Here is a 144,179-nt window from a genome sequence, read left to right as displayed (position 1 = left end):
GAAGGATATAGGTTGCAGTAGGTACTGGGAGATGAAGAAGCTTGCACAGGATAGAGTACGATGGAGAGCTGCATCAAGCCAGTCTCAGGACTGAAGACCACAACAACAACAACAACACGTAACATCCAAAGAAGGAAGGAAAATGAACTACGGCATCTTGAAATAATGGAAATTAAGAAAGACGCATCTACTTGTACATGCTTAGCAATCAGTGGTCTTTAGGGACCTGGATTGAGACGCCTACTGTCGTCGGGATAACAGAGTGGAGAGCGGTGGAGCAGGCCAGTCGGTGCGATCAGCACTGATAATACAACACCGGTACATCTAGAATTTGTTACTTCAAAATTTACAATCGTGTATTCTTCTCTGCGGAGGCACCAGGCCAGTAGCAGTGCAACGCACAGCCTCGGAACGTGTTGACACTACAACAGCAATCTCCAGAGGATGTCGTCCCTGTGGCTTCCATTTACATAAAGACGATGACGGACATGTGGCAGGTCTCGGTGGCGGCTGACGTCTATCGTACAGTACGCTTTGCAGCCCGGGACAGTGACTGTGCATTATCAGGGCACTCTCGTGGACATCGAAAGGCTGTGCTAGGGGTATCTCTCAGCTGCTCTGCACGGTATGGATATGGACGACACCATAGCGCTTACACCGAGGAAGGCTACGTATGCTGATGACTGCTTACAGGCGCTAGTCGGGGAGCAGCAGCGGTAGCGTGCATCCCGAATACCACGACAGGTGGACAGCGCGTCGGAAAGCATCAGCTCAGCTTATCAAGCAGAGGTAGAGGTGCCAACAGTGGTTGTGAAGTCGGCAACTCACAACAACCAAGTGCAGCAGATCATACAGGTAGCATTTTAGAAGGCCGAAGTCATCTTGGCAAACGGTAGCAGCACATCACAGGTTCTGCCTCGTAGCTGGTGTGCTGCAATGTAATTCCAAGGAAGACGCGGAAGCCTGGCTGGCGATGATCAAATGTTTCCTACTTTTCTGGGCCCATCATTGGTCTTCACCATCCCTCTGTTTCACAAGAATGGCTTTCAGGACGGCAGCGTGTTGCCTTTCCGCAAAATCAGCAGGCTGACAGGTGTTCTTGTGACACTTTTACTCTCTCTTCTGGAATCAAGCTGAGTGTTAGGGTGACGTTATGTCTTGTTCTTGTTGAAGTCATGTTACTGAGTTTACGGTTCATGCAGCTCGCTCGTGCAAGGTGAGACATCTTCCGGATTTGCTCTGCTATTGTAATTGTCGACTTTCTCCCTGTTTTTCGCTCTGGTTGAGACAGGGGATGTTGACTTTTCTTGCCTTGGTATGGTACTGGCTGGGCAGTACTGTGATAAAATTTTGCATTTGCCCACAAAACATTTCAGCTGCGTAACAGGTCAGACACAGTTCGCCCCTCCTAACTGCTGATACTGCTAGTAACCTCATCCAGACCACATTGTTGACTACCACTTCCACTCACTTGCCCCATTTTCCCTTTATTTCAGGTTATGTAGTTTCAACTGTCCTACTATAAATATTTTAGTATGCATAAATACTTTATTTTAGCTGTTTAATATCGCTTATTATATTACCCATTTTGTAATTTAGATCTTTTAAGGACATAATTACCTTGTTCACTCCATCCCCTTGGACCATATCACCAAATTTTACTGTACATTGGTCACTTACTTTACCTCTTAGAGCAACGGTTGCAATTTGTCATACAGTTTAATATTTACACCACATTCGTGCTGAAAGAATCACTGTTCTTCTAGTGAAACACCTTTGGAACCAGCTTAAGTTTCAGTAGTTGCACTATTGTAAAATCTTTTATATCACGAAAATTTCACAGCCACACAAAATTATTTTTGTATCTCATGATTGCGTAACAGATAAAACTGGTTTCTGAAAGCATAGATATTTTAGATAACTGCAGGAGTGTCGTGTTTTGTTTCTTTTTTCCCATAATGTATAAAATTTTCTGCCAAGAAATAAATATTCTACCAAGAACCGACGGAGCAGCCAAGTAATGCTATTGCTTAACTTCGCTGATCTGACAACAAGCAGTGTATTCAATGAGGCACGTAGTTCGCAATACTGTGTAATCCTGCCTCTAACCTTGATCATACTCTCAGTTCGCCTAGGCGGAATGTCCACAAGTTTTTATCGTATGTCACATCCAGGAGGCCTCTAATCGGTGCAAATACACTCCTGGAAATGGAAAAAAGAACACATTGACACCGGTGTGTCAGACCCACCATACTTGCTCCGGACACTGCGAGAGGGCTGTACAAGCAATGATCACACGCACGGCACAGCGGACACACCAGGAACCGCGGTGTTGGCCGTCGAATGGCGCTAGCTGCGCAGCATTTGTGCACCGCCGCCGTCAGTGTCAGCCAGTTTGCCGTGGCATACGGAGCTCCATCGCAGTCTTCAACACTGGTAGCATGCCGCGACAGCGTGGACGTGAACCGTATGTGCAGTTAATGGACTTTGAGCGAGGGCGTATAGTGGGCATGTGGGAGGCCGGGTGGGCGTACCGCCGAATTGCTCTACACGTGGGGTGTGAGGTCTCCACAGTACATCGATGTTGTCGCCAGTGGTCGGCGGAAGGTGCACGTGCCCGTCGACCTGGGACCGGACCGCAGCGACGCACGGATGCACGCCAAGACCGTAGGATCCTACGCAGTGCCGTAGGGGACCGCACCGCCACTTCCCAGCAAATTAGGGACACTGTTGCTCCTGGGGTATCGGCGAGGACCATTCGCAACCGTCTTCATGAAGCTGGGCTACAGTCCCGCACACCGTTAGGCCGTCTTCCGCTCACGCCCCAACATCGTGCAGCCCGCCTCCAATGGTGTCGCGACAGGCGTGAATGGAGGGACGAATGGAGACGTGTCGTCTTCAGCGATGAGAGTCGCTTCTGCATTGGTGCCAATGATGGTCGTATGCGTGTTTGGCGCCGTGCAGGTGAGCACCACAATCAGGACTGCATACGACCGAGGCACACAGGGCCAACACCCGGCATCGTGGTGTGGGGAGCGATCTCCTACACTGGCTGTACACCACTGGTGATCGTCGAGGGGACACTGAATAGTGCACGGTACATCCAAACCGTCATCGAACCCATCGTTCTACCATTCCTAGACCGGCAAGGGAACTTGCTGTTCCAACAGGACAATGCACGTCCGCATGTATCCCGTGCCACCCAACGTGCTCTAGAAGGTGTACGTCAACTACCCTGGCCAGCAAGATCTCCGGATCTGTCCCCCATTGAGCATGTTTGGGACTGGATGAAGCGTCGTCTCACGCAGTCTGCACGTCCAGCACGAACGCTGGTCCAACTGAGGCGCCAGGTGGAAATGGCATGGCAAGCCGTTCCACAGGACTACATCCAGCATCTCTACGATCGTCTCCATGGGAGAATAGCAGCCTGCATTGCTGCGAAAGGTGGATATACACTGTACTAGTGCAGACATTGTGCTTGCTCTGTTGCCTGTGTCTATGTGCCTGTGGTTCTGTCAGTGTGATCATGTGATGTATCTGACCCCAGGAATGTGTCAATAAAGTTTCCCCTTCCTGGGACAATGAATTCATGGTGTTCTTATTTCAATTTCCAGGAGTGTAATATTTTTTGAACATGGTGAGCCGTCTCACCTCGTATCGATTTCTCTCCCGGGCGACTTCCTCTACTCGTCCGGTACTTCCTCTGGTCGTCCGGTGGCGCTACCACAGCGAAATGGCTTTCGAAATGGCCTCTTGTTAACTATCTGTCATTTGACAATTCACCTGCTACCTTTTCCCTTGCCTGTAAATCCATCGGGAACGACCGTTGGTTGCTCGGTCGATCGTTTCAGTGCACGGCGTGTACTGGGTCTTTTGGCCGCTTTTGGGTGCTGTGTGCCCCTGATAACTTGCAGTTCGTCCCTGTACTTGCGCAGCGACTGGTTTGAGTATTGTCTGAGTTGCCTGTGTTATTTCTTTCGGTGAATTTGTGAAGGGGTCAAACTAATAGGAATCTTACTGGGATAGAGAGGGCGATTACTGTGCCGAGATCTTAGGCTCGTTTTGTAATTGTTTTAGAATTACCCGCGTCCAATAGGCTGGGGCACCTGAGTAACCATCCAGTTATGTTGTGATGAACCCCGATAGCTTCTTCATCATGGTAAATGTAAATGTAAATGTCGTGTGGCTAGGGCCTCCCATCGGGTAGACCGTTCGCCTGGTGCAGATCTTTCGAGTTGACGCCACTTCGGCGACTTGCGTGTCGATGGTGATGAAATGATGATGATAAGGACACTTGTTTTTCACTAGCTGCTTATTTTTTATGAACCACCGTCTAATTTCTTATGGTGGGTCGTATGTTGCCACTTAGCCGCTGTGACTGGGTCCGGGGTCCGGAGTGACTGAAGTAACACCACCCCGGCTCCTGTCCCCACTCACACCGTTGTCCGTGTCCCGCCACGTGGAGGCGGGCTCTATTTGTTTACATCCATTTGATATCTTTTTTTTGTGCAGTATAAAGACTCCTTTGAAAAAAAAGAAAATTTTTTGTTGTATGTTCACTGTTGAGTGTAAATACATACGGCGTACGCAGGGCGATGTGTGAAACTGATAGCGATTACGCGCTTCTTCTGTTGTAGAAATCTGCTCCAGATGCTGCAGATACCGTGTTGAGCTGAAAGTGGTAACCAAAGTACGGAGAAATATTCTTCGGGGCTCTGTTGCATAGCAATCAGATTGCTTTCAGTTCTGAGAAATGTCCAGGAACTATTGTGGATTTGAATGGTCCATGAAGTGGCTTCTTTTCCGAAGAAAACATCGAACTGTTTCACTAGAACTGAACGCTCCCGTCGGAACTGTTCTCAAGCTGGTTTTTATTAGTAAATCACAATAGAAGTATATCGCTGGGTGTTTAATAACACGTACCTTCTTGAAATGAACAATATTTTATTGTTCTATTAACTGATTTCCTTCCATATACACCTATATTTTACGAGTACAATGTGAATCAAAAATTCGCAATGGCGTCGATTTTTACATCACAAGAATGGCTCTCCTCTCCTAAAATTTTTTTTACTCTTAAGAAGAACAAAAGTTCTATCTCCTAAGAATAATTCTGTGAGCGCTGACCGCCACAGAGTAATAAACAATATCTTTGTCTCTCTCTCACACTGTCACAGCAAGTTACGCTGCATGATACATCATAGCAGCATTAGAAAAACTTATAACTAATACAAAATCAAGTGAGATATTAATAAAAAAAACGAAATTAAATATTTAGAAAGAAAGAAGGGAGAGAATTGGATATAGAAGAGATAGGTATAATATTGCCAGTCACCTGATTGTGGGCGGCGGCTCGGGTCTTGGAATGACCCTCAAGACGCTGGCCATCGCTCACCATGTCTTTAACATCTACCATCTTAAAAACTAAATTAACTATAAGAGATTAGGGTACGTTAAAGCTAGAAACTAAGACTAAGACCTCCATGTCCAGCGTGCTAAACTATTTACGATATACAATAGAGAGGTAACTGATTTTGTGCTTGGCTCAAAGTTGCTAATGAAAGGGTTCTTGTGGTAATAGTAATAACGGTAATGACGCTAACGGGTTATGTTGAGCCTACAAGGCTTCTAGTAGAGTACATCAGGTGCAAGCACCTCCCGGCCCCGCCGACAACACGATCTGAACGGTGGTTTCCCCCAATCTACCATAGCTAGGACAAGACAACACACAGTCCCTCAGTGGAGAAAATCTCCGACCCAGCCGGGAATCGAACCCGGGCCGTTAGGTACGACATTCCATAGCGCTGACCACTCAGCTACCAGATTCGGACGTGGACTGTTGATAATTGCCCTACACTGCTAAGGTGCAGTATTTGTATGTAGTGAAATTCAGAATTTTCAGCGTTCTGGGGTAAAATAATTGTTTTATTGCAGTTACGAGGGTAAGTCAATCATACTGCTGCCAACACTGCTGAAACGCTCCAGAATCTAAGATTTGAAGTACTGGATCATCCTCCATATACTACTGATCTTGCCCCTTCTGACTGTCACTTGTTTGGTCCACTCAAACAGGCATTAAGGGGCCGTCGATTTGCCTCGGACGAAGCAGTGAAAGAAGGGGTGCATTCCTGGTTCTCAGTTCAACCGAGAACCTTCTTTTACGAGGGCATCAGGAAGCTTCTACAACGATTGACTAAGTGCTTTGAAATGCAAGGAGACTGTGTCGAAAAATGATGTTCCTTTAAGTTTCCTATTTGATTACAATAAAATTTCATAACTACTTGGCGGATAATAATTAACATACCCTCGTATCTTTAAATATTTTTTATGCTGAAGTATTATAATCTTGAGTTTTCTTAGAAAAAAGGGGTGAACAGATCTGCAGAAGGTTTAAGTGGTGAATTACTGTTGTGTTTTATGTGGTTACTGTCTAGTTTGATATAACACTAAAATCAGGCTATTAGTTTTCCAGGCTGGGCTAGTTAGCCATATTTTATGCTGACCCACCTCCTGGTTGTCCAACTGGGCAACAAATCGTTCTGGTGTGTCAGTAAAGTCATGTTTTATTATGGTTATTGTGACACTCTGTACGGTATTTTCTTAATTTCTGTTTCTCGTCAAATTTTCCCTTGCCTGCCTTCCCCTTTGGGAATCAAGCTCCAAACTGTATAAAAAGGAAGGCTTCAAGCAGTCAGACATTCACTAAATTTCACCAATTAAACACTACAATAGTTTGGTCTTTGGGATTGTGGCCACTTTACCAAACGTTTAGGCCTCTACAAGTCTCCCCCCGGGGGGCCTGGGGGTTAGAATAGGCTGTAAGTAGGCTGTTTAGGTTTTTTTATTGGTAACGCCACCTCTGTATGAAAATCACTGGCTGTGCTGTGTGCAGTCTGTGGCTAGTTTGCATTGTTGTCTGCCATTGTAGTGTTGGGCAGCGGCAGCTGGATGTGAACAGCGCGTAGCGTTGCGCAGTTGGAGGTGAGCCGCCAGCAGTGGTGGATGTGGGGAGAGAGATGGCGGAGTTTTGAAATTTGTCATGAACTGCTATATTTATATATGATGATATCAAGGTAAATACATTGTTTGTTCTCTGTTAATATCTTTCATTTGCTAACTATCCCTATCAGTAATTAGTGCGTTCCATAGTTTGAATCTTTTATTTAGCTGGCAGTAGTGGCGCTCGCTGTATTGCAGTAGCTTGAGCAGCGAAGATTTTTGTGAGGTAAGTGATTTGTGAAAGGTATAGTTTAATGTTAGTCGGGGCCATTCTTTTGTAGGGAATTTTGAAAGTCAGATTGCGTTGCGCTAACAAAATATTGTGTGTCAGTTTAAGCACAGTCTTGTATAAATTGTTCAAAGGGGACGTTTCATATGTCGACCCTTAGCCTAGGATACCTCACTGGAATCTTCTGATTTTTCTTGTAGTTTGTGTAATTAGTGTAGATTTTGTTTATTGCTAGCGCGTAATTGTAGAGAGAATCTCCTTTGTAGTTGTAGCCTTTCATTGTTGTACAGTAAAACAGTTGTGGCATGCATGTAGATTTGCACCAAGTATTTCGCAGCTGCGCTGGCAATTAAGTAGACATTATTTCCATTGCTATGTTATTTTATTTTGCTCTTCAAATTGTGCTTTTCTGTGTTATCGTGTGAAATATTGTGACAATTATGGCGTGTGAAAAACGTAATACTAGGCTCCAAAGTAAACTGAGAAATGACAGTGAAGACGAAGGCAGTGTGTTAGCGACGCAGAGTAATGAATTAACTAATGTTCAAAGTAGTAATTTGGTAATTGCGCATAGGGAAATGGAGCGGGCGGCAAACAATGGTGTAGACAGTGAAACAGGTAGTGAACAGGGAAGCGTTATCGATCGATTGGTCGGCAACAGCTCGCCTCAGGAATCGGGAATGACAGAACACAATATTGCAAATACTGCAGACTCAGGTTTTGGGTTCTCACCGTTTTCTCAAATGAGTCAAGACACATTTTCCGCTTGTCAAAATGTGAATGTTGCCGGTGCAACTTCACTGCCGAAAAGCACTGAGGAACATGTTTCAGACACCAGTGCATTGTTATTACAATTAATGCAACAAATGGGACAAAAGCTTGAAAAGTTAGACACAATGGAACAACACCAGAGACAAACACAGCAACAGTTAGACACAGTGGAACAAAATCTCAAAAAGTTAGACACAATGGAACAAAATCAGAGACAAACACAGCAACAGCTTCAAAAGTTAGACTCATTGGAACAAACTCTTGAACAAACGCGTGAAGATTTAACTACTGAGTTACATAACATTGAATTGAAATGTCAAAAAGTCTTTAATGACGTAAAAACTCAAATTTGTGAGCATTTTCAACCTATTTTTTCGCGGCATGAAAATGCATTACAGAATCACGAAGCAGCCATAAAAGAACTGCAAATTATTGTTCATGAAAATCATGAGACCTTGGAAGCTAAATTTGACTCAGTTGCATCTACCGATTCGGTTACACAACTTGCAAAAACTCAGGAAAACGTTAAGGACACAGTAGATACTCTGAAACTTGGTTCAGAAAAACACACTGAGGAAATAAGTACACTATCGGAGAAAGTAGCCGAACTTTTGGATCAGTTCACTAATTTATCTACGAAGGTAGATGATAATCTGATTGACGCAAGACCGGTAGTCTTTAATGACACAGAAGAGTACGAACAAATTAGGAAATTCAAACTAAATCAGAATCAAATTAATACACAACACCAAAGAGAAATCTGGGAAGTACAAGATCAGCTGACACAGGTAATACAAGAATTACGTATTTCAGAGGACACTGGCGCTCCAACACGGGAAGAGGGACTTAGAAACACGGAAAAGCCGCAAAATAATAACACAGGGCGTTTTAGAAGTTATGAAAGAAATTGGCAATGTGCACCGAATTTTGAGATGGAACGGCCGACACGACCTAACAATGACCGATATGCGACTCGCCGACATGATGATTTTGACTATAAGCTGTTCATTACTACACGTAAATTCAAATCATTTAAGAATTCTGGCAACGACATTCATCCACAAGCATGGCTCCATCAATTCTCTCATTGTTTTCCTCCCAACTGGTCGTTGGAACACAGATTAGAATTTATGTGTGGCTACTTAGAGAATGAACCAGCTGTAAGAATGCGATCGGTCATTCATGATTGCCACAGTGAAGGAGAATTTTACCATGCCTTCCTCTCAGCATATTGGTCTCAAGCCACACAAGACCGAGTAAAACATGGTATCATAATGATGAAACATTTCGAACAATCTGAATTCTCCAGTCTTGAGAAATATTTTGAAGACATGTTGCACAAAAATCAGTACCTGTCAAACCCATACAGCCCCTCAGAACTCATCCGCATTTGCTTAATCAAATTACCTGAACATTTACGACATATTATTTTGGCAGGACGTTGCAAAGACGACATTGAAGCTTTTCAGGGACTGTTACAAGAACTGGAAAGTGACACTGACAATCGCGGAACGCAGGAGCACAACAATTACAGATCACATCAGTCGCAATTCCGCAATGAAAGAAATAATAACTGGACGCGACAAGGCTATTCTCACAACACAAATCGTGACCGAAACAGACACCACCCGTATTACAACCGTTGGCAGAGTAGTAATAATTACAGGGAAAGATCACCTGTCCGCGGTAGTGACTATCACAGAGACAATCAGAGAAACAGACAATTTGGGAACCAAAATAATTATTATCAAGGGAGACGGAATAACTTTAGACGCAACGGTCCAGCGCGCAGTTACGATTCAGGGAGAAATTCTCCACCACTTAACTGACAAGAAAGAAACTACAGGAACTACCGACATGACGACAGACGATGTGATCGTAACGACAGACCTGAATTGCATCAGAACTGGCGGGATTTAAACAGGGCAGGGCCCTCTCGAGGAGGTGAATTTGTAGAAGTTAGGTCTCCAAATCCCAATAACGACGCTCGCCAACAAAGAGACAATAGGCAATGACTCACACCGCTGGCAGCCACAAAACGTTCTTATGACACTAACGACGCAGCTGCCGTAGCTAGTAATTACGTAAAAATGGAAGACATTAGGGACATCTTACTCCAGGAACACGACATAAAACATAACAATATTGCATATCCTGTGATTCACATTACAGTAAATGATGTAAAATTTACGGCAGTACTTGACTCTGGCAGTCCCATTTCAGTAATCAGTGAAACAGCCTTTAGCAAATGCAACAAATCGAACGATTGCCCCACACTTCCGTTACGTAAGATTAAATTACAAGGTGCAATCTTTGGAAAAAGTGTAGATGTACGCCACAAACCAATTTAGAATGCTTTTGTCAAAGCCACAGCTTCTCTACGAACTTTCTTATTGTTCCATTATTGTCGACGGAAATTATATCGGGAGTAGACTTTTTGAATGAATACAAAGCAATCTTAGACTTTCACGATGCTGAAATAGGTTTAGAGAAAGAAGGTAAGTCAATAGCTTTGAAATTTGAAGATTGGCTCTCAAACCATGACGAGGAAATTAATCGGCTTTACCTTCTGTTAGACAACAGTTCGGACTTTTCTACGGAACTAGACACTAACAATCACTCTGCAAGTACTGACAGGGATGATATCGATGGCGCATTTGACACTAATAAGTTAATTCAGAATAAAATTCAAACAATTGAGAATTGTAATGACACTGATAGGCAGGACCTTTTTGAGATTTTACAAGCACATTCCACAGTTTTTACTCACAAAACAGGAACAATCAAGGGATTTCAATACCAATTTCGTGTTCGTGAGCATACTAAATTTTGTGTTAGACCATACGTAATTCCGGCACATTATAGGGACCGTGTTAGAACAGAAATACAATCTATGCTCGACGAGGGCATTATTGAGCCTGCAGTAAGCTCATACAACAATCCATTACATGTTGTTGAGAAGAAAAATGGATCGATCAGGCTTGTCTTAGATTCGAGACAAATCAATACGATCATTATTCCTGAAACAGACAGGCCGCAAACGTTGGAAGAACTTCTTCAAAATTTTAATGGTGTAAAAGTGTTGTCTTCCATTGATCTCAGATCCAGCTTTTATCAGATCGAACTTCATCCAGAATGTAGAAAATACACAGCTTTCCTTTGTTTCGGCGTTTGTTATCAGTTTCGGAAACTTCCCTTTGGTTTGAACATTTCTTCAGCAGCATTCATTCGCGGGCTGAATTCCATATTACCTGAGTTCTTAAAACGTCACATCACCTTATATGTGGACGATATTCTAATAGCAGAAGCTTCATGGGAACTACATAATCGCATCCTGAACAGTTTGTTACGTATTTTTGCAGTATCTGGAATTACAGTTAACTTGGAAAAGTCTGAATTCGGTAGGTCAAAGGTGAGGTTTTTGGAACATATTATTTCTTCTGAAGGCATTCAGCCGGATCCTGAAAAGTTAGAAGCAATCAGAGCCATTTCAGTTCCATCCACAAAAAGACAAGTCCACAGTTTTCTAGGTCTCGTAAATTTTTACCGTCGTTTTCTGAATATGCAAATTCTAGTTACACCAAAACTTTGTTCTCTCACTGGAAAAAATACTATTTGGAACTGGGACGAACAAGCACAGTTAGAATTCAATTCTTTGAAAGAAGCGTTACTTCACGCGCCAGTCTTAGCTCATCCAGATCTGTCACAAGATTTCTGCCTTAGCACGGATTCTTCTAAAGTCGGTCTTGGTGCCCATTTATTTCAAGAAGCCATAGAAAATGGCACTACCATTCAGAAAACCATTGCTTTTGCTAGCCGAGTGCTAACAAAATCTGAAAAAAATTATTCCGTTACTGAATTAGAAGCTTTAGCTATCGTTTGGGCATTTAACAAATTCCGTTTCTTTCTTTCTGGTAAGCACGTAAAAGTGTACAGTGATCATCGTGCATTACAATTTCTTATGTCTTCAAAATTAAATCGTGACAGGTTAAAACGTTGGGCATTGTTTCTGCAAGAATTCCGCTTCACAATAGTCTACATTCCCGGCAAGGAGAACATTGTTGCGGACGCACTGTCACGCGCACCGGCTGGGCTTGAGAAAAGTACCACAGAAGGCAACCTCGAGAAAAATTTCAGTATTCTTTACATTCAGAAAGTCGCCTTTGAAAACTTCATCACCACATCTTTAAAGGACATTGCTCATGAACAAGATAAAGATCCGATTTGGAAAGACATCAAGAGCAAATGGCATGAAAAGACACACACACAGATTCGGCATTATTATCTGGTTAGAAACAACATACTGTTCAAACGCTGCACTGTTGATGACAAGCTATGGGTACTTTGCATTCCTGACGATTTTGTTAATAAGCTCATTTGGTACATTCATTTCAGCTACGCACATTTTGGCCCACGAAAATGTTATCATATTCTTCGAACGACTTGTTATTTTAACAATATGGAAAAGCGAATTCGAAGAGTCTTGTCTATTTGTAAACTTTGTCAAAAGGCGAAACCATCTACTGTCTCACATCGTGCTCCGTTGTTTCCTATCATTCCTTCTAAATTAAAAGAATTTGCTGCTGTTGATCTCTTGGGACCGCTTGTCAGAACATCCAATGGATTTTCGTACGTTCTAGTCGCTGTTGAACTTACTTCAAAATTTGTTTCTTTCACTCCGTTACGTAAAGCCACTGGACGATCTGTCTCCAACGCCTTTGTTAAAAATTTCTTACGTGAAGTTGGCCACGTTGCTAAAGTCATTTCAGATAACGGACCGCAATTCAGATCTGCTGTTTGGTCACACATGCTTCGCAACCATAAAATCAAACCTGTTTTTATTTCATTGTACTCACCACATTGTAACCCCTCCGAACGGATTATGAAAGAAATCAATAAGCTTTGCAGACTTTATTGTCACAGAAAGCATCAGCATTGGGAGAGATATTTACACTTATTTCAAAACGTGCTGAATGAAATGCCTCACGACTCCACTGCTTTACCACCTACTCTTGTACTGAAGAATGAAGAACCACCGAACAGAATCAGAGAGCTTGTACCTTTCCCGAATACACGTAAACTTCGACACAAAGACATAATTGATTTGGCTCTTAAAAATATAAAATCTGCAGCAGACAAAAGGAGAAAACTACACGTTAAGCAAATGCAAAGAAATTGTATATTGGTCAGAAAGTTCTCATTAAAGCTCATTCATTGTCACATAAGAAGAAACACTTGAGTCACAAATTCTTTCTAGTTTACAATGGACCTTACAGAATCCGACGTATACCACATGATAATTGCGTTGAAGTTGAAACTCTGCGTACTAGGAAGAGTAAAGGTTTACACCACATTTCACATGAAAAACCGTTTATTGAAAGATAATCTGCTTTTTAACTTAGTCTTTGTCATAAAATTTTTCGCTTTACATTACTAATATGCTTTGTCAGACTTAGAATCTGTTAACATACAACAATGTTTGAAGTTAAATATCCAATCAAGAACCAAGACAACTTATTTAAACAGAAATGACGAATGCATTGTTATAGTGAACAGACGTCACAGTGTTATTGTGTGTGTACATTCTTGCTTGTTTGTTGCACGATTACGTAACGACTATAAGGCTCACATACTTAGAACATTTACCAGTACTGCTAATGAGATTTTAATGCAGCATTTTGGTTTATTTGAAAATACATTCTGAATTTAAAGTGCTTGCTGAGAGATACCAGATGACACAGAGGTTAGTTTATGTGACAGCTACACGATTTTTATCACGACGCTACTAATGAGTGACAATTTACAATGTTGCTTTTGCGGTGTATCTGTTTTATATCTGCACAGTTTTCTGAATTCTTCTGGAAAGAAAAACATGTTTTAGTAGTAACTTTTGTGGTATAGCAACAATGAGACAGCATTTTTCGTGGCACAACAATACGTTACTGTACAGTACTTTCTTCATCACGCCAATAAGCATAATAACTACGATATCTATACGCAAAGCATTTCACTTTTGTTTATCATGAGGTAAGTACATTGACTTCTGCAGAACTTAGCTTTCGGAGGACGATAACTACGACACTTCCACAGAGATTATGTTACAAGACGCACAGTTTAGCGCTACAGTACACGTATTTGAGTGACTAATCTTATACTTAAAACACTTATTTTTAATGATTTTTTTAATTACAAAGAAAGTTTTCCCTGATACATTTCATTCCATTGCTGTAATTTGTAACACCTGGGAGTATAATTACATTTATCCTCAGGGGGGTACACGCTTACTTTATGTACCATGTGTGTGGCAACCACAAAGAACCCTAGCTAATATGGTATTTGCTTATACAACTTTACACATCGGTACCATATTTCTCTAACACACAAATTACACAGCTATCTGATCATGTAACTGAGAGAGACAAACATTTATTTTACTATATCAGTGACAGATGTTTACATAATTACACAGTTGGATAACTTCACACTTATGAAACTGTATTTTGTCTGTACTTTGTAAACTGTTCATATTTTTTCGGAACCATTGTGATACTATGAGAGCTTTGAATGATGTATTTGGTATGGGATCATGATTTTTAAAGTACGTTTGAGGCAGATGACACTTTTGACATGAGCAGAGAATTTTTTTAATTATTGGAGGAAGCTACGACGATTTTGAGATTTGACTGAGGTGTTATGATGTTATTTTTACGACGACGATGTGTATTATGTTGTTGAGGAATGTTTATTATGATACGTATTTCTCATGATGAAATATTGAAGAAGTGTCGACGAATATGTATATGTATAATGAGGTAAGGAATAATGAGTAGTGTTTAGGGACTCTGATTTATGAAAAGGATGTTGGAAACCAAGAAACGTACTTTAAGAGTTATGAAATGTGTGTGTATATGCGTGAATGTATTACAATGCAGACGAAAATTTTTTTGGACACTGTTATATCAATAGCATTTTGTTTCTACAGATTTGTAACGCAAATTCTTGACCTGTGAAATATTTTTATGTGAGACTGTCACTGTAGCGGAAACTGCTGTCGTAAAAATTTCCGTAAGAAAGTTAAGTGACCACCTGCACGTAATGCGTCGCGGGCACCCACCTGGGCGACAGCCGCCCGAAAAAAAAAGCCATTAGCCTTTCAGCAGCACAGGTAGAAAAAAAAAAAAAAGGGGATGCCATTATCCTCGCTATCGACATTCCTTTGTAGAAAGCATCGTAAATACAACACCCTCAAACTTGAAAACATGATTACACTGTAGGTTCTTAATTTATGATATTTACTGAAATGCTTATGAATTGTTGGGAAATATTGTTACATCTGCAAACCTGATAATGACATGTGTCTTTCTACGAGAGTTGAGAGCTACTGACTTACGAAATGCCACATAGCTATTGAATGATGTTTTTATGCTTTGGTTTGCGTAATTGCTTATTTCATTTGACATCTGTTTTCCAGCTGTGTTGCAGCATTGGTTTCATAAAATAAAATTAAATGCATTTGCTAATGTGAACACTTTCTGTCAACAGATCTATTAAATAATAATTTGTGATCCACATTCTTCAAAAAATGAGCACTTGGAAAGGAAAGAACAATAAGAAGGGACTAGTAACAGTAACTGCATACATAATATTCTTTTCAAGTACATGGTAATATTTCTTTTACAATAAGTTGTTGTGGTGCACCACTTTAATTACTTAGACATTAAGATGTGATTATACATTTCCCTTATCTGCATTGTTGTTTTTACTGTAATATTTTTTCTGCTTGAGCTATGTCATGTTTAGGTATAAGTTACTGCTGTTTGCCAGGCATAGTGCTGCTAAATTTAACTTTGTATTACTCTGTTAAGCTTTTCTTGTTGCTGCACATTGGCTCATATTAGTTGTAATTTTGCATTTTTTCTGTTAATTTAGATTTACTGTAGCTTGCTTTGCAATTTTCCATTTTTTTGGTCATTGCTGTTTGTGTTACTTATTTTGTGCTGCTGCATTGCCTCGTCCCTTAGTTTAGCATCTGAGCTCAGTAGATTTAAGTTAGCTTAAGAGGGGGTAGCCTCTAAGAGAATGAGTTGCGATGAATAGGAAGAAATGCATTCAGAAGTTATATGAAAAAAAGTACAGAAAACAGGTTTAGGTAGGATTTTCTTGGAAATAAATGTTGAGGTAAGAAATGTATGAACTTATAAATACAGAAAGCATGCTTAGATAGAATTTTTTTGGTGGAAACAAAGGATGAAATAAGAGGAAAGATATATGAAGTTTTGGGTTGGACTGCAGTACCACATGTTACACTGAAAACGAACCCTGTCCTTTCCCATTGGTGTTATCCCACTATGTGTTTGTGTACCCTTGTGTATTTGTTTTCTTCCTGTCTCTGTGTCGTTTCATAGAATTTTTCTTCTTTTAATATTACGTTACATTCACTATGATGAGGAATACTGTTATCCTCAAATACAATTGGCATTAATAATGTGTTATTTACTTTGTAAAGATGTTTAGACATTATTTATTCTGTTTTGTGTTAATGCTCATGTGTGAAGTTGATGTTTCGAAAGTTATTCTGATCTTTTATGTATTTACTCATGTCATAATTCCTGGAACACTGACGTATATGTTATTTCGATTCTTTTGTAAAGCCTGTACTACAAATGTTCTCTGTATTGTTATGTTCCTTAATGATGTATTTTGTACCTTTGTTATTGTATTTTTATGTTATCAAATTGTAATTGTTACCAGTTCTTCAAATTAAGTTACATTTCACTGCACACGTTTCTGTTGGTCATAGTATATGGACAATATGTGAGAAGTAGGGACTGATAGTGTTTGCACGTGTGTTAATAATTCAGCAAGGGACTGGATAACAGCATTGCTGGTTATAAGGACAATTCCAAAAACTTTGTGAGTGCACAAGTGGTGGTTCATGGACTTGCTATATTGTCCACAAGACTCTTCGATGGTGATTGTGCACAGTCGCAACAGATGGCTGCTGGCCATCTCTACAAGGACTACAGTGGGTCTACACCTTTGCTGACTCACCAATAACATTATTTCTACAAGGACTGCAGTGGGTCTACACCTCTGGTGGCCCATCAATACCGTAATCTCTACCAGGACTACAGTGGGTCTGTTCTGTGATGACCTACCTACCAATATTCTTCAAAACGTTGTATGACTCTGCTGTGGGTTTGCTATGTTGTGGCCCATTACCTGTCTGCATGTCAAGAGTCAGCACTGTCTTTCCGTTGGAAGGACAACACTACTTCTTCAAGACTGCATGGAAATCCACTACTTCTGTGTGCATTTTCTTTTACTGCTCAGACTTTGAGAAAAACTCTGCATTTTTACTGTGATGAACAATGTGGACTGTCTTTATGGACTGTGAGAAATTTTTAGCTTTTGACCAACATTGTATCAATAAGTGTGTGCATTTGATTTCTTTGTTATTGTAATTATGAAAATTTTTTTTCAAATCTTTATTGGCCACTGCCCAATCCAATTTGTAAAAATTTTTGTGGGGAGCATGGGGGCTATGTAAGTAGGCTGTTTAGGTTTTTTTATTGGTAACGCCACCTCTGTATGAAAATCACTGGCTGTGCTGTGTGCAGTCTGTGGCTAGTTTGCATTGTTGTCTGCCATTGTAGTGTTGGGCAGCGGCAGCTGGATGTGAACAGCGCGTAGCGTTGCGCAGTTGGAGGTGAGCCACCAGCAGTGGTGGATGTGGGGAGAGAGATGGCGGAGTTTTGAAATTTGTCATGAACTGCTATATTTATATATGATGATATCAAGGTAAATACATTGTTTGTTCTCTATTAATATCTTTCATTTGCTAACTATCCCTATCAGTAATTAGTGTGTTCCATAGTTTGAATCTTTTATTTAGCTGGCAGTAGTGGCGCTCGCTGTATTGCAGTAGCTTGAGCAGCGAAGATTTTTGTGAGGTAAGTGATTTGTGAAAGGTATAGTTTAATGTTAGTCTGGGCCATTCTTTTGTAGGGAATTTTGAAAGTCAGATTGCGTTGCGCTAACAAAATATTGTGTGTCAGTTTAAGCACAGTCTTGTATAAATTGTTCAAAGGGGACGTTTCAAGGCCTAAGGTATTTCTGTGCATTGTAAGAGGGACTAAAAGGAGTCTCACACCTTTCAGCCTATATGTTATTGTCCCCTGTAGGGTTTGACTTCCATTTTTCAAAATTTTCCCGATGAGCAAGCCAATTGGGGAACGGGACGTTACATGGTGCATCATGTCAATTGTGCATTGAGATCTTTAGCCCACTTTCTCATTGTGGCATTGCAGTCCTGCTCATCCTCCACCTCTTGAGCAAGGACACCTTGCTGGGAGCGTTTTCCTCCATCCATTACGCGATGTCGTTTTCTGCGCTGACAAGGAGCATGCAATTCTTTGCACCTCATATCCAGCACGGTAGCAAGTACGTTTTGGTGGGGCCACTGTGTACCCTGACTACTCAGGGCTCGTTCTGCAGATGCCTGCGTTGTTAACTTCCCACATATGCCAAGAAGTAGATGCCCATCACCCAGGGGCATCAGGGCTCCTGACAATGGCCATCCTGCCAGGTGACCTTTGCTGCAGCTGGGTGTCGCCCATGGGGAAGACCCCTGGTCGGAGTGTGTGGCATCAGGGTTGATAACATGTCATGGAGTGTACCACATCATCACTTGCTGGTGATCAAACACCAGCAGTCTCTAAGCATTCCAAGTCTCAGTAAAATGCAAGGAAGTATGATGCTAAATCGTTCCCCTCCCTGGCCACACCGTGGTAGGAACGCCAGGCTAAGAATGGCAATGAACCTTATTCACCCCAGTACCTTGATGTACGAGAGCTGATGGAGACGCCTTTGTCTCGATGAAGCCTCAGTTTTTTGTAGAGCATTTAGAGGATAAGTTTGGGGAGGTGGAGGGTTTGTCTCAAGTGTGGCCAGGGTCAGTCTTGATAAAACCGGCATCCTCTGCCCAGTCACAGGCATTACTCGCTTGGGACATGCTGGCGGATGTTTTGCTACCATCATTCCTCATGAGAGTTAAATATTGTCCAGGGTATTATATTCCTCAGGGAAATTCTTTTGCAATCTGACAACGAGCTGCACTCCAACATAGAGTGACATGGAGTTCATTTCATCCAGTGCATCCATCGAGGTCTGAGGGATAATTAGGTTGCCACCAGTGCCTTCATCTTGGCCTTTGAGGGTGACACATTACCTGAGAAGGTCAGGGTGATGGTCTACTGCTGTGATGTCAAGCCATATATCCCTCCCCAAATGCGGTGCTTTAAGTGCTGGAAGTTCAGCCATACGTCTTCCCATTGTACTTCCAGAATCACATGTCGAGATTGTGGATGTCCATCCTATCCTAATACTCCACGTGCCCCACCTCCCATCTATGTCAACTGCAGAGAGCATCATTCCACTTGCTCACCAGACTGCAGGATTTTACAGCGAGAAAGGAAAACCGTGGAATACAAGACCCTGGACCAACAGACCTACATTGAGGCTAAGAGGAAATGTCAGCGCCTACCTCCTGTGGCTATGACCTCCTCTTATCTGCCGATAAGAGAACAGTTATAGCACTATCAGTTCCACGAGTTCCAGTCGGCTTTCAGAGCTGGAAGACTACACTTGCCTCTTTGATGGTGGGGGGCACTTCCCTCCCTGTTACTCTCACATCACCAGCCTCAGGAGCACTGTCCCCCAGACATCAGGGACACCAGTCCCCACTTCTCAGCCAGAGAAGCGTAAGTCTTCTTCGGCTCCTCCCACTAGGAAGGGTCACTCCCTTCCCAGGTTTCTACCAGTGGGAAAGATGACACCCACCAGAGGCTGAAGTGCTCAAAAGCAGCTGATCGTATGGCTTCACGATTATCATCATTCCTAGCCAGAGAAACCCAAGAATCAGGAAGAGAAATCCAGAAAAAAGTTCCCCAAGAGAATTGTGGTGGCACCCACACCACTGCTGCCTTCAAGCTCTGCGTCTGAGAATGAGGCGAAGATTCTGACATCTGGTAAGGACCTAGATCTCGCTAGACCCTCAGACACGATGGATGTAACTTGTTCAGGAAATAAGTCAATGGCAGCAGGTGACCCCGAGGCGTACGCTACCTCGTTGAGTGTTTCATGCCTTCCCAGTCTCACGGTCACTTCATCCTCCAGTGGAATTTCGGCGGTTTTTTCCATCACTTGGCTGAGCTATGGCAACTGTTAAGCTTTACACCTGCTTTCTGCACTGCCCTCCAGGAAACCTCGTTCCCAGCAATGCAGACCCCTGCCCTTCATTGCTACAGGGGATATTTATTACAAGAATCGTAGCGAATATAATAGAGTGCCAGGTGGAGTTTGCTTTTATTTCCTGAACTCGTTATTAGTGAACCTGTGCCCCTTCAAACTCCTTTTCGAGCTGTGGCTGTCAGGATACGGACGACGCAGGAAATAACTGTCTGGAACGTATATCTCCCTCCAGATGGTGCTGCGGTACCCCTGAACATGTTGGCTGCACTGATTGATCAACTCCCTAAACCTTTCGTACTTTTGGGAGATTTTAACGCCCAAAACCCCTTGTTGGGTAGCACCATGCTTGCTGGGTGTGACAAAGATGTCGAAAATTCATTGTCCCAATTCGACCTCTGCGTCTTGAATTCAGTGTGGCTCATGGTAGTTACTCGGCCATTGATTTATCAATTTGCAGCCCAGGACTCCTCCCATATATCCACTGGGGAGCACATGAAGACCTGTGTGGTAGTGACCTTTTCCCCATCTTCCTGTCACTCCCCAGCGTCATACCCACAGGCTCCTAGCCAGATGGACTTTAAACAAGGCAGACTGGGTAGCCTTCACCTCTGCTGTCACTGTTGATTCTCCCCCATGTAGTGCCATTGATGTTGTGATCGATCTAGGGTGCCCCCAGCGGAAAACAGTCCTTTGGTGGTCGATAGAAGTCACTGAGGCAATTAAAGAGCGTCAGCGAACTCTACAGCGACATAAGCGGCACCCTACCCTAGAGCACCTAATAACCTTTAAGTGGTTCCATGTCCGCCCCCGTTAGCTAAGTGGTCAGCGCGACAGACTGTCAATCCTCAGGGCCCAGGTTCGATTCCCGGCTGGGTCGGAGATTTTCTCCGCTCAGGGACTGGGTGTAGTGTTGTCTTAATCATCACCATTTCATCCCCATCGACGCGCAAGTCACCGAAGTGTTGTCAAAACGAAAGACCTGCACCAGGCGAGCGGTCTATCCGATGGGAGGCCCTCGTCACATGCCATTATCATTAGTGGCTCCATGCCCCTGCTTATAAAACGAGGGAAACGGGAGAGGTTCGTGTCGACCGTTGGGTGCCATACATTACCTACCCCAACTCTGGATCAAGATCAGATGTCTTTTTGGGTACCAGTCCCCAACAGGTGTCACTAGCGTTACCATTGATGGCGTCTTGTCTACCGATGAAAACACGATTGCCATGCACTTTACTGAGCACTATGCTCGAGCCTCTGCATAGGAGAATTACCCCCGTCCCCAGCCTTTCTCATTATCAAATGACGGATGGAAGTGAAAGTCCTCTCATTCACTACATGCAACAGTGAACCCTATAACGCCCCATTTACAGAATTGGAGCTCCTTAGTCCCTTGCACATTGCCCCAGCACAGCTCTTGGGCCAGATTGGATCCACAGTCAGTTGCTTAAACATTTCTTTTCTGATTACAGGCGACGTCTCCTCGTCAACTGGATCTAGTGCGATGGCGTCTTTCCAACGCAATGGCGGAAGAGCACCATTATACCTGTGCTCAAACCTGACAAAAACCTGCTTGATGTGGATAGCTATCGGCCCATCAGCCTCACCAACGTTCTTTGTAAGCTGCTAGAACGTATGATGTGTCGGCAGTTAGGTTGGGTCCTTGAGTCATGTGGCCTACTGGCTCCATGCCAGGGCGGTTTCCGCCAGGGTCGCTCTACCACTGATAATCTTGTGTCCCTCTAGTCTGCCATCCGAACAGCCTTTTCCAGACGCCAACATCTGGTTGCCATCTTTTTTGACTTAAGTAAAACATACAACACGACCTGGCGACTTCATATCTTTGCCACATTGTATAAGTGGGGTCTCCAGGGGCTGCTCCCGATTTTTATCCAAAACTTCCTGTCGCTCCGTACTTTCCATGTCCACGCTGGTGCCTCCCATAGTTTCCCCTGTATTCAGGAGAATGGCGTTCTGTAGGGTTCCGTATTGAGGGTATCTCTATTTTTAGTGGCCATCAACGGCCTAGCAGCAGCTGTAGGGCCGTCAGTCTCCCCTTCTCTGAATGCAGATGACTTATGCATTTCGTATTGCTCCTCCAGTACTAGTGCCCTTCGATGACCTATGGTGGCTGGCTTTGTTTAAGAGGCTCAGACACCTGCAGGCTGTACAACAGTTTTTTGGACTATTGCAGAGACAGAATGGTCGTTTGGCACATGGATAACCAGAATGTATCAAATGTGTTACAAAAGGCTGTCCAAAAGGGTCAATCTGCGGCCCCATCTTCTGGGACATAATGATAGAACCGCTCTTACAGCTACTAGAGGAGCACAATTTGACAGATGGAGTTGTCGCCTATGCTGATGACCTGCTTGTGGCAGTGTCAGCAAATAACTGTGCCCAACTAGAAGACAGAGCAAATGGAACACTACGTACAATAACCCAATGATGCACGAACAACAAACACTAGGTACCTGAAAACAAAACAACCTACACATTGTTAAAGGGTATCTTGCACAGGAACCCAATAATCAAAATTGGGGACACAAACATAAAAAGATCAGTAGTTACATGCTACCTTGGAGTATACATAGACGAACGACTGAACATTCATGAACACATACGAATATGCACAGACAAAGCAGAAAAGATACTTCATAAACTGGTAAGTTTAAAGTCGGAACAATTCTAACTACCTCTGTCAGTTACACGGATATATCATTGTGCTCTCTTCGAGTCAGTACTATGCTTTGCTGCCAGCACGTGGGCCCAAAGACTAAGTCTTTCCACCAACAGAACTGTCGTACGTCGTGGGCAAGGAAGCGTCTTGCTTCGATTAATGGAGGCTTTCAGCACGTCAGTTGATGCACTGTGCATTGTGGTGGGAATCTGTCCGATAGATATAACCACCAGCTACCGTGCGGTAAAGTACTGGCTTAAGATGGGGAGACTAGACAAGGTTTGGCAGGTCACTGGAGTACCATATGAGACAACACGCCAACTCAAAGCATGGCAAGCGGATACCTGGCAGAGTGAGTGGGACAACAGTGATAAGGGCCGCCAAGGCTACAACTTCTTCCCTGATATCAGGGAACGACTAAAACTAAAGCATATCGATCCCAGCCGTGGTATGGTACACTTCCTCACAGGCCATGGCCCTTATCCCACGCAACTGAACCGCGTGAGTCTGTGACAGACTACTAGATGTACATGTGGGGAAGAAGGTTCACTAGAACACATTGTCCTTTTCTGCGGGCAGCGCACAAACATGAGACACACACTACATGTCAACCACCTGAACACTCAGAACGAACTGTATGGCATACCACACGACCCGGACCAGTGGAATGAACTCAACACACTGACTGACGAAACCTCCAAAATCCTACATACAGAATACCTACGTAACAGATCCTACAGAACGCAAGTCGGTGTACGTAGACAGCAGAGTGCCCATTGGATGGACAACAGCACTGACACCTCGAGTCAAGAAGATACGGATACTGACCTTGGCAACGACACAGATCTTGAGGCGTTTCAAGCTGGTAACCCATAGTGGCAACCTGCGTGACAGTACAAATGGTCCAGAAAAACAAATACAACGTTCATATGATCAAATACATCTAAACAAAACAACCAGCACCACAACTGTACTTATGTATATATTAAGCAGCACCCCCATGTCCAACGAGTGGTGAACAGCAATCGAGAAGGAGCTTAAAGTCAGGTTACCCTTCAAGGGACCTAAGCCATCTGGTGAGTGACGACGCACACCCTGGACAGAAGGATCTTAATTGTGGTCCCTCTTAGCTAAGCCCAACCCGACAAATATATTAATGTAGATCGGGGTAAACCACTGTCCAGGCTGGGCTGTTTCGCGTATCCGGGAGGTGCTAATCTTTTTTGTTCTTATGGTATCTTAAGGGTTGCAGATACAGAAAAGGAATCGTGAGTGGCACCCAAATGGTCCAAAAAAGCCGATACGAGGTGCGTATGATTTAACACATTCAAACAAAATAAACTACACCACAATTGTATATATGTAAATATCAAGCAGCACCACCATGTCCAACGAGGTCAGTATCTTAAGAGAAGGAGCTTGAAGTTGGCGAACTTCACGGCCTGGACAGAAGGATCTTAATTGTGGCCCCTCTTAGCTAAGCCCAGCCCGACTGATACATTAATGTAGGTCAGGGAAAACTACTGTCCAGGCTGGGTTGTTTGCATAGCCGGGAGGTGCTAATCGCCGGACTGCTCACCAGAACGAGCTATGTAGGCTATACATGGAGCGCCTGTCTTTCGTTTCCTTACCTTTTGTCCTCATGTTAGTTTAAGAATGGTAGACATAGAAAAAGAATAGTGAGTGGCGGCTAGCGACTTGAAGTTCGTTCCAAGACCCTGGCCGCCACCCACAGCCAGGTGGCGGGAACTTCTCATACTATACTCTTCCCTACCTTATTTTTAAATTCTTCTTAATTAACCAATTTTTTTTGTATTTCGTCTTCCTACTTCTATTACATTAGTTCTAAAGATCTTTAAAATGCTGCACAAAACAGCTGTACAGATATCAGAACAAATAGAGCCCGTCTCGACGTGGCGGGACACGGGCAGCGGTGTGAGTGGGGACGGGAGTAGGGATGGTATCATCAGCCACTCCGGGCCCCGAACACAGTCACAGCGGCCAAGTGGCATATACAGACCCACCGTAAGAAATTAGAGAGTGGGTCACGAAGAACAAGCAGAAAGTGAAAAAAAAAATACTGGTGTTTCTGAGCGGCGCCTACAGGGAGCCATTCACAAGGCGCAGTCATGGACTATAGCCCATGGCTTCCAGTTTTCAGCCACGAAGTCGTGTGTCATGCAATTCTGTCGGCGTCGTACAGTTCATTCGGAACCTTAACTTTATCATAATGACGATCCACTCACTGTAGTGGAGACGTATCGATTCTTAGGACTGGTTCTCGACGCCCAGTTGACTTGGCTACCTCACCTTCGTCAGCTTAAGCAGGAGTGCTGGCAGCACCTCAATGCTCTCCGCTGCCTGAGCAACACAAAGTGGGGTGCTGATCGCTCTACGCTGCTGCAGTTCTACAGAGACCATGTTGAATCCTGTCTTGACTATGGGAGTCTGGTTTACGGTTCGGCAGTGCCCTCAGCGTTGCGTTTCCTCGACCCAGTGCACCACTGTGGCGTTCGCATAGCGACGGGAGCTTTTAGAACGAGTCCTGACCAGTGTCCTGGTGGAGGTCGGAGTCCCTCCATTGCGGATCCGACGTGCACAACTGCTCGTCAGTTACGTTACACACATTCGTAGTTCTCCTGAGCATCCGAATTACCGCGTCCTTTTCCCACCCGCGGCGGGTCATCTCCCGCATCCGCGGCCCAGATCAGGGCTCACGATTGCGGTTCGCGTGCGATCCCTTCTCTCCGAACTGAAGTCCTTCCCTTTACCGCCTCTACTTCATTCACGGAGACCCGCATGGTGTACACCTCAGCCGAGGCTTCGTCTGGACCTTTTGCATGTCCCTAAGGACTCCGTTAACCCCGCCGCTCTCCACTGCCAATTCCTCTCGATTCTTGACGTGTTCCGTGGCTCTGAATTGGTTTACACCGACGGCTAGATGGCTGATGGTAATATTGGCGTCGCCTGTGTCCACAGAGGCCACATTGAACAGCATTCCTTGCCCGCTGGCTGCAGTGTATTCACTGTAGAGCTTGTGGCCATATCTCGTGCACTTCAGTACATCCGTTCCTGTTCTGGTGAATCTTTTCTTCTCTGCCCTGACTCCCTGAGCAGCTTACAAGCTATCGACCAGTGCTACCCTCGCCATCCAGGAGTCCATCTCTGTCCTGGAACGGTCCCGTCGTTCAGTGGTGTTTGTGTGGATCCCAGGACACGTCGAAATCCCAGGCGACGAACTTGCTAACAGCTGTCCAAACAGGCTATGCGGAAACCGTTGCTGGTGATGGGCATCTCTGAAACTGACCTGCGTTCTGTCATACGCCGCAAGGTTTCTCGGCTTTGGGAGAGGCACAACAAACCGCGTGCCATTAAGGAGACTGCGATTGTGTGGAAGTCTTCCCTGCAGGTTTCTCGCAGGGAATCAGTTGTCCTTTGTCGACTCCGCATTGGTCATACGTGGCTCACATACGGTTACCTCCTCCGTCGCGAGGACCCACCTCAGTGTCGCTGTGGCTCCCAAATGACAGTCTTACACCTCTTGATGGACTGCCCACTTTTAGCCACTCTGCGGTGGACTTTTAACTTTCCCAGCACCCTACCTTCGGTGTTGGACGACGATGCCTGAACAGCAGCTTTAGTTTTACGTTTTATTCGTGAGGGTGGGTCTTATCATTTGATCTGAGTTTTAGCGCATGTCCTTTGTCCCTCTGTGTCCTCCACCCTAGGGCTTTCAGGGTGGAGGTTTTAATGTGTTGCAGAGTGGCTGGCTTCTCTTTTCATTCTCATGGTAAGCCAGCCGTGGTAGTCTGCTTTCTTGTTTTTAATCTCCTCTCCCTGTTTCTTGCGTCTCTCTGTGGTTTTCTTGCCCTGTTTTGTCCATTGTAGCGTTTGTTGTTCTTCTGTCGTTCTTCTGCTTCTTCCTTTCTCCTGTTACTGTGCAGTACGTCGTCTTTGTTTTCTTCTTTCCCTTAGGTAGTTGTTCTACTGGGAACAAGGGACGGATGACCTCGCAGTCTGGTCCCTTTCCCCATCTTTTAAACCAACCAGCCAACTTACAGGTGTGCTTGCCATCACTGTTGTTATATTTGTTCTGTTCCTGATAGCCACCACCGTGGCCCAGTTGTTTGAAGTGGTGCCTTTACTCTCTTAAATTGTTTTGAATGAATTGTAAAATATCTAGATTTATTTCTGTGAAAGTGTTTTTTTTTTTTTTTTAGGGATTGTTTGTAAGCCTTCTGGGGCTTTGTTTTGATCTTGATCTTGTTGTAAAACTTAAAAATTTCAAGTCAATTTTCAAGTCTTCCGGTGCTTGATGATTGTCTTTTTGATTTTGCTGTAACTTTTTTAGGAGAGAATTGCAAATGAAATTATAGGTCTTCTGGCGCCCATCGATTACGAAGTTCACGTCCGATTACATTCGTAAATTATAGTATGTTCACATCAGTCCACAAAAACGGAAGTTGTATGTGATGAAACGTCATCAGACAAATGCAAAGCAGCTGCACTAACGTTCTGAACAGATGAACACACCACTGCAACAACTCTTAAGCAAACGTATACATATAGCTGACAGAACTCTACAGCCTACTGTCACTAACATAGAACCGCTACAGATGTTAGGGGGAAATGGTGTACCTCACATCAGTTCGTCCAGAGGATGCTACAACTTAATTTTTAGCTTTGGAAAACTAAGAATTTTACTTCGAAATAGGTTTTCCAGCAGTTTGTTGGCCGTGATTGATTATACAACACGCCTGCGCTTTGAAGTCTTCTGCTGGCTGTGGAGGAGAGACCGTTCGTGTTACAACACATGCATCTTTCAAAAGCTGCCGTGTTGCAAGATAAAGTGAAAATCTTAGCAATGGAGCTAATATACTGTTTGGGTGACCTAGAATGTAGGTACTTGCTAAATGTTGGTAGCTGGGATATCCATCTGTGGGAAGTGGGCCAACAATAACTTCCTACCTCTATACATAAGTTTTACTGTTGTTGTCTAAGATAGAGATGTTCGGATGGAGAAAGGTTATGACATCGCTGAAGTCGTTCCATCAGAACACTTATTCCACCTTTTATAGTACAGTCCACAGGGGTTTTAGATGTTTCCGTAGCGAATTTTCCTGTTACAACACGTGCACCTTTCTAAAACTACCATGGTGTGATTGTCCAGGGCAGGACCGGATGCGTGATCACAGCGGACCACTTGCCAGGTTTCGCTGACAGTCCGTTGTGGACCGCACTGAGTGTCGCAATGCTTTCGGAGGTGGTTTCCTTTGTGCAGGTCCCGCGCCAACAGCCCGATCTGTTGATCTAGCTCTGCGTAACCGCAGCTCCTCCTACCCCGAGGCCGGCCGAAGTGGCCGTGCGGTTAAAGGCGCTACAGTCTGGAACCGCAAGACCGCTACGGTCGCAGGTTCGAATCCTGCCTCGGGCATGGCTGTTTGTGATGTCCTTAGGTTAGTTAGGTTTAACTACTTCTAAGTTCTAGGGGACTAATGACCTCAGCAGTTGAGTACCATATTGCTCAGAGCCATCCTACCCCGAGGACCCTCTTGAGACACCCGTAGGTGGCCCTCAGTTTGTCCTCTTCTTCCCGGAAGGACGATGGAGACCCACGCATATATGTATCACTGACCGTCTGAACTGGCGGAAATACCATGACGTTTTTCACCGACAATGGGTCGACGAGCTTAGCTGTCTCAGAACCTGTCTTCAGAACATGTGCTCACATTCTTCATCAACTAAAATTATTTTGCTTTGAGTTGCGCTGTTGTTTACTAAAACTCATACCAAATCTTTCTGTTAAGTTATGGAATTCTCAAAGTCACTATCAAAACTCAGAACTGTAAATGATGCACATATATAACTCGGATATCATCCGGCAGATATATAGGCTGTGAACGTCTATCATTTCCTGCATGTGCAGCGCTTGAAACTCCGCTCGAATGTGGCGGTATACGATTCACAGAATTTCCGCATCAACTCATATTCAAGTTCTAGCATACGTAAGTGAACAGACTTCGTCACAAAGTGCACCAATGTCCATTCAAATTAAACAATCTGCGCACTCAAATCGGTGAAGAATATTCATTACGATTGGGAGTATTCGAAATCGAATGACGAGGGGTAGTGGGACCTACTACTATGCTTGAGCCCTGCCATAGAATATCTAAATCGCTTCCGACGAATGTCTGTAACAACATATCTGCACAGGAGACCTTTCTAACATTTGCTATAATGACTGTAAGGTGTGAGAAATTCTGTAACCCTGTGCAGATACTACAGAATCGGTTCTTCGTAACATGCTCGGTTTTCTATAGAAGTCATGGAATTAAAAAAAATTCTCCATAAGGAAATATGATGGGAAATCCTTCATTTTCGTAAGTCGCCTCTACTGTCTATCGTATTCTCGTGTTTCGAATGTGTCGTATATACACTCCTGGAAATGGAAAAAAGAACACATTGACACCGGTGTGTCAGACCCACCATACTTGCTCCGGACACTGCGAGAGGGCTGTACAAGCAATGATCACACACACGGCACAGCGGACACACCAGGAACCGCGGTGTTGGCCGTCGAATGGCGCTAGCTGCGCAGCATTTGTGTACCGCCGCCGTCAGTGTCAGCCAGTTTGCCGTGGCATACGGAGCTCCATCGCAGTCTTTAACACTGGTAGCACGCCGCGACAGCGTGGACGTGAACCGTATGTGCAGTTGACGGACTTTGAGCGAGGGCGTATAGTGGGCATGCGGGAGGCCGGGTGGACGTACCGCCGAATTGCTCAACACGTGGGGCGTGAGGTCTCCACAGTACATCGATGTTGTCGCCAGTGGTCGGCGGAAGGTGCACGTGCCCGTCGACCTGGGACCGGACCGCAGCGATGCACGGATGCACGCCAAGACCGTAGGATCCTACGCAGTGCCGTAGGGGACCACACCGCCACTTCCCAGCAAATTAGGGACACTGTTGCTCCTGGGGTATCGGCGAGGACCATTCGCAACCGTCTCCATGAAGCTGGGCTACGGTCCCGCACACCGTTAGCCCGTCTTCCGCTCACGCCCCAACATCGTGCAGCCCGCCTCCAGTGGTGTCGCGACAGGCGTGAATGGAGGGACGAATGGAGACGTGTCGTCTTCAGCGATGAGAGTCGCTTCTGCATTGGTGCCAATGATGGTCGTATGCGTGTTTGGCGCCGTGCAGGTGAGCGCCACAATCAGGACTGCATACGACCGAGGCACACAGGGCCAACACCCGGCATCATGGTGTGGGGAGCGATCTCCTACACTGGCCGTACACCACTGGTGATCGTCGAGGGGACACTGAATAGTGCACGGTACATCCAAACCGTCATCGAACCCATCGTTCTACCATTCCTAGACCGGCAAGGGTACTTGCTGTTCCAACAGGACAATGCACGTCCGCATGTATCCCGTGCCACCCAACGTGCTCTAGAAGGTGTAAGTCAACTACCCTGGCCAGCAAGATCTCCGGATCTGTCCCCCATTGAGCATGTTTGGGACTGGATGAAGCGTCGTCTCACGCGGTCTGCACGTCCAGCACGAACGCTGGTCCAACTGAGGCGCCAGGTGGAAATGGCATGGCAAGCCGTTCCACAGGACTACATCCAGCATCTCTACGATCGTCTCCATGGGAGAATAGCAGCCTGCATTGCTGCGAAAGGTGGATATACACTGTACTAGTGCCGACATTGTGCATGCTCTGTTGCCTGTGTCTATGTGCCTGTGGTTCTGTCAGTGTGATCATGTGATGTATCTGACCCCAGGAATGTGTCAATAAAGTTTCCCCTTCCTGGGACAATGAATTCACGGTGTTCTTATTTCAATTTCCAGGAGTGTATTTGGTCTGAATATCAGGATCCAAACACTGAGCAAAAACCAAAACACGCGATTACAACAATAAAACAAATCTCCTCCTGCCAAACACTGTCATAGCACAGGTCACTCTACGGAATATTAAGACACAAAGAGTATACCACTCACTCTCAGCTATTGGCATGCTGTTGTTGAGGGATCAGTTGCAAATAAATTAGCAGTGCGCTCTGTATGTGGAAAAGTAAACTTACGACGTCGGTCAGCCTCCGTTCATGGCGGTATTAGTATTTGCTATGTTCGTGTGTGCGTTATCTTACTGCAAACCCCGCTTTTAAACCCTCTTGCGCAGCGCTATTTGCGGTAATTATGTCTTGAAAATAACATGGTATAACACCGATGGTTGTTGAAGACGTTACCCCGCTAACATCCAGGATAGATTCAACACTCATAGCCCTGGCGTAATGTTACCCAGTACGATTAGTGGGGGCTGGCGTAGAAGGACTTCAGTGTTTGACTCAGGAACATACTTTAGTTAACGATTCACTACATGTTAGTTACTGTTGCCGGAAGATGTATTTGTATGTGCTCTGAGTCAATATAACTCATCAGGTTCCTTTCTCCTCAAGTTCAGCAACTCTGTAATAAAGCGCTTGAGGCATTTTCCACAGCACAGTCGGAAGTTGATGCAGCAATCAAGTCAGTATGCAGACAGGCCATTTGATACGACGTAGCAGAGCACTGAATTGCCTCCTCCGCCTACACCACTCTATAAACCTCATCTAACACTTCTTCTGTGTACTTGTTCAACTATCTTCTTGCGTATGATCGGGTTAATGAAGAAAAGACACACAAACCACACAGGCGTGAGCATTTTTTGAGTTCCTTTTATTAAATTACAAATGGATGTGGTCTTGTGTGTGTGTGGGGAAGGGTGGGGCGATCTCCAGAGAAACGTGGTCTAGTTCAGTTCTAACAGCTTACCTGCACACCTTAGAGTGACATTAAATGGTGCTGATGTCAATCGAGAGTCTTTCCAACCTGTCCATTGTTTGAGACCACACAACATACGCTTTGAACTTTAACGTTGAGCACAGTTAGCTCAAAGCCCGCATCCCAGCAGGTAGCACTTGTCATCTCACAGTGACTCTTTTGCTCTAGGGGCTTCAGCGACTGGTGGCTTGCCATCTCGGTGTTGTACGTGTGGAGGCTTTTGGCTGCAGGGTTGTGTCAGAGGTGGCTGTGGTGGCATGGAAGACCCTATCCCACCCTTTACTTGGTGTTCAAGTGGAAACTGTTGGTGAATTGCTCACGCATGTCTAGGATAGCGTTGGGAGTGAATCTTTGATGTGACAACGGCCCACGGAGGTAGTGGGCGGGCGAGGTCTCAGAGTAGAGGTTTGAGGAGGCAGCCGCTCGGGGGGGAGGGAGGTGATCGGGGGTGGAAGCAGGGGTGGAAGACTTTTCCATCGCCCAGTGTTTGTTTAAATTATTACTTCATTGTATGCAGTAGAGGGAGAGGCTGACACTACCCTGCACGACATCTGTGCTGACCAAACTTAAATTGACACGTCTTAGGAGGGGGTAATTAGGGCAGACAGGATGGAAACACACACGCACTTACAAGAACATGTGACCCCAATCAGAAAACTTTAATTCAAAAATGACAATGCACCATCTTCGATTCTACACTTCAGCACAACAAGCTCACATCCAAAGGAGCCATTTTGAATTCCGTCACACGATGCACTACTTCGCCCAGGGAGTTCATGGGGTGTGCGCAGCAATTCCAAGCCGGCCGTGCTGGCCGAGCGATTCTAGGCGCTTCAGTCTGGAACGGCGCGACCGCTACGGTCGCAGTTTCGAATCCGGCCTCGGGCATGGATGTGTGTGATGTTCTTAGGTTGGTTAGGTTTAAGTAGTTCTAAGCTCTAGGGGACTGAGGACCCCAGATGTCCCATAGTGCTCAGAGCCATTTGAACCATTTTGAGCAATTCCGAAGTGGCGTGTCAGTTTTCTCGTGCAGAAATACGGTTTTGGAGTTGGATACCATCCTCCACCCTCTTAGAAAATATTGTACTTTCCCATCAGATGTATTTCTTGCCTTTCTTTTCGCTAGAGAGCGAATGCGAGTTGCCAATAAGTATAAGTGTATCTCATTGTTAAATGCTTTTGGCACCTGCGAGCTGCTTATATGGACGAAGAGTTTAGTGGAGTATGACTGCATGAAATAGCCACTGTCTATGTCACACAGGAATTTGTTGAGGTGAATTTTACAAGCATAGCACTTGGACCTATTCCATGGCCCGAACGTAAGTACTGAAGAAGGTGAACCTGCATCCTTAGTTCTTTTTTTTTTCAATTTCCATGCTGAATGTGAACGTACATTCTGAATTCCTTGTACTACACCCTGTGTTTGCTACGAAGTGGACCCACAGTATTCAGCGACCATACAGTGTAGGTCGTAGGGGGGAAAATACTTGTCAGACAAGTTTGCGGTATCGTAACCACAGGCGCACAGTTTGACATTGTCGCCAGAATTTGAATTTCATACCAATTCTGCCTGTAAATAGTGTAATGGTTTTACGATATGGATACTAAGTTTTAATAAATAAAGAATTTATTATTATTATTTTTATTGTGTCCTCTCAATGTAATTCACAATTGGCGGAAATTTCAACTTAAAGTGAAGATTTGAATTTCCCGCTAAAATTTGGATTTCTCGCTAATGGGGGGACGGAGGAGGGGTTGCGCAGGGCTGAGAATTTCCCCGAGTGGTAGAGGTGTGTGAGGTAGGGATTAATTGAACAAGTTAGTTAATTAGTTGGTTAATTTGATATCAATTTTTTACCAAAATTGTATCAGTTTCTTCTCTGTCATACTAATGTTATTCTGTACTGAACAGAACGTTCTCCATCATGATCAAAGGCAAGCGTTTCCTGCTGTTACTGATAAATGTGAAAGTTGTTTATGTATTACTGTTATTCTGTGCTCAACAGAACGTTCTCCATCATGATCAAACGCAAGCGTTTCCTGCTGTTACTGTTAAATGTGAAAGGGGTTTATGTATACAGAACCACGTTTTATGCAAGATCGATGAAGTACTGAAGCGATGTTTGATATGTTTACGTTTTGCGTTTTTTTCTACTTCATTTTCGTTTTCTATCTCTTTATGATAAATTTTTAGTGCTTTTTACTCTTACTACAAGATCCCTCTGTTTCACGTTACGAATCGATAATTTCCGAGTAAAACCGGAATAAAACCGTGACATTTGATATAAATACTGTTCATTTTTAAGCAACAAACTGGAGTATATCAGTGCTGAATAGAAATGTTTCGCAGGTTACGCAATTCTTTGTAAGTTCTTACTCAGTTTCTAGATGGTTCACCACATCTGGTCTAGAAAAACCTCGTAGTACCCTGATCGCATACGCAAACAAAGCGATCGAAATGAGAACCTCTGATAGGCATGCACAACGACTTGATGTACAGGTAACACTGTCACGATATTAACTGACAGAGGCTACTAGCTAAACTATCGTAGACTACGCTTACTTATGATACTCTACGGTAGCCTGTGGTAGTTTTACAACTCCAGCGCTAGCCAGTCGTGCAATTATTATGTTCTTAAGTTCTCCCATTATGGAATGACAAAACGTCGTCTTCCGATCACCTATTCTCCCTCTCGCACCATTCTGAGAATCACGGGGAAGTGTTTTAACTACCAACCTGCTATCTCCTCTTAAAACTTTTTGGAAAGCAGTCAGTGACCTCCGTTTCTTAACTGTCTTTTTCAGAACACCTCAGTCGTAGCTTTCATGGCCGTGAGACAGTATAACTTTCTTTCACTCCACATGTCTTCTACGAACTCACTGGCCAACGCACAGTGCTGTTTGCGCGAAGCACACTCCCAGAAGGGACATGTTGTAAAACTTTCATTATGCGGGAGGCAAGCAGATATAGGCTCCTCGCTGAGACAACCCGCAGTTCTTTGCTATGAAATTTTCTCGGTAATCAATGCTGCGTACGCCAGCGCGCCAACATTCGCAGCGTACCTACCTTCTGAGGAATGATTACGTCCTCAGACGGTGTTCCGCATTTAAGTTGCCTGAGGGGTCCTCTGGGAGGGGCACAGGAGGATGCGCTGACAACTGCCCCAGAGCTACCTATTTATGGCTTTGGTTTGCACGCGAAAATTGTATCTCTCATAATATTACGTATCCTACGTGTACCAATTACCAGTCACCAGATAGAAAAGAGATTAATAAAAATCACTTGATAACACAATCATTGTCATAATCCTCATCATTTAAATAAAAAGTAATCAGTTAATCGTCCTACACATACACGATGTGATCAAAAGTTTCCGTACGCCTGGCTGAAAATGATTTACAAGTTCGTGGCGCCCTCCATCGGTAATGCTGGAATTCCATTTGGTGTTGGCCCACCATTAGCCTTGATGACAGCTTTCGCTCTCGCAGGTATACCTTCAATCAGGTGCTGGAAGGTTTCTTGGGCAATGGCAGCCCATTCTTCACGGAGAGCTGCACTGAGGAGAGGTATCGATATGGGTCGGTACGGTTTGGCACGAAGTCGGTGCTCCAAAACATAACAAAGGTGTTCTAAAGGATTAAGGTCAGAACTCTGTACAGGCCAGACCATTTCAGGGATGTTATTGTCGTGTAACCACTCCGCCACAGGCCGTGAGTTATGAGCAGCCGCTCGATCGTATTGAAAGATGCAATCGCCATCCCCGAATTGCTCTGCAGCAGTGGGAAGCAAGAAGGTGCTTAAAACATCAGTGTAGGCCTGTGCTGTGATAGTGTCACCCAAAACAACAAGGCGTGCAAGCCCCCTCCATGAAAAACACGACCACACCATAACACCACCGCCTCCGAATTTTACTGTTGGCACTACACACACTGGCAGATGAAGTTCACCGGACATTCCCCATATCCATATTCCTCCATCTGATCGCCACATTGCGTACCGTGATTCATCGCTCCACACAACGTTTTTCCACTGGTATCGTCCAATGTTTACGCCCCTTACACCAAGTGAGACATCGTTTGGCATTTACCGGCGTGATGTGTGGCTTATGAGCTGCCGCTCAACCATGAAATCGATGTTTTCTCACCTCTCGCCTAACTGTCATAATAATTGCAGTGGATGCTGATGAAGTTTGGAATTCCTATCTGATGGTCTGGATAGAATACTGCTTATTACACATTAAGACACTCTTCAAGTGTCGGCGGTCTCTGTCAGTCAACAGACAAGGGCGTCCTGTAAGCTTTTGTGCTGTACGTGTCCCTTCACGTTCCCACTTCACTATCACATCAGAAACAGTGGACCTAGAGATGTTGAGAAGTGTGAAAATCTTGCGTACAGACCTATGACACAAGTGACACCCAATCACCTGACCACGTTCGAAGTCCGTGAGTTCTGCGGAGCGCCCTATTCAGCTCTCTTGCCATGTGTAATGACTACTGAGGAGTACCTTATACGGAGTACCTAGCAGTATGTGGCAGCACAATGCACCTAATATGATACTTTTGATCACATACTGCAACTTTAATATCAGATCTGATTTGCATATCAAATAAAATGAAAATTGTCAGACTCGGAATAGATTTACTGTTTTCAAGCTACATTTTACAGATGAAAATATCTGCACAGCATATATTGATGACAAATACTAGCACGCTAATATCGTGCTGGAGAAAGCTGATTCGAAATGCAAATCGTGAAACAAAATTTAATGAGCCAAGGAACCGACGATGTGTGACCCGACAGTGGGTGATCAATAATTAGGACTGAACCATCGACGCCTTTGGATATTCATCCAAAGCGGCTAAAGGCAAATGTAGATAAGACAGATCCAAGACTGAGATATGATGAAAAGTCTTAGTATAATACATAGATAAAGGAGTTACATGAGAGACCGCGTCAAAAGCATTCTTGAGTGCTGTTAGTCAACCCTTTAAGTTGGAGGAAAGGGAGAAAATCTAAGGAAATAATATGAGTTTGGTCACAGAGACACTGAAGTTTTGTTGTAACTGCAGTACGAAAAATTTAAGAACTCCACTGCGGCGTGGTAAATGCAAGTGATGCAGTACAACTTCAGAATTACACCACCAACCAGAGAAGTGGCCATGTTCTACTTTACATAATTACCACACTGTCTTAAGAAGAAAGAACACTTTTTTATGACCATCCAGTCCTTTGATGGGACCTACTTGAGAGAAATAGGTTAGGTGTCGGTGCAAGGTAACAGCTGTTCCCTTCCTTTCAATCCACAATATTTGAATACGTCATGAAGAATACCGCCCTACAGAAGTACTCAACAATCATCTAACCGCGAGAGATATACAGCTGCTAGTTTAACTGAAAGAAGTTTCCTTCACCGGCCATTACCTACTTTAACTTTATTTCACGTACTACGTCGTTGCGACTGTGTAAGTAAAACGTTTCACGCATTAAATATTTTACTTACGGATGACTACATAGTCAAAACATCGTAAGACGATAAATAAAAATTAAAATGAACATAAATATACAATTTATTTCAAGAAGTTTATCACGGACATGGACATTATTGGCACTAAATTATTTGATATTATGATGACAGTTCGGATGAAAGCGCTGACACGTCAAAGGTATTAGGTTCTACCCAAGAAAGAAATAAACACGGCCATCGTAGCTGTAAAGCTTTGCGTTTAGTAGAACCGGATTTCCTTATTTGTAGACGAGCGCACACGTTTGTCTGTTTCACAATGACACAGGAAATTATGAAATACATTTCCAGTCGATACCGATTAAGGATGAAGCACACCTAATGCATCTAGTTTATGGTGATTACTTGAATGTCGAAAGAATATTATGCAGTAATCTGACTGGATACAGGTTTTCTAACTTAAAATAATGTAATGTAATACAGAAATGGTATTAAAGATGTGGATGTGAATAATTTGACGGTCAGTGAATGTCCAGAAAGAACTTAATACCCTGGCTGAAAATGCTGTGTGTAGCTAAAATCTCTTAGTACCTTTAACCTGTTTCAGTTTTGTATGGGTGCCACGCCTGTTCACGGGCGCCAGTGGAGCCTCAGCTGATGTGGCGAAGTGTGTGCCGAGCTGCGCCCGTAAAATAAATTGTTCCGGAAATGGACGTTAAGCCGACCTCGCTGTGAAGCTTCACGTCACCGCCGGCCACTTCACGTAATTTATTATGCAATTCACTTCATGTGCTTTGTTCCCACTCGCGGAATGTTTGTCGGGTGGAGAGCGAAAATTAAGAGCTGCATATTACGCCGTACAAATGAAGTTCAGGCGCTTTTTGCACACAAATGGCTTACGTGGTTTGCAATTACTTGCTGGTCAAATGGAAGTGGTTCTATCTTGTGTGCGGTGCCGAGAGCATAGCGAATTAAATTTGTTGCGGCTGCTGTTTTTACTCCACATTACTTGAAATATTTAATGTGCAATAATGTCTGGAATTATTCCAGAAATGTGTGTCCAATTTACGCAGAAACGCAAAAGCAAAAGATGAGCACGAAACTGTTTCCGACACTGAAATTAGTTTTCCAACGAAGCTGAGATTGGAGCCTGAAATTTAAATATATGCACCTACGTATATAGTTTTCAAGTCACTGTACAGTGCACGGCGGAGGGTAAATCGTACCATTATTGTTGATTTCCTTTCCAGTTTCATTCATGTCCTATGTCTCTGTAAGCGCCGCAGTCTCTCTTATCTTATTCTCATAACCACAATTTTTAAATCTAGAAAGATCCAGACCGCTCATTTCTTCATTAAGCTATACGAGGTTCAAAATTTCATCGTCAGACTGAAGCTGTGGAAGACGGTGCACAAAGAAATTAACAATAGCAAAGATATACACACTAACATAAGTACGCATCTTAGTATCAAAATGCAGAATTTTCAAGTAGTATCGTACTTACATTTAAATTAAACTTTTGTTTCGAATTGTTGCCGTTCACCTAGGCTTACCTAGTGGTACTATTATACTTTATCTGTTAATATTCAGTTATTATAATAAGGCTACACTTGGCCCTACTCTTCTAGCATTTTAGGTTGTGCTGCTTGCAAACTAATAACAACAGATCTGTTATTACCGCCTAATAATACCCCATTATTTTTTTTTTAAATAAACAAATCCCTTAAATTGTAATATTAGCTTCTTTTTATCTCAAGATGTTGCCTCTAATCTAGGCTTACCTAAATGGTTCTGTGTATGTCATTTATTATATGTTGGACTACTATAATATGGCTACTCATGCTACTTCTGCGTAGATTGATACTCATTAACATTCTATTATGTGATGACTGTAAAAATTTTCTTTCATAACTTATGTTTCATTTGCGATCTATAGTGGATTTATGTTTACATTGCACATCTCTTTTGTTTTGATTATTTACAAATGAGTATCTCTGTTATGTCGTTCTCGATGTTACCTAACGACGCACATTTCATGTTATGTACATTTTACCTACGTCAACAGAAGTTTCCATCCATAAAAGTACAATAAATGTGTCTTTTTCAAGTTGTTCATGTCATTGTCAACATGTAGTTCATCGCACTGTACAGTTCTTTGTGAAGATATTCTTTTACTTCATTTCTATGGTCAGTGGTAGCGCTACCTTCTGGCCTTCGTTTACTTCTTACATAATTTAATCGCCACAGTCTGTCTCACACTCATACACTTTAAACAGACAACGGCAACGTCAAATAAGCCTATATAAGATGAGATTTGATTTATCTTTCAGTCTATGTGTTAACTTGCGTGACCATTTTACAGAAGTTTGATTTAAATGTTAAGTACATTATTAATGGAAAATTCTATATAATGATCACAAGGACGCATACATTAGGTAGTTCGTTCACATTTGTTTCCATTAATTTCTTTGTGTCATTCTGCTATTGAAGTTATGGAACGCGAAACGCTTAATAAAGAATTGTGTTATCACGACCTTCCTACACTGAAGCCCCAAAAAGCTGGTATAGGCATGCGTATTCAAATACAGAGATAAGTGAACAGGCAATGCCTATGTAAGACAACAATTGTCTGGCGCAGTTGTTAGATCGGTTACTGCTGCTGCAATGGTAGGTTATCATGATTTAAGTGAGTTTGAACGTAGTGTTATAGTCGGCACACAAGCGATGGGACACTGCGTCTCCGAGGTAGCGCTGAAGCGTTTCACGAGTGTACCGTGAATATCAGGAATCAGGTAAGACATCAAAATTACCGACGTCGCTGCGGCCGGAAAAGTATCCAGCAAGAACGGGACCAACGATGACTGAAGAGAGTAGTTCAAGGAGGCCAAAGTGCAGCCCTTCCCCAAATTGCTGCAGATTTCATTGCCGGGCCATCAACAAGTGTCAGCGGGCGAACCATTCAATGAAATCAAAATATCCACGGGTGTACTGCCGGTCTACAGTGTCCAACGGGCACTGTAGACCGGCAGTACACCCGTGGATATTTTGATTATCAAATACGCCGGGAGAAACTCAAGAATCACATCATTCAATGAAACATTATCGATATGGGCTTTCGGAGCCGAGGGCATCAAGGTACTCGTGTATCTTGGTGACTGCACAACACAAAGCTTTACGCCTCGTCTGGGCTCGTCATCACCGACATTGGACTGTTGATGACCGGAAACATGTTGCCTGGTCGGACGAGTCTTGTTTGAGATTTTATTGAGCGGATGGACGTGTACGTGTATGGATGATGATGATGATGATGATGATGATGATGGTTCGGGTTGCGGGGCGCTCAACTGCGCCGTTATAAGCGCCCACGTGTATGGATACAACCTCATGAATCCATGGATCCTGCAAGGCAGCAGGGGACTGTTCAAGCTGGTGGAGACTCTGTAATGGTGTGGGGCGTGTGCAAGTGGATTGATACGGGACCACTGATACGTCCAGATACGACTCTGACAGATGACCCGTACGTAAGCATCCTGTCTGACCACCTGCGTCCATTCATGTCCATTTTGCATTCCGAAGGGCTTGGGCAATTCCAGCAAAACAATGCGACATCCCACAAGTCCAGAATTGCTGCAGAATGTCTCCAGGAACACTCTTTCGGGTTTAAACACTTTCTATATCTATCAAACTCCCAGACATGATCATTATTGAGCATATCGGGGATGCCTTGCAATGTGCTGTTCAGAAGAGATCTCCACCCCTCGTACTCCTACGGATTTATGGACTGCTCTGTAGGATTCATGGGGTCAGTTCCCCCCTGTGCTGCTTCAGACATTAGTCGAGTCTATGCCACGTTGTGTTGCGGCACTTCTGCGTGCTCGCGGGTGCCCTAACGATATTAGGCAGGTGTACCAGTTTCTTTGGCACGTCAGCGCATATTTGAAAGCTGTACCATAACTGAATGGTCGCCTGCCTCTACCATGGATGTATCGGTCTAATAATCGAACTCTCATAACCTCTAGGCAACGTATACGTTGGCGGTAACATATTTGCCGAATTTACTTCTTCGCATAATGGTTCGCAAAATGTATCCTAGAAACTTTCGCGTAAACCTGATCGTCTCTTTTCCAAGGATTCCCACTTCATTTTTCTGAGTATTCTATGAGAGTTTGGTGTGATCTTAACCTACCTGTTCGATGCTTAGTAGCACGTCTTAAAATTCCCTGCAAATCTGTTATCATGGCTACTTTATAAGGGCACCAAACCCTGGAAAAATTGAATTGGTCACATCAGAGTCTTGTATGTGATATCCTTTACAGATGCATTGCATGTTCCCAGAAACCTTGTACGACCTCTATTCACCCTTCCTAATACTGATTTTACGTCATCTTCCTGTTCCTTGGCGCTTGCTTGTATTACTCCTCAATACCTACGTGATGTGACGTGCTCGAGATGTTTTCATGAACATTATCAAGTTGTCGAGTTGTGTTGAAGTCTGTTGCTTGACTTAAGCACAACTCGGCAACCTGAAGATTTTCAAATACATGAAACTGGTCGTAACACAATAAATGTATAAAAATGTATGTGAAGGGTTGACGAAGGTTTGTCGGGTCTCCAGCCGGATGATAGCGTTGATATCTCGCGACGTTTCGGGAAGTGTCATACTACTCGTCTTCTGGCCAGACCTCTAGGGCTGCAACATGGCTTTCCAAAACGCAGTCCGGCCAGCGAGTCATCTTCAGCTCGCTTGTCTGCACAACAGGCACCCGTTTCCATTTCTCAGCTGAAACACAGGAGCTCCAAAACAGAATGAGAATGATCCTTCACGATAATCCGACTCACGGACAGGTTGCTCAGTCCGCTGAGACGCTACCAGAACAAATACCGGCTGAGGGCAAACACTTACCGATATGAGCTTGCGCAACTCAATACTCCCTCCTTATAAAAAATCATCCACAGAGAGTTTACCGGTAAAACTAGTCAATGTCAAATTTTAACGGGGCTTACGTGAACCCAACAGTCTCCATTGGCAAACATATTTTTAAACAAGGTGCCAAGTGGGGTCAAAACCTTAACTACTTTGCAAAGTCACCCAAAATCTGGTAACAACTTAGAATAAATTTCCTTATCCACCTAACCTTCGACGCAACAACTTTTAATAAATTCATTTTGTCAAGGTATCAGTCTCTCTCTGGTGTAGAGGATCTTTATTATTTTTAGCGTTCTCCAATTCTTCTGAATAAGCTACATGTTAACTCGCTCCAGAAGGACATCATTTGCTAGTCGATAGGTTGGACAGAGGAGAGTGTTGGGGGGGGGGGGGGGGGTAAGTAAACATCAGACTAGCTGGGGTTGCCTTGTTGATCTCATCAATGCCAGAATTAAAGGCGAAGTTATGGTTATGGATTTTTCCCATTGAGTATGAGAGTCAGAATGGAAAATAATGATAGAAGATTTAAGATTCCATTTAATCCTTTCCGCATAGGAAGCCTGCAGATAGGGAGGAATCATCACAAATAAGATCAATGGGGACCAAAAGTATAAAAAAATGTTTGCTAAATGTTGGATGGTTACCAGGTATAAGCAACACAAAACGGGAGAAATCATTGACAGTCAGAAGTATATATCTGTTGGTCCTTTTAGTACCAGGAAGGGGACCTAAGGAATCTGCAAAAAGCTCATCCATGCACTTCTCTTCACAAGTAGAATGAAGAAGGTCGTGACGAGTGTTAGGATAAGGCTTAGTGGCCTTACGAGCCTCGCAATCACTAACCAGCCCTCAGCTTTATTTAATTTAATACAGGCCAGGTGAGGTTTTCTTTCATTTTCGTTACTGCTTTTTAGATTCTCAAATGTCCTCCAATCAAAGACTAATGAATTACCGAAAAACACCAAGGAAAAGCTCCTTGGAGAGAAAATAATTTCTTCTAATAATGGGTGATGTAACAAAGGAACCCTTTGCTAAGTTGGTACCCTGTATCTGTACACCAGCCAGAAGCGTCAGTTTATACCATATACGACAGGATCTTGATTCTGCTTTTCTTTTAAATTACCGAACAGCGAAGGTATTTTTGTCAATACTGCTGAAACCTTAACCCTCCCCGTTCGGCGTCCTGAAGCACCTCAGGATCAATGTGATCCACTTCAGATATGCGCCCCAAGGCGTTCTCGATCTGATTATCTAAACCCTTTATGTACTTCCCTCAAAAGCCAAAGATGGAACTGCGGACCGACCAACACACTACCCTTACTGTGTTACGCAGTCGGGTAAGCACCCAGCTTAATTCCTCGTTGTCAGTTTCCCAAAAAAAATCCCTGATGTTCAAGATAAAACTTGTTTTTTTTTTCAGGACGAAAAGAACCGCTAGAGCTTCTAACCCGCTGACAGAGTACTGTAGATCAGCGGCAGACAAGGCCCTAGAAACGTATGCTACTAGTTTTTTGTTGCGACGCTGCTGCTGAATGAGGACAGCAGCAGTCCCAGATCTGAAGGCATTGTTCTGAACTGAAATAGGAGCATTACTAAATGCAAGTGTGAGTTCATCAATCCAGTGGAAGAGTTTTCCTTATGATGGAGCTGTCTGAAAGAGAATGCTAGCCGGCCGAAATTCGTTATAAGTTTCCTAATGAAATTTATCATACGAATGAATCGAGCTATACTTCTCTTACTTGTCATACAAATGAATCGAGGTATACCTTTCTCATTTTTAGTTGGTGGAAAGGTCTGGATAGCTTTGGTATGGCCCTGATCAATCTTAACTCCAACATCAGAAACTCAATATCCGAAAATGGGATGCTAAGAAAATCAAACACCTACAGCCGTCCTTAAGATGTCATTTATTGTGTAGGCATTAGTTGATGCTGAAGGGTTTATCACGATTCTTATATACGATACATCAGTGGCCAACATAACCAGTTTACGCAGTGTTGACAGTTGATGGTTGGAGATACGACATCACAGTTACAGGTAGTCTGCTAAACAGGTTGTGTTGGCCACTGGTGCATCATATATATGGATAGTGATAACCCTTCGCATCAATTAAGGCCCGAAGATGGTGCATTGAAGTGCCGGAACTGATAGCTACACAATAAATAATATCTTAAGGACGGCTGTAGGTGTTTCATTTTCTTACAACAGTGAGCAGCATCCAGCCACAAGGATGGACATATGAAACGTTATTTCCTGGCAGATAACATCTACTTCAGATCATTTTACCGCCAAGCAAGATTCACGTAAACGAGCTAAAACTTGCCTTAGATGTTCCAAATGTTGTTTTCATGTCTTACTATATATCAGTACATTAGCCAGATTGACATAAACACACTTAATCTTGAGATCGCCCAAAACAGAGTCCAGAAAATGTGAAAAAGGCGTTGCACCGGTAAATAATCTCAGGTAATATGATTAAATTCAACTGAATTCCAGTACGTACTAAACACTGTAAGGTGTTTAGGTTCTTCTGCTGAGGGCACCTGGTGGTAGGCTTGTTTAAGGTCTAACACATTAAATGAACGTGTTCTCGTAAACCACATGAAATAACAGTGTAAATATGGCTTCGGAATTGACTCCAAAATCACTTTGATGGCACGATAATATGTGACCAGCCTATAGCCCTCACCATGCCCCTTGGCCGACGTGGATGGCATAATAACAGCTTCCACGAGTAGCTGGTCAATAACGTCATGCAACTCCTTCATCTCTGGGGGTGACAACCGATTTGGTAGTAGGTGAACCACTATATTATCGGTCAACTGTATCTCATATTGAATATTCACCCCAAGCAGTCGGTCAGTACATCAGGAAACTGCTTAAGCACCTTACAGGTTGTCAGACGCCTCTTGCTTCAAATGAGCAACATCACATTCAGCATAATTCAAGGGGTAGTGGAAGAAAGCTCTAACCCTCAATTTGGTCAAAATTAGCTTGATGAGACTGTTTGTTTTGGCTTCAATCTTACTACATGCTGGTACAAGCAGTTTCATTTGACACACTATCGTGTGTGTGTTGGCTGTATACATCGTTTCGTATTACCGTATTTATGTTTCTGTCATTGGATATAAATAGTGCTATACCACAGAATAAATCTGGTAGTGAGTCGAAATCCTATAATTGAGTACAGAGATGCATGGTGAGGACTTTAATTGGAAGAGTGATCCATTTATTGATGACAATGATGCAGCTTCTGGATTCGCAACTAAGAACGTGATGTTGAAATTAACGAAAGTGTGACTTGGCATACACTGCTACCAGTCTAACCTCAAAAATCTTATACGTAACTTTTGTAAAAGTTTTTAAGAAATTCTTTAATGTTTGAAGTATAGAAAAGTAATGTAATACACTGAGGTGACAAAAGTGATGGGGTATTTCCTAATGTGTCGGACCACCTTTTGCCTACTGTGGGGCAGCAGTTCGACTAGGGCATGGACTCCACAAGTCTTTGGAAGTCCCCTTCAGAAATATTGAACCATGATGGCTCTATAGCGGTCCTTAATTGCTTAACTGTTGCCGGTGCATCATTTTGTGCAGTAATTGATCTCTCGATTATGCTCCATAAATGTTCGATGGAATTCATATCGGGTGAGGTGGGTGCCCAGATAATTCGCTGGAATTGTCCATAGTGTACTTCAGACCAGTCGCGAACAACTTGGCTCGGTGACATGGTCCATTGTCATCCATAAAAACTCCGTCGTTCTTTTTCAATACTGAAGGACACGAATGGCTGCAATTGGGCTCCAAGTAGCCGGGCATATCCATTTCCTGTCAATGATCGGTTCAGTTGGACCAGAGGACTCAGTCCATTCCATGCATACACGGCACACCGTTATAGAGCCACCACCTGCTTGCACAGCGCCTTGTTGAAACGTTGATTCGTGACTTCATGAGATCTGTGCCACACCCGAACCCTACCATCAGTTCTTACCAACTGAAATGAGGACTCATCTGACGAGGACTCGGTTTTCCAGTCGTGTAGGGCCCAACCGATATAGTCACGAGTCAGGAGCGGCGCTGCAGGCGATTTCGTGCCGTTAACAAAGGTACTCGCGTCGATCGTCTGCTACTGTAGCCCATTAACGCCAAATTTCGGTTCACTGTCCAAACGGATACGTTCGTCTTACGTCCAACATTGACTTCTGCGGCTGTTCAACAGTGTTGCTTGTCTGTTACCTCTGACAACTCTACGCAAACGTCGCTGCTCTCGTTCGTTGACTTGAGGCCTCCGGCCACTGAATAATCCGTGGTGAGACGCAGTGCCTGAAATTTGATGTTCTCAGCGCCCTTTCGACACTGTACATCTCGGAATACCGAATTCCCTAGCGATTTCCTAAATGGAATGTCCTATGTTTCTAGCTCCAACTACCATAACGCATTCAGAGTCTGCTGATTCCCGTCGTGCGCCCATAATCACGTCGGTAAACTTTTCACAAATGACAGCTCAGCGAATGCACTGTGCACGCGGTACTACTATAATCTGTATTGTGGATATCGCTATCGTATGACTTTTGTCATTGTACATATCGGTAAATGCAGCAATAGATGAGCACAACAAAGAAGTGTGAAGACGGCCAAGACACCGTCTTCATGTGTGATGTTTATCTTAAATGGGAACAAAGAAAACTCATGTCAATAAACGTCGAACATCAAATACAAGCCGACTTTTTAAATGTTTATTTATGAAAGAAGTGCAGAGAAGTGATTCCTATTACCTAAGACTTAGCGCGAAAATGTGATGGACAATGACTTGCACGTCATTATTTTCTGAAAGCCTACATGCGGATAATTAAAGAAAATAAAAATCAAAACTTGATTTATTCGTGTTATAACCATACTTAACAAAAATTCCATAGTAGCTTCCTTGAATCTTTCAGGAATTTTAAGTAACTGTTTGCTTTTGGAAGAAGTTTTGAGTATCCCGTATTGTGTTTTATAGTTTAGAAGAAAATGAACACAAAAGTTCGAAACACTTCGCTCATTAATTTAATCAGAACAGAAGACATGCTATTATGCTGTGAGTATTTTTATTTGTTTATTTATACAAGTTCTGTAGAACCAAATTGAAGAGCAAATCTCCAAGGTCATGGAACGTGTCAATACTTGAAATTACAACATAAAAGTAATAACAGATAGAAATTGAATGTTTATGAACCCGAAAAAAGTCAATTCATAAGTTTGAGTAAACGCAGTCAACAATATAACAAGAACCAGCTTAATTTTTCAAGGAACTTCTCGACAGAATGGAAAGAGTAAGCCATGAGGAAACTCTTCCGTTTCGATATGAAAGCTCGTAGATTACTGCTAATATTTTTGAATTCGAGTGGTTGTTGTTGTTGTTGTTGTGGTTGTGGTTTTCAGTCCTGAGACTGGTTTGATGCAGCTCTCCATGCTACTCTATCCTGTGCAAGCTTCTTCATCTCCCAGTACCTACTGCAACCTACATCCTTCTGAAACTGCTTGGTGTATTCATCTCTTGGTCTCCCTCTACGATTTTTACCCTCCACGCTGCCCTCCAATGCTAAATTGGTGATCCCTTGATGCCTCAGAACACGTCCTACCAATCGATCCCTTCTTCTAGTCAAGTTGTGCCACAAACTTCTCTTCTCCCCAATCCTATTCAATACCTCCTCATTGGTTATGTGATCTACCCATCTAATCTTCAGCATTCTTCTGTAGCACCACATTTCTAAAGCTTCTATTCTCTTCTTGTCCAAACTATTTATCGTCCATGTTTCACTTCCATACATGGCTATACTCCATACAAATACTTTCAGAAATGACTTCCTGACACTTAAATCTATACTCGATGTTAACAAATTTCTCTTCTTCAGAAACGCTTTCCTTGCCATTGCCAGTCTACATTTTATATGCTCTCTACTTCGATCATCATCAGTTATTTTGCTCCCCAAATAGCAAAATTCCTTTACTACTTAAAGTGTGTCATTTCCTAATCTAATACCCTCAGCATCTCCCGACTTAATTCGACTACATTCCATTATCCTCGCTTTGCCTTTGTTGATGTTCATCTTATATCCCCCTTTCAAGACGCTATCTATTCCGTTCAACTGCTCTTCCAAGTCCTTTGCTGTCTCTGACAGAATTACAATTCCATCGGCAAACCTCAAGGTTTTTATTTCTTCTCCATGGATTTTAATACCTACTCCGAATTTTTCTTTTGTTTCCTTCACTGCTTGCTCAATATACAGATTGAATAACATCGGGGAGAGGCTACAACCCTGTCTCACTCCCTCCCCAACCACTGCTTCCCTCTCATGCCCCTCAACTCTTATAACTGCCATTTGGTTTCTGTACAAATTGTAAATAGCCTTTCGTTCCCTGTATTTTACCCCTGCCACCTTCAGAATTTGAAAGAGAGTATTCCAGTCAACATTGTCAAAAGCTTTCTCTAAGTCTACGAATGCTAGAAACGTAGGTTTGCCTTTCCTTAATCTAGCTTTCAAGATAAGTCGTAGGGTCAGTATTGCCTCACGTGTTCCAATATGTCTACGGAATCCAAACTGATCTTTCCCGAGGTCAGCTTCTAATAGTTTTTCCATTCGTCTGTAAAGAATTTGCGTTAGTATTTTGCAGCCGTGACTGATTAAACTGATAGTTCGGTAATTTTCACATCTGTGAACACCTGCTTTCTTTGGGATTGGAATTATTATATTCTTCTTGAAGCCTGAGGGTATTTCGCCTGTTTCATACATCTTTCTCACCAAATCTTAGAGTTTTGTCAGGACTGGCTCTCCCACGGCAGTCAGTAGTTCCAGTGGAATGTTGTCTACTCCGGGGGCCTTGTTTCGACTCAGGTCTTTCAGTGCTCTGTCAAGCACTTCACGCAGCATCGTATCTCCCATTTCATCTTTATCTACATCCTCTTCCATTTCCATAATACTGTCCTCAAGTACATCGCCCTTGTATAGACCCTCTATATACTCCTTCCACCTTTCTGCCTTTCCTTCTTTGCTTAGAACTGGGTTGCCATCTGAGTTCTTGATATTCATACAAATGGTTCTCTTCTCTCCAAAGGTCTCTTTAATTTTCCTGTAGGCAGTATCTATCTTACTCCTAGTGAGACAAGCCTCTACATCCTTACATTTGTCCTCTAGCCATCCCTGCTTAGCCATTTTGCCCTTCCTGTCGATCTCATTTTTGAGACGTTTGTATTCCTTTTTGCCTGCTTCATTTACTGCATTTTTATATTTTCTCCTTTCGTCAATTAAATTCAATATTTCTTCTGTTACCCAAGGATTTTTACTAGCCCTTGTCTTTTTACCTACTTGATCCTCTGCTACCTTCACTACTTCATCCCTCAAAGCTATCCATCCTCCTTCTACTGTATTTCTTTCCCCCATTCCTGTCAATTGTTCCCTTATGCTCTCCCTGAAACTCTGTACAACCTCTGGTTCTTTCAGTTTATCCACGTCCCATCTCCTTAAATTCCCACCTTTTTACAGTTTCTTCAGTTTCAATCTGCAGTTCATAACCAATAGATTGTGGTCAGAGTCCACATCTGCCCCTGGAAACGTCTTACAATTTAAAACCTGGTTCCTAAATCTCTGTCTTACCATTATATAATCTATCTGAAACCTGTCAGTACCTCACGGCTTCTTCCATGTATACAACCTTCTTTTATGATTCTTGAACCGAGTGTTAGCTATGATTAAGTTTTGCTCCGTGTAAAATTCTACCAGGCGGCTTCCTCTTTCATTTCTTACCCCCCCAATCCATATTCACCTACTACGTTTCCTTCTCTCCCTTTTCCTACTAACGAGTTCCAGTCACCCATGACTATTAAATTTTTGTCTCCCTTCACTATCTGAATAATTTCTTTTATTTCATCATACATTTCTTCAATTTCTTCGTCATCTGCATAGCTAGTGGGCATATAAACTTGTACTACTGTAGTAGGGGTGGGCTTCGTGTCTATCTTGGCTACAATAATGCGTTCACGATGTTGTTTGTAGTAGCTTACCCGCACTCATTATTAAACCTAGTCCTGCATTACCCCTATTTGACTTTGTATTTATAACCTTGTATTCGCCTGACCAAAAGTCTTGTTCCTCCTGCCACCGAACTTCACTAATTCCCACTATATCTAACTTTAACCTATCCATTTCCCTTTTTAAATTTTCTAACGTACCTGCCCGATTAAGGGATCTGACATTCCACGCTCCGATACGTAGAACGCCAGTTTTCTTTCTCATAATAACGACGTCCTCTTGAGTAGTCCCCGCCCAGAGATCCGAATGGGGGACTATTTTACCTCCGGAATATTTTACCCAAGAGGACGCCATAATCATTAACCATACAGTAGAATTGCATGCCCTCGGGAAAAATAACGACTGTAGTTTCCCCTTGCTTTCAACCGTTCGCAGTACCAGCATAGCAAGGCCGTTTTGATTAGTGTTACAAGGCCAGATGAGTCAATCATCCAGACTGTTGCCCCTGCAACTACTGAAAAGGCTGCTGCCCCTCTTCAGGAACCACAAGTTTGTCTGACCTCTCAACAGATACCCCTCCGTTGTGGTTGCACCTACGGTACGGCTATCTGTATCGCTGAGGTACGCAAGCCTCCCCACCAACGGCAAGGTCCATGGTTCATGGGGGGATTCGAGTGGTAGCTTACTGAAAATGGATGCAGCAGTATACTGCACACCTTTCTGCATAAGAGTTAAGGAAGTCAGATCCAAATGCAGGTTTCATTTTTGCCGAGTACTAACTGAGTGAAAGCGGCTTATTCTTGGGAATAAGCTGATATTGTTAACAAGAAATGACAATAAGAAATATACACGAGTATGCTAAGAGGCCAATGTCAAAATAACCAGACCTGTGAACAGTGGTCGGCAAGAGGTTCGTGAACATACATCGCTTATTGCCTGAACCGACCGTTTCTAAGACAAAACCATCCTTTTAGAATGGGAAGAGTTAACCCAACGTCGTATTGCCATACGACACAAGCCAATGAAAGTAAGCAAAGTAGACTAATTTTCATGTCGAACAATCACTCATTCCAGATACCGTTCGAATAGTAAAGTCTTTGAACAAGATCCTGAACGAGGGAATTCCACGACAGTTTACAATCTATCTGAACACCTACAAATTTGAACTGTTCAGTTTCACTAATCATACGCCCGTTCTGTGGAATTAAAACGTCAGGTTTTGTTCAATTGAGTTTTACAATATGTATAAACTGAGTCTTCTGTGATTTAGCGTTAGTTTATTTTCTACAAGCCATGAACTCAGGTCATGAACTGCACTATTTGAAACTGAGCCAATGTTGCACACAACATCCTTTACTTCTAAGCTAGTGTCATCAGCAAACAGAATTATCTTAGAGTTAACCGTAATACTAGAGGGCATATCCTTTATATAAATAAGGAACAGCAGTGGTCCCAACACTGATCCCTAGGGCACCCCCCACTTGACAGTACCCCACTCAAATCGCAGATCACAACCATTCTCAACATTGTGAATAATGACCTTTTCCTGTCTGAAGCTAAAGTAAGAGGTGAACCAATTGTGAGCTACTTCCCGTATTCTGTAATGGTCCAACTTCTGGTGCAATATTTTGTGATCGACACAATCAAACGCCTTAGTTAAATAAAACAAATATATCTAGCGTTTGAAGCCTTTTGTATAACACAACAAATACCACACAGAGAAAAGAGGATATAGCGTTTTCAGTTGTTAAACGACTTCTAAAGCCGCGCTGTACATTTGATAGCAAACTGTGTGATATAAAATGATCAATAATCCTTACATACACAGCCTCTTCAATGACTTTAGCAGACACTAATGGCATAGAAACAGGTCTAAAATTATCTACATTAACCCTTTCTCCGTTTCTATAAAGCGCCTTTACTACTGATTACCTTAATCGTTGAGGAAACTGATCATTCCTAAAGGAAAATTTACAAATATGGCTAATATGTGGCTAACATGCGCAGCACAGTACTTAAATATTCTGCTATGCACTCCATCATAACCATGAGAGTCCTCAGTCTTCAATGATTTAATTATTGACTTAATCTTCTCCTTGTTTGTGTCCAGAGGAGTATTTCAGACATCAATGTGGGAAAGGCATCTGCCAAGAAAGTTATATGAATCCCTGTAGAAACTAAATTTTTATTTAATTCACCAGCAATGCTCAGAAAATGAATGTTAAAGACGGTAAATGTACCTGATTTATTAGTAACAGAAATATTTTTACTGCGAACTGACTCTAAATCGTCGACCTTATGCTGCTGACCAGACTCTTCTTTCACAACTGACTATATGGTTTTAATTTTATCCTGTGAATTATTTATTTTATTTGCATTCCACATGCTCTTTGCCTTCCTAATAACATTTTAAGCATATTACAATAATGTTTGTAATGGGCTACTGTAGCCTGATTGTGAGCACTTCTAAAGTTTTGATATAATTTTCGCTTTGGTCTACATGATATCCTTATCCCACTAGTCAGCCACCTTCGCTGCCTATTGCTGCTAGTACCCCGTTTGGAACGTTCTAATGGAAAGCAACTCTTAAAGAGCATGAGAAATGTGTTAAGGAAAGCATTACATTTATCATCTACGTTATCGGCACTATAAACATCCTGCCATTCTTGTTCCTTGACAAGGTTTAAAAAACTCTCTATTGCTGTTGGATTATCTTTCCTACATGGTTTGTAATTATATGTGACATTTTTTTGAGTACAAAAGCCTTTTAGTGTTAAAATTTGTGCATTCATCCTTTTACTAACAGAATGCCCGTCACGCAATGAAGAATGATTAAAAATATTGTCTATGGCTCTGCTACGGTTCCCCTGCACCATAGTTGGTAAAAACACTATCTTCATCAGATCAATGATCCTAGGAGATCTACCAACATCCTTTTTCTTGCACCATCATATGCAAAATTTATATTTAATTCACCACATACAACTAATTTCTGGTACTTCCCACAAAGTGAATCGACAACACTCTCTAGCTTGAGCAGAAATGCTATGAAGTCAGAGTTAAGGGACCTATACAAGTTTAGTTTCACTAAATTCAACTGCTCCTGCACAACATTCAAAAATCTGTTCAGTGCAGTGCCGTGATACGTGTATGGACTCCAATGGAATGGAAACATAGCCACTCTCCCACGCCGCAAGGAACTCCTTGAAAAACAGCGATCTAATCTGTATCCTTGTAAAGGAATCCTCTGAATTGTCTAAATTATTTAAGTAGTGCTCCGACATACCAGTAATTTCAGAGTCAACATCTATAAGCATTTCTCTAACTTTTTCTCTAATACCTCTCATATTTTGATGAAATATGCTAATGCCTTCTCTACTTGGAAACATGACATCCTCTGAAGATGAGTCCTATAGTCTACAGTAACAGGTTGTTTTCTCTCTGTTATGTCCAATGTAAAATAGTAAAAGTCACATCTTTGTTCTCAAAACTTTTCCAAACACTATTTGATAAAGACTGTGACAACAGATGACAGTAGGATCGATGTCATAAATAAACTATTTTATGGGACTTGCTAAAATTTTTTTATCCATTTTACAGATTACAACGTTAAACAAATGATATAACAATCCACAGAAATAGTTACAAATTAGTCCACTCTGATTCACGATTTACCAGTTTAACGTGGGGGACTGATGACCTTCGCTGTTTAGTCCCCCTTAAACATCCCATCAACCACCACCACCACCAGTTTAACGAAACACAACGACTGTTCGAAGGACCCTTTGCCAGACAATGCAGTGCGAACTGCAGAGTAATCATGTAGACGTAGATATTCCCTCATGGGTTAGCACGCTCTTCCACCGATCCCGTCAATTATGGGGGATGTTATAAACGCCTGGGGTACATCTATGATGGTATACTCTATGAATCTTATCAGGACGAATAATCAAGACTCCCGATAAGATCGAAAGAGAGCAAATAATTAGTGGATTTGGCCGTAAAAAAATTTACTGGCCACGACAACCCCTGAATTCCTACGCTACCGCACACGCAGCCTACTGACGTCAATACCTGTTTTGACCGAGCGGCACTGCTGATTAACCCGCAGCAGTAAAGGGAATTTACGTACATCCCGGTACTTAAGGTACCAGTCATAATTCAAGACTGAAATACTACTGCCTGATTGTAACAAGGAGCGCAGTTGTTCAGGATTAATAGCCACGAACACAAACGGGAGAAAATGTTTCGCAACTGCTCTCAGCTTTTATAACCCTTGAGGGGCAGCCGCCTACAGCGCCCTCCGATGTTCCATTGGCATCAATTGTTTCAAAATCTTTTGCATCCAATCGAGCAAAATGCCCGGACTTTCCACAACGATAACAATTCACAGCGGATGGGGCTGCGCCATTCTTTTGTTTGTGATCCCACCAAGTTTTAAAGAAGGACTCGTTAACCTAATTCCTGGAATAACGTTTTTCATCAATAAAGCGAAGTTCTCTATATCTGCGGCAATTCTGTCGAGGTCACCAAGATTACTAGGTTTGTCGGTTAACAATATACGCGAACGATCTTCTGGTCGCAGTCTCACTAAAATGTTATTTACAACTTCAGCTTCAGTAACTTAGAGAATCTGGGCTGCAACGGTGATTCGAATATGCTCGCTGTACTGAACGAGCGTCGCATCAGGAGCCTGCACCCGAAAGATATACCGACGGGCAAGTTCATTCTTGGGCCGACTAGGTAAATTTACTTGGACAACCTTTTCCGTTAATCCTTAAACGCCTCCCCTATGCAAAGCCGGTTCTAATTGACCAGAGATCAAGATGAACTTAACAATTTCTTAACCCTTCTCGCTAGACAAAGTGATGTGAACCTGGGAGAATGGGATTAACAAATTTCTTAAATTGTGGAGACACCTCATAACAATTATCTTCGACAAACCGCGCAAACCTTTGATTTACTTACCTCACAGAGGATGATTTCTCCTTGCTACCAAGCAAACCCCTATGGATATAAGCTGGCACCGCACATGTACCTATTGTTTCAATTCGAAAGTTAGTCGTACGATGAATAGGGAGGGTATTTGCTGTATGCGGGTGCGGGAGAGGACGACTTGTTGTCAAGGTTATTTCGAAAATGCTGCAGAAGTTTCGCTGGGAAAGCATTACACGTTCTCCATACAATTCCGATGTGTCCCTATGCGATTTACATAGTTTTGGGGCCCTGAAGAGAGACAGTGGTGGCCGTCTATTTGTTTCGGATGAACAGGTGCACGCCCGGATACATTAATGGTTCCGTAGGTAACCGCAAACAGTTTTCCATACGGCATTGACCTTCTTGTCTCTCACAGTGGGATAAATGTACTAACAGTTATGGCGATTACTTTTGAAATAACACTCAGTTTACTTTCTTGTCCCCATCGGTCTGGTCTCCGATTTCATTTGAGAGACCCTTATGAGCTAGAATATAATAAACCCCCATAAGCGGGAATGCTTCTGCCCATAAATAAGCACGGATGTAGAATGCATCGCTCTTGCCAAAACTTCCCACTTTCGCACATGATATCCAGTGAACTATGAATGAAGGGCAACAGGAAAATACCACACTCCTAAATTTGAGGAAAGTAATTGACATATTGCCCCGCTGAAGGCTGTTAACGAAGGTTCGAGCATACTTGATGTCTTCCCAGATATGTGAGTGGCTCGAAGAATTCTTAAGTAAAGGAAGCCATTACGTTATCTTGGATGGCGAATGTGCATCACAGACAGGGTATCGTCAGGAGTGCCCAAAGCGACCGTGACATGAACTTTTTGTTTTCTACATACACAAATAATCGGTCGGATAGGAAGAGCAGCAGTCTGCGACTGTTTGTAAAAGTGGCTTCGTTGTATGCCGGAACAAGAATATACACTGAAAAGCCAAAGAAACCGGTATAGGTATGCGTATTCTAATGCAGATGGTTCAAATGGTTCAAATGGCTCTGAGCACTATGGGACTTAACAGCTGTGGTCATCAGTCCCCCAGAACTTAGAACTACTTAAACCTAACTAACCTAAGGACATCACACACATCCATGACCGAGGCAGGATTCGAATCTGCGACCGTAGCAGTCGCGTGGTTCCGGGCTGCGCGCCTAGAACCGCGAGACCACCGCGGCCGGCTATTCTAACGCAGAGATATGTAAACAAGCAGAATACGGCGCTGCAGCCGGCAACGCCTATATAAGACAAGAAGCGTCTTACGCAGTTGTTAGATCGGTTACTGCTGCTGGAATAGCAGGTTATCAAGATTTAAGTGAGTTTGAATGTGATGTTACAGTCAGCGCACGAGCGATGGGACACAGCATCTCCGAGGTAGCGATGAAATGGGGATTTTCCCGTACGACCATTTCACGAGTGTACCGTGAATATCAGGAATCCGTCAAAACATCAAATATCCGCCATAGCTGCGCCTGGTAAAGGATCCTCCAAGAACGGGTCCAACGACGACTGAAGAGAGTCGTTCAACGTGACAGAAGTGCAACCCTTCCACAAATTGCTCCAGATTTCAATGGTGCGCCATCAACAAGTGTTAATGTGCGAACAATTCAACGAAACATCATCGATATGGGCTTTTGGAGCCGAAGGCCCACTCGTGTACTCTTAATCACTGCACGACACAAAGCTTTTTGCAGCGCCTGGACCCGTCGGCACCGACGTTGGACTGTTGATGATTGGAAACATGTTGCCTGATCGAACGAGCCTCGTTTCGAATTATATCGAGCGCATGGACGTGTACTGGCAGGGAGACAACCTCATGAATCCACGGACCTTGCATATCAGCAAGGGACGGTTCAAACTGGTGAAGGCTCTGTAATGGAGTGGGGCGTGTGCAGTTGGAGTGATGTGGGACGACTGATATGTCTAGATACGACACTGAGAGGTGACACGTAAGTTAGCATCATGACCGATCACCCGCATCCATTCATGTCCATTGTGCATTTCACGGACTTGGGTAATCCTGGCAGGAGAATGGGACTCCTCAGACTTCCAGAATTACTACAGAGTGTCTCCAGGAACACTCTTCTGAGCTTAAACTCGTCCCAAACATTAACATTATTGAGCAAATCTAAGATGCCTTGAACGTGCTGTTCAGAAGAGACCTCGACACCCTCGAACTCTTACGGATTTATGGACAGCTCTGCAGAATCCATGGTGTCAATTCCCTTCAGCACTACCTCAGACATTAGTTGAGTCCATGCCACGTCGTGTTGCGATACTTCTGCGTGTTCGCGGGGTCCCTACACGATATTACGTGGGTGTACCAGTTTCTTTGTCCCTTTAGGATAGTATGACTTGACAGAATCTCTCTTAGTTGTGATAACTGGCAGGTTACTCTAAACGTGTAGATGAATAAGAGAAACAATTCAACAATGCTAGAATGTTGTATTGGTTGTGTTGTTGCTTGCCGTATGTTGTTGTTGTTGTGGTCTTCAGTCCTGAGACTGGTTTGATGCAGCTCTCCATGCTACTCTATCCTGTGCAAGCTTCTTCATCTTCCAGTACCTACTACAACCTACATCCTTCTGAATCTGCTTAGTGTATTCATCTCTTGGTCTCCCTCTACGATTTTTACCCTCCACGCTGCCCTCCAATACTAAATTGGTGATCCCTTGATGCCTCATGACATGTCCTACCAACCGATCCCTTCTTCTAGTCAAGTTGTGCCACAAACTTCTCTTCTCCCCAATCCTATTCAATACTTCCTCATTTGTTAATCTTCAGCACTCTTCTGTAGCACCACATTTCAAAAGCTTCTATTCTCTTCTTGTCCAAACTATTTATCGTCCATGTTTCACATCCATACATGGCTATACTACATACAAATACTTTCAGAAATGACTTCCTGACACTTAAATCTATACTCGATGTTAACAAATTTCTCTTCTTCAGAAACGCTTTCCTTGCCATTGCCAGTCTACATTTTATATCCTCTCTACTTCGACCATCATCAGTTATTTTGGTGCCCAAATAGCAAAATTCCTTTACTACTTAAAGTGTCTAATTTCCTAATCTAATACCCTCAGCATCACCCGACTTAATTCGACTACATTCCATTATCCTCGTTTTGCTTTTGTTGATGTTCATCTTATACCCTCCTTTCAAGACACTATCCCTTCCATTCAACTGCTCTTCCAAGTCCTTTGCTGTCTCTGACACAATTACAATGTCATCGGCGAACCTCAAAGTTTTTATTTCTTCTCCATGGATTTTAATACCTACTCCGAATTTTTCTTTTGTTTCCTTCACTGCTTGCTCAATATACAGATCGAATAACATCGGGGAAAGACTACAACCCTGTCTCACTCCCTTGCCAACCTCTGCTTCCCTTCATGTCCCTCAACTCTTATAACTGCCATCTGGTTTCTGTACAAGTTGTAAATAGCCTTTCGCTCCCTGTATTTTACCCCTGCCACCTTCAGAATTTGAAAGAGCGTATTCCAGTTAACATTGTCAAAAGCTTTCTCTAAGTCTACAAATGCTAGAAACATAGGTTTGCCTTTCGTTAATCTAGCTTCTAAGATAAGTCGTAGGGTCAGTATAGCCTCACGTGTCCCAACATTTTTACGGAATCCAAACTAATCTTCCCCGAGGTCGGCTTCTACTAGTTTTTCCATTCGTCTGTAAAGAATCCGCGTTAGTATTTTGCAGCTGTGACTTATTAAACTGATAGTTCGGTAAATTTCACATTTCTCAACACCTTCTTTCTTTGGGATTGGAATTATTATATTCTTCTTGAAGTCTGAGGGTATTTCGCCTGCCTCATACATCTTACTCACCAGATGGTAGAGTTTCGTCAGGACTGGCTCTCTCAGGGCTGTCAGTAGTTCTAATGGAATGTTGTCTACTCCGGGGGCCTTGTTTCGACTCAGATCTTTCAGTGCTCTGTCAAACTCTTCACGCAGTATCGTATCTTTTCATCTTCAACTACATCCTCTTCCACTTCCATAATATTGTCCTCAAGTACATTGCCCTTGTATAGACCCTCTATATACTCCTTCCACCTTTCTGCTTTACCTTCTTTGCTTAGAACTCGGTTTCCATCTGAGCTTTTGATATTCATACAAGTGATTCTCTTTTCTCTGAAGGTCTCTTTAATTTTACTGTAGGCTGTATCTATCTTACCCCTAGTGAGATAAGCCTCTACATCCTTACATTTGTCCTCTAGCCATGCCTGCTTAGCCATTTTCACTTCCTATCGATCTCATTTTTGAGACGTTTGTATTCCTTTTTGCCTGCTTCATTTACTGCGTTTTTATATTTTCTCATTTCATTAATTAAATTCAGTATTTCCTCTGTCACCCAAGGATTTCTACTAGCCCTCGTCTTTTTACCTACTTGATCCTCTGCTGCCTTCACTACTTCATCCCTCAGAGCTATCCATCCTTCTTCTACAGTATTTCTTTCCCCCATTCCTGTCAATTGTTCCCTTATGCTCACCCTGAAACTCTGTACAACCTCTGTTTTAGTCAGTTTATCCAGGTCCCATCTCCTTAAATTCCCACCTTTTTGCAGTTTCTTCAGTTTTAATCTACAGGTCATAACCAATAGATTGTGGTCAGAGTCCACATCTGCCCCCGGAAATGTCTTACAATTTAAAACCTGGTTCCTAAATCTCTGTCTTACCATTACATAATCTATCTGAAACCTGTCAGTATCTCCAGGCTTCTTCCATGTATACAACCTTCTTTTCATTTATTTATTAACATTACAGGCTGACTCACCACCTTGTTAACTGTGGTGGGTCGTTTAATACTAAAAACTACTAACAAAGCCGTGGAAACGGTCTCTTCGTCATTTCCTGCATTTTTTCTCCGTGCTCTTGCTTATCCTCTCTTTACTTTCACAGCTCCTACTTAATTAGGAAAACACATGGTACATGAAATAAATTTTGAAATAGGAAAACAAACTGTACTGTTATTGCGAAGAAAACAACAGACTATACGAGTCATTTATATAGAGAATGTTTCTTTCGCTGCCTGTTTAAACACTTCCAGCCTGTCTCGCCTTAATTATGTCTCTACCATGGTTACTACTTTATATATGTGTATCATGAGATAATCTGTACGTGGTTTGTTGTTTGAAGTATGATAGCGTCATCTGTTACTGCCATTACTTCCTCAATTTACCTACACAGGCAACAAGAGAGGAGCCTCGGAAGGGTGACCTCGAACCTTATCTACCAGTATAACGTTTCTTGTCTGTATTGTCGTTTTTATTTGTGTAGTGAATTGTTGTTGTAGTGCCTATGTATTTTTATATACAACATTATAAAGTTTACATGTTTTACAGCTTGTACTTTATAGGGTTTACGTATGACAATATTAGTTCTTTAAAAAAATGAAAAAAAGAAAAATTAAAGGAAAAAAGGAAAACTTTGCAACAAAAAACAAAAAATTTCATTGTCTTATTTCTTATAATCAAATTATTTCTAATTTCACGTGTATATTACCTGCAATGATGTTACAAGGTAGGCCGCTGTGGCTGAGCGGTTCTAGGCGCTTGAGTCCGGAACCGCGCTGCTGCTACGGTCGTAGTTTCGAATCCTGACTCGGACATGGATGTGTGTGATGTCCTTCGGTTAGCTAGGTTTAAGTAGTTCTAAGTCTAGGGGACTGATGACCTCAGATGTTAAGTCCCATAGTGCTTAGAGCCATTTGAACCATTTGATGTTACATTCGTGTGATCTGTTACCATGCCATATGTGTATCTGCATCTGGTGATATTCGTGTGTTGGTGTCATAATCTGTTTTCGTATCAATGTTTGAATCGGTGTTGTCCCATGAATTGTGTTGTGGTGTGACTTAGGTTATGTGTCTTGTCATGGTCTTGTATTTTGTCGTTCCTCGTTATAAATCTGGTGCAGTGCTCTCCTAATGCAGCATTTCAATATTATATGTTTTGGGGTCTCTTGTTCCCAACATGGAAATGTTCCACTTTGGTTAAGGCGAAAGCGGTGAAGACGTGCAGGGTAAGGATCGTGGCCCATCAGGAGATGTGTCATACCGTGCTTTGTGTCAACGTTTCTGTGGCTCAACCGGTTCAGAATGATCGGAAAGGAGAGAAGATTCCGTGGCCGTTGTAAGATGTTTACCATTCCTTTTGCGACGTATCACTCTTCCGAAGATGGCTTTTTTTGTGAAATGTACTCCCCGTTACGTCATGTACCTTGTCCAGTCTTCCTCTTTTCAGCCGTTATGCTGCTGGTCTGTGTCTGATAATTATTATTGTGGGGTATATTGAAAATACAAAGCTTAGGGGTTCCACAGACGTGGTGCCAGAAGCCCATGATATCCTGAGTAATACACTTCTTTGTCCACCCTTGTTGCACAGTGGTTCTGTGGATCGTGAGAGACAGTCGACGTACCCAGACAGATGCTGTGAAGCACGTAATCGACACAAAACAGAGCGGTATGATACTTTCGTAGTGTCTCTAATGGTAATATACTTCGAGTTGTAATTAGCGAAACAGTTTTGTGGATTAATTTTGTTACTTTTCAACTGTAAGAAAGTTGTGTTGAAGAAAGAAACAAAGCCAAACAGATAATTGCAGCATCCAAGAAGAAATCTTGGGAAGACTTTGGAAACAGGTTGGAGACTATGGGTCAAGCTGCTGGAAAACCATTGTGGATGTAATTAGCAGTCTTCGAAAGGGAGGTAAGAAGGAAATGACAAGTATTTGGCACAGGTCAGGAAAACTGCTGGTGAATCCTGTGGATTCCTTGGGCAGATGTAGGGAATATTTTGAAGAGTTGGTCAACATAGGTGAAAACACGATTAGTAGTGTTTCAGATTTCGAGGTATAATGGGATAGGAATGACGATGGAAATCGGAATCGGATCACATTTGAGGAAGTGAAGAAAATGGTCAATAGATTGCAGTGCAATAAAGTAGCTGGGGTGGATGAAATTAAGTCGGGAATCATCAAATACAGTCGAATGTCAGGTCTTAAATGGCTACACAGGATAATTGAAATGGCCTGGGAGTCGGGACAGGTTCCATCAGACTGGGCAAAAGCAGTGATCACACCAATCTTTAAACATGGAAACAGAATAGATTGTAACAACTACAGAGGTATCTCTTTAATAAGCGTTGTCGGCAAAATCTTCTCAGGTATTGTTGAAAGGAAAGTGCGAGTATTAGTTGAGGACCAATCGGATGAAAATCAGTGTGGGTTTAGGCCTCTTAAAGGTTTTCAGGACCAGATCTTTAGCTTACGGCAAATAATGGAGAAGTGTTATGAGTGGAACAGGGAATTGTATCTATGCTTTATAGATCCAGAAAAGGCATATGACCGGGTTCCTAGCAGGAAGTTATTGTCCTACGAGATTATGGAATAGGAGGCAAACTTTTACAAGCAATTAAAGGTCTTTACATGGATAGTCAGGCAGCAGTTAGAGTTGACGGTAAATTGAGTTCATGGTTCAGAGTAGTTTCAGGGGTAAGACAAGGCTGCAACCTGTCCCCACTGTTGTTCACATTATTTATGGATCATATGTTGAAAACAATAGACTGGCTGGGTGAGATTAAGATATGTGAACACAAAATAAGCAGTCCTGCATATGCGGATGACTTAGTTGTGATGGCAGATTCGATTGAAAGTTTGCAAAGTAATATTTCAGAGCTAGATCAGAAATGTAAGGACTATGGTATGAAGATTAGCATCTCCAAAACGAAAGTAATGTCAGTGGGAAAGAAATATAAACAGATTGAGTGCCAAATAGGAGGAACAAAGTTAGAACAGGTGGACGGTTTCAAGTACTAGGATGCATATTTTCACAGGATGGCAACATAGTGAAAGAACTGGAAGCGAGGTGTAGCAAAGCTAATTCAGCTACGATCTACTCTCTTCTGCAAGAAGGAAGTCAGTACCAAGACCAAGTTATCTGTGCACCATTCAGTCTTTCGACCAACTCTGTTGTATGGGAGCGAAAGCTGGGTCGATTCAGGTTACCTTATCAAGAAGGTTGAGGTTACGGATATGAAAGTAGCTAGGATGATTGCAGGTACGAGTAGATGGGAACAATGGCAGGAGGGTGTCCACAATGAGGAAATCAAAGAAAAACTGGGAATGAACTCTATAGATGTAGCAGTCAGGGCGAACAGGCTTAGATGGTGGGGACATGTTACACGCATGGGAGAAGTAACGTTACCCAAGAGACTCATGGGTTCAGCAGTAGAGGGTAGGAGGAGTCGGGGCAGACCAAGGAGAAGGTACCTGCATTCGTCTAAGAATGATTTTGAAGTAATAGGTTTAACATCAGAAGAGGCACCAATGTTAGCACTGAATAGGGGATCATGGAGGAATTTTATAAGGGGGCTATGCTCCAGACTGAACGCTGAAAGGCATAATCAGTCTTAAATGATGATGATGATGATGATGATGATGACTTTTCAACTGTAAATCGTATGCGCTCGTTGACTGGCAATCTTTCGTTGAGGTGTACGTCTAGATATCTTATTGTTACTTTCCTCTGTATGCTACTGCTGTTCAGTCTAATGATAAGATTTCGCTGCAGTGCCCGTCTGATCGTTAATTATACTGTCTTGATTTCGGCAGTAGTGAGCTTCCTATGGTTGTACGAGTCACTCGTTTGGAGAAAGACTTGTGTAGTCTTGTGCTCTTGAGTTTGCAGTTATTACTACTAACAAGTCATCATAAAAAGCTACTATACTCTTAACCCTGTGATCTTCGTCCAAATTGTTTAGGAGTGGTTCTATGATAATGTATCACGAAACTGGACAGCAGGTTAAAACCTTGCAAGCATCCTTTAATTACTTTCTTGATAACCATTAATGTTCCCTCTCCTCGTTGAGCCATCATATCTTTACAACAATCGAGTCAGCAACAGTATAGGGTTTTTGGTCTCCGCGTCTCTCTTAGCCCTACTTGACAACGTCACATCGATTAAATATCTAGGTGTAACGCTGCAAAGAGATATGAAATAGAAAGAGTATGTAAGGAAGATAGTAGGGCTAGTGAATGAACGAATTTTAGCATCTGCACAAGAGATAGCTTAGAGATCACTAGTACGACTCTTTTTTTAGTGTAACTCAAGGGTTTCGGGTCCTCACTAGTTCTGTTTAAAGAAAGACATTGAAGCAGTTCAGAGGCGTGCTGCTAGATTTCTTATCGGTAGGTTCGATCAACACGAGCGTATTATGCTTCGTGAACTGAAATGGGACTTCCTTTTTGTGAAATACTATTGAGAAAATTTAGAACACTAGAATTTGCAGAACGACTATGTTGCCGCCAATGTATATTTCGTGTACAGACCACGAAGACAACGTAAGAGAAATTGAGGCTCTTACGAAGGCCTAACGACAGTTATGTACCTTGGTCCATTTGCGAATGAAACGGGCAAAGATATCACTAGTTGGTACAAGGTACCCTCCACCGTGCACCGTATGGTGGCTTCAGGCGTATGAACATAGATATGGAAAGTAATACCAAAGTAATTTAAACGAAACGATACTGGCAAACTAAAACCATACTATAGAACTTTTCATATGACTATTTAATTTTTTGAAAGTGTTTTGTGTTTGGCTTCATGGTTCGCATAATGGCGCTGCTATTGTGTTGAATGTTGTTATTAATAATTGAAGATACTCCCAAATTATTTAAAAGAGAAAGAATTCTACAAGCTATGTTTGGGAAGTTAATGATAATATGCGGTAACTCTGTTTTGGCTATAGTAGAGAGATTTCAAAGTTTAATGATTTCAGTAACGACTGTTTACCTGTTTCTCTATATTATTCCATCTGGATTCCTCTAATTATTCCAAACATTACATATTATTTTCCTTTGTTATTCCGTACTTCGTTTTGTGGTAGTTTCATTTGCGAAAATTCGTGTCACGGTTCAAATGCTTAGATAAATACGTAATAACAGCTATTTTGATAACCGATTGGTTAATGAACAGAGCTTGTCCAATTGGGTTGGCAACCGTATTTAGAAATACACCGCCAAACAAAACAAATGAAGCACCCTTAAGGGAGCGAGGAAACAAAGTGAAATTTATGTGGTTCATGAGACATATGTGATGCTGATTCCGTGTTTAAAAACCAGAGTCAAAATTACAAAGATCTTGGTAGTATGAGCCCATTAATCAGTGGGACGTTGCAGCCCCTCTGACCTAAATTCTTTCACTTATTTCTCTGAAAAGAGTAAATATAATGGTTCTATCCTATTCTGAGACAGGAAGCCTACGAAAGTTATAACTAGTTCTTAATATCCTGGATAGTGGTCCAAACGTCTTATCCTGGGAACAGATCTCGGAGCGGCAACCTTGCTGGCAGCGGATGTGCCCTCAAATCCTACAAAAATAAACGAAAAATATATCTGTTCAGAAAAGCAGACAAAAATTCACTTGATGCCTTCCTAAGAGACAATCTTCACTTCTTCCAAACTAACAATGTAAGTGTAGCCCAGATGTGGCTTCAATTCAAAGAAACAGTATCGGCAGCAATTGAAAGACTTACACCAGATAAACAAACGACGGAGCTGATCATCCTTAGTATACAAAACGGGTTGGAAACAACGAAACGAACATGACAAATTCAAAGCGACGCAAATCTCCAAGATCGATGATCTTTTACAGAAACTCGAAACTTACCGCGGATTACAATGCAAGATGTTTATAATAGTTTCCACAATGAAAATTTGTCTCGAAATGTGGCAGAAAATCCAAAGAGATCCTGGTCGTATATGAAGTATGCTACCGGCAAGACACAATCAATGCCTTGTCTGCGCGATAACAATGGAGGCACTATCGAAGACAATGTTGCCAAAGAAGAGTTACTAAACACAGCCTTTCGAAATGCCTTCACAAAAGAAGACGAAGTAAATGTTCCAGAATTCGAATAGAGAACAGCTGCCAACATGAGTAACGTAGAAGTAAATATCCTCGGAGTAGTGAAGCAACTTAAATCACTTAATAAAAGAAACTCTTCTAGATACCTTTCAGAGTATGCTGATGCAATAGCTCCATACTTAAGAATCATATACAGCCGTTCGCCCGCCGAAAGATCCGTACCCAAAGACTGGAAAGTTGCTCAGGTCACACCAATACTCAAGAAAGGTAGTAGGAGGAATCCACTAAATGTAAGCCCATATTATTAACGTCGATATGCTGCAGGATTTTGGGACATATATTGTGTTCGACCATTAAGAATTAACTCGAAGAAAACTGTCTATTGACATACAGTCAACATGGATTTAGAAAATATAGATCCTGTGAAACACAAGTGTTGAGTGCTACTGACAAGGGATATCTGATTGATTCTGTATTTCTGAATTTCCGAAAGGCTATTGACACTGTACCACACAAGCGGCTTGTAGTGAAATTGCGTGCTTATGCATGAATATCGTCTGAGTTATGTGACTGGATTCGTGATTTCCCGTCAAAGAGGTCACAGTTCGTAGTAATTGACTGAAGGTCATTGGGTAAAACAGAAGTGATTTCTGGGTTTCCGCCAAGTAATGTCATAGGCGATTTATTGTTCCTTATCAGTATAAACGATTTGGAACACAATCTGAGCAGCGGTCTTAGGTTTTTTGCAGATGAATCTGTCGTTTATCGACTAATAGTCATGAAAAGATCAAAACAAATCGCAGAAAGATTTAGAAAAGATATGTGTATGTTACGAAAATTGGCGATTGACACCAAAGAACTAAAAATCTGGGCGTCATCCATATGAGAGCTAGGTTACACGATAAATCAGTCTAATCTAAAAGCCGTAAATTCAACTAAATACCTAGGTATTACAATTACGAACAACTTAAATTGAAAGGAACTCACAGAAAATGTTGTGGGGAAGGCTAACTAAGGCGTTTTATTGGCGGGACACACAGAAAATGCAACAGTTTGACGGAGTACATCGATAAATCTCAAAGAAGATCAGCACGTTTTGTATTATCGCAAAATAGAGGAGTGTGTGCCACTGAAATGATATTGGATTTGGGGTGGATATCATTAAAACAACGGCTTTTTTCGTTGCGACGGAATCTTCTCACGAAATTCCAATCACCAAATTTGTCCTCCGAATCCGAAAATATTTTGTTGACACCGACCTACGTAGGGAGAAACGATCACCATCAATAAGGGAAATCAGAGCTCATACGGAAAGATATAGGTGTTCGCTCTATCAGCGCCCTGTACGAGATTACAACAATAGAGAATTGTAAAGGTGGTTAGATGAACCCTGTGCTAGGCAGTTAAATGAGTTTTGCAGAGTATCCATGTATATGTAGATGTATATGTAGATTCAGGCAGTTCATAGAGCCACGTGTCATGTGTGGGTAAGCATCGTTCAACTGAAAAATGGACCACGATACTGTCGCATGGCGGTTATGTGTGTACCGTACCGTGTAACGTATAGGAGTAACTATGCAGATCGATCTTAACTGGAATGACAACGTAAAACAAACAGTAGGAAAGCAGATGCCAGGCTGAGATTCATAGAATGCATCTTAAGGAAATGTAACTAATCCACGAAGTAAGTGGCTTACAAGGAGTTTGTTCGACTGATTCTTGATTACAGTTCATCAGTCTGAGATCCTTACCACGATAGAACAGATAAAAAGTATCTATCGGAGAGCGATGGCTTCCTCACGGGATTAATTATTGGGCGCCAGAGAGTTACATAGACACTAAACAAATATCTGTGGCAGACGCTTCAAGAGAGGCGTTCTGCACCACAGGACGGTTTGCTACTGCAATTTCGAAAGCATATTTACCGGGAAGAGCCGTACAACATAGTAGATCATAACAAATACATCTCGCGAAATAAAGACGACGAGAAAATTGAAGAAATTAGCGGCTTAACGGGAGTCATTACTCCGATGCGCCATTCGCATAGTGGAACAAGAAACTGAAATTATTGTGTGACATTTGCGATATCCACGCCTATATTTTATACAGAATCATATTTGCGACAGCATTGTATGTGGAGTGCGAATGAACATTCTCGTGATAGTAATAAGAGGACTTCATCGATAGTAAAATAATAAATATTATTGTCAATGACATAATTAATATTCTGTAAGAAATTATATCTCAGACAATACCCGTGGGAAAAGCTAAAGAAAATCTCAATCTTTTGTTATCTATGATTTCAAACAGTTCGAACTGTTCTACTGATAAGATGTAATTGATGTCTCGTAACACAGAGGTCTGTACAAAATTATGTTGTGTTGTTAATTAATGTTTGAAAAATAGAGTTTATGTGTCATTGAAATGAATCCTCTTTGTTTGGAGTTTTATTTCATTATGATTCTCGTCCTACATAAATGTAAAGTTTTCTGATCAGCTACAATGGAACTCAGCGATTAGTGCTATTGGTCTACAGCGCTGTTTATTGGTAAATGCCAAATATTAAGTGATTAATATTGAGAAATATTTTAATCGTTAATGAATATAGTAAAGGTACAAAAAAGATTTAATATGTGTTATTTGTTAGTACTAAAACAGTGCCTGAAGGAGAATGGATAAGTGATTGTCCTATGGTAGCCGCCATCTTAATGAAATATTGCAATGGCAGTTTTCAATAGAATTTTTAAACAGACATAAATGTTGTTGATCATCATTTGCGATAATAATCGTGTACTGGTGGCCCAGAAACCACTCAGAGGTAATAAATTCCAGTTAGACTGTGAATAATCTCTAAATATAGTGAACTTATGTCAATGCAAACAGCATCTTACTTGATACCAATTATTATCTGAATGTATGAAGCCCTGTATTTCGTAACAACTTTTATGAAATATTTTGATAGGAAAAAATACATTAGAGTTGTGTGGGTGTGGTATTGTGCGGAAAAATTGTTCGTTTTGCTTAAAGAAAAGTGTTTCCACCTCGAATAACAGCAGCAGTAAATTCGATACACGCTCTGTAACTATTAATGAGACTACTACGCAACAGCACTGGAGATAGCTAAAAATCATTACTCTTGTACAGTTGAGATTATTTATCATACATTTAGCCTGTTTTCTGGTTATATATGATCAGTTTTGTAAATGAACTTAGTGTCATTTAGACTACTTCACAGACAACATTGCTACACTTTCCCAGGTGGAGATTTCTTTAACAAAATAACGATCATTAGCCGGGAAAAGCAGTGATGTTACATTAATAACAAGTAACTGGTTTTGTCGTAGTCTTGCTGAAATAGAACAGTACACATACGTACAGCACGCCACACATTGATGGCCGGAAGGCCCCACCTGGGGAATTTCGGCTGTCGGGTTACAGGTCTTATTTCATGTGACGCCAGATTGAGCGACCTGTGCGGCGTTGATGATGAAATGATGATAAACAGCAGAAGACCAAGTCCACGAGCAGAGAAAAATTTTCAATGTGCCCAGGAATCGAACCCGGGCCTCCTGCATGGTAGGCAAACTCGTGACCACTCAGCTTTTTTTGTTTTTTGTTTTTAAATGTACTTTACCAACTTTTTTAATTTTAATTTTTATTTGTATTTTAACCGGGACCTCCTGCATCCTAAGCAGGAATCATACATTTTTTTTTTACGAAAAAGAAAAGAGTAGTCAGTTCTGAGCTGGTGGGGATAGGGTGGGCAGGGATCGAAAATCCGAGGCCTGACCACGATGCCTCCCCCTTCCCATCCCTGAATCACTCCCCTTCAATATTTTTTTATTTTTTTACCGGGAACAGGGTAAGGTAAACAAAAAATCTTCAAATGTACGAGCATAAGTGCCACAGAAATGCCATTCTTCCGGCGGAATCAACAACAGACATTACTCTCGAACAAGGTGAGGAAAAGTCTTTATTAACAAGGTCTCGCAAAAATAATGATGAAGTAAGCTAAGAGGTGTGAGGCAATAGACAAAAAGGGACGAAGGTGCAGTGGTACGATAAGACTTGCAGGCAACTGCCCGGGAGTTGGAGTGTGGAGGCAGAGTGGGCAGGGGTCAACATTCGAGGCCTGGCCACTGTGTCCCCGGCACCACTACTGGAAAGAAGCGCCCGAAAGGAGGGTAGAAGCCAAAGAGGAGGGGACAGTAGAGTTGGCGGAACGATCGTGCTCTGGTGTAGTGCATAAAAGAAAGGAGGCTCGTATACATTCGCCTTCTCCACTGTGGGTTACGATATAGAAACTAGCGCGGAGAGTCTCAGATGTCAGCAAGGAGAGCAGGAGTGTCGTCCGCGTGTGGCACCATCCATCTGAGCCGGGGTGACGTAATGATTCCGTGTAGGTAATAGGCGAAGAAGGCACGGTAGCGCGGTCGGTGCTCGACTTCACTGTGGGAGGTTTCTAAGCACTGCCAGAAGTCAAGGCGTTATTTGTCGCCATCGTTATACATGTAGGTGATCGTCCACGTCCTTGAACCATACAATGGCGTGCTTTTTGGTGGCGAGGAAATAAGTATCGCGGGCCAGGGTGACCGAGCGGTTCTAGGCGCTACAGTCTGGAACTGCGATACCGCTATGGTTCTAGGGGACTGATGACCTCAGATGTTAAGTCCCATAGTGCTCAGAGCCATTTGAACCATTTGAACCAAATAAGTATCCTCAGGACGAATAAAAGTCCATGGGTGAATCGAATCCGTAGGAACCCGGAGGTAAGAGGCAATGAATTTTCGTCCAAGTTTACAGATGTCGCTGGTGACAGCACAAGTCAGTGGGTGGACATCGTCATCCATGAGGTGAGAAATTGAACAAAGCGGAGAATTCGTTAGTCCTATGGCGTGAAGACGTTGATTTGTGCGAATTTTCCACATGCGACGTGGTACCATGTTGCCCGGACTTTGGAGGGAAGGAAATGCTGGTGGATATGACGCCAAACCGTGGACCACCGTGTCGCTGGATGTCTGAGTTGGATGTTGTTGCTGGATATGTAACGAAGCAGTGGGGTGTAAACATCTTTAGGTCGAGGAGAGCGCGTGTTTGGTAAGTGTATGTAAGGATAACTGAAGTCGACGATGAAATCAGAAAAGTACGCCAGATAGCGCTTCATGTGTCCGACTGGTACTGGCAGCTTTATGGTCGCGGACGTAAGAATTTCCAGCAAGCTGCTCGTAAGTGAGGCGGGCCCCGTTCCACTGTTTGTGCATGGTGGACATGTACAAGAACGTCGCTCGGAGTCGCACATTGAGAAGGTCGAGGCCTCCAGCTCGCGGGGGGAGGATGAGCGTTTCGCAACGGACCGTTAAGAGCGTACCGGCCATAAGAAAGTATCCGAAAGCAGTCTGGAGGCTGCGTTCAATGGTTGATGGCAGCAGTAGTACCTGTGCGATGTGGACCATTCTGGACGCCACATCTTGATTGAAGTATTTGGCCCGTTGCAAAGAATCGAGTCGGCGGAGGAGATTTTGTCGCGCCGCCATATGGATGATTTGGAATGTACGCCGAAAACTGATGGCAGCGGAGCGGCGCACGATGGAGGTGAAAATGATACCAAGGTATCGTAGTTGCTGTACGTACGAGAGAGGTGCTAAGTCGGCTAAGTCGTCGGTGTGAGAGGCCGAGTCCAATTGACATCGCCGTGGATTTAGCCACATTCATGTTACTGCCCGCTGCAGTTCCGTACGGTGATATCAAATCAAGCACCGTTTATGGTTCATTCCGTGAGCGGACCAAGAGGAGGAGGTCGTTCGCATACACACGACACTGAAAACTGTGTTGTCGCAAAGTGAGACCAGAAAGGTGACTCGTCAGACTCCCAATGAGTGGCTCCATGTTTGCGGCCTAGAGTAGGCTCCAAAGTGGGCAACCGTGCCTTATGAAACGCTGGATCGTCATTGGTCCCGTCACATTGCTATTGACCTGAATCAGCGAATCGCCGGTGCCACACAGGCGCCGGAAAACATCGATAAAGGCGGCTGGAAAACCCATTCGGCTTTTTGCTGAGAACAGAAAACGATGCTGCACCTTGTCGAATGCGCTTTCAAAATCAACGGCAACCACAGCGGCGCGGAGTCTGCACGCCGCTGCCAGTGCAATTAAATCACGACATTCTCCTGTGGTCGTTTGTTTATTAACTGAGCCACCCCGAGCTGTCTGTTCTAGGTATAGAATGCTAGGCAGGATCTTGCAGCTTCGCATCGCCAGGAGACGTGTAAAATTTTTATGGTCTGCGTTAAGCAGAGCCAGTGGACGGTAATGAGCTGTCGTCACTACCGGTGTCGGTTTGTGGATGTGTATAATAATTCCCGTGACAAAGGACGACGGCACGGTGTTCCCCATCGTCATCAGTTCATGAAACATCGTCGTCCATGTGACGTCATTAGCGCGAGGAAAGCGCAATAAAATTCGGGTAAAATAAGGAATGAGGGATCAGTTAGTCTTACCATAAGTACCCTCTGCCACACACTGTTAGGTTGCTTGTGGAGTATAATGGAGATACAGATGGAGATACGAGGACGCAGGAGGTACCGTTCTGCAGTAAGAGTTCCCTCAATCACCACCAGCCGTGATCTGAAGTCGTACCCGACGGCTCGCCACACCATGACTCCAGGTCGCTCCCATACCATCCGACAATGATCATCTGGAGTAGTTCCGAATCGTGACTCATCCCTGCACACAGTGCAACATCATTCATCAACGGTCAATGGTTCCTGTTCTCGGCACCACTTCAAACAAAGACTTTTTGTTGTGGTATTAATAGCAGCCTGCGCATTGGACGGTAATAAGCTAGTCCGGGTACTGCTAGTCTCCGACCAATGATGCGGGATATCACAGAATGTTTCACGGAGTTCATCACTTGTTGTCCGATGGTAGGCGCACATGTGAAAGGGTTACGATGTGCTTGTTGCACAATAATGTGATTCTCCCTTGCGGTGCTCAGACGCGGTCGAGTGGACGAGAGGCCTGACGTCGCATCCCAAGCACTGTCATAGCTAAGTGTTTTACATTTCGGGGTGACCCGGAATTACAACTCTAATTATTTACATGCGACCGTTAGTGCGCACGTATAAGAATTTACCCTGATATCCGACCATATGCTCCTGGTGCTTCACTTCGCTTGATAGGCAGTGTATTTTCATTGATTTGCTCTAGGTTACAATATATCTCGTAGTACCTTTACGTCATCTCTTTTTTGTGTGATTTCCACTACTTTAAGCAACTATTCAAAATGTATGAAAGAATTCAGTGGAACCAGTTATTTGAAAAAAAATATTGTGGTACAATTTTCTCACCAGTCAGCTACTACTCCGGATATGATTTCCGTATCTTTAAGACCCGGTTAGACTTGTGAGATCATGGTCATTTGAGCATAGCCATTTACAGAGAGAGAAGGCTACACTTCCCATTACTGATGGTTGAATAAAGATATAACAAACGTTTGTTGTGAAAGCAACTCTAACGGTCTTTATTATGTTCAAACCCTTGTTGAGTAGACACAAATTATCTCATGGAACCAATGTAGCCAGCTGCTCCTCTAAGATATAAGATGTAATGCAGCTCATTATAGTAAATCACAGGTTACTGTACTGCCAACACGGAACATTTTTCTGTATAGTTGATATCGGACATGTATTTCCTACGTATCATTTAAACATTTCAAAGACTGTGTCCTCGCATTCTTCCGCGATTTCCTACAAATTATTCACGATTTACAAGCCGCATCACTCAGGCCCAACTTGCCTTCCACGCATGCGTCACTTCGGCCTCTCTGGAAGGTTCCAGACACTAGTATCGACACTGTGCATCATAATTATTAAAGGATCACTTTTTCGAAACCCATTCTGACACGCAAGTTTTAAATTTGGGTCAAAGATGCCTACAAAATTCCTCTGTAACGTTGAGAATCGTGGCCCCCCCAGTAACGTATCCCTAGGGTTCGGCGACACTTCAGACAGAAAGGTGTCGACATCTGCATCATTATTCTGCAACTGACAGTTACGTACTTGGCAGAGGGTTCTCCGAACCACCTAGAAAATCAGCTATTTCTCTGTCGTTGCACTGTCTAACGGAAAAACGAACACTTAAAATTTGCTGTACGATCTCTGATGTCTCTTATTTTATTGTGATGATCAGTCCTCTCTATGTAGATGGACGCCAACAAAATATTTTCAAGCTCTGAAGAGGAGGTTGGTGACTGAAATTTCGTGAGAAGATCCTGCCGCAATGAAAAACGCTTTTATTATCATTTTATTTTAATGATAATTCATCTGTCATATCCGTGGAGCTCTCTCCACTATTTCGCGATAATATAAATCGAGCTGACATTTTTGAACTTTTTCGATGTACTCCGTCGATCCTGTCTGATGAGAATCCCTCATCTCACAGCACTACTCCAGAAGAGGACCATTAAGCGTAACTTAAGCTGTCTCTTTAGTAGACCTGTTGCATTTTCTCAGTGTTCTGCTAATAATTCGTAGTCTCTGGTTCGCTTTACCCACAACAACGTAAGTTATTCGTAACTGTAATCCCTAAGTATTTAGTTGAATTTATAGCCTTTAGTTGGGGTGATTTATCTTGTAACCGAAATTTAGCAGATTTATTTTGCTACCCATGTAGATGACTTCACGCTTTTCCTTATTTAGAGTCTGTTCTCACTTTTCGCATCATACAGATATCTTGTTCCAAGACAGTAAAGGAAAGCATCATTTGCTAACAATCAAGAGTGCTACTCAGCGTGTCTCCTAAATCGTTTACTTAGATGAGGAACAGCAGTGGTCCTATAACATTTCCTTGGAGAGAGACAGATATTATTTCTGCTTTACTCGATGACATTCCGTCAATTACTACGAACTTTGATGTTTGCGACAAGAAATCACGAATACAGTCGCGTAACTGAGACGACAGCCCATATGCGTACATTTTGACTAGAAGTCGCTCATTAGGTACGGTGTCAAAAGCCTTCAGGAAATCTAAAAATATGGAATCATTTTGACATCCCCTATCAATAGCACTTATTACTTTGTGAGAATAAAGAGCCAGTTGCGTTTCGTAAGAATGATATTTTCTGAATCCTTGTTGGCTGTTTTTCAATGAATCGTTATCTTCGAGAAGGCAGTATATATTCCAGAAAGATAACTCATAGTATTCGAACATAGTATATCTTCCATCCGAAAAAAGGCCAGAGCTCAGTTGACGTGAACTGTGACATGGATTATTGATGTCAGATTGGCACCAAATTACACCACGATTGTAGTCAACAACAACGTGGACGTGTCGAACGATAGGAAGGTCGTAACACCTCCTCTGATCGACATTTCACCATTTCGTTTGACGCCTCCGCGATGAAGATCAGAACCGCAATGCCTGCCGTTAAAATACACCATGTATTACCAACGTTGTATGATGTATGTTAACCGGGGACCTATAAACGACGGAGAGGCTGCTTCCCCGCCGCAGCCGCAGTGGTCCACAACTCCACGACGACTACCGCAGTCCACTTCATCCCACCGCCACCCCACACCCAACCCAGGGTTATTGTGCGGTTCGGCCCCCCGTGGACCCCCCCAGGGAACGTCTCACACCAGACGAGTGTAACCCCTATGTTTGCGTGGTAGAGTAATGGTGGTGTACGCGTACGTGGAGAACTTGTTTGCGCAGCAATCGCCGACATAGTGTAGCTGAGGCGGAATAAGGGGAACCAGCCCGCATTCACCGAGGCGTATGGAAAACCGCCTAAAAACCATCCACAGACAGGCCGGCTCACCGGACCTCGACACAAGTCCGCCGGGAGAATTCGTGCCGGGGACCAGGCGCTCCTTCTTGCTCCGCAAAGCCGTGCGTTAGACCGATCGGCTAACCGGGCGGCCATTACCAACGTTACTCTCACGTCTAAAACTTGTCTCTAAATTCAAAATATCGATATTATCGCCACTGTTTGCATACACAATGGATCTTCAAATGTTTCCGCACCTACATTTTCTGTTAACTTACTAAAATAATCCCGCTTACTGGCAATATTTATTCATACAGAGCAATGCTGCGTATCTAGCTTACAGCCTCAATTATGCCATCACGGGCGAGTATGGCCCCTTTATCACTGGCATCTTAGTGTGGGGAGACATAGGGTCACGGCTGGCGGTGATTAAGGGAACTATTATGCCAAAACGGTACGTCACGGTTATCCTGCATCCTCATGTCTTCCTTTTCCTGTGACAGTATTGTGGTGCCATTTTTCATCTGATCGAAAATCATCCCGCGATCGCATGTGTCTCTGTGAACTACTTCAGCTGTGGCGGATCGTTTCTGGACGACCCATTGCTGTTTGCGTATCTTGGATTCGCTGTCGCGCTGTGTGGATCTGTGGCGCTTCGGGTAGGGGAAAGTAAGCAGAGTGAGAGAGTCGCTGGCGCAGAGCAGTGAGACGATTGTACCGAGCTCTGCAAGACCGTTCACGAGGTTCTATCCGCCACTGAGCGTGTTGCACACCAGTGGCAGCTTCGTGGGCTGCGGGGGTTGGTAGCATTTTTGCAGCGGTCACGATCCTGGTGGTCGAGTCTTATTTTGGTTGTACGTTGGCCGACGGGCAGAATTGATCTTTGGCACCATAAAAAAATGGTTCAAATGGCTCTGAGCACTATGGGACTTAACATCTGTGGTCATCAGTCCCCTAGAACTTAGAACTACTTAAACCTAACTAACCTAAGGACATCACACACATCCATGCCCGAGGCAGGATTCGAACCTGCGACCGTAGCAGTCGCGCGGTTCCGGACTGAGCGCCTAGAACCGCTAGACCACCGCGGCCGGCTGGCACCATCCGTCTGTCCATTGTAGCTATATTTGCGGAGAACGAAGCCGATCTTCTGGACACGGAGGTATTGTTGTTACGACCTCTGGATCCTGGTTCTGTAATTGCTTCCTTCTGCTTCTGTAACGCCAGCAAGGCGTTGGACTCATGCATTTATATGCATTGAAAATTGATTTCTGTAAATTTCTTGTACCGTGTAGTAAGCAGATTAATTGCATTTTATCGTGTTTGTAAGATTGTTTATTTTATTGAGGTTTCAAGGTGGCATGGCCGAGATATTTCGGGCGACTCCATGAATTTGTGCCAATCCCAAGAATAGTGACCTGGTGCAAGGTTTTAGTGAAGAAAATGTAATACTCGTAGTGTACTTCCAATTTGGCCATCTCTCTGTGCAGTTAACACGAAGTCTTCCTCTTACATCTCGGCTAATAAGTCTTTCTATCCTAGGTCTGCCTCCCATCCTAGCTGTTAACACCCTTGCTTTTGCGTTAATCGTCCACGCTTGGGTCGTTGAGAGGGTCGCGCTGGCCAGTCCGTTCATCAGCGATCCGGAAGGGACACCTAGACGTCGAGCGACACACCTTGTGGTGTGGAACAGTTCTTGAGGGGCTCAGTCTGTATATTGTGCCAATTGCTACTAGTCCACCGAACTAATTGACAAAGTTAAGATGTTGTACACTGTGGCTGGAAACTGGCTTTGGGCCTTTCATATTTCGTGTAATAACTGAAACTTATTTATTTTTCATATTCCAAGAAGTTGCTTACCATACTGTTCGACGCTCTTGCATCTGGTCTGTTACTGTGTTGATTAATAGATTTACGGGGTTAAGCTTCCATAAATTATATATTATTGTGACTCTCATTTCTCTAATCGATAAAAATTTTATTATCCTTTTAATTTAATTTATTTTTCTTAAAGGGTGCAATTTTTTTATACAACTAGTTCTGCTTAAGGGGCTGGTTCCAAGTGGTAAATGAATTTGATTTCTTTATCATTTCTTTTCAGTTTCATTCTGAGCATTAGCATTTTGATGCTGTTAATTAGTCATATTAGATAGTCTTGAGATTGGTAAAGCAAATCATGGATTAATTGAAGCATGATTTGCCCATTTCACTTGGTACGTTTTGTTGAGGAACTCGCGTGGCCCAGAGAATCCCCCAGACCTACCTGGACAGAATACAGCTGGTCAGCCCTGACGTCCTTTCCATCCCAGTGCCAGTATTAAGGATATTAGCGTTGATTTTTCCCAACCGTGTGCATCCCGTATGCTATAATAAGATATCTTAACAGTGCCCCGAACTCTTGTGCAGAACTGCGTGATAACATCAGTTTCGTCGATGTTCCACACTATTGCCTTTTTACATTACATCCACACCTAGGTTCTTCTCATATGGGCCAATGTAACATCGACGCAAGTTTCCTCTAACAGCAGAAGAATTGTGTTTTCATACTCCCCGCAGGTGTATGTACAAGTTCATTGACAAACCAATTTGTCACTGGATTAGTAGCAGAAATATTTTACGAGAGGTAAACTTTCATTTATATTGCACAGCAGTATTGCCTCACAGAGAATAATATTTTAGGCTGGTGCTAGACTGCAGATGACTCTTGAACAAATCATTAAATGTGAATATGTGGCGTTAAATTTATTATGGGTTGCTGTAATCTCCAAATAAATTATTGTAACAAGAAAATCAGAAACCATTCTGTTATATATTTAAGCAACAATAACACTGCAATAAAATGTGGAAGTAGTTCACAAGGCGATGTTAGTTGTTGTTGGACTCAATGATGAATTTGAAGTGTCGTGTCGATTGCAGATCCCCAACCTATTTACAATACTCTGTGTACTGATGGTTTAATGACCTTCTTTGAACAACTCAGTTAAGCTTTTTGCACGATAGCTATCTTTTAAAGCCTTAAGGGATGGAAAAGACCCACCGTGGCTTACGTGCCATGTTAGAAAACTCCTACATACGCGAAGAGAGCTTCGTCACAGATACAAGACAAATCAATGCACAACAGACAACGAAAATCTGAAAGAAGCGATGGAGGGAGACCAATGAGACAAGCGTTCAATGACTTTAAAATAAAATTTTGTCAAACGAACTGATTAAAACCCTAACAGGTTTTTGTATTACGTATAAAAAGTGAGGGAGGTCTGAATCATCGATTCAATCACTCAGTAACTGTACAGGTCGGAAAAGAAAGATAAAAGAGAGTGGGCCGAAATACTGAATTCGGTCTTCAGATCAATCATAGTACGAGCGTCTTAATGGCAGGTATTGAGATAACCAAGGGCGGAAAGAAAAGCATCTACAATCGGTTAATAGTGGAAATGCATCAGGACCAGATGAGATACCTGTAAGATTCTTCAAAGATTGTGTTAAAGTACTCGTTCCCCTTTTAGCAGCAGTTTGTCGTCGTTCGCAGGAGCAACGAAAGGTATTTAGGAGTTAGAAAAAAGCCGAGGTCATTCCACTTTTCAAGAAGTGTCGTACGATAGATGCACATAATTATAGGCCAATATCTGTTACAGAATTATGGAACATGATTTATACTCAAGCACTAAGACGTTTTTGGAGCATGAGGATCTCCCCTATGAAAAAGAGCAAGGAATTCGCAGACAGAGATCTTGCGAAAGTCTGTTCACTTTGTTCGTTCATGAGACCCATAGCGCTGTAAACAACGGCGCTCAGATTAATGTCGTGTTCCTTGACTTAAAAGGTTTACGCCATGGATGCCTATTACAGTGTTCTTCATAAGGGAGTTTCCAGCAATGGACCAACGACGGAATGGTTTGTACGATTCTACTGCGTGAACGGTTTGTTAAACATGAACTTTAAAACTTCCGGTTTCGTTTTGCTATCATCAATTGACACACCAGACTGGTCAATGAGTGACTGGATAGAAGCCTTCGACCAGCTTGGCGATGTTACATAGGACGAGAATCTTCTCAGCTTCTCAGCTGGATCTTTTGCTAATATATGGCGATGGTAGTTATATGTTTCGTACATCGATTTAGTTACGGAAGCACGAATATCTAGCTTTCGACTACCGTCATTTGTGCGTTTTCTTTTGAACTGATAGTGCTACAGTCTTTGCTTCCTCGGCATTTTCCGAATCTAATTGTTACACCGTGCTATAGCGTTGTCGTCCGTAATCCATTTACAAAACACGTATGAGCAGTGGTGGATTTCTCGCAATGTATGGACATCACTATTCTTGTGATCTTTGACTAACGTGTTGCCATTGGAGAGCAGCGCCCTCTGGTGTGGTGGCTCCGAGCGTGGTGGCCGGTTTGGTGGGCAATATGGGCAGAGGAAGGAAACTCTACCGATGTTTCCGGGGGGTCTCTTCGCCATCGTGTTAGCTGTTGGCGGGCGACCGATACAGGAGTCATGTTACACCGCCTAAGGGGAGTTGGTACGCCTTACCCCTACAGTGTTAAATTTAGTGACTTGGCTCCCCTGTATTTCAAGAACCACTGTAGCCATTGACATGAAACTTTTACAGGACATTAAACTGTATGTTCTGAATCTACTGAAACAAGAATTATTGTATTTCATCCACTGCTTGTGGAAATACAATTCTTTAATTACACGGATTAAATGTTGTTTGCTTTTTTGCATGTTATCCTAAATAATTTTAATTACACATAACGTTATGTTGTTCTTTTAGTTCAGTAGACTCAGGATATGTATATTATCACTCCCTGAAAATTTGAATGCTCTACTCGAAATGGTTTCTGAGATTTAGGGAAGAATGCAACAGAAAATGTAAATTTTCAGGAACGGCTTCTAAAGATTCAAAAGACTGTAACTCGCTTAATATATGCTTAATTTTTTTATTTTTAGACACTCAGAAGCATCCTGCACCATACTGTATATCATACTCTTGATCTTTTTCCAAGTGTTTTTCTTGTTTTCTTCTTTCTGGACTCCTTAGTGGCCAACTGTCCTGCATACTCTGCTTTATCAACGCAAACTTTGTCCATCCGTTCATGTTCTTTTATGCATTTTGCTCCAGAATTAATTCCCATATGCTGTGGCACTTTCACCCTACCAATGTTGTTATAATTAAAAGCAATAACAGCATTACTGACCCCCACTTTAGTGTCTTTATTCCAACAAAAACATTTTATGGTAATCAAGTCCATATAGGATTATTGATCGACTCATTAGGATTTTGAGTCGGACCATGCAGACACTTCTTCAGCAATTCAGGATTAGTCAGGTCTCCGTAAATAGGCTTTATGATATCCATGACTGCTGCTGGGATGGAATGTTTATGGCTGTATGAACTGTTTGAGTACTGGGCATTGCGGTAATTGCACCATGAATCTGGTCCAGGAGGGCAAAGGTGCTGTACTGGTTTTTCATCAGTTGACAGTCTGTGGAAGAAGGTAGCCCATACTGCCTGCTTCATTTTCAACAAATCCTCAATATTATTTCTAATGGCCATCCCATAATACTGCTGTAGTTCATCAATCATTTTGTCTGTCAGCCTGCCTCTTATGGTTTACCATCATAAAGTTTCTTAACTTCCCCAACCTTGTGCCCATGCTGTTCTGGACATGACCAACATACTGCATTTTTGTGATATTATTTAATAAGATATTGAAAGAATGTACGTAAAAATTTTATCATTTTCAACTGGTGTAAATTATACTTAAAAAATAAAATGAAATACTTCCGATGTGAGTTTATAAGTCATATATATATAATCGTATTCGGAAAATTGCCAATTTTAAAATGAGCTAAAAATCCGAAAACGTGAAAAAAAATCCGTTCGAACTCCCCTTACGTTGTTGAGTACCGACTTGGATTGTGCTGTGGTTTATCAGAAGGGCATCAAGCTGTGGGGGCGGTATTCATTGTCATTTTGGTTTGTCTTCCTTATGGTTTTTGGGCACAGTCGCCCGTGTCTCCATGGTATTCGAAGGGCAATTAGATTCCAAGATCTGGCAGACATTTTAGACTGATTGATTAGCTGATAGCTTATTATAATTTATTTGATATGTTAACCTTATGTAGCAGTGGTGCCTCTGATCCTTAAGCCAGTGTAAAGCGCCATGTTCCAGAAGGAAGTTTATTTGGTCGGTTTGTGGTGTGCATTGGTGTACGCGTTACATGTTCTTGTCCGCCTTCCATTAATTCTTCTGATTTTTAAAGTAAATGATTGGCCACGTACTTTTCAATTGGAAGTGTAGTGAAATGTTCAGTATTACTAGTTACTACGGGTGTTTAACTGTTCATGTCAGTGAGACGATTTTGCTATTTTACTGGCCTATTTAAAATTTGCTTTTCTTGCTCTGGTTTCCTTGAAGCTAATGCTAAATGCCTACGCTGTCTAATAAATTAGATAGAGCGTCTGATTTATTTAAATAGCTCGTCTGTTTCAGGGCGCATTTGTTCTCTCCTAACCACCACGGACTAATGTGTGTACCGATGAGCTTTGAATGTCATGGGAGTGTCCCTGTGGCTCCTGAAATGACTTGCTAAAAGGAAAAAAAATTCTGATATTACCATTTCATTGCTGAAATTATTTTTCAAGGAAATATTTTTGTTGGTTCTTAAATCTTGTGGCTGTCATGGTTGGAAAATGGTTTAAATCTTCAATTGATACGCCTTTAGGGGGTCAAAGTTACGTATTAAATTGTTTTCACTGTCGTATGTATGGACAAAAGAATGTATGCTGGTGCTAAAGCGTTAAAAACGCTTTTCTTGGATTATTTAATAAATTTACACTGTTTATCTTTTCCATTATTTCGCACATATTTTCTGCGTTTGGCTTAGGGAATTGATAAGCTAACATCAAACCTTTTCGTGACAGAAATATGCATTTCATCTCATTCAAGAGAAAAAAAAGCAAGTATTAAGACGATTTACACCTGATGATGGACCCCTCGTGTACTTAACTAAAGACGAAAATTTGTGACCGAAGGCATTCTTTAATTCATATCGCAGTTCTTTTTTCATCAATCAAGTTTATATCGTGTTTTATTCTTACCGTCTGGCAATTAAGGCCTTCTGATCTGTTCTGGTCTGCCTTTATTACTCTAACCTTAATTAATTCTGTGTCATATAGGGCATGTCTCGCCTTAAAGAATATTAAGTCATCTTGGTTTAAAGTTAAATTAAATTTTCTGTAAATTATTTAAATTGGCATTTAATTTTTAATGACTCTCATTACATCGGCTTTTAATAAATTTAAAAAGGGCTTCATTGGGTGCTATGTGATCGCGACTGTAAAATAAATTTATGATCCACCAGTGAATGAAGTTAATAACTCATTCAAAAGTTATTAACGCTATGATTGCATAATGATCACTAATCCCTGTATCTATACTGACACCGACGATAAGGTTAGGCGTGTTTGTAGCTACAAGGTGTAAACTATTTCCATTGAGTGTTGGCTCTCGAGCTAGCTGCTTAAGACAGATTTCGGAAAACGTGCTCAAAAGTACTTCGCAGAGCTGTCTGCCTGCAGCCACCGCAATGAATCAATAGACGTCCCGGTCTACACTCGGTAGGTTAAACTCACCTCTAACTAATACTGCATGATGTAAGTATTTCCGCGCTACTGGCCGTTGACTTCCCTTGAATGACAGCTAAACTGTCACGCAGGAATGAGGTGGCCACTAATAACATCCAACAATTAACTTGATTTCACTTAGACCTGTTATAACGACACAATCAAATTCGACCTCAATAGAGAAAAATAACTGTGAACGAACTGAAGACTCCTCCCCCTGTGTCGCTTATGAGTAGGCTACCTGCTTCGGATTCCAGCCGCCTCTCGGTCCTGAGAATAGTTTGAGCGCAAAAAGTTTCCTAGAGGGCTGTAAATTTGTTATGAATACTTCGACAATTTACAGATAAAATTTTGACTGACGAAGAGTCTTTACTCTGAAAGCGGTGTAATTCGCTTTCTACGTCTCATCTGGCAAGTGTTCATCAGTCTCTGAGTACCACGTGGCCTAAGAAACTCCAATATGCACTGCACAATACTGTGCTTCCCGAGTAGCTACTTCCTTTGTGTAGTGCATCCCAGACCTAGCAACGTGATCTTACAATTCTACAACCGCTAACGTAGTTTCAGAAATCAGCAGCCAAGACCGTCACCGAGTCGACGAAGTATTTCATTGAGACCCTCTACTCCGCTCTAAACCAAAGGACATCGATGCTGTAAATGACGAGCTCTGTTTGCGTATCTTTGCTGAATAGAAAAAATTCGTCGCCTACTCATTTCCTAATCGAATTCCCTCAGTATCGTACGAAATAATTCCTCAGGTTCCATTACAATTGTTTTATTTTTGTTGACATTTGACATATAACCTGTTTTCAAAACAAAATCTAGTCCATTAAACAGGTATTCCAAAACCTTTGCAGTCACTGGTAGAATTGCAACGCCATAATCAAAATTTTATGTATCCACTTCCCGAATTTAATACACTTCGTAAGTGTATCTTTCGTTTCCTGTACTGCTTGGTCAATGTAGAGATGAAATAACGTAAGGGCGGGCTACAAACCCGCCTCAGAAATTTCTGAAGTGCTGTTCCATGTCCTCCGTTTTACTGTTTATAAGAAAGTCGTCATATTATCAGGGGCGTTCAGTAAATAACTCAACAGTTTTTTTTCTGAAAGTAGATTGGTTTTATTCAGGATTCCAGTACAACGAATTATTACTCACTAAGTGGGCTACAAACCATAGTTTCCCACATAGCCTCCGTACAACTCGACGGCCTTACGCCACGTTATTGTGAAGGCCTGCATGGTAGCACTTTACTGGTCGACGTCGGAGGCAGCGTCTTGGTGCGCCAATAACCTCCCCATTATTTACGTACTGCTTCCCGCGGAGCGCCTCCTTGGTTGGTCCAGACACATACAGGAAGGAAAATTCGAGATCCGGGCTGTAGGGCTGATGGGGAAGGACAGTCCAATGTTTTGTGAGCTCCTCTCAGGTGCGCAGACTTTTGTGAAGCCTTACTTTATCACGAAGCTGGAGACGTTAGTTTGCATTGTAGTGGCGACCGGGCGGGCCAGAGGAGAGGTTATGTGCCGCCACTTCATAGACTGCAGTTTGGTTTCCGATTCGAAGTGGTGAATCCATGTTTCATCGTCTGTGACCGTTTTCGACAAAAAATTATGACTATCAGCCTCATAACGCGCAAGCAATTCCGCTCAGAATGTCCTTCGTTGCTCTTTATGGTCTTTTGTTAGGTGGTGAGGAAACCAGCGGGCACACATATTTAAGTATCCCATCTGGTGGACGAGTGTGTCAGCACTACCAACAGAGTCGCCCTGTTGAACAGCCAGGTGTTTGAACGTGATCTGTTGATCACCTCGAATGATAATGTCCGCTAGTTTCACCATCGCAGGAATCACAGTTGTGTGTTGCCTGCCGGCACGCAGGAGATCGGGCGGGACTGTACGACCTGGTTGCGGTGATGACGGGCGCTTCGACCAACGACTAACCGCGCTTTTGTTCACTGCCGGACCTCCGTAGATATTCTACAAGCGCCTATGAATACCTGCGATGCTGTAGTTTTCAACTAAAAGAAACTCCGCTTGGAACGCACCTCTCTTACACGCGCTATTTTGAAGGCTACGCACAGCGCCGCCACCTGTCGGAAATTCATGAAAGTTCAGTGGCTGAAGCGGAAATAGTTCACGGTGTCCCACAATGAATTCCGTATTTTTTCAATCGAAATTGGCCTGAAAAAATGTGTTGCATTATTTAATGAACTTCCCACGCATCTGTGTTCTCTGTGAGACGTATGTTTGATCGTATCCATTACTGCAGCCTTTAACCGTATTCCGGTAACCTGCAGGAAAGCAGTCAAAATTACAGACCTTAGAAGATTTTCTTAATGACGTAAAGACGAGAGAAAAGTTAGTAACGGTGACATGTCAAAATAGAAAAGATTCGGCTCGTTTGTCGTCTACGGAGGGTCCGCGACTCTGACGTCAGGCACAGGCGGCGAAGTGCCAGTTAATGCGTCCGCCGGACTGTCAGCACGTGCCGCTGCCGCCGTATTGGCCGGGCGTTTCAGCAGCGCGCTCGGCGCCACAGAGATAGCTGCACTGCCGCTGCCTCTGCCGCTCGAGCGCCCGTAGCCGCAGTAATTGCCGTCCGCGGCCCTCCAACTCGGACAATGGTCGGCGGGGCGGGCGGCACCCGCTCGGCGCAGCTCGGCTCGCACTGGCCGGCCCGTCGCTTGTTTACCGCGCAGCACACTGGCAAACATGCGGCTCCGTTTCGCTGCGTGCCCGCTCGCCGCTGCATTATTCAGCGCCCGCCTGCAAAGCGACCGCCGGCTCGTCTGCTCTTCGCGACGGCAAGTGGCCGGTGTGGCCACGTGACGCGACTGCTCTGTTTGTATCCACGCTGACTCCCTCCGACCACTGCGCACACATCACTAGCCTGCACGGTCCATCCGAGGGATCCGTCCGTCCAGTTGCCCTCACACTGCGGCGGAGTGCAGCAACCACCAGTGGTGAAGGACACACACAATATAACAAAAAACAAATTACATAGGGTATTTGTTTTGACATGAGACAACTAAATATCTCGAAACAGACGCATCGTAAGAAAATAATCTTCGGGCTGTATAAATTAATACACTACTGGCCATTAAAATTGCTACACCACGAAGATGATGTGCTACAGACGCGAAATTTAACCGACAGGAAGAACATGCTGTGATATGCAAATGATTAGCTTTCCAGAGCTTTCACACAAGGTTGGTGCCGACGAGCTGACATGAGGAAAGTTTCCAACCGATTTCTCGTACACAAACAGCAGTTGACCGGCGTTGCCTGGTGAAACGTTGTTGTGATGCCTCGTGTAAGGAGGAGAGATGTGTACCATCACGTTTCCGACTTTGATAAAGGTCGGATTGTAGCCTACCGCGATTGCGGTTTATCGTATAGCGACATTGCTGCTCGCGTTGGTCGAGATCCAATGACTGTTAGCAGAATATGGAATCGGCTGTTTCAGGAGGGTAATATGGAACGCCGTGCTGGATCCCAACGGCTTCGTATTACTAGCAGTCGAGATGACAGGCATCTTATACGCATGGCTGTAATGGATCGTGCAGCCACGTCTCGATACCTGAGTCAACAGATGGGGACGTTTGCAAGACAACAACCATCTGCACGAACAGTTCGACAACGTTTGCAGCAGCATGGACTATCAGCTCGGACACCATGGCTGCGGTTACCCTTAACGCTACATCACAGACAGGAGCGCCTGCGATCGTGTACTCGACGACGAACTTGGGTGCACGAACGGCAAAAGGTCATTTTTTCGGATTAATCCAGGTTCTGTTTAGAGCATCATGATGGTCGCATCCGTGTTAGCCGACATCGCTGTGAACGCACATCGGAAGCGTCATCGCCATACTGGCGTATCACCTGGCGTGATGGTATGGGGTGGCATTGGTTACACGTCTCGGTCACCTCTTGTTCGCATTGATGGTACTTTGAACAGTGGACGTTACATTTCAGATGTGTTACGACCCGTAGCTCTACCCTTTATTCGATCCCAGCGAAACCCTACATTTCAGCAGGATAATGCATGACCGCATGTTCCAGGTCCTGTACGGGCCTTTCTGGATACAGAAAATGTTCGACTGCTGCCCTGGCCAGCACATTCTCCAGATATCTCACCAATTGAAAACGTCTGGTCAATGGTGGCCGAGCAACTGGCTCGTCACAATACGCCAGTCAGTACTCTTGATGAACTGTGGTATCGTGTTGAAGCTGCATTGGCAGCTGTACCTGTACACGCCATCCAAGCTCTGTTTGACTCAATGCCCAGGTGTGGCAAGGCCGTTATTACGGCCAGAGGTAGTCGTTCTGGGTACTGATTTCTCAAGATCTATGCACCCCAATTGCGTGAAAATGTAATCACATGTCAGTTCTAGTACAATATACTTGTCCAATGAATACCCGTTTATCATCTGCAATTCTTCTTGGTGTAGCAATTTTAATGGCCAGTAGTGTATAACTAAAGAGGACATCTGCCTGTGCTAAAACGGGCGACCTCCTACCCACTTCTCTTGTGTGGGTGATGTCAGTTTAGTAATTTCAAATGCGAATCCCCCGTTCCGCTGTCCCCCATTTTATTCCATATTCAGATTCTAAATGGCGGTGTAACAGACAAATGTAAGTTGTGCCTCTTTTTGCAATTGAATCTACATTTCAGTTATGATGTGTTCTAACAGTTGACCTTTATCTTGGAAATTTACTTTAGTGTCTCAAATTTGATTGCATCGTATAGTATGATTAGCCGTTTCAGTGGCTGGTTACAAACTATGTTTAGTGTGATCCAAGAACAAGGACATAGATGCAATAGTTTAATGTTCTCATCGCAATGCTTCATTTCGGCGAGTCGTTTTGCCTTTAAACGTTATGGTGCAAGATTCCGGTTATCATCCAAGGCAGGTGTACCTGTCACTATCACTTCACGGACACTTCATCCTTTTACAAAGGTTGTTTTTAGTATTCCACTCGAAGTGCAAGAGCTATTGTGGCTGGATGGAAACACACAACACAACCAGTCACCCTGATTGTGGGGCTCAAGCGTGACCACCAAATCAGGCATTCCGAAGGTCTGATGACTCACCACAGTCAACCCCACAGGAAACAGAAAACTACATTACAATAAAAATCGCTTATTTCTAGAAATTTCAATATCTAGCCACATTATTTATGTTGGATAATCACATTTGCAGCACTCAACTAATTTTTGAACATTAATGTCAATGTTAGAACACAAAGGATTCCATTACATCGTAAAGAAAGTGTAGAATCAAATGCATCGGGTCTTAAATGCAACAAGTGGCACACTTGATATTTCTTGGCTACAGCGCCATCCATTACGAATGGTAAAGAATGGTTTGAGCGAAACGTACATGTTTTCCTGTCATCAGTTTTCTGACTGGTTTGATGCTGAACCCCCCCCCCCCCCCCCCAAAGATTCCTCTTCTTCTGTCCCCACCTCTTCATCTCGTAGTAGCCCTTGCAAAATGTGTTCTCAATTATTTACTGGATGTATTCCAATCTGACTTTTCCTCTACAGTTTTTTCCCTCTACAGCTCCCTCTAGTACCATCCTGCAGTTGTTCTGCGATGTCTTAAGAGATGTTCTACCATCCTGTCCCTTCTTCGTGTCATTGTTTTCCATATATTTCTTTCCTCCTCTACTCTCGAAGAACGTCATCATTCCTTACCTTATGAGTCCACTTAATTTTCATTATTTTTCTGTAGCATCACATCTCGAATGCTTCGATTCTCTTCTTTTTTGGTTTTCCCACAGTCCTTACTCGTATTAGGATGTTTGATAATAACAAATTCATTTTGGCCAGGAATGACAATTTTTCCATGATAGTCTGTTTTTTTTTTTTTTTTTTTTTTTTTTCATCCTGCTCGCTGTGTCCGTAATGGGTTATTTTGATGCCTAGGTAGCAGAACTCCCTATCTACTTCGTGGTCAACAATCCTGATGTTAAATATCTCGCTGCCCTCATTCCTGTTACTTCTTATTACTTTCGTCTTTCTTCGATTTACTCTCAATCCATTTTCTTTACTTATTACACTTGCGACAGGGCGGAAAATAAGTGCGGTTGAAGAGTCCACACGAATGTGCATATACAAAAGTTCGTTAAAAATGTTAGTGCAAATTTTGGCTCTCACGTAAGTCTCAGGGGATGATTTCCACAAGTGGTGCATTAGTACACTTCCACACCCGCGCATTTCTTATAGCTTTATTATTATTCACTCAGACATAAGTGCAGTTTATGCTAGGGAACAAAAATTAGGAGATTTATAGAGAAATCATTTTTCATGACACAGTTCAATTAAGTTCTTATCACCATTGTTTATTGGCGTCGTCCTTTTCTTTCACACAATGAAATCAGCACTGGAAAGACAGTTTACAGTTTTACTTTAATAATAATTTGACTCCAGGCCCCCAATAGCAGTAATGTAGGCTGCTATAATCCAATGTTACTCAATCAACTCTAACAGAATCACAAGTCCCACTGTCCTCTTTGTTCTAGTAGTTTTGGCGCGAAATCACTGATCGCCACATGTTCACTTGCGCCGATGTATACCTCGTAATTCGTACTCACACAAATAATCGTAGCACTTCCAGTTCACCAAATATATGCTTGCATACTTGCACTGTTAAACAATACTCTTTGTCGAAATAAAATGGAGCGCAAAAAAATTTTTACTCAAACGACCACATGGGCCACCCACAAGTGGGGCTCGCTCGCCACCCACCGGCCAACTCCCCAACGACTGCCCAACGACTGACCTCTGGGCAACATGGCCGCTCGCTTATATAGGCTCGGATGTGTAACCCCCCCACTCCCCTGGTTGTGCAAGTATCACTCTCACGAGTTAAGGTTGCAAATTTTGACACATACATCCCTCAATAGAAATAAGTACACCATTAAAACCACACTAAAAAGTACATCTTATCTACTATATTACAATAGTTTCACCCGTAAATCAAGTTTTAGTTTTTGCAAAATTTTGCCACTTAGCGCAAATTTATTTGTTTACGTCTGTGCTGCAGAGTTTTAACATAGAACTGCATATAGCACTCCTCTTAGACGTAATCTACAGCGATCTACACATTGCGCAGCTCAAAATCTTCATATCTATAATAATTAATTAATTATGGGCGATAAATGTTAATAATAATTTGCAAACAATGAAAACTGTTGCTAGTTAAGTGTATAGTATAACTTAACTAGCTTAAAATACGTGTGATACCACTCAAAATATTACATACTGCCGTTCTTTATGTCATGAATTTTCTATTGAATTTTGTAATTAATTTCCCATCAAACTCTGTTTATTGCAGTTTACGAGCTTAATTATTTATGTACTTTAACATATGACTACGGCACTCGATCTGCTACGACGAGACGTTTTTAATGAGCGGTCGCTCATCTCTGTAAGTTATTTACTATTTTTATTAATTTTTCGGTATTCGTGATATTAAACAGTTTTCAAGTTACTATAACTTTTTCGTCTCGTGACCTAAAATAAAGATCGATCTTTCAGAAGGTGCATAGTGCTGACCACAATCCACTGCCCCATCGCTCTTCACCGTAAGTTACATAGTTTTTGCATAATGCGCAAAAAACCAAACAATGCCCCAAGCTGCAGGTCCCGCGGCCGCCCAGAGTCGAATGCATCCCGCCGACAAGTTGCAAATCTCGCGCGGGCGCGCCGCGCGCTTCCGGGAATGGCGCACCATGACGCGCGCTCGCTCTCCACAAAGCAATCCTTGGATAGTAGACCTATTAATCTAGTAACGGATGTTTGTACCGTCACACACTTCATTCCATTCAGAAGATCCTGTAATTATTCTTCACTTTCACTGAGGATAGAAATGTCATCAGACAATCTTATCACTGTTATCCTTTTACCTTGAATTTTATTTCCACTCCTAAACCTTTCTTATATTTCCGTCATTGCTTCTTCGATGTGCAGATTGAACAGTAGGGGTGAAAGATTACATTATGGTGTTACACCCTTTTTAACCTGGTCACTTCGTTCTTAGTATGCTGCTCTTAATGTTCCCCCTTGGCTCTTGTACTCATTCTATATTACCCGTTTTTCTCGATACCTTATCCCTATTTTTCTCAGAATTTCGAACATCTTGCACCTTTTGACATTTTCGAACGCTAAGTCGACAAATGCTATGAGTGTGTTCTGACCTTTCGTTAGTCCTGCTACATCTATGCCATAATCCGCAAGTCATCTAATGGTGAGTGGTGGGGAGTACTTTTTATTTCACAAACTGAGTCCATTTATCCTGTTCCACTCCGGAATAGCTCGTGGGAAAGATTGATCGTCGGGAAGCCTCTGTACTGGCTCTAGTTTCTCGTACTTTCCCCTCATAGTCATTACGTGAGACGGATGTGGGAGGAAGTAATATGTTGTCTGACTCTTCCCGGAAAGCGCTCTCTCGAAATTTCAATAGTAAACCTCTCCGTGATGCACAATGCATCTCTTGTAACGTCTGCCAGTGGAGTTTTCTGATCACCTCTGTATCGCTCTCGCATCAGCTAAAAGATCCCGTGACGAAAGGCTCCGCTATCCGTTGGATCTTTCTAATCTCTTCTATCAGTTCTGTCTGCTGGGAATCACAGATAGATGAACAATACTCAAGAATCGGTCGAACATGCGCCTTATAAGCCACTCCCTTCGTGGATGTGTTACATTTCCTTAAGATTCTTCCCACGAATCTGAGTCTGGCATCTGATTTCCACTCTATTCATTTTATGTGGTCATTCCACATAAGGTCACTCTGAATAGATACTTAGGTATTTTACAGCAGATACTGTTCCCAGCGGTTGTCATCAATAGTGTACTTATACAGTAGAGGGTTGTCTGTCCTATATATGCGTAAAATATTACATTTATTTACGTTCAGATCAACTGCCAGAACCTGCACCTTTCATCAAGGCTTTGGAGGTCACTCAGCAAATCCTTACTATCTTCAGGCGTTGTTACTTCGTCATAGACAACATCATCTATGAACACCATTAAAGAGCACCCGAAGCTTTCTACTAGATCATTTATACATATTGTAAACAGTAATTGCCCTATCACACTTCTTTGGGATACTCCGAAAATTACATTTACGTCTGTTGATTTTGTTCCGCTAAGAAGGATGTGTTAAGTTCTGTCTGCAAGGAAGTCTTGAATCCAGTCGCAAATTTGCTCCGATATTCGATAAGCTAGTATTGTTTTCACTAAAAGGCTGTGAGAAATGGCGTCAAATGCTTTGCCAGAGTCAATTGTTTTATGAAGTTCAACGTAATAATTGTTTGAAGAAACTGTATTTTTCGTATGCGATATGAACGTAGTTATCTATTTGATGACGCAATCATATTTGAATTCCTACATGACTTCTTTCAACTGTAACAGACATTGATCATCAGAATGATATTTTTCTCTTTTTTGCCTAGTTATCCTTCTTTAATAAGGCATTGCCCTCAACTCTGAGCAATATTCTGAAAACGAGCGATTGATGTGATTGAAATCAGTTACCAAGATTGTGTAAGGAAACGCAGAAGAATTTTTATTGGTGTCTTGGTTGCGTTAAAACTGAATTACACCCAAAATTCTTCAGCGTTCAGAATATAATATGTTACGCTCTACTTCTGCCACTTCAGTTCATAACATAGGGTTACTATGGTCTTTGAATGCTGCTGCAACTAATCTGAGTTCCTTACAAGAAAAACATTTACTAAAACATGCTTCGCACTTTATAATGGTGGTGCTACTATCGAAAGGAAAGGTGTATATTGAACATTTTGTAGCTGTCAACACAGAAACCCGTACAATCCCTCATATTCAAGGCGCTTGCAGAACTAATGAAGAAAAATTATGCTTTTCATTGAGTGGGCCATGTAACTGTACCCGGCAAATTAAAATGTTGTATTTTCTGGCTTCCTTCTTTTTGTCTCAAATAACCTGAAACGTCCCCTTAGAAAAATTATACATGACTGTGCTTAAATTGACACAAAATATTTTTTAGCGCAACGCACTCTGACTTTCAAACATCCCTACAAACGGATGGCCCTGACTAACATCAACCTATACGTTTCACAAATCACTTACCTCACAAAAATCTTCGTTACTCGAACTACTGCAATACAGCGAGCGCCACTACTGCTAACTCAATAAAAGATTCAAACTACTGAAGGCACTAACTACTGATAGGCATACTTACCAAATAAATGATTTTGATAGAGAACAATGTATTTATCTTAATAATGTTCAATAGTCATAATACATATAGCACTTCATGACATCCAGTCTTACAAATGTACTGTCTCTGATGGACACACGTCCAGATCATCCGCTCTCAAAATTCCGTCATCTCTCTCCCCACATCCACCACTGCTGGCGGCTCACCTCCAACTGCGCAACGCTACGCACTGTTAACAGCCAACAGCCCAACACTACAATGGCAGACAACAATGCAAACTAGCCACAGACTGCACACAGCACAGCCAGAGATTTTCATACAAAGCGCTACGTGGCGTTACCAATAAGAAAACATAAACAGCCTACTTGCATAGCCCCCATGCTCCCCAAAAAAAGTTTTACAAACTGTTTTGGGCAGTGCCCAATACAGATTTGAAGAAATTTTTCATAGTTGCAATAACAAAGATATCAAATGCACGCACTTATTGATACAATGTTGGTCGAAAGATAAAATTTTCTCACAGTCCATCAAGACAGTCCTGATCGTTCATCACAGTAAAATAGCAGTGTTTCTCTCAAAGTCTGATCAGTAAAAGAAAATGCACACAGAGGTAGTGGATTTCCATGCAGTCTTGAAGAAGTTGTGTTGTCCTTCCAACGGAAAGACAGTGCTGATTCTTGACATGCAGACAGGTAATGGGCCATAACAGAGCAAACCCACAGCAGAGTCATTCGAGGTTTTGAAGAATATTGATAGGTAGGTCATCACAGAGCAGACCACTGTAGTCTTGTTAGAGATTATGGTATTGGTGGGCCACCAGAGGTGCGGACCCACTGCAGTCCTTGTAGAAATAATGGTATTGATGGGCCATCAAAGATGCAGACCCACTGTAGTCCTAGTAGAGATGGCCAGCAGCCATCTGCTGTGACTGTGCAGGTGCACAATCACCATAGAAGAGTCTTGCGGACAATATAACAAGTCCATGAACCACCACTTGTGCACTCACAAAAAATTTTTTTTGAGATGTTCTTAGAACCAGCAATGCTGTTAACCAGTCCCTTGCTGCAAACTCTATCAGTCCCTACTTATCACATATTGTCCATATACTATGACCAACAAAAACGTGTGCAGTGAAATGTAACTTACAAGTTAATTATTTGATGAACTGGTGTCAATTACAATTTTATAACATAAGAATACAATAACAAAGGTACACAATACATCATTAAAGAACATAACAATGCAGATAACATTTGTAGTGGTGGTGGTGGTTAGTGTTTAACGTCCCATCGACAACGAGGTCATTAGAGACGGAGCGCAAGCTCGGGTTAGGGAAGGATTGGGAAGGAAATCGGCCGTGCCCTTTCAAAGGAACCATCCCGGCATTTGCCTGAAACGATTTAGGGAAATCACGGAAAACCTAAATGAGGATGGCCGGAGACGGGATTGAACCATCGTCCTCCTGAATGCGAGTCCAGTGTGAACATTTGTAGTAGGACAAGCTTTACAGAAGAATAGAAATAAACATATACATCAGTGTTACAGGAATTATGACATAAGTAAATATATAAAATAATGAGAATAGTTTTCGAAACATTAATTTCACACATGAGCATTAAAACAGAACAGAATAAATAATGTCTCAACATCTTTACAAAGAAAATAACATATTATTAGAAAAATTCTACAACATAACTCATATTAGCTAAACACATAAAGACAGGAAAATCACAAATTCACATAGCATAATAACACAGTAGTACAGGACAGGGTTTGTTTTCAGTGTGACATTTGGTACTGTAGTCCAACCTAAAACTTCATTCCGTAGATCTTTCCTCTTATTTCAACATTGGTTTCCACCAAAAAAATGCTATCCAAGCATGCTTTCTGTATTCTGTTCACATCCTCTTTCAAAAGACTTTTTTGGCCAAACCATTTTCTTGTAGCTTCCCAATGCATTTCTTCCAATTCATCACAACTCGTTCTCTTATACAGCCTACCTCATCTTAAGCTAACTTAAATCTACTGAGTTCAGATATATATACCAAGAGATGAGGCAATGTAGCAGCACATAACAAATTTTCACAAACAGCAAGACCAAAAAAATGGAAATTGGCAAAGCAAGCAGCAGCATAAGCACTTGCAATATTACAACTAATATGAGCCAATGTGCAGCAACAAGAAAAATAAATCAGTAGTAAAACTGGCTTAACAGAGTAATACAAAGTGAAATTTAGTAGCACTATGCCTGGCAAACAGCAGCAGCAAATACTATAACTTAAAACTAAACATGAAGAAGCTCAAGAAGAAAAAATATTAGAGTAAAAATGGCCATGTTTAATACCTATGTCACACCTTAGTGTCGATGTAATTAAAGTGGTGCACCACAACAACTTATTGTAAAAAAATATTAGCATGTACTTGAAAAGAAAATTATGTATGCAGTTACTGTTACTAGTCCCTTCTTATTGCTCTTTCCTTTCCAAGTGCTCCTTTTTTGAAGAATGTGGATCATAAAATTATTATTTAACATATCTTTTGACAGAAAGTTTTCACATTGGCAAATGGATTTCATTTTATTTTATGAAACCAATGCTGTAACACAGCTGGAAACCAGATATCAAGTGAAATAACCAACTATGTACAAAGCATAAAAATTTCATTCAATAGTCATGTGACATTTCATAAGTTAGTAGAAGTTCTCTCAATTCTCGTAGAAAGACACTTGTCATAATCAGGTGTGCAGATGTAAGAATATTTCCCATCAATTCATAAGCATTTCAGTAAGTAGCACAAAGTACAATATGTTTCTAAGTAATGAGTGTGTCGTATTTGCGATGCTTTCTACAAAGGAATGTCAATAGTGAGGATAATGGCCTCTTTTTTTCCATCTGTGCCTCTGAAAGGCACACACTAATGGCTTTTTTCCAGGCGACTGTCGCACAGCTGGGTGCTTACAGTGACCTACCTTCCTTACCAAAATATTTACAACATCAGTTTCTGCTACAGTGAATTTGATACAAATAAAATTTCACAGGTCGAAATATTTGGGTTACAAATCTGTAGAAACGAAATACTATAAATATAACAGTTTCCAAAAAATTTTCGCCGGCATTGTGATACATTTACACATTTACACACATTTCATAACTCTTAAAGTACGATTCTTGGTTTCCAACATCCTTTTTCACAAGTCAGAGTCCCTAACCACTGCTCATTATTCCTTACCTTATTACACATATACATATTAGTCGACACTTCTTCAATATTTCATCATAATAAATATGTAGCATAATCAAATTCCTCATATACTGTCAGCTTATTGATCATAAACATACCACAACAGCATAATACACATCGTCGTCGTAAAAATAACATCATAACATTTGAGTCAAATCTCAAAAATGTCGTAGCTTTCTGCAATAATGTCAAAACCTAAAAACAATTCTCTGCTTGTAGGGAAGCAGCCTACCCACACCGTATAAAATTCACATCAGTCTTTCCATTGTGTGTCAGCCAGTCCGCTGTAACTAGCTCTGACGTCATAAATGTTCTTGGAATACTTTAAAAATCAAGTAAATAACCTGAAACGTTTCTAGCATGTCAGGAGTAATACTAAATCAATATGTGTTGAATATCAGTTCAATAACTTTACCCATTTTCGAAATTTGGATGTTTTTCTGTAAAAATCATTGGCGCAACAGAAAAGAGCGAGAAACTTAAAAATTTATATTTAGATTCCCAGCTGTGTGAGATCTTCTTTCCTTTTCAGGTCTCACTCATTCTTCATCTTTCCTATCCACCTAAAATTTCGACCTCTTCTTTCCAACACATTAAATTTTCCGTTATGATTATCAAGCCAATAATAAACTAATGAATTCTATAGGGAGGAGGTTGTTCTGTAACCGTAACACAGTGTGGCAGCTGTGCAGTCCCAGCTGTGTGAGATCTTCTTTCCTTTTCAGGTCTCACTCATTCTTCATCTTTCCTATCCACCAAAGTTTCGACTCCTTCTTTGCAATACAAAAATTTTCCGTCATGGCTATCAAGCCATGAGTTCTGTGACCATTCTATCCACCGATTAGTGAAAAAAAATACCTAATGTAACAAACGAAACAGTGACATAAACAATAGAGGAGTGTGATGTAATTAAGATACAAATGTATTTGTGTAACAAGTAAGTATAAACCCTGGTAATATTATAAGTACAAAGTTCTTGTTTTATTGGAAATGGCCCACCAGCAGTAATTTAAAAAGATATACAAATTCGTGTACAAGCAGGATCTGAAGTGGCAGTGAAACCTATTGTATGCTGTAGAGCTAACTAATTAATAGTAAAAGAGATTGCTTAGTGTTATGAAAAATATGCAGATAATTTGTAAAAATGAACTCACCTTGTGTAGCAAGGAATAGCAGTGTAATAGAATTGAACAGTGTTTGTGGTTGATACGTGAAGGACATGTCCCTGAAATATTTATAAGGTTGGAGCTGGCCATTATTTTGGTGTTGGGTGTGCGGTGTTATGAGTTGGAGGCGTGAATGCGACCATAGGTACCCTTATGTTAGATGAGACAGAGTAGCTAAACGTAGTGTGTTTTGAACACTCAGAACTGTACTATTACCACAAGTTACTCACATGTACAAAGAAGCTGAGAAGACAACTACTAATCAATTATACTCATACTATCTCTAATAATAAGGTAATAGAAGATGAGTCAGCTAAGTAAATAAAATACAATTGTATCAGGAATGTACCGAGCATTGGTTCAGTGTTCCGGCCTAGAAATAATAAATTGAAATTAAATAGGATTTAGAGCCATTTGTTTACCGATTTTATGACAGTTAAGTAACCGCAAGAGTAAAATTGAAAAAGTTCTGTTAACTTTGTTCCAGTAACATATTGAAAGGTAAAATGTCTACAGGATGAGTCACCTAACATTACCGCTGAATATATTTCGTAAACCACATCAAATACTGACGAATCGATTCCACAGACCGAACGTGAGGAGAGGGGCTAGTGTAATTGGTTAATACAAACCATAAAAAAATGCACGGAAGTATGTTTTTTAACACAAACCTACGTTTCTTTAAATGGAACCCCGTTAGTTTTGTTAGCACATCTGAACATATAAACAAATACGTAATCAGTGCCGTTTGTTGCATTGTAAAATGTTAATTACATCCGGAGATATTGTAACCTAGAGTTGACGCTTGAGTACCACTCCTCCGCTGTTCGATCGTGTGTATCGGAGAGCACCGAATTACGTAGGGATCCAAAGGGAACGGTGATGGACCTTAGGTACAGAAGAGACTGGAACAGCACATTACGTCCCCATGCTAACACCTTTTTATTGGTCTTTTTCACTGACGCACGTGTACATTACCATGAGGGGTGAGGTACACGTACACACATGGTTTCCGTTTTCTATTACGGAGTGGAATAGAGTGTGTCCCGACATGTCAGGCCAATAGATGTTCAATGTGGTGGCCATCATTTGCTGCAAACAATTGCAATCTCTGGCGTAATGAATGTCGTACACGCCGCAGTACATCTGGTGTAATGTCGCCACAGGCTGCCACAATACGTTGTTTCATATCCTCTGGGGTTGTAGGCACATTACGGTACACATTCTCCTTTAACGTACCCCACAGAAAGAAGTCCAGAGGTGTAAGATCAGGAGAACGGGCTCGCCAATTTATGCGTCCTCCACGTCCCATGAAACGCCCGTCGAACATCGTGTCAAGGGTCAGCCTAGTGTTAATTGCGGAATGTGCAGGTGCACCATCATGCTGATACCACATACGTCGACGCGTTTCCAGTGGGACATTTTCGAGCAACGTTGGCAGATCATTCAGTAGAAACGCGATGTATGTTGCAGCTGTTTGGGCCCCTGCAATGAAGTGAGGACCAATGAGGTGGTCGCCAATGATTCCACACCATACATTCACAGTCCACAGTCGCTGTCGCTCTACCTGTCTGAGCCAGCGAAGTGTGTCCACGGACCAGTAACGCATGTTCCGTAGATTCACTGCCCTGTGGTTTGTGAAACCCGCTTCATCGGTAAACAGGTAGAACTGCAACGCATTCTCTGTTAATGCCCATTGACAGAATCGCACTCGATGATTAAAGTCATCACCATGTAATTGCTGATGTAGCGACACATGAAACGGGTGAAAGCGGTGACCTTTGGATCCCTACGTAATTCGGTGCTCTCCCATACACACGATCGAACAGCGGAGGAGTGGTACTCAAACGTCAACTTTAGGTTACAATATCTCCGGATGTAATTAACATTTTACAATGCAACGAACGGCACTGATTACGTATTTATTTATATGTTCAGATTTGCTAACAAAACTAACGTGGTTCCATTTAAAAAAACGTAGGTTTGTGTTAAAAGTCATACTTCCGTGCATTTTTGTATGGTTTGTATTAAACAATTACACTAGCCCCTCTCCTCACGTTCGGTCTGTGGATTCGGTTCGTCAGTATTTGATGTGGTTTACGAAATATATCCAGCGGTAACGTTAGGTGACTCATCCTGTATATCCCCATTTCATTGTGACCCACCGTTAAATATTAAGTGAACGGAGTTTGAGGCACTCTTTTTGTTTGTTCTACAGGACAAACCAGATAATGGCAGCCTGGTAGCTGCGTGAAAGCGTGGAGTGACTTGGACACAACTCACGGTGACCCCTGCCCTTTACCCATGTAATTTAGAGTGAACGTGAAGGACGCACACCATAGCAACTTCCCCTCCTCCACCCTTGTGAATGGAAGTGTAGAACGCCAGCCAAAGCGGCTACAACCACGTGTGTAAAAATGAAATTGTCATGATTTGTGAAATTTTCTTTCAGGTTTAGAAAAGACTGCTAAGATATAATTATCTGTTTATGTATCATGAATAACTGTGTTATTTTCTTTGAATTTGTGTATGTAAAAATGTATTTAATGGATTTAAGATTTTCATAATTTTACATATTTTTATGTGTTTGCCTGTCTAAGGCAGGGCTTAACAACTGGCCGGTTTTGAGCGCGAGTACTCGCGTCTGCTGAGGCACGTGCTCGCGAGCAGGTGCAACGTCGCGGAGTAGGGAGGGAGAGGAAATGCGCGCGCACGTTTGAATAGGGCCACAGCGTGCCTATTGAATTCGCGCCGACTGTGTAACTTTTAAAGTACTACGATCAGCTCTAACAGTCACTTCGCTGGTTAAGAATCATGTCAAGTCGCCGTTGTGTAACCACAACCCTGCTTTCGCAGTTCAACCCCCATTAGGAGGAATTGTATCTGTTTAAAGAAAAAGATGGTGTTGCAAAATGTTTAGTATGTCACAAAACGCTGAATTCTTTCAGGAAATTTAATTTGCAGCGACATTGTATGTCGTACCATGCGAAAGACTACGGAAGTGGAAAATGTGATAGACCAGATTGTGCACAGGAAGTTATTAAACTTAAAAGGAAGCTATCCGAAGAAGATCTGGACGACGAAGGAAAATCAACTGAGGCAGCTCTCAGAGTGAGTTACAAAATTGCTTTGCTTTTAGCAAAATCCCTGTACCCATTTACTGATGGCGATTTAATAAAAGAATGTTTGGTAGTTGCAGCGGAACATTTGTGTCCATCTCAAGTTGAACAGTTTCGAATTGTGCCATTATCTAACATTACCATTATGTGTTGCATACAGGAGATGGCAGACGACGTCCAGAGCCAGCTTGCAAATATCTGTAAAGATTTTATGGCGTATTCTCTAGCTCTGGACGAAAGTGTTGATATCGCTGGAACAGCGCAGCTTGCCATATCTATTAGAGGTGTTAACAGAGATCTTCAGGTGAGGGAGGAGCTCCTCGATGTAGTAGCCATGAAGGACACTACAACTGGAGGTGATATTTTAAGTAGTGTTGAAGAAAGTGTTGAAAATATAGGATTGTCGTGGAATTCTTTAGTTTCAGTGTCTACAGACGGTGCACAGCGATGACAGGGAAAAATCAGGTTTCGTTGCGCTGTTGAAGAAGAAAATGCAAAAACTGACCATGCCGAAATAAATAAGAGGCGTTCACTGTGTGATCCACCAGGAAAACTTATGTGGAAAGAGTATCACTCTAAAAAATGTGATGAGTGTTGTTGCTTGTACAACCAATTATATAATGAAGCATGGGCTACAACACAGGCAATTAAAAAGCTTTCTTGAGGATGTAGAAAGCCAGTATGGTAGCCGCTTCATTACAGCGAGATCCGCTGGCTTAGTCGTGGCGAATTATTAAATCGATTTTTTTGCCTATTAGATGAGATAAATATGTTCATGGATATAAATAACATGTGTGTTCCTGAATTGAAAGAGCCTTCATGGAAATGTGATCTCGCGTTCTTATCAGATTTAACTAGCTACCTAATTACTCATTTTATAGATAGAATACGAACTTTTAAAATGAAATTGACACTTTGGGTGAGTCAGCTGGAAACAGGAAATCTAGCTCATTTTCCTAAATTATCATCCATGCAAGATGTTCACAAAGACTGTGAACGTTATTCACATAGTTTAGTTGCCCTTAAGGAAGAATTTGATCATCACTTTCAAGATCTGACAGCGCTAGACAGTGATTTTGATCTGTTCTCCTCTCCATATTCAGCGAATATTGAAGAGATTCGTCCTGAGCTGCAACTAGAAATTATTGCCCTGCAGTGTGACAGAGAGTACAGAGACAAATTTCAGAACAAGAAAAACATTTTGGAATTCTGCAGACACTTCCCTCAGGATAGATTTCCTCGTTTGCACTAACTGGCGGCTACAATAATATCAATGTTCGGTTGCACGTATGTTTGTGAACAACTGTTCTCTGCAATGTAATGTAATAACACACGCCTGAGAAACGCATGGTCTGATCGAAATTTAAACTGCACGCTGCGCCTACAATGCACAAGAACAATTACTCCGAACATTAGACGCAATTGTAAAGGGCAAAAAGTACAAGATAACAGAGAATCCCACACTTCAGTGACACCTTTTATTGTGTAACAGTTCACAAATTAATACGAATATAGAGGCATACACTAAGCTAATAAAATTATGTGGCACATGTACATTCTCCTTTATTTGTTTCATTTGTGGCAGTAATAATTCGTGAGTGATATCCCTGCAGGTGGCCGCGGACTTACATTGACTGGCGGCAGCTGTTGTGTGCCCCATGTGACTCTCCCCACTCTCCGCTCTACTCTCCGCTCTGGTCCCGTAGTGGGGGTAGCGTGCTCGGGCTGCTCCGTGCTCGCGCCTTGCTGCTCACAGCTTGCTCTTCGAGCACGTATGTTGTGAAGCCCTGGTCTAAGGCAATATGTATGCCAAAGTGTTTCATAGATTTTGCTTAAATTTTGAGTGATAATGTTGCTTATTAAGAGGCAGTGAACATGCCACCAATTTAAATAATTGAAGTAGGTAATCAGTTTTCTTTTAATATTTCTATATGTTTACATTTAAATTTTAATTTCCATAGGGAGTTAAGCTGTACTCTTGCTTCCCTTTATGTAATTATTTTTTTCTTTCTTTTTCCCATTAACATTCAAAAAAAAATTAAGTAGAGGGTGATGTAAGGAAGTAGCCTACTCACGCCGTATAAAATTCACATCAGTCTTTCCATTGTGTGCCAGCCAGTCCGCTGTAACTAGCTCTGGCGTCATAAATGTTGTGCAATACTTTAAAAATCAAGTAAATAACCTGAAACGTTTCTAGCATGTCAGGAGTAATACTAAATCAATATGTGTTGAATATCAGTTCAATAACTTTAACCATTTTCGAAATTTGGATGTTTTTCTGTAAAAATCATTGGCGCAACAGAAAAGAGCTGGAAAGTTAAAAATTTATATTTAGATTCCTTTTTCATAATAATTTAGTAGAAACAGCATTCTGGATCTCACAAATTAAAATTTTAGTTGAAATTCATGATTTTCTGGTTGTTGTCTTAAAAATTAAGGAAGCAAGATAGATTAAGTAGGTGAATAAATACGGCTAGGATGTTTAAGTTTAAGTAGAAGGGAGATCCGCTATAATCATGAAGATGTGAGAAGTTTCAACTGAATAACTATAAACTAATGCGATAGCGTATCTCCAAAGAGCAAGTTCAGAGCTCTTCTACTGCATGTAGTGTATTTAAATTAATTCTCTCGCCCAAAATATTTGACTTAGCCACGTCAGACTTTTATTATGATTACTTACCTCTGTGCTGATTGCACATTTAAATTGAGAGCTTCATCAGCCATCAGCAAAGGAAGCAATGATTTATTCAATAACTTAAAATGGTGCATTACTAGCCCCGCGGCTAGTCGGGAGCGCCGATTTGATCAGGCGTTACCTTAGCCGTCCGCACCACGGCTTTATATATAAGAACGCTGCGTGAGAGAAAAGGCCCCAGTTCTCTCCAGACGCTGATTAGCGCACCATCTGTGCCGGGAGTCACGTCGCATCGGTATCATTACTATAAAGAGCCTTGGTTGCCGTAATAAGTTATTCGGGATACGGGTAACCATGAAACCGTTTTAGAGTGAGGTGTTAATTCTGAGATGACTTTAATGATCTATCTTCACTTTGCGTGTGTCGTATTTTCACGTGCCACCACTGGACAGACATTCTACCATTATTTAGCATGGCATTTGATGAACATTATCATCAAATTATGGCGAGCATTCACTTAAACCTTTAATTTGAACAGTTATAGTAGCATCAGCTCATTATACTCTGAACTGCTCTGGTAGTTGGATTGTGTGGATTCTTTTTTGGTCTGTGACTTTCAGAATATAATGAACATTTTAGAGAGAATCGTTTTTGATTATGAATCCCACACAATCTCCTAATTCCTCAGAGCTATAAGCTGTAGCTATAAGTGTATTTCTCAGATGAAGTGGGCACTAGGAATTCTAATTACAGGCTTCACGTTTTGCTAATCACTTTGTGGTTGCCAATATTGTAGTTAGAGAGCCAGTGTTGAGAACGTCAAACAACAGCATTAAATAAATAATAGGAACATTTAAATAACAATTATTCCCCCCCCCCCCCCCGCCGCTCCACATGCTCATTTGAATAGTGTCATCTACCTCAAATGTACTTTAAAAATCATTATCCCATACCAAATGCATCATTCAAAGCTCTCATAGTATCACAATGCTTCCAAAATAATATGAACAGTTCACAAAGTACAGACAAAATACAATTTCGTAAGTGTGAAGTTATCCAACGGTGTAATTACGTAAACATCTGTCACTGATGTGGTAAAATAAATGTTTGTCTCTCTCAGTTAAATGATGAGATAGCTGTGTAACTTATGTGTTAGAGAAATATGGTACCGATGTGTAAAGTTGTATAAGCAAATACCATATTAGGTAGGGCTCCTTGTGCTTGCCAAACACACGGTACACAAAGTAAGCGTGTACCCCCCTGAGGACTAATGTAATTATACCCTCAGGTGTTACAGATTACAGCAATGGAATGAAATGTATCACGGAAAACCTTTGTTTCATTGTAATTCAAAAATCTTTAAAAATAAATGTTTAAGTACAAAATTAATCACTGAAATACGTGTACTGTAGCGCTAAACTGTGCGTCTTGTTGTAAGATAATCTCTGTCATTACTTAAGGGTAAAAAATGTGCCAAGTGTCCTAATTATCGTCGTCCGTAAGCAAAGTTCTGTAGAAGTCAATGTATTTACCTCGTAATAAACAAAAGTGATATACTATGCATATAGATATCTTAGTTATTACATATCTTACTGTGATCAAGAAAGTATTATAATGTAACGTATTGTTGTGCTACGAAAAAGGCTGTCTCATTGTAGCTATACCACTAAAGTTACTACTAAAACATGTTTTACTTTCCAGAATAATACAGAATAACTGTGCAGATATAAAACAGATACAGCGCAAAAGCAACAATGTAAATTGTGTCACATATTAGTAGCATCGTGATTTAATCGTGTAGCTATCAAAGAAACCAGATGCTAAGTAATCTTTAATCTCACCGAATGTACTTCAAATAAAGAGTACTTTTCAAGTCAACCAAAATGTTGCATTAAAATCTCATTAGCAGTATATGTTCTAAGTATGTAAGCCTGATAGTCGTTACGTAATCGTGCAACTAACAAGCAAGAATGTACAAATAACAACACTCTGTCGTCTGTTCACTATAACAACGCATTCGTAATTTCTATTTAAATAAGTTCTCTTGGTTCTTGACTGGATATTTAACTTCAAACATTGTTGCATGGTAACAGTTTCTTAAGTCTGACAAAGCATACTACTAATGCGAAGTGAAAAATTTTATGGCGAAGACTAAGTTAAAAAGCAGATTATCTTTCCATAAACGGTTTTACATGTGAAATGTGGTGTAAACCTTTACCCTTTCTAGTGTGCAGAGTTTCAACTTCAAAATATTTATCATGTTGTATACGGCAGTAAGAAATACAAAAATTTTTCTCAAGGTTAGCGTCTATGTTATTTTTCACTGAGCCGGCCGGCACACGTGGCTGCCTGCGGTGCGAGTCATTGTCTGTCTCTCTGATGGCGCGCGTCGTAGTTGGGTTAGGAGACCTAACTTCTACAAATTCACCTTGTCCAGAGATTATATCGTCTGTCGTCATGTCGGTAGTTGCTGCAGTTTCTTTCTTGTCGGTTAAGTGGTGGAGAATTTTTCCCTGAATTATCACTGCATGGTGGACCGTTGCGTCTGAAGTTATTCTGTCTCCCTTCATAATAATTGTTTTGGTTCCCATATTGTCTGTTTCTATGGTTGTCTCTGCCACATTCATTAATATGGAAATGCGATCTTTCACTGTAATTAATACTACTCTTCCAACGGTTGTCATAAGGGTGGTGTCTGTTTTGGTCACGATTTATGTTGTAAGAATAGCCTTCTCGTGTCCAGTTATTATTTCTTTCATCGCGGAATTGTGACGGATGTGACCTGTAATTGTTGTGCTCCTGTTTTCGCATTCCACGATTGTCAGTGTCAATTTCCAATTCTTGTAACAGTCCCTGAAAAGCTTCAATGTCGTCTTTGCAACGTCCTGCAAAAATAATATGTCATAATTGTTCAGGTAATTTGATTAAGCAAATGCGGATGAAATCTGAGGGGCTTGTAAGGGTTTGACAGGTACTGATTCTTGTGCAACATGTCTTCAAAATATTTCACAAGACTGGAAAATTCAAATTGTTCGAAATGTTTCATCATTATGATGCTATGTTTTACTCGGTCTTGTGTGGCTTGAGACCAATATGCTGAGAGGAAGGCATGGTAAAATTCTCCTTCACTGTGGCAATCGTGAATGACCGATAGCATTCTTACAGCTGGTTCATTCCCTAAGTAGCCACACATAAATTCTAGCCATATATAAATTCTAATCTGTGCTCTAATGACCAGTTGGGAGGGAAACATTGAGAGAATTGATGAAGCCATGCTTGTGGATGAATGTCGTTGCCCGGATTCTTAAATGTTTTGAATTTACGTGTAGTAATAAACAGCTTATGGCAAAATCATCATGTCGGCGAGTCGCATGTCGGTCATTGTTACGTCGTTTCGGCGGTTCCATCTAAAAATTCGGTGTACCTTGCCATTTTCTTTCATAATTTCCGAAGTACTCCGTGTTATTATTTTGTGACTGTTCCGTATTTCTATGTCCCTCTACCCGTATTGGAGCGTGAGTGTCTTCTGAAATAGGTAATTCTTGTATTACCTGTGTCAGCTGATCTTGTACTTCCCGGATTTTTCTATGGTGTTGCGTATTAATTTGAGCCTGATATTGTTTGAATTTCCTAATTTGTTCGCACTCTTCTGTGTCATTAAAGACTACCGGTTTCGTTTCATTCAGATTATCATCTACCTTCGTAGATAAATTATTTAGCTGATCCGAAAGTTCAACTACTTTCTCTGATAATGAACTAATTTCCTCCATGTGTCTTTCTGAACCAATTTTGAGAGTATCTACTGTTTCCTTTAAGTTTTCCTGAGTTTTTGCAAGTTGCGTAACCGAATCGGTAGATGCAACTGAGTCAATTTTAGTTTGCAAGGTCTGATGATTTTCATGAATAATAATTTGCAGTTCTTTTATGGCTGCTTCGTGATTCTGTAATGCATTTTCATGCCGCGAAAGAATAGGTTGAAAATGCTCACAAATTTGTGTTTTTACGTCATTACAGACTTTTTGACATTTCGATTCAATGTTATGTAACTCAGTAGTTAAATCTTCACGTGTTTGTTCAAGCGTGGTGTCTAACTTCCGAAAATTTCGTTCCATTGTGTCTAACTGTTGAAGCTTTTGCTGTGTTTGTCACTGATTTTGTTCCATTGTGTCTAACTTTTGAAGCTTTTGCTGTGTTTGTCTCTGATTTTGTTCGATTTGTTGCATTAATTGCAATAATAATGTATTAATGTCTGGAATCTGTTTCTCTATGCTTTTTGGCAGTGCATTTTCACCGGCAACATTCACATTTTGACAAGCAGAAAATGTGTCTTGACTCATTTGAGAAAACAGTGACGACCCAAAACCTGAGTGTACAGTATTTGCAATATTGTGTTCTGTTTTTTCGGATTCCTGAGGCGAGCTGTTGCCGACCGATCGATCGATAATGCTTCCCTGTTCACTACTTGTTTCACTGTCTACACCATTATTTGACGCCCGCTCCATTTCCCTATGCACAATTACCAAATTACTACTTGGAACGTCTGTTAATTCATTACACAGTGGTGCTGATAAGCTACGCTCGTCGTCAGTATTTTTTTTTTTATTTCTCAGTTTACTTTGGAGCCTAGTGTTACGTTTTTCACACGCCATTATTGTCACAATATTTCACACGATGACACAGAAAAGCACAATTTAAAGAGCAAAAATAAGAGAATACATTAACATAGCATTGAAAATAATATCTAGTTAATTGCAAGCGCAGCTGCGAAATACTTGGTGCAAATCTACATGCATGCCACAACTGTTTAACTGTACAACAATGAAAGACTGCAACCACAAAGAAGATTCTCTCTACAATTACGCGCTAGCAATAAACAAAAGCTACACTAATTACACAAACTACAAGAAAAATCAGAAGATTCCAGTGACGTATCCTCGGCTAAGAGGATACCTCACTGGAAAAATTATACATGACTGTGTTTAAACTGACACACAATATTTTTAGAGCAACGCAATCTGACTTTCAAAAATCTCTACGAAAGAATGGCCCTGACTGACATTAACCTATACGTTTCACAAATCACTTACCTCACAAAAATCTTCGTTACTCGAACTACTGCAATACAGCGAGCGCCACTACTGCCAGCTAAATAAAAGATTCAAACTACTGAAGGCACTAACTACTGATAGACATAGTTAGCAAATGAAAGATTTTGATAGAGAACAAGCAATGTGTTTACCTTAATAGTGTTCAGAAGTCATAATATATATAGCACTTCATGACATCCAGTCTTCCAAATGTACTGTCTCTGATGGACACACGTTCAGATCATCCGCTTTCAAAATTCCGCCATCTCTCTCCCCACATCCACCACTGCTGGCGGCTCACCTCCAACTGCGCAACGATACGCGCTGTTAACAGCCAACAGCTCAACACTACAATGGCAGACAACAATGCAAATTAGCCACAGACTGCACACAGCACAGTCAGAGATTTTCATACAGAGCGCTACGTGGCATTACCAATAAGAAAACATAAACAACCTACTTGCAAACCTCGTCGCTGATGGGACACTAAATTCGAATCTTCTTGCTTTTCGCCGCTCTTGCAAGTTTGAAGTTTCCTTCACGGCAGAAATCAGACTGTCACGCTGACATACTGTATCAAAGGATATTAAATGTTTCAATGTAACACGTGGCGCCTCAGAATATTTGTTAATGGGCTCCACTCCTATTCTTAGCTGGTACAGGATCTTATTAATACTTTAAAGAATAATCTGTAACAACCTTGTTCACTGTTAAGGCAAGTGACTTGTCGAAACAGATTAAGCGTTAATCTCACAGTAATTAATATCATGAAATTTAAAATAGACAAAACTGATATATCAGTATAAGAAGCAGATATTAATCGTTATACAACAAATGCTAAATTATGAAACTGTCTCTCAGAGTTCTGACTTAGACACCTTATTTCCTATACTTTCACTCCCTGTTGTCTAATAGAATTGTCTTGTAGTATAATGCACTTGCAGTACAAAATGTATTCAGTAAAAACAAACAGCGAGAATGTTCGGTAAGTTAAATAATTGCGTCATTTACTCGTACGTGGGGATGTGTAACGACGTTGAAATCGTTACATACACTTCCCAGTATATTCCTTATTTATGTTTTGTTGTTGATAGTAAAAATGTGTCTCATCTCAACTACGATCAGTACAAGCGCTGTATGTGCAGATCAACATCTCTACGAATCACTGATGTGTTTGGTAAAGAGCACTTCTTACTGCACAACGTATTAAGGTTTCTTCCCGCTCCATTCACGGATGGGATGTAAGAGGAATGAATGTATGCAGTCTCTGTGCAAACTGTTATTTGCCGAACTACTTCTCTATGGGTACACAGAACGGGATAGAGGTGTTATGGGGTGAAGAATAATCGTAGTTGTCGGCCTGAAAGACAGTTTTAGAAGTTTTATGAACATGTTATCTCGGGATGTACAAAGGGTTACCCCTAGTTAACATTGTTCATCATTACCGTTATGCTGTCCCACAATTTAAACAATCCAGTGGCCATTTGCACCCTCCTGTTAGTCCAACGTTATGTGGGTCCCTTATTCCTCCTTCCTTGTTCTTCCGGTCACTATCCCATATCCTTACGGGGTCGGAATCTCAACTTGGATACGGCGGTGTTAGTCATAAGGGTGGTCGGATGCCTTTCCTGTCGCTGTATCCTTCCCCCGCCCACGACGATGGACTTTGTGTACTTCAATCGTCTGTATCTACTGTCATCTCACATGAAAGAGTTCGAACATTTATTAAATGTTTGCGTATCGTGTAACTGCGGCGGGATGTGGGTACCAGCCAGGTATTCACTTAGTCAGATGTGGAAAACCGTTCAAAAGTCAAATCGGGCCTAAACGGCAGAGCGGCTTTCGTCGTTATTCCACTGGACTAATTCAGTCCACCGCCGACGCGCTGCCCAAATCCCAGAAGCGGCTTGTTAAGGCGTGTGTTATCCGGGACGGGTCTTATGGGTCCCATACACTTGAGCAGAGATAAATTACGAGCCGTACTTGTGTTTCGTATGCAAACTCTTTTACGGACATACTGCAGTTACCTGCTAATTGAATAGATTACGCATAACTGACGTAAGTACAAATAGTGTCAAGCAAGTGGTGATAGTTTACTCCTAACAGAAAGTAGATATTGAGTGTCCAACTCCATTCTGCTAACGCGCACCCTGACTCTTTCCACGCCATTAAAATTGTTCCGCTTGAGGGTATCTACAGAAGATGACTGATTGCGGTATCCATAATGGATGTAATGTTAAATATTTTTCTGTCGGCTGAAACCACATACGAAACTTCAGTGAAGTGAGCTGTATGGTATTATACTGAATGAAACAGCTGGTGTGGTACGTCTGTCGCAAGAAAGAAGGAAGGAAGATTAGATTTTAATGTCTCTTGACTAAGAGGTCATTAAAAACGGAGCAAAAGCTTTGATTGGTCTAGGATAAGGAAGGAAATCGGAAAACCTAAATCTGGATGACCAGACGCGGATTTGAACCTCGTCCTCCCGAATGTGAGTCAAGTTCGCTAACTAATGCGCCACCTCGCTCGTTATGTCAGAAGAAAGAATATTATCTGTTTTAGCGAGAAAGTCTCGTGGAACATGACTGTTCTATTTGTTAACTTGATGAAGACGACGCTAAAAATATTTTTCAAAAATTCCACATCATTTCAAAAATCCATTGCTCTTTTCCTATAACTGATGAATAACAACGCAACATTCATCTACTGGGAAGATTCTGGTTAGCGTTTCCGGGGTGTGAAACAGGTTCTTCCCACAGTTGACGCTCCGCTGTGTAAAACAATAATAGGCGAATCCTATACAAGTAATCTAAGTTAAGTAGATAAAAAGAACTTTTTTAAATGCAGATATGGGTTAATGATTCCTACTCATTACCATTTATACGTTACACACATAGAAATTCTTGTTATGCAATAGAAGGAAGTTACTAAAAAGAAACATTTCCAGTTTCTTTTCAAATATGGTTGTATCCTGACGTTTTATAATACTGGGCGGTGATCAAAACTGTCGGTGTCAGCTATTTGTGCTCCTTTTCCTATTACAGATAAATTTAATCTAGAATAACGGATGTAATTTTCCGTCTTGTAGTGTAATTACGTTCATCGTTATGCGATGATGAGGTCCCACACTCCGAGGAGCGTAGGGGACGATGCGGGAGACCCGCACCGCCGACGAGGCAAGGTCCTAGCGAAGGTGGTTTGTCATTGCCTTCCTCCAACCGTGATGGGGGCGAATGACGATGATGAGGACGACAAAACATCTCGAGGCAGGGAAAATTCTAACCCTGCCGGGAATCGAACCCGGACGCCGTGCGTAGGAAGCGAGAACGCTACCGCAGGACCACAAGCTGCGGACCATTATGTGATGCAGTAGTCAAAATGTCTAACTCAAAAATATTTCTAGAAGACGATCGTTAGTAAGCGCTAAATATTAGTCTTAAACTTACACTTTTTTGCCAATGAAGACTTTCTTTCTCAAAGATGTTTTACCCTAGAACATTATTCCATATCGAAATATGGACTGAATACTTTTTATGTGTTAAGTAACTGATTTGTATTACTTTCTCTCTCCCCAGGATTTGAATATACTTGAAATGCAAACGTGGCTGAACTAAGTTGTTTCCAGAAGTTCCAAAATGTGTTTCTTATATTTTAAATTCTCTTCAATATAAATCATAGAAATTTTGAAGCTTTAACCCCATTTAATATTTGCTCACCATGTGCTAAACCTATCTTTCGTGTAATACCTCTAGATGCCGAAAGAAAGCTTTTTGGTAGGAACGATGAAACCGCTTGGAAGGTGTTTTAATCAGTGGAGCACAAAGGGATTTGAAAGTGACTGTTAGCAACACCCACTCTGTTCCGCTAATCTTACAATCCATTAGTAGTGCCTATTCCAACAATTTCTGTAGTCTATGGCTGAAAAGTTCTTCAGTCAAATAAAAAAGTTATGGATGCAGTGAATACGATTTTTGTATAGTTTTGCAGATTCAAACTTCAGTAACATACTAAAAAGGAAAAAAGCTGTGGGCGCAGCACACTGCGCTGAAGGAGGCATGTAGGAAATTAATTGCCTTTTTCACTTGAAAAATTACTCTTTCACGCCAGTCAAAGATACTTTCACGTTTCCCCTGTAAATATATCGAACACAGTGAGGCACTGAATGGAGCAGTTGCACAACTAAAGGCATACTATTTTAGAGGACTGAAATGTAAGAAATCCTGCCTCTGAAAGGTATTCTTCATTCCAAAGTCAGGAGTGTAATACATTTCTGCGCTGTATATAGCTTTCCTGTGCAGCTTTAATCTATTCTTGATCCATTCCTTGCTTTCATCGTCTTTCTTACCCGTATTTCTACACTTGTTTTATCCCTCTACCAAACGGACTGCAACATCGTTATTATAGCTTAATTCAATGGTCTTCGTTACTTTCAGGCACAAACGTAGACTCATCTGCAAGTTTTAATCGCTGTTATGTTCATATTTACCATATTGTGGATGGAGAATGTCCTAGAGCTCATTAAATTTGACTATGAATGATATCAATTGATGATCACACAGGGTTTGTTTATCGTCCAGACCAGTTTCGATTCACTAGTCATTTTCTATTAGGGAAATGTCAGCCTTGCGGTCAACCCGCATGAACGGCGTTCATACTCCAGAACTCGCTTTGCATGCAGTGCGGAATCTCGTTGCTAGCAGCCGGCTCACTCGCCATCACGCAAGCGAGCAGTCACTGATCAGGAGAACTCGACAAGTGCCATAACCCGATATCCCAGACTTTTCGGTCACTGGAAGAGGCATCAAAATAAGTGAACGCGTATCTCGGTTCATCCATAAGTAGTCTACTGTTTCTAGGAAATCGACGATCAAAGTTTTCGAGGAACTTTATTTACCTTCTATCGAGTGAGCAGTTTAACCAATCAGGTGCCCCACTAGCTAGCGTCGCTGCTTCACACGTTTTCGCCCAAGTTCGAATCTGGTTTTTCTTTTGTTATTTCTTCTTTAATTTTTTTAATTTTTTGTCTGTCATTTATCTAGCCATGTTCACAGGAGATTCCATAGTATACTGAAATAACGTTGGCATTTGTGTACTATGTGTGTGGTTAATGAATTAATAATGAAAAGAAAGACAATAAGTGAACGGAAAAATTAGCTGAAAGTGTTATCAGTGAAATTCCCGTGATGTATCTTGATTCATAACCAATTGCAGGCGCCAGTCTTTGGATGAGTGATCCGTTAGACGCTGTTTTCAGCAAAATTTTTGCGAGCACGTGAAGTCTTAAGCAATGTTAACAACGTTTCTTTGCAGAGTGAAAATTATGCGAAGAAATGTCGTTGTGGCAAACCTATCTTCGCGAAATATCCGTATCGTTAAGAGTTTCTGTATTTCCGATGTTTCTACGATCAGTATCAATCAAGGGAATGGACCAAATCTTCCTGAAGAATAAACATAAGAATACAATATAAGATTTAACAACAGATTTAAGAAAGAAGTATATGAACATGAAAATTTAAAAAGAGTGTAAGGTCTAAAAGTACCATAGCACACATATATATACTAAGAGTATAACACTTATAATGAAACACAGAATTAATATAACATCCTTGTATCCCCTAACATGATAAGAAACTTTTTTGTAGTAATCTTCTACGGGGAGGAGTAGATAAAAGAAAAGAAATAAAATAAAGACAAATGATAATTGGGTTTCGAACACAGACTGTGAAAGTAAGAGTCGCGATGCAAGCCACTGTGCCAACAGTTGAGCGTATCACTCCAAAAAGGCATCCAAGCTAGGTCGAAATTTTGACGGTCGTTTCTTCATAAACGGCCGAGTATCTAGGGATAAGCCGAGATAAGAGTTGGCTTAGTTTGACTTGTCTTCTACTGGACGAAGTCGCTCGAAATCTAATTATGGCACCGTGTTCTCCTCATGGGAAGGTATAAAAGGCCAGTGGCTCTGCCACACAATGAAAGCCATCCTCTCGCGGGACGTGAAAAGGCACGTGGGCGAGAAGCTGGTGACATCACAACGTGGAATTGCAGAGAGTGAAATAAAAAATTCGGCATGTCAGATTTTTGCCTTTGGTGAGAAACGTGGCCATTGATACGAGACATGGTATCTGCGTCACAAGGAGAAAAGTGGGACTTGGGGCCGCCAGATTATATGACGTTAAGTGTCGTATTTGGTGGGTTTCGTTTAGAGGACGTGATATGAATAATGCTTTTTCAAAGCATCAATAAAATGAGGATCTCTCGAAAACGCGTCGTTTTACTTTCGATTGGTTTTTATAAAATAGCAGGGAACTACCTATCGGTAGGTAAAGGCGTCCTGTAGTTGATGTTTTAGTGTTATAACTTGCACGTTGTGAAAGTATACCGTTTCAGCACTACGGCACAATGATGATCTATCAAAAGCGCGTATTTTTGGTATAATTTTCATATTTAACATCAAATAATAACCTTCGTAAATACAGTCGTCAGTCAGTGTATACCATGTATGGAGGGCCGTCTGCCATGTCGAAGCCGTAGCGTTGTTACTGCGGTCGTGAGCTGTGAGTTGTTCAAGTCCATCTACATCAACTTTTTTTCACAATTTCTTTTGTAAAAGGTTCTGGGCCTTTCGTATTAATTTAATAGAGCATTACCTGCCAAAGTCAATGTTACTTATTATAAATAATGTATTTTCTGCAGTTCTTGGGGCAAAAGCCAACGTTTGGAATGTTTCTGCAGCGACCATGAAGTTTAAAGTGACTGACAGTCTATGTCAGAAAATAAGCACAAGTTACACACTGAAAGTTTTTGTTATTACGAAACTTCGTGTAAAATATACGGCCCCTCCCAACGGAGACTCGAGTCCTCTCTCGGGCCAGGGTGTGTGTGTGTGTGTGTGTGTGTGTGTGTGTGTGTGTGTGTGTGTGTGTGTGTGTGCGTGTTGTTCTTAGCATAAGTTAGTTTAAGTATTGTGTAAGTCTAGGGATCGATGACCTCAGCAGTTTGGTCCCTTAGGAATTCACACACACACATTTGTAAAATATAATACCTATCTCTTCGTTTTATAGACTGACTCGAGTATGTATCTTCTCAGTAAATATCATTTCAATGACGGTGAGCAGCTTCGATAATCTCCTCTTCGAGCCAAACGAAATTACGAAAAGAATCTCGATCTTGAAATCGATGTGATGAAGAACGTTACTTCGGAGTGACGGTGGTCGATTCATCATTGAGGATATTAATATAATGCGGAAACCGACATCAGATACAGCAACTGAACTATATATACAGGGCTGTTCAAGAAGAAAGAACAGATTTCAAACAATTTCAAACATTTATTACTTGCAACCTACAAAAGGTAGGAACATGATTTCAACGTTCCTGGAAAGAGAAAAGTTCAAACATTTATGCGTTATATGTGAGCACTATGTGTTACACGACAGATAGCATAAACGGTGGATAATTTTCTGCCACACACGAAGCAGCTGGTCTCTCGTTATCGAGTTCACAGCTTCAACAATGCGATGTCGCAGACTTTCAAGAGTGTCAACATAAGACGAACAAAAGTGCGGACTTTTATGTAACCCCACAGAAACTCACAAGGTCTGGAGACTTGGGAGGCCACCGGCGGTGATGTTCATCTTCTGCTCTTCCTGTTCCAATCCAACGTCCTGGAATGCTATCATTCAGGGAACGTCAGACGAGCTAAGAGAAATATGGCGGGGCATCATCTTACATGAATGTGAAATCATCTGAATCATCTTCAAGTTGAGGAAATAATCAGTGTTGAAGCTTGTCTGGATAGGTTAGTCACCGGCCGGGGTGGTCGAGCGGTTCTAGGCGCTGTAGTCTGGAACCGCACGACCGCTACGGTCGCAGGTTCGAATCCTACCTCCGGCATGGATGTGTGTGATGTCCTTAGGTTAGTTAGGTTTAAGTAGTTGTAAGTTTTAGGGGACTGATGACCTCAGGAGTTAAGTCCCATAGTGCTCAGAGCCATTTGAACCTTTTTGATAGGTTAGTCCTGTTACAGTTTTCTCGGTGAAGAAGATCGCAACAGCGCCAATGCGGCAGTTAGTGGAACGTCTACCCAGACTGTTAAAATTTTAAACTGTTGGCTGTCCAAGATCGATGGAATTATGGTGCTACCCTTTTGTAACTTGGAAAATACAAATGTCTGAAATCTGTTCCTTCAGTTTGAATAGCCCTGTATTTGAAACCGAAAATCTTGTACTAGTATGTATCTCAGACCGCTGTACAGCATTACGTAGTGTTCCTCTATGAGTAGTTCCCTGTTCAAGGCAGAATCTTCTTTGCGATTTTCTTTGCACTTCTTCTATAACCGCTAACAGAGTTAACTCAGCTATTTTACGTACGTCCATATTCATAAAGAAACTATGTGAAATACGCGTCGGATACAGCCGAGTTCTGCCGCTGGAGAGCGTTAAGGTTGCAAATCACTATCAGGAGCACTTTCTGTGAGATGCCGCAGGTCGTTTGAGAGTGCACAGCAGCACGACAGACGCCACGTGTGGTGTGCTTCGTGATGAGAAACACGAATATGTGGGACGGCTCAAGGAAACATGGCACTACACAGCTTTTTCACAAGGCAGCGGCACTCATAGGCCCCGTGAGTGTTGGAATGCTTTTAGAATTAGGATTTCTTTTTGACTGTTTCAATGGAGAAAGTTTATTCTTTATGCTCGGTTTACACTAGCAAGTTGTTGCAGCAATTTACTTGCCCGGAGGAACTTGCCGCGCGATTTGCGAGTGTAAACATATCGCCAAGTCGACTTGTGACCGTAGCAATTTATTGCAGAAGTGACTTGCTGCACGTTTTCCGCTTCCAGTGTGAACACCACGCAAGAAGTATCTGCAAGTAACTTGCAGGTTTTGGAATTTATTTCTATTTCCTGCAAGTAGGAAACGCAAGTTATAGTAAGAATGTCGTCTGCATAACACTCATATTTAACATTTTACTTAACGTGGTGACTTAATTTTATTCAACCATCTTGCGTATTATATGCAAACAAATTTCAGAAATGGAGGAGACACGGGAGTGGATGAAGCAGGATACAGAACATTTTATTGAAGCCGTGGAGAGCTACCCAGAAATATGGAACGTGCATAACCGAGACTTTAAGGATAGAGTGAAGTAGATGAGCGCATTAAATGAAATCTCGTCAATATTGGACACGTCTGTAAAAGAAGTACATAAAAAGTAGCATAACTTGAAGACACAACCCCTTTGCCAGCTGCATCCACTCGCTTGTTGTTTTAGGAGTCTAGAAAAAGACGATGTGTAATTATTACATGTTCTATTTAATTAGCTTGTCACTTTCAATTTTATGAGCATTAGAAAAAAAAAAAAACATTTTTATAAGCATATCATTATGTAAAATTCAGTTTATTTCAATAAAAATTTAATTTCATTGTTGTGTTTTCACATACTTTCAGATAATTTTCCCTTTTCAAGACGTTAAAAATGGCTCTACATACATCGGATACGATCAGAGAAATCGTGCTGACGGGAATATGAAACAAGTACATTAGGGACTTATATGAATCTGCTACAAAGAAAAGATTTCAAAATTCAAACTTTTTTTGGTTGTATGTTTCACATAAATAAATGAAATGCCTATTTTATTCGTACCTCACCGGTAGCTATACTTCAAAGAGTGACTAACAAACGTTCCTTTGCTGACATAGCGGTATGGAAGTTTGTGTCTCGTTTTGATATTACGGGCGCTATTAACATCAACAAATACTCCAGATCATTTGAGGACATTCTGAAAAAGTTTTAAAAAGTATTCATGCTCTCGATACTAAGTTCCTGCAAAAGATTATTTTAGGCACCATTTTGCGATCTTCTCATTATCTACTCTCTAACCCAAATACTTCTCTTTTTAACGTTTTGCATTACAATTACAAGAACTGCAGCATATCTCACCCGCGTACTTGTCATTTTACACTTCGGCTGACGCTCGTAGTGGTACAGAAAGCATATGTAAACAGTATCTTGCCAAATAACTTGCGGAAGAATCTTGATTAATTCTTGAGCTGCTGTGTAAACACAGCTGCAAGCGGGTAGCAATAACTTGCAGCAATAACTTCTGCAAGGGACTTGCTAGTGTAAACCCAGCTTTACCCCTGAGATACTCGAGTATTAACTCAAAGAATGATTATGATCATATGTAACGAAAATTGAGATCATAATACTGAATGTATTACCAGTAATTTATGTGTGTAGTTTGGGTCAGGATGGTCCGAACTTGCTACAAGATGATGTTGCAGGATGGTTGACCAGCCAGCAAGTACCAAGAAATGTCGCGTCATCTGTCAAAAGTGCAATCGAGACAGCAAAGGACTTGGAAGAGCAGCTGAAAGGAATGTACAGAGTCTTGAATGGAGGATATACTATCAACATCAACAAAAATAAATCGAGGATAATGGAATTCAATCGAATCAAATCAAGTGATCCTGAGGAAGGAGCGAGACACTTAAAGTAGTGGATCATTTTTGCTATTTGGGAAGCAAAATAACTGATGGTGGCAAAAGCAGAGGATATATAAAATGTAGACAGGCAACGATAAGAAAAGCGCTTCTGAAAAGGAGAGATTTCTAAACATCGAATATAGACTTAAGAGTTAGTAAGATTTTTATGAATATATCTGTATGGAAGCGAAACATGGACGATAAAGAGATTAGACAAGAAGAGAATAGAAGCTTTTGAAATGGGGTGTACAGAAGAATGCTGAATATTAGATGGGCAGATCACGTAACTAATGAGGAGGAACTAATTGAAATAGGTGAGAAAAGAAACTTGTGGCATAACTTGACTAGAAAAAGAGATCACTTGATAGGACACATTCTGCGACTTCAAGGGATCACCAATTAGTATTGGAGGAAATGCAGTGCTCAAGGATCGTAGAAAGGGGCCAAGACATGAATACAATTAGCATATTCAGGATAACGTAAGTTGCAGTAGTTATTCGGAGTTGAAGAGCCTTGCACAGAATACAATGGCATGTAGAGCTGCACCAAACTAGTCTTCGGATAGAAAACACAACAAAAACAAAGTATCTGCAATATTATTCTTGCCAATACAAGCGGACTAATTGACTAGACGCAACGGTTAAGGGATAGACCTACCATCCTGAAAGAGAATTTCTCCAATAGACTATTGACAAAAGAATTTCGGCTTTCCGTCGTTTCCTTCAGTCATTTCAGGCGAATGTCGTAATAGTTTCTTTGAAAACGTCTCAGCCTCTTTCCAACCTAGACGAAACCGAAGTTTTTCTCCGCTTCTTATGTCTTCATTGTCGACTGTATGTTAAAGCCTAAACTTTTTCCTTTTCTTTAATTTTCTCCTCGTACGTTACATTTCAAGTACTGGGAAAATTATTTTAGTTATGTGTTACAGTAAAAATGCAATACATCTATCTTTCACGTAGTACATAATGATTTGATGGCAACTGCCAGGAGCTACCGTCACCCAATAACTGGCTGGCAGTAGGGAATGAAAGCGTCTAAGACGTTACTCATTGGTCTGTAGCGAAATGCACCAACATGAGGCCCGTGACTCGAACAATAGTTAAATGCTACAGACAGAAGCCAGGTATTGTTCATGTAAGCAATTTGTGTTATTCAGGATATGAAGTGGCTGTGCCGTCAGAAAGACTTCAAATAATTCAGGGACGGAACCAACGGAAAAGCACCTAATTCCAGTGAGGTAGAACGTGCAAAAACGAAATGTTTAGATGGTTGCAAGAGCAGAATTCTCACTGAAGTGAGTCTTCGTATGTTGGATGAGAATCGTTACAGTGTTCTATTTTATTTCTGTTTGTTGCTTTTCGATTTACAACATTCCTTCTGCCCATATACAATGAGTTTGCGTAGTAAATAAACTGGGTGTCTACGGACGTAATGGGTTTTGAGCACGAGCAGCTTACTAGAGTGTATCTATGAGTGAATTGCTTCCATCTCACCATGGATCTCCACGTTTGCAGCGGTATATCATTTTTCCATATTTCTCACTTCGATCAATTATATACAGTGTCAAGATACATATAATGTGAATAAATGATCTTTCTCCATGTTATTTATTGTGAAATAACTGCAAAGACAGTACGTCCAGGCTGCTTTCCTCCTTTTCTGTTGCTGTAATTCCAGACAAATGCAGTTCTTCAGTTTGGCAGTGAGCAAAACACCTAACTAGAGAGGTAAGCTGGCAATTAACCAAATTACTTCATTTTTCGCAAATAATGACAACAATGCCAATCTTTCTGCTATGATTCCAATAAATGAGAGCGCCACCGTATCTGTGTTAAAGGGCATAAATGAATTTGTACTGCTCTACAGGGAAAAAAAAACGCTGCAATTAGATTCTATGGTGTAGAAACTTAGAAGTGTGAAGCTTCTGCATCTTCCTCAGGCCATTCCATTTTATGAGGCGATCTCTTCCGCGTCATAAACCCCGGGGGTAATGGTGGCACTATTACCGCCTTGCGAATCTCTCGTGCTCTCAGATAAGGAACGCACCTGAAAAAATGGGACAGCACCGTCGTTATGATGATTCATACAGCGTGTTGGAGGGTCACCACAAACTTAATTTTGCAATTGTTGGTTCCCTATGTCAATCAGTGAAAGAGCAGGTTCCCTTGACTGCTGTATGTATTTTTTGCTGTCGCTGATGATGCAACATATTGCTGTCTCAATCCAGAACAGTTGGAGAACTATGCGCCATGGAAGACTTGCTGGTGGTGTTCTCTGCACTAACAAGGGGAACCCACTCTTGACGGCTCTTTGGCGCAGTCGAAATTCGTCAGGGTGAAAGAACTGTGAAAATAAACGGATACCTATTTTGGCTTAGGTAACAACACTAAATAACTCCCGAGAAAACGCCAAGTCGAAGTTTCAACGCAGCTTCACAGCTTCGCTCGCGCAGCATGTAACCACTGAACTGACTGCTCAGTGGTTAAGAGGACAGCTTTGAAACTTCGCGCTCTTAGTTCAAATTCCATCTTACGTTGATTTCTTTTCCCTCATTTGTGTGACATAATTTATTTGCGATTTTGTGATATACAAAGGAATTTTTGCAAAAGAAGTAATAGTTTCAAATGTTAGTAAACATAGCTTTTATCATCACAATAGACATCGATTAACAGTTTGCACAAAACTGTTACCAACAATTTTTGTCTCTAATACATCAATGGCAAATCTGTTCCTTGATTCCAACATAAAGTAAAACAATATCGTGTTATACAAAGGAATTATAGACAAAAGAAGTAACCATTTCAAATGTTATTAAACATAGCTTTTACCATCACGATAGACGCCGATTAAAACTTTCCTGAAAACTGTTACAAAAAACTTTCGTTCGTCTTTTAATAAGTCAGCGGCAATTTGGCCCTCTATTCCACCATGACGTAAAACAATGCATACGCAACAGCTACAAAATCGGGACAGCCTTGAAAAGGAACATATTTCAGTTTTTGGACGAACTTTTGCTAACTTGCCTGAAAATGGAGTAGTTTATATAATTAATTCGTGAGGTGGGCCAAACGATCACTCCATACGATGAACTATTTGTCGATGAAATAGAAATATCGACGTTTTCGTTAAAAGTTATTCCCACCAGAGTGTTTACCTTTACGTTAACACTGCACGTATTCTTTTACTGACAGGTGAAGAATGACATTCTCCGATCACAGTGCCCTCACAAATAGAAGTTAAACAATGAAAATACGCACATTGATCCATTACCAATTGCAGGTTCTATATTTCGAGAAAATGTTTCGATATGCTTAGATTCCCGCGAAATTATTGCCGGATCGCAACGTATTTGGCTACGTTAACGGGTACACCAATAATGTGACTGTGGTACATGTGATCGTAACAGGTTGCTCGTGGGGCTCCTAATTATTATATTTGTGGATGTTTTTGTGATAGGTTTCGCCGTGGGAAACGCACTGTTTCTCTTGAAGAAGTAAAACTCAAGGCAGAAACTGAAATACTAGAATATATATATTTTTACTTTCAGTATCACTTAATTATATAAGAATTGTGATGACGAACTCTGTGTTCAATACAATGTGAAATGCTCATTATTTGTCAATAATTCCGTTGTACTTCATGATGTCACAAAAAATATTGATGGCACGTACTTCCGCGACAACGAAAGAGAGAATAAAGGACAAAATAATGGATTTGAACACGAGATGCTAAAATTCGAAGCTGGGCCCCTAACCAATGCGCTACCAACTCTTGTCAGATCCGCAATATAGGAGCGGACTGTTGAAGTGGGGTCCAGACTTTGACCGTCAGTTTCTCGTAAATTACTGAGTGTTGAATCTAAGCCAAAATTTTTCATCCTTCCCTCAACATGCCAGGTTTCGACTGTATCTGAAAACGACGTATAGCAGTTGCTGTAAGCGAATATTACAATGTCAAACCAAGATATTGCTACTATATTCCCGCAGCAGTGTCTGGTCTGATTTGCGACTTTCTTTTGTAAATAAAAGGTGCACAATTCGCCTTCTTTTGTCTCCTCACCGTTAGCCCCTCTCTCTTGGAGCAGCTTAGCACGTAAGCATCACCGTAGTAACATTTAAGGAGTTGGATAATTATGATTATAATCTCTACTTTTGTCTACTATTCCCTTGTCGCTATGATATAAAAGAATTCAATTTTTAGTCTAACTTAAGTCGGGAGAAGTTCAGTTTTGTGACCTGTCGATTAGCGCGCCAACCACGCGTCATTACGTGCGAATTCACGCACGTCACTGAAGTCCAACTTTTGCAATCTAAATTTACTGCACGAAGTCCGATCTACGTTGTTCCAGGTAATTCAATAGTATTTGTTGCATCACGTTTAATACAAACACTGTCCGCAGATACCGAACTCATCTGCAAGCCCACAACTAATCAGTACCTGGTTACCAGTACACTAGGTAACAACAAAATTAATCATAATGGACCATCCGCAGTAGAAATTGTAATGCACTGTCATTACTTGGTCCAGTTCTGATTTTCTTGTTTGGTTCCTGCGGTGTTCACTGTGACTCATCCCAGCTCCCGAATAACTGGGATTCGGGTTAATGGTACGTCAGCAAATTTCTCAGTTTTAGCTAATTCTCTCGCGTTTATCGCGGATGAGTTACAGTTCTCCTTGTATGAAGAAACTATTAGAAAATAGGTACGGCCTGTGGAACTTAAAATTATGCGAAAATGCTCTTGTCGTACTTGAATCGATGACCCGCACTTACCATCAATCATTCACTGTCGACAGAGTCGTACTCTTTCGTGAGATACTCATCAATGTTTGGAACCGCGGCTTAGTATCATTACATCTTCGGATATCGTGCTATAAGTGACATAAAGTACGTGGGAAATACCTTGAAAACTTTGACCGTCGTTTTCTCAGAAATAGTAGAGTATTTACGGATAAACTGAGACACGTGTTTACTGACTTTGACCCGCCCCCCATTGAGCGATGTTTCTGGGAAATCGGGTTATGGCACTTGCGTGTTCTGCGCGTCTTTTCTTTTCTGAGGTTCTGTGCCTTAATTTGTAAAAATGAAACTCTTATAAAGTCGCTATGTTGTCTGTCCGCCTGTCTCTGCCTGCCTGTCTCTGCCTGTTGATTACCCTTGTTCTGAAGAACAGGTACACGTGTGAAGTTTAAACTTTAAGTAAATTCAGTCAAAATATACGGCCATTTATGTCACATATTTTGATGCTCAAAAAGTTTCTCATCAAAACCTATAGAGTGTTTCCCGTTTACCTGGGATCTTGCAATTTGGCAAGAAGCAAAGTTTTATAGTACAAGTAATGGAAAAATGCGAAAATTGTTAATTTATAATTCTATAACACGAAAAAAAAATATGAACATTTTTAACCTTCTGTCTGCCAGTCTGTTAAGAACCCTTTTCCTCAGGAAATTCGGTAAGAAGCAAAGTTCCACATTACAAGTAAAGTAAAGAAATAGGGAACTTGTTAAACCGTAACTGTATCAAAAATCTTTAACATATTGCAGCGTGTCAGCAACTGTGAAATGTACAGCAAATAAACAATTTTTCAGCCTTCAGTTGCAAGGTAATTTTACTCGTTTACCTAGGTTTCGATTCCAGTAATGGAATCTTCTTCAGAACCTATAAATTAAACCACATACGGATATATATTATTCACTAAAATGCATTATCTGTCTAATGACTGAATATTAAAGAAATTGTGATACTTACAAAAAATTAAATTATTTTGTGAGCCAAACACTGGCCATGTCACAGATTTAAAATTTAAAACAATAAAGATGCATAATCATAAGATTATGTCAGTCAAAATTAAAACCATTAAGGCGAACATAGACGGAGCTACGCCGGCCAGAAATCAGGACCACACGTGAGCGGCTCGAAAACTAGGCGTTGTGAGCAGTTACGCGGCGAGGCTCGGCCGCGGCCAAGCGCATGCGCAAGCGCAAGCGCAGGGGCGAGAGACAAACTGTCTCAAAATTACTTAGAGCAAATATACATATAAACAAAATGTGACTAAAGCCGTCCTACAATTGGACAAACCTATCTATTGGTATAGCAACATTAAACAATTTACCTGAGAACAAACTACAAAGCCAAGGTATAATTTTTTTTTCCTTTAAATATTATAGTAAGAGGGCGTAGCCCCGCTACAGTAACTAAAAATTAGTGCATGCTAAGCATAAAATGTCTTTAACATGAAAACGCCTTAGCAACTATGTGTCATTACCAAGCATACAACGAAATACAAAGACACACATGTACAATCGCATTATAATAAAGGGACAAAGCAGATAGGGAAACAGCATCGGCCATTCGAGGCGGACTGTTGGTCAACTCCACTGGAGTAAAGGTTGAAATCCTTCGAAATCACTTCTATTTTTTAATTGCAGCTGATCATTAAGTAAGTTGTCTCTATCAATACTAAGATGTTTAAAAATTTGCAATTCTTCGAGGGTGTCTAGCCTACATCCCTTTACTTCATTATGCAACAGCTCTGCGTTTTTAAGAGGCTTGGGAGCATGCGCCTTTTGCACCAGATGTTCAGCAAATGTAGATCCTCGAGTTCCATCACCGCTTTTTGTCGGCAGATGCTCTTTAAACCTAACAGACAGGGCCCTTCCTGTCTGGCCAATGTAATAAGAAGGACATTCAGCACACGTGATTTTATACACACCTGACAGCGATGATTTATCATTACCTTTATCCAGGGAATGAACTAAGTTCTTTTTGAGGTTGTTGGTGGTAGAGTATGAAACTTTACACCCTAGGTTGTTTAATAAACGACCTACCTTACAGGATATGTTACCTATAATACATATCAGTTCCCTTTATAGGTAATTTTATAAGTAATTTTGAGACAGTTTGTCTCTCGCCCCTGCGCTTGCGCTTGCGCATGCGCTTGGCCGCGGCCGAGCCTCGCCGCGTAACTGCTCACAACGCCTAGTTTTCGAGTCGCTTACGTGTGGTCCTGATTTCTGGCCGGCGTAGCTCCGTCTACGTTCGCCTTAATGGTTTTAATTTTGACTGACATAATCTTATGATTGTGCGTCTTTATTGTTTTAAATTTTTAATCTGTGACATGGCCAGTGTTTGGCTCACAAAATAATTTAATTTTTTGTAAGTATCCCAATTTCTTTAATATTCAATCATTAGACAGATAATGCATTTTAGTGAATAATATATATCCGTATGTGGTTTAATTTATAGGTTCTGAAGAAGATTCCATTACTGGAATCGAAACCTAGGTAAACGAGTAAAATTACCTTGCAACTGAAGGCTGAAAAATTGTTTATTTGCGGTAACTGTATCACATAAAAATATCTTTTGTCGTTTGAACATATATTGCTTTCATTATCCCTCAGAAGGGAACATTACTGCATACAAACTTAAAATGTAAGTTGAACTCAAGTTTTACTAAGGAAATAAAAAAATATTTTATTAACTCTTCTCTCTCTAGATATGTAAACAGAAGAAATTCCCTCATGACTTTTTTTAGTATGTCCGAACTTGACTGAAGAACTGCTGCAGAGCCGGGATGGTTCCTTTGAAAAGGCACGACCGACTTCCTTCCTTGTCCTTCCCTAACCCGATGAGACCAATGACCTCACTGTTTGGCCTCTTCCCCCAAACAACCCAACTGTTGCAGAGATTTTTGATACTGTCTTGGAATTCACAGGACCAACATCTTGGCAGAATCGGTATCAATAACAGGCAAAATTCTTTGAGATTCTCGTTTCTCTGAATGGATGAACTACATAGATGTGCTTATTTCATTTTGTACGGAACCCTCAGTGCTCGAATCCTACTCGCACCTGGCTGATTTGCGTTTCTATTTTTTTTTTTTTTTACATGCGAATAGATACGCAGCTTTATTTTTCCCGGTATCTATAGCTTGCTTAAATTCTTGTTCTTTCTTTTACATCAGTTTTCCTTTTCTATATGCAACACCTCTCCTGAACCGCTACGACTCTCTGTTGTTTGAGTAAGACAACGCCTTTACTTCAGAGTCATCTATCTCGCCTCTACAGTCGGTGATTTCTCGAACTGAATCCATCTGTCGCTTGAGTCGGAGCTCTTACGACTCTTTTCGGGCGTCGAACGTGGGTCTACCTCGGTGACAATCACATTCGCAGACTACCGTCTCGCCTCATCAATACTAATTTCATAGTCAACTGGAAAAGCAACGATTTACATAGTTCTGTTCATATCTGCTTCTCACTTTATGAAAATAAAAATCATAATTTTTTACCTGTTACCCTAGACAGAGATGGATTTTCTTCTCTTTGCAAGACCAGTAACGCCTACTCAAACTATTTCAAACTGGTTCCGTAAATTGAGCATAAGTTTCATCAAACTTTTAAGCAGAGAAATTTTAATTAGTCTGGAGCAAACGGGCAGTTCTAATCTTGTGGAGTTGGCGAGATGCCGGCACAAGAAATGTTCAGCTACTATTTTATAAAAACGTATTTATTATTCTAAACACGAAACATAATGAATTTCAATATTACAACTTCCTGAAGTCTGTTGTAATTTAGGCAGTGCAGTCATTCACTTTCACTACAAAGTCATGACAGTCTAATTGACATTTTCAAATTTAAGTAAAAACTCATAACACTAAAACCTTTCGTAAATTTAAAATTTTTAATTATTAATTTATAATAAATAAAAAACACTACGACATTTAAAAATTAAAAGAATAATACTACTTTAAAGATAGGCAATGAGCTCTCAAATCTAAGCCAACCACTTCGACCGTAGGTGGAAGTAGGGTGCCTCGTACTCCAATATGAGGTTGTTTACATGCCTGCACTAACGCTAGACTGAGCCCACGCCCACACCGCTTATACCTGTCACCTGTACGGCTGCCAGTTGGCCTTACAGCAATTTACTAGTACATATTTCGGTAGACAGCAATATCTCCTGCAACATAAAAGTTGCTAAGCACTTCCAATAGCCAGAAAACCTGAATGGATATATAATATTTTATACTTTAAACCACCAGGATTTGGCATAGCTAAATGACGCTTACTTCATTGAGTCGCGAACGCGCAGGCCGCTATGGCCGAGCGGTTCTAGGTGCTTCAGTCCGGAACCGCGCTGCTGCTACGGTCGTAGGTTCTACTCTTGCCTCGGGCATGGATGTGTGTGACGTCCTTAGGTTAGTTAGGTTTAACTAGTAATAAGTCTAGGGAACTGATGACCTCAGATGTTAAGTCCCGTAGTGCTTAGAGCCAGTTACGAACGAAGACTTTAAAGCCTGAGAATGATTATTAATTAATACGAAAAGGGGCCCAGAATTAAGTGTAATGATCAATTTAGTCGCCAGAAGTACCATGTGCGTTATCACTGCTTTAAACAACAGTTACACCGAATAGCCATAGCAGTTACACATAACACGCCAGCAATAACTGACGGTTGACACCACAGTTTACTACCTACAGTAAATCGGGTTAATTTACACAGCTGAACAACAGTAAGATGCAGAAAATTTAAATATTGTTAAATGCCACCTAAATTACTTAGCACGCGTTACTATGCAAACTTCAAAACACCAGACTAAAGAAATTTATATCTGGTAACCGGGATGGTAATCATCACACAGACTTACTAAACCACGTAAATTTAGAGCAGGGTAAATGCTTATCAGTCATCAATCTCTCACTATGTCCTTCACCGTTAGTGAAGTAATTCTATTCCCACAAACATCAGCATACTTAATGTCCCGTCCTGAGTTGGTCCTTTCCATCCACTACTTGTTCCACGACCTGAACCTGCAGCGATGCCTTCAGTAAGGAACAAACAGTAATTGCGTTTGCCGAGAACCACGATCCACTCTTCAAAATAAGCCAAGACAACACACGCCGAGTGCAGACGTGGAGACAGTATGTACTTGGTTCCGCCCGGCAGAACCAAACCCCGGCACTTGCAATCGGAAGTCCACACAGGACACGGCACACAGCTCTGTGGCGTACTGCTAGTCACTCGATGGCTCCACTACTCTCAACGGGGAAGAGAGTTCGCTCTCCGGAGGCGCCACAGGCACTCCAGGCCCCTGCACTGACGCGCAGAACACGGCAAGTGCCATAACGTGATTTTCCAGGCACATCGCTCAGTGGGAGACGGGTCAACATCAGCGAACACGTGTCTCGATTTATCCGTAAATACTCTACTGTTCCTGAGAAAACGGCGGTTAAGGTTTTCAAGGTACTTCCCACGCACTTTATGTCACTTATAGCACGATATCCGAAAATGTAATGTCGCGGCTTTTTAATTTTGCGCTCCGCGTCCGAAATCCGATTATTAGCTTCATTTTTGTTTCTCATTGAAGTCTGTAGAAGGTTAATACATGAATATAGTGGTATGACATTGCTCTTATTCTTCTATTAATAGTATGTCTCATGAATGAATGTAAAGAAGGCGAGAAAATTGTTTGAAATTGTTTTCGGTGAAATTCCTGTAGTGTATACTGATTCTTAATCAATTGCAAGCACCAGTTTTCGGATAAATGATCGCTATGCATGGTCTGCCACAAAATTGCTGCCAACGCGCAAAATTTTCAGCAATGTTAACGACGATTCTTTCCCGAGTGAGATTCGTACGAAGAAATGTCACTGTGGTAAACGTACCTTCACGCTACGCTCGTGGTGTTCGGAATATCTGTGTTCCGAATGTTGCTACGGTCGGTATAATCAAAGAGAGCGTAGCAGATCTTCCTGAAAAACCACATACCGTATGAACATTTATATTAGAATTACATAAGAGTGGAATGTCGGAATATGAGAACTTAAAAATATTGCACCCCTCAACATATACACAAACACTACATTAAAAATGTATGACACTTATTGTGAAATCCAGTTATAATTTTACAGTTAATATAAAGCACCAGTATGCCCAAATTTGATAATAATCATTCGTGATGAATCTTCCACGGACATGGGTAGGCAAATGAAAAAAAAAATCGAAATAAATAAGAACAGTAATCGGGTTTCGAGTACGAGACGCAAACCAAGAAGCCGCGACGCTAGGCACTGGGACACCACTCTGTCTAGCGATATAGCCACGAAAAGTGCACACGCAGTACCTCTAAAACTTTGACTGTCGTTTATTCAGAACGTTCGAGTATCTACAGAAAAGCCGATGTACGTGTTCGCTTATTTTGACCCATCTTCCATTGAGCGAAGTTTCTGAGAAATAGAGTGATAGCGCTTGCTGTGTTCTCTTCGTCGCACACGCAGTACCTCTAAAACTTTGACTGTCGTTTATTCAGAACTTTCGAGTATCTACAGAAAAGCCGATGTACGTGTTCGCTTATTTTGACCCATCTTCCATTGAGCGAAGTTTCTGAGAAATAGAGTGATAGCGCTTGCTGTGTTCTCTTCGTCAGCCTCGATGGCGCTGGTCTCACTGCCTCCTCTAGCGTCACCATGCTCGGCGTTTAAACTACCAGTGCCAGAGTTCCTGTAGTAACAACAACCCTCAAACTAACACGAGATATCGAACAAAGGTAACTACTGACACTGAAGCAAAGTCAACTGCGTCACCGCTCACAAGTATTTGTATGTTCATTTTTTATTTCAAATCTACTTTCTGCTTCTATTTGAATCTGCTTTTCAAAACTGCTGTTCCTCTGAAAACCTGATTTTCGGTTATTTATACGTGAAGCTCAGTATTTTAGTCACATAAATACTTTCCTTCCGCTTCGATTTCGGAAGATCTGTTTGATTTTAAATAGTGGAGTCATATTTTAAAAATTTAGATACAGTGTGTTTTACACTCAGGTGACAAAGGAATTGGGGCACCTCCCAATATCGTGTCGGACCTCCTTTTACCCGGCGTAGGGGGCTCAACAAGTTGTGGGAAGTCCCCTGTAGAAATATTGGGCCATGCTGCCTCTATAGCCGCCCAAAGCTGCGAAAGTGTTGCCCGTGCAGAATTTCGAGCACAAACTGGCCTGTCGTTTATGTACCACAAACTTTTTAATGTAGTACGATATTAGTGGCCAAATCATTCACTCGAATTCTCAAGACTGCTCTTCACAACAGTCATCAACAACTGTGGCCCGGTGGCGTGGCGCTTTGTCATCCATACAAATTCCATTGTTGTTTGGCTGCAAATGGTTTCCAAGTAGCCGAACATAACCATTTCGAGTCAATGGTTAGTTCAGTTGGACAAGATGGTTAAGTACATTCCATGTAACCGCAGCCCACACCATTATGGAGCCAACACCAGCTTGCACTGTGCCTTGTTGACAACTTGGGTCCATGGGTTTGTAGAATCTGTACCAAACTCGAACCCTACCATCAGCTGTTACCAACTGAAGTCGGGACTTACCGGACCAGGAGAAGGTTTTCTAGTCGTCTAAGGTCCACCCGATTTGGTCACGAGCCCAGAAGAGGCGCTGCACGCGATGTGGTGCTGTTAGCAAAGGCACTCGCATTGGTCGTCTGCTGCCATAGTCAATTCACACCAAATTTTTCCGCCCTGTCCTAACGCATATCTAAGTCGTACGTCCCACATTGATTTCTCCTGTCATGTCACGTGGTTTTGCTTGTCTATTAGCACTGACAACTCTGCACAAACGCTGCTGCTCTCGGTCATTAATTGAAGACCCTGGGCCACTGCTGACCAGTGGTGAGAGGTTATGCCTGAAATTTGGTATTCTCGGCACACTTTCGCCACTATGGATCCCGAAATACTGAATTCCCTAACGATTTCCGGAATAGAATGTTCCATGCGTCTAGCTCCAACTACCATTCCGTGTTCAAAGTTTGTTAATTCGCGTCGTGCGTCCGTAGTCACGTCAGATACTGTTTCACTTGGATCACCTGAGTGCAAATGACTGCTCCGCCATTGCAGTGCCCTTTTATACCTTGTGTATGCGATACCACCGCCATCTGTAGATGTGATATCGCTAACCCATGATTTTTGTCACCTCGGTGTAAGCCAAGATAACACACTCAGAGTCTACACACTGCGTACATCTTTCCACCTGGCAGAGCCCCACACTGGCACATACAACGGTGAGTGTGCACAAGACACAATACGGCGCTACTGCAGGTCGTCTCCACTCTCATCGGGGAAGATTCTTCACTTTGCAGTCTTCCCACCTGAACTCCAAGCCAGTGCACTCTATGTATGCCTCCAAGGCACTAGCGCCATCCTCCTCGGCCTTTTAACTAGCCGCTCCAGACATCCTCTAATAGTTAGAGCCCTGAAACTATCGCGAGATATCGAACAAAGGTAAATGCAGACACGGAAGAAATCAACCGCGCCACAGCAGGTTTAAAATCTTACTGCTTCAAACTACTTTCCACTTCAGTCTGCTCTCCAAAATTGCATTTCCTTTAAAACCTTACTTCCGTTTAATGATACGCTAAACTCAGTAATTTCGCCATAGCAATAGTTTCGTCCTCTTCTTGCTTGAAAATTACGTTTGGTTTAAAATACACTGACGGGGAAAACATCGCAACATAAGAAGAAGTTCTGCGACATGAACTCAAGTTGGTAGGCGTGTTTCTACAGCTGGAAGAAGGTGTCTATTCGTATTTCGTGCCAGTCGCAAAAGAGTGGCGCTAGTAACGCGTCTATGAGGGTGCAAATCAGGTTTGCTTTAAATACACGATGTAACGGACGTCAGCGTCAGTACCCTTTGATATTGGACGTGGTGAGTTGATGTTAGTCAAGAATGCCTTTCAGGCAACAAAGACGCCATTATCAGCGCCTCACTGAGTCTGCATGAGCTACGAGGAGCTGGATGAACCTTCTGTGGAACTGCAGAAAGACTTAGCAAGAATTTAACCACTGTACATGACTGCAGGCAGCGGTGGTCGTGGAAATGTACAGTCGGAAGAAGATGGGGCTCCGAAAGGCCACGTGACAGTGCCAAGATGGAAGACGATCGTGTACCGTGTTTGACTCTGGTGCATTGTACTGCATCTTCAGCAGCAATCTGAGCAGTATTTGGCACCACTCTGACACAGCGAACTGCTACAAATCGGTTACTTCATGGACAGCTCCGAGCCGGACGCACTGTAGCGTGCCTTCGACTGACGACAAACTACCGCCATTTGCGACTCATGTTTTGTTAAGCGAGAGCTCATTGGAGGGCTGGTGGAGGTCTGTTGTGTTTTTTCACGGAAGCCGGTTCTGCCTTGAAGCCAGTGACAGCCGTGTGTTGGTTAGAAGGTGGCCAATTGACTGCCTGCAACCAACCTCTATGTTTGCTAGACACTTTGGACATACAACTGGAGTTACGGACTGAGGTGCGTTTTTCCATGACAGCAGGAGCACTCTCGTGTTCATTACATGCACCCTAACAGCTAATGTGTACGTCAGTCTGGTGATCGAGCTGTTTTTATGCCAGTGATGAACATCATTCCAGGTACATCTACATGGATACTCTGCAAATCACATTCAAGTGCCTAGCAGAGGGTTCATCGAACCATACTCACAATTCTCTATTATTCCAATCTCGTATAGCACGTGGAAAGAATGAACGCCTATATCTTTCTGTACGAGCTCTGATTCCCCTTATTTTATAGGTGTCAACAAAATATTTTAGCATTCGGAGGAGAAGACTGGTGATTGGAATTTCGTGAGAAGATTCCGTCGCAACGAAAAACGCCTTTCTTTTAATGATTTCCAACCCAAATCCTGTATCATTTCTGTGACACTCTCTCCCATATTTCGCGATTATACAAACCGTGCTGCGTTTCTTTGAACTTTTTCGATGTACTCCGTCAGTCCTACCTGGTGAGGATCCCACACCGCGTAGCAATATTCTAAAAGAGGACGGACAAGCGTAATGTAGGCAGTCTCCTTAGTAGGTCTGTTACATTTTCTAAGTGTCCTGCCAATAAAACGCAGTCTTTGGTTAGCCTTCCCCACAATATTTTCTATGTTTTCCATCCAATTCAAGTTGTTCGTAACTGTAATACCTACGTATTTAGTGGAATTTACGGCTTTTAGATTATACTGATTTATCGTGTAACCGAAGTAACCGAAGTTTAACGAGTTTCTTTTAGCACTCATGTGGATGGCCTCACACTTTTCGTTATTCAGATACTTTTTCTAAATCGTTTTGCAATTTGTTTTGATCTTCTGATGACTTTATTAATCGGTAAACGACAACGTCATCTGCAAACATCCGAAGACGGCTGCTCAGACTGTTTCCCAAATCGTTTATATACACTCCTGGAAATTGAAATAAGAACACCGTGAATTCATTGTCCCAGGAAGGGGAAACTTTATTGACACATTCCTGGGGTCAGATACATCACATGATCACACTGACAGAACCACAGGCACATAGACACAGGCAACAGAGCATGCACAATGTCGGCACTAGTACAGTGTATATCCACCTTTCGCAGCAATGCAGGCTGCTATTCTGCCATGGAGACGATCGTAGAGATGCTGGATGTAGTCCTGTGGAACGGCTTGCCATGCCATTTCCACCTGGCGCCTCAGTTGGACCAGCGTTCGTGCTGGACGTGCAGACCGCGTGAGACGACGCTTCATCCAGTCCCAAACATGCTCAATGGGGGACAGATCCGGAGATCTTGCTGGCCAGGGTAGTTGACTTACACCTTCTAGAGCACGTTGGGTGACACGGGATACATGCGGACGTGCATTGTCCTGTTGGAACAGCAAGTTCCCTTGCCGGTCTAGGAATGGTAGAACGATGGGCTCGATGACGGTTTGGATGTACCGTGCACTATTCAGTGTCCCCTCGACGATCACCAGTGGTGTACGGCCAGTGTAGGAGATCGCTCCCCACACCATGATGCCGGGTGTTGGCCCTGTGTGCCTCGGTCGTATGCAGTCCTGATTGTGGCGCTCACCTGCACGGCGCCAAACACGCATACGACCATCATTGGCACCAAGGCAGAAGCGAATCTCATCGCTGAAGACGACACGTCTCCATTCGTCCCTCCATTCACGCCTGTCGCGACACCACTGGAGGCGGGCTGCACAATGCTGGGGCGTGACGGAAGACGGCCTAACGGTGTGCGGGACCGTAGCCCAGCTTCATGGAGACGGTTGCGAATGGTCCTCGCCGACACCCCAGGAGCAACAGTGTCCCTAATTTGCTGGGAAGTGGCGGTGCGGTCCCCTACGGCACTGCGTAGGATCCTACGGTCTTGGCGTGCATCCGTGCGTCGCTGCGGTCCGGTCCCAGGTCGACGGGCACGTGCACCTTCCGCCGACCACTGGCGACAACATCGATGTACTGTGGAGACCTCACGCCCCACGTGCTGAGCAATTCGGCGGTACGTCCACCCAGCCTCCCTCATGCCCACTATACGCCCTCGCTCAAAGTCCGTCAACTGCACATACGGTTCACGTCCACGCTGTCGCGGCATGCTACCAGTGTGAAAGACTGCGATGGAGCTCCGTATGCCACGACAAACTGGCTGACACTGACGGCGGCGGTGCACAAATGCTGCGCAGCTAGCGCCATTCGACGGCCAACGCCGCGGTTCCTGGTGTGTCCGCTGTGCCGTGCGTGTGATCATTGCTTGTACAGCCCTCTCGCAGTGTCCGGAGCAAGTATGGTGGGTCTGACACACCGGTGTCAATGTGTTCTTTTTTCCATTTCCAGGAGTGTAGATAAGGAACAGCAAAGGGCCTATAACACTTCCTTTGGGAACGCCAGAAACCACTTCTGTTTTATTCTATGACTTTCCGTCAATTATTACGTACTGTGACGTCTCTGACAGGAAATCGCAAATCCAGTCGCATAACTGAGACGTTATTCCATAAGCACGCAATTTCACTACGAGCCGCTTGTGTGGTACAGAGTCAAAAGCCTTCCGGAAATCCAGAAATACGGAATGTATCTGAAGACGCTTGTCAATAGCACTCAACACTTCATGTGAATAAAGAGCTAGTTGTGTTTCACAGGTACGATGCTTTCTAAACCCATGTTGACTGTGTGTCAGTAGACCGTTTTCTTCGAGGTAATTCGTAATGCTCTAACACAGTATATGTTCTAGAATCCTGCTGCATGTCGACGTTAACGATGTGGGACTGTAATTTAGTGGATTACTCCTACTACCTTTCTTGAATATTGGCGTGACCTGTGCAACTTCCCAGTCTTTGGGTACGGATCTTTCAGCGAGCGAACCGTTGTAGATGATTGTCAAGCATGGGGCTACTGCATCAGCTTACTCCGAAAGGAACCTAATTGGTATAAAGTCTGGACGACTTGCTATAATTAAGTGGTTTAAGTTGCTTCACTACTCCGAGGATATTTACTCCTACGTTACTCATGTTGGCAGCTGTTCTCGATTAGAGCTCTGGAATATTTACTTCGTCTTCTTTAGTGAAGGCATTTCGGAAGGCTTGTTTAGTAAATCTGCTTTGGCAGCACTGTCTTCGATAGTATCTAACCCGTTTTGTGTACCAAGGAGGATCAGCTCCGTCGTTTGTTAATTTATTTGGTGTAGCCGACCGGAGTGGCCGAGCCGTTCTAGGCGCTACAGTCTGGAACCGGGCGACCGATACGGTCGCAGGTTCGAATCCTTCCTCGGGTATGAATGTGTGTGACGTCCTTAGATTAGTTACGTTTAAGTAGATCTATGTTCTAGGGGACTGATGACCTCAGAAGTTAAGTCCCATAGTGCTCAGAGTCATTTGAACCATTTTTGGTATAAATCTCTCAATGGCTGCCGATACTATTTCTTTGAATTTAAGACACATCTGCTCTACACTTATATTATTAATTTGAAATGAGTGGAGATTGTCTCTTAGGAAGGCTTCAAGTGAATTTTTATCTGCTTTTTTGAATAGGTATAGTTTTCGCTTATTTTTCGAGGTTTTGGGGATTACAATGTTCAATCTCGCTACGATAACTCTGTATTAACTAATCCCTGAATCGGTATTGATACTCGTTGTTAACTCAGGATTATTTGTTGCTAAGACGTCAAGTGTGTTTTCACAACCGTTTACTATTCGCGTGGTCTCATGAACTAACTGCTGGAAATTATTTTCAGAGAATGCGTTTAGCATAATTTCGGATGATATTTTATACGTACCTCCGGAATTAAACATGTATTTTCGCCAACATATTGTGGGTAAATTAGAGTCACCACCAACTATTATCGTATGAGTCGGGTATGTTTTCCAACATAATAGCGATGGCCCTCATACCGATGTTGTACCCCAACATGGTCTACACTGTGTCGACACGTAGCCCTGGCCTGCGCGGAGCACATATGGGACATCATCGGACGGCAGCTCCAGCGTCACCCGCAACTAGCTTTAACCGTCCCATTGTTGAATGACGAACTGCAACAGGCGTGGAACTCCATTCCACATACCATCCGGTACCTGTACTACGCAATTCATGCACGTTTGCATTCTTGCGTGCAACGTTTTTGCGGCCACTCTGATTATTAATGTTCCAGCATTTCACATTGCCGATTGAACGCACATGAACCTAGACAGATCTGTTTCCAAAATCTTATTACTCTACGTCAATTACTTTTTGATGACGCGATTTTTTTTCAGTCAAGATAGTAACGTGGTATTTTGAAGAGTGAAGAGGGAGCGAACCGCTGAGGTCATCGGACCCCAGACTAACATACTACTGAATCTAACTTAACGCTAAGGACAACACTCACACCCATGCCGGAGGGGGGACTCGAACCTCAGTCGGGAGGGGCCGCACGATTAGTGACATGGCGCCTCTAACCGCGGGGCATTAGATATAGTTACGTGTTACTTCGATTAATGCAGGCTAAGAGCTAGTGGCAAATACATTAAGTGCTGGGGTGTTCATTTTGCTGCTCGTGAAAAGCTTGTAGACCCAAGGGAACAATGATAACAGTGGTTTTTATCTTCCACGTCACGATCATTTGTCTTCTTTGATTTGTGTAGAAATGGGATGTGAAGAAGCTGTTGTTGGTTCTAGATATTTGTGCGCCACTTGCGTTGCTGTGGTACCGCTCAGTTTGTGTGTCAGCCATCCGTGTTAACTACATGTACGGACGGCGCCGAGAGCGCTCAGACAACAGTGGCGAGGCCTTGAAGCCGTCGCCGCTCTCGCCGGTAATCCCCGCGCGCCGCTCGGCAGTACGTGAGTACGTGGCACGCTGCGCCAGCCGCTCCCCGGCCCCGCCGTGTTTAGCGCCTGCTTGTAGTCGGCGGCGCAGGGGATTCCCCGTGAAAGGAATGTGCTGTCGGCGCGCGGATCAGCGTTTCCTCCGCTCCGCTGCAGCAGGCGAGGCGGCCCGATCTGGCGCCGTCGCGGGCCGTAATTAACGCATCCTCCGCTGGCGGCGGGCGGCGCGCAATCACAACGCTCAGCACGTCTCAGCGCCGACGCCTAATCCGGTTAGCGGAGCCGCGGGGGCGGTGGCGGCGGCGGGGGCGGCTCGGCTGCGACGTCATCAGCGGTGCAAGAGGGCGGAGCGGCTGGGACTGCTAGACTCGACAGACAGTGGCGAGGATCAGGCGCCAGGAGCGACCGAAGACGCTTACGCTAAAACGGGACAGCTGCGACGCTGTGTTATTCACTACGGAAACGTAAGCTCTTCTTTTCCTGATCACTGAATGAATGAACTCAGTATACAGAGATTCGAGTAAAAACGCGAGGGCAGAATGTGGACTCAGAATAAATTGTAGAATGAAGTAATGAGAAGCACAAGATATCAGAACAGCGAGAAACTTAACATCATAATTTGTGATCACGAAGAAGTTAAAGAATCCTGCTACTCACGCAACAAAGTAATCCATGACGGACAGAGTAAGGAGCCGGTCGCGGTGGCTGAGCGGTTCTAGGCGCTTCAGACCGGAACCACGCGGCTGCTAGGGTCGCAGGTTCGAATTCTGCCTCGGGCATGGATGTGTGTGATGTCCTTAGTTAGGTTTAACTAGTTGTAAGTTCTAGGGGACTAATGACCTCAGAAGTTGAGTCCCATAGTGCTCAGAGCCATTTGAACCATGTCCTTAGGTTAGTTAGGTATACGTAGTTCTAAGTCTAGGGGACTGATGACCTCAGATGTTAAGTCCCATAGTGCTTAGAGCCATTTGAACCATTTTTTGAACAGAGCAAGGAGGACATAAAAAGCAGACTGGCACTGCCAAAGAGGGTATTTCTGGTCAAGAGAATATATGTCTTAATTTGAGGAAGAAATTTCTGAGAATGTGTGTTTGGAGCAGAGAATTGTATGGCAGTGACACATGGACTGTGCAAAAGAGCATAGAAATGTTTGAGATGCGATGCTACAGAAAGAAGTTGAAGATTAGGTGGCCTGATAAGTTAATGAATGAGGAGGTTCTTCGCAGAATCGGCGAGGAAAGGAATATATGGAAAACACTGACAAGAAGAAGGGACAGGAGGACAGGATATATCTGTCAAGACATCAAGGAATAGCTTCCATGTTACTAGATTGAGCTGTAGAAGGTAAAAACTGTTGAGAAAGACAGATTCTGATATAGCCAGCAAATTCTTGAGAAGCTAGGTTGCAAGGGCTACTCCGAAATGAAAAGGTTGAAAAAGGAGAGGAATTCGTGGCGACCCACAGCAAACCAGTCACAAGACTGGTTTAAAAAAACGGATCACTAGCGAGATGTCACGTTTGTGTCCTATGACGATGTGACGGAAGAAACGCTATACCAAACAACAGCTACAACTAATTATTTGTTTCAGTCACGCCTGGGCAAAGCTGTAACTGATTACTCAAGACTCTTCAAAGAAAGGATACTGTTGAGACATGGCTTAGCCACAGCCTGGGGGATGTTTCCAGAATAAGATTTTCACTCTGCAGCGGCACACAATTTTTTGTTTCCAGAATGAGATTTTCACTCTGCAGCGGAGTGTGCGCTGATATGAAACTTCCTGGCAGATTAAAACTGTGTGCCCGACCGAGACTCGAGCACTTGCCCGCGAAAGGCAAAGGTCCCGAGTTCGAGTCTCGGTCGGGCACACAGTTTTAATCTGCCAGGAAGTTTCAATTTTTTGTTTGTTTGTAGGTCCACTTCTGCAGTGACGGTGCGCACTTAAATCTCTGCATCGCAGCAACGTTGTAGCACGCCGCTGGAGGAATTAAAATGCAACACATTGATAAAGTGTGAATGGGCAACGTCCTTATATTTTAGCTAGTCTAGTCGAATGATACGTTACTGTGGTACGGGGATTTCAGTGTACACAAGTACTGCCGATTGATATTTACAGAAAAGAAAAAAAAATAATTACGTAACTTTTATGCAGTTACTTTACTTTCGATAAAGAATAAGCCAGTGTTTACGAAACACGGGCCAAGTGTTTTTAACACAAACAGTGATATGATTAAAACTGTTAATGTAATACCACTGAACTGAGTTGACAACTACACACAGTTCGGACGTGGAAGCATCGCGGATTCAAACCCAGAATAAGCACAAATAAACTGCGCATGCTTATTTCAAATAAATTATAAATAGATCCGTGAGGTATAACAAACAAGTATACTTTAACGTAGCTTGCACAACTTGAAGAGAATTCAAACGACATTGGCGTTGCAGACGCAAAGAGCGCCATAGGCTTCACAATTTTTGAGCCCCTACGGCCTTCATTACAGAACACAGCAGTAACAGATGAAAGTCAGTAACAATGCAATTCAGAAGCCAGAACGCTGCTTTAAAAGGAACAATACGTACTCTGAGAATCTTACTGCAACAAAAAACCACAGTTAATGAAACTTACCAGCCAATAAATGAACCGTATAATTTTTACTGAAAGAAGTGCAGGAAAAGTGACATGATTTAAAAAAATGAAAATTCTTTAAACAGAATAATTTTATGAAAGCTTTCCTCAAAATAGATCTTAAAATAGTATGTTTAAACATATTTAGAACCTATTACAATCATATAATACAAACCATTCGTAATTTATAGGCTAGCAGGAATTTTTCGGCAAAAATTACTTCAAAACACAGTCACGAAGAAACAATATAATTCTTATCGATCTGAGTGGGTTTTATAGAAAAATTAACGCTACTAGGATACGTGAGTCAGCAAATGAACGATTTAAAACATTACAATAAACAAACAGCAGAATAAATCATCGACAGTTTTTCAGCCGTTATTAAGAAGTAGACACAATTCCTAAGTACGCGGGCGCCTTGTGTCCATTGAATATATACTGAAGCGCCAAAGAAACCGGTACAAGCATGCGTATACAAATACGGAAATATGTAAACAGGCAGAATACGGCGTTGCGGTCGGCAACGCCTATATAAGCCGGCAAGTGTTTGATGCAGTTGTTACTTCGGTTACTGCTGCTACAATGGCGAGTTATCAAGACTTGAGTAAGTTTTAACGAGGTATTATAGTCGGCGCAACTCCGAGATAGCGCTGAAGTGGGGATGTTCCCATACGACCATTTCACGAGTGTACCGTGAGAATCAGGAATATGGTAACACATCAGATCTCCGACATCGCTGCGGCCGGAAACAGATCCTGCAAGAACGGAACCAACGACGACTGAAGGTCAAGATGACAGAAGGGCAACCCTTCCACAAATTGCTGCAAATTTCAATGCTGGTATATCAACAAGGGTCAGCATGCGAACCATTCAACGAAACACCATCCATACGGGCTTTCGGAGCCGAAAAGCCACTCGTGTGCCCTTGATGACTGCTCGACAAAAAGCTTTACGCCTCGCCTGGGTCCGTCAACACCGACATGGACTGTAGATGACTGGAAACATGTTGCCTGGTCGGACGAGTCTCTTTTCAAATCGTACCGAGCCGAAGTACGTCCACGGGTATGTAGACAAATGGGTCGAATGGCTCTGAGCACTATGCGACTCAACATCTGTGGTCATCAGTTCCCTAGAACTTAGAACTACTTAAACCTAACTAACCTAAGGACATCACACACATCCATGCCCGAGGCAGGATTCGAACCTGCGATCGTAGCCGTCACGCGCTTTCAGACTGAAGCGCCTAGAACCGCACGGCCACACCGGCCGTCGTATGTAGACAATTTCATGAATCCATGGACCCCGCATGTCAGCATGGGACTCTTCAAGTTGGTGGAGGCTCTGTAATGGGGTGAGGCGCGTGCAGCTGAAGTCATATGGGACCCCTGACACGCCTAGGTACGAATCTGATAGGTGACATGTGCGTAAGCATCCTATCTGACTACCTCCATCTATTCACGTCCACTGTGCATTCCGACGGACTTGGGCAATTCCAGCAGTAAAATGCGACACCCCACACATTCAGAATTGCTACAGAGTGGCTCCAGGAACACTTTTCTGATGTTACACACTTCCGTTGGCCACCAAACTCCACAGACATGAACATTATTTATCAGATCTGAGATGCCTGGCAACGTGCTGTTCAGAAAAGATCTCCAACCCCTCCCCCCCCACCCCGCGTGATGACGTGTGATGTCCTTAGGTTAGTTAGGTTTATGTAGTTCTAACAAGGGAACCTCCCCATCGCACCCCCCTCAGATTTAGTTATAAGTTGGCACAGTGGATAGGCCTTGAAAAACTGAACACAGATCAATTGAGAAAACAGGAAGAAGTTGTGTGGAACTGAGAAAAAATAAGCAAAATATACAAACTGAGTAGTTCATGGGAAGATAAGTAACATCAAGGACGCGGGGACAGTAGGAGCTCCGTGGTCTCGTGGTAACGTGAGCAGCTGCGGAACGAAAGGTCCTTGGTTCAATTCTTCAATCGAGTGAAAATTTTAATTTTTTATTTCCAGTTTATGTGACAAACTCGTATGTTTTCATCACTTTTTTGGGAGTAATTATCACATCCACAAGAAAAACTAAATCGGGCAAGGTAGAAGAGTCTTTTTACCCATTCGCCAAGAGTACAAGTTAGGTCGGTCGACAACATATTCCTGTCAAGTGACGCACATGCCGTCACCAGTGTCGTATAGAATATATCAGATGTGCTTTCCTGTGGAGGAATCGGTTGACCTATGACCTTGCGATCAAATGTTTTCCGTTTCCATTGGAGAGGCACGTCCTTTCGTCTACTAATCGCACGGTTTTGCGATGCGGTCGCAAAACACAGACACTAAACTTATTACAGTGAACAGAGACGTCAATGAACGAACGGACAGATAATAACTATGCAAAAATAAAGAAAGTAAAATTTTCACTTGTGGGAAAACTTGAACCAAGGACCTCTGACCTCTTCATCTGCAACTGCTCACGCTACCACGGGACCACGGCGCTCCTGAAACCACGAATTCCGTAATGTTGCATATGTGACCCATGGACTACTCAGTTTGTATATTTTGCTTATTTTTTCACAGTTCCACACAACTTCTTCCTGTTTTCTCAATTGATCTGTGTTCGGTTTACCAAGGCCTATCCACTGTGCCAAGTTATAACTAAATCTGAGGGGGGTGCGATGGGGAGGTTCCCTTGTAAGTTCTAGGGGACTGACGACCATAGATGTTAAGTCCCATAGTGCTCAGAGCCATTTGAACCCACTCCGCGTACTTTTACGGGCATATGAATAGCCCTGCATTATTCGTGGTGTCAGTTACTTCCAGTAGTACATCAGACGTTGGTCGAGTCGATGCACATCGGTTGCTGCATTTCCGCGTACTCGCGGGGGCACTAGACGACATTAGGTAGGTGTTCCAGTTCCTTTCGCTCTTCGGTGTAAAGAAATGAAGGCAAAGTCACGCACTCACAAATCTAGCAAGTGGTTCAGCCACTTGTACCAACGTGAAACAAAACTGTAAACGTAACACTGATCATTTCATGCAGTGAAGTGCTCCTTGTTATCCGTCGTAAAAATCCATCAGTCATGTATTGGGAAGCACTA

Source organism: Schistocerca serialis, chromosome 1, assembly GCF_023864345.2.
Source record: "Schistocerca serialis cubense isolate TAMUIC-IGC-003099 chromosome 1, iqSchSeri2.2, whole genome shotgun sequence".
NCBI classification, from domain to species: Eukaryota; Metazoa; Arthropoda; class Insecta; order Orthoptera; family Acrididae; genus Schistocerca; species Schistocerca serialis.
The sequence above is the reverse complement of the archived record's forward strand: the minus strand, read 5'-3'. Positions refer to the sequence as shown.